At 32.6% G+C, this 144,179-nt stretch overlaps 8 protein-coding genes and 1 long non-coding RNA gene across 16 annotated transcripts; 4 read left to right on the forward strand and 5 right to left on the reverse strand.

The window, feature by feature from the left end:
- Positions 1–13,762: 13,762 nt before the first annotated feature.
- LOC114394408 (protein MEI2-like 2) lies at positions 13,763–22,253 on the forward strand. 3 transcript variants are annotated; one of them, XM_028355980.1, is made up of 14 exons: positions 13,763–14,043; positions 14,214–14,331; positions 15,264–15,318; positions 15,401–15,544; positions 15,643–16,112; positions 16,960–17,118; positions 17,207–17,323; positions 17,432–17,583; positions 18,609–18,700; positions 18,808–19,750; positions 19,867–19,951; positions 20,042–20,110; positions 20,398–20,577; positions 21,503–22,253. In XM_028355980.1, the coding sequence occupies exons 3-14, from the start codon at positions 15,273–15,275 to the stop codon at positions 21,617–21,619; spliced, it is 2,574 nt and encodes an 857-aa protein (XP_028211781.1). In that variant the 5' UTR covers positions 13,763–14,043; positions 14,214–14,331; positions 15,264–15,272; the 3' UTR covers positions 21,620–22,253. The 3 variants fall into 3 exon arrangements, with proteins under 3 accessions (XP_028211781.1, XP_028211780.1, XP_028211779.1); XM_028355979.1 differs by lacking the exon at positions 14,214–14,331 and having other exon boundaries at positions 15,260–15,318; XM_028355978.1 differs by lacking the exon at positions 14,214–14,331.
- A 1,795-nt stretch (positions 22,254–24,048) lies between these two features.
- On the reverse strand, positions 24,049–28,339 carry LOC114394734 (ribose-phosphate pyrophosphokinase 4-like). The gene is made up of 7 exons (XM_028356412.1): positions 28,073–28,339; positions 26,416–26,731; positions 25,322–25,417; positions 25,106–25,174; positions 24,898–25,026; positions 24,556–24,652; positions 24,049–24,463 (listed from the first exon to the last, which is right to left on the reverse strand). Exons 1-7 carry the CDS (start codon positions 28,192–28,194, stop codon positions 24,330–24,332), a joined length of 963 nt encoding a protein of 320 aa, XP_028212213.1. The 5' UTR covers positions 28,195–28,339; the 3' UTR covers positions 24,049–24,329.
- Positions 28,340–42,913: 14,574 nt separating this feature from the next.
- On the forward strand, positions 42,914–45,748 carry LOC114395927 (glycerol-3-phosphate acyltransferase 1-like). The gene is made up of 2 exons (XM_028357797.1): positions 42,914–43,640; positions 44,705–45,748. The coding sequence occupies exons 1-2, from the start codon at positions 42,930–42,932 to the stop codon at positions 45,575–45,577; spliced, it is 1,584 nt and encodes a 527-aa protein (XP_028213598.1). The 5' UTR covers positions 42,914–42,929; the 3' UTR covers positions 45,578–45,748.
- Positions 45,749–49,519: 3,771 nt separating this feature from the next.
- LOC114395928 lies at positions 49,520–53,052 on the reverse strand. Of its 5 annotated transcripts, XR_003663155.1 has the most exons (4): positions 52,665–53,052; positions 52,458–52,570; positions 51,580–51,653; positions 49,520–49,778 (listed from the first exon to the last, which is right to left on the reverse strand). It is a non-coding gene; the product is annotated as an uncharacterized LOC114395928 (long non-coding RNA). The 5 variants fall into 5 exon arrangements; XR_003663156.1 differs by lacking the exon at positions 51,580–51,653; XR_003663153.1 differs by lacking the exon at positions 51,580–51,653 and having other exon boundaries at positions 52,396–52,570.
- Positions 53,053–56,551: 3,499 nt separating this feature from the next.
- Positions 56,552–57,746, reverse strand: LOC114395791. Its single transcript, XM_028357633.1, has one exon. It carries the CDS (start codon positions 57,689–57,691, stop codon positions 56,753–56,755), a length of 939 nt encoding a protein of 312 aa, XP_028213434.1. The 5' UTR covers positions 57,692–57,746; the 3' UTR covers positions 56,552–56,752.
- Positions 57,747–87,916: 30,170 nt separating this feature from the next.
- Positions 87,917–91,943, reverse strand: LOC114395547 (glucan endo-1,3-beta-glucosidase 12-like). The gene is made up of 4 exons (XM_028357357.1): positions 91,465–91,943; positions 89,650–90,153; positions 88,385–88,415; positions 87,917–88,296 (listed from the first exon to the last, which is right to left on the reverse strand). Exons 1-4 carry the CDS (start codon positions 91,523–91,525, stop codon positions 88,122–88,124), a joined length of 771 nt encoding a protein of 256 aa, XP_028213158.1. The 5' UTR covers positions 91,526–91,943; the 3' UTR covers positions 87,917–88,121.
- A 3,644-nt stretch (positions 91,944–95,587) lies between these two features.
- On the reverse strand, positions 95,588–98,253 carry LOC114394852. The gene is made up of 3 exons (XM_028356520.1): positions 97,911–98,253; positions 96,767–97,174; positions 95,588–96,390 (listed from the first exon to the last, which is right to left on the reverse strand). Exons 1-3 carry the CDS (start codon positions 97,983–97,985, stop codon positions 96,187–96,189), a joined length of 687 nt encoding a protein of 228 aa, XP_028212321.1. The 5' UTR covers positions 97,986–98,253; the 3' UTR covers positions 95,588–96,186.
- A 3,279-nt stretch (positions 98,254–101,532) lies between these two features.
- LOC114396933 (zinc finger BED domain-containing protein RICESLEEPER 2-like) lies at positions 101,533–103,654 on the forward strand. Its single transcript, XM_028359095.1, has 6 exons — positions 101,533–101,610; positions 101,790–101,995; positions 102,118–103,042; positions 103,188–103,383; positions 103,464–103,532; positions 103,611–103,654. Exons 1-6 carry the CDS (start codon positions 101,533–101,535, stop codon positions 103,652–103,654), a joined length of 1,518 nt encoding a protein of 505 aa, XP_028214896.1.
- Positions 103,655–113,767: 10,113 nt separating this feature from the next.
- LOC114395372 (transcription termination factor MTERF15, mitochondrial-like) lies at positions 113,768–115,925 on the forward strand. 2 transcript variants are annotated; one of them, XM_028357132.1, is made up of 2 exons: positions 113,768–115,284; positions 115,532–115,925. In XM_028357132.1, the coding sequence occupies exons 1-2, from the start codon at positions 114,132–114,134 to the stop codon at positions 115,561–115,563; spliced, it is 1,185 nt and encodes a 394-aa protein (XP_028212933.1). In that variant the 5' UTR covers positions 113,768–114,131; the 3' UTR covers positions 115,564–115,925. The 2 variants fall into 2 exon arrangements, with proteins under 2 accessions (XP_028212933.1, XP_028212934.1); XM_028357133.1 differs by having other exon boundaries at positions 113,769–115,164.
- The last annotated feature ends 28,254 nt before the right edge of the window (positions 115,926–144,179 follow it).

Genomic DNA, 144,179 nt, shown 5'->3' on the forward strand with positions numbered 1-144,179 from the left:
TAAGAGAGCACCTACCTGATAACCCATGACTTATATTTCACATCCACCAACTTTCCTGCTATTCCTAACAACACACAAATTTTATTTGGAACTTAGGTTGCTATTAGCTCTTTATTTGCAATAAAAATAATAATTTTTTTTTTGGAATATACCTTGCAATTGGTACTGTAGCAACTCATCATATTTCATCTTTGTGTGTGTTGTTGGTGATGTTCTTGAACAAAATTTTCCACTCAACCAAAATTCCAGCTCCCCCAAATTAAGGGTAGATTTACCTTGACCCGTGCTCCTACAACCTAAGATAAGGTGGTCATTAATTTCATTAGGCTCAGGAGACAGAAAAAAACAATTAATTGCATTAGGCTCAACAAGGTGCAAGAGATTCATTCAAATAATAGGTTTGGCTATTCAGCTAAGTGGCTAAGAAAATCAAACAAGGCCTTGATCATTTTCACTCTATGTACATACTTAACAATCTTAGATCATGCAAAGTCAAGAAATTAAGAACAATCATTCTCTCACAATTATATGTTCACACATCTCACCGAACATTTATTGAAGTGCTTGGCTTATCCTACCATGATTTCCATTCAGACATGCTAACCTTTTTACTCTTGCTCTTTTGATTCCTACTTCCTCACTCACAATGACACCTGCTCACAAAAATCAGAACTTTCACCATCATCTCATCAGTGTATCTCATGCATCAATTCATTCAGAACAAGTAACAGCCACTTACTGATTTCCTTTGTCTATCATGCAATTTTATTTATTTAATAACTGAAACAAATAATTGCTGGAATTATCATTACTGAAGAGAAAGGTACACTGAATTTTAAACTAAAGCAAAATAAAATAGAGAAAAACTATAGAAAGAAACATAAAAACTAAGAAAGAACCATAAAGCCAACTAAAATAAAGAAAGCAAAACAAAAACAAAAGAAAACTCCTCAGTCCTGTGTGGGCCACGGGTCCCACGCGCCCTGAGCTGTTGCTATAACATCTGCAACATAATTAGTATCAACTTCTGTATCTGTAGTATCTCTGACGCCAGAGGTGTCACCCCCCATCAGAGGAGGGCTGGACTCCTGGCCATCCCACATGCTGGATGAAATCCTCTAGCGTCATCAACGGGGGATCCATGGCGAGGTGAAGGGATAACTGATGCATGTTTTGGATGATCAGGCACTGGCTGTGATAAATACACTGCATTATCTAGGCAAGAGGCTCCAACTGGGCTGAAGAGGATGGAGAAGGCTGGCTGGTGGAGGCAGGTGGGACTGATGGTGGTGGGCCCGCTGATGCTAGAATTGGAGGTGCGTTTGGTGCTGCTCTGGGTCGAACCTGCCTCGGTCCTGGAAAGATAATGGAAGGATATGTTGGGTTCCAGCAGTTCTTCCTGATGTATGCTAAGTTGATCACGGGACTGAGCGACTCGAAGGTTAGGGTGTCTGAGGTGACCCCCTGAATATCGCATAATGTCATGATCAATGCAGGAAAACCGAGTCGGGAGGTGCTGGATTGGGCTATCTGTGTGATTTGGCCTGATATCATGTTGCCCAAGTCAATGTCCATCTGGGACACCAACCCGTAGATGAGGCATGCCCGGTCCATGTTCAGATCTAAGGTGTGAGAAGTGGGAGCTAAGTTCAAGTAGCTCAGGATGCTCTATGTCTGAGCCAATGTGGTGAGGTCCTTCCTGAGCAGCTTCCACGGGGCTCCGTTGGCGTTCAGAATGAACCGACCGCTTGGTGTGCATAGCTTGGCCTCAATGGCCTGGTGGTCAGGGTAGTTGTGCAGGTATTGGGAGTAGGTGGGGTACTCCTCCCCCTCCAAAATGATGATGGGGATCTCCAAAAAGTCATTCAACGTCTCAGCGTCGAATTGAATGACCTGCCCCTGGAGTCCCGGACCCTACAGTATTTGGGCGAGCCATCCTCTGGGTTGTAAGCGTTTGCGTAAAACTCGCGCACCAGAGCAACGTCGATCCTTTTTTCCAAAAGGCGTGTGAGCCTGCGATGCCACTGTCGATGCTAGAGCTCCCTGTAGAACTCATCAAACATAGTGGGGCGAGCTCCACGTTCCTCTCCGGAAGGATGTTCCGAAGGTGAACATTGTCTTGGTACCTGTGCCATGCAATCTCTGAGGAGAATTGGGAGGAGTCCCACGTGGGCTCCCTCTCCTGAGGCTGAGTGGGCACAACACGCCTTTTCCAAGAAGCCATATGCAAAATAATGGAAACAAGAAGTGTCGTTAGTAAAAAAATGGGGTGCAAAAAGCAAAGATGAATTATAGCGTGGGCGCTAAGCCATCAGAGCACACTTAGCACCAGTGCATGAAGTCTGTGGGCTTAGCGTGATTGGCTCGTTAAGCCCAGATGTACTGGAGTGGAGGCTTAGCGCGAGTGGGCGCTGAGCTTGTGGGGCTTAGCTCTAGGTGCAGCATTAAGCCCATCTACTTGCCTTCACATGGATGAGCTCGCTGAGCGGGGTTTGCTCGCTTAGCGCGTTCATCAGTTGTACCCTAAACTTTAGGGACTCGCTAGGCGCGTGATGGCGGCTTAGCGAGTTCGTACCAAAAATTATCCAAAACACTTTGCCTAGAACGTCTTTTCTCGCTAAGCCCTAAGCACAGGGTTAGCGTGAGTGAACCTGCAAAAGATCAAACACACATAAGATTTTCAACAACTAAAGGATGTCCAACTACCTGGTATGCTTCGTGTGTGGGTACGAACAATAAAAGGATGTCCAAAGGATGGAATTCTATAATGCAATGATAGTCAGTGAACAATAAAAGGAATGCAGGGCTGGTTCACTTGAATGATTAAAGTATTGGGTGAGAACTAAGCAGGGAGAATAGGAGAGCACGAGGGAGATTTGGTTTGCGCCTAAAAAGGATGAAGGAAAGGGAAAAGCTTTTGGGCATTTTTCATACTGCTTATAGTTAAAGTGTTGGCGCTTAGCGAGCAGTACTTGCTCAGCGCTCAGTCTTATAATTATTGTGCATTAATGATGCTCACGCTTAGGGAGCCCAGCCTACTTAGTGCACCAAGGGCGGTGTCCTTTGGTCTTCCCTCTCAGATTTGAAATTCCTTCGCGCTTAGCGAGAGGGTGCCCATTGGGCGCGAGTCCCGCTGTGGGTGTGCTTAGTACGTAAGTGCGTGCTTAGCGCCTGAGTGACTTTTTTTTTATAGAAAAGAACTATGCATTAAAGATAGGAAAAAAAATAAAAGAGGTGTTGGGTTGCCTCGCAGTGAGCACTTCTTTAATGTCACTAGCTTGACGTTGGACCTTCTTCAAGGGTCCTTGAGGCACATGACAATGGTCAGCCTTTCCATAGCACCCCCATTGTAGATCTTCAAGTATTGTCCATTCACAATCCAACTCCTCTTTGGTTCATCTGTAGTTGGATCCATAATTTCCACTGCTCCATGTGTCTTGATGTTTTTTATCACAAAGGGTCCTTACCACTTTGACTTGAGCTTTCCAGGAAATAACTTGAGCCTTGAATTGAAAAGCAGCACCTGCTGACCAGGCTGGAAATTCTTCTTTTGTATCTTTCTATCATGGTACGCCTTAATCTTTTGCTTGTAGATCATGGCTGATTCATAGGCATTAAGTCTCATTTCTTCAAGCTCTAGTAGTTGCAACCTTCACTTCTCTCCACTTAAGGATTCATCAAAGTTTAGTAATCTAAGGGCCCAATAGGCTCTATGCTCTAACTCCACTGGCAAATGACAAGCCTTCCCACAGACCATATGAAAGAGAAAGAGGCCTATAGAAGTCTTGTATGCAGTCTTGTAAGCCCATAAAGCATAATCTAGCTTCATTGCCTAATCTTTTATTGAGGAAGCCAAGGTCTTCTCCATAATTCTCTTCAACTCCCTATTTGACACTTCTGCTTGGCCATTGGTATGAGGATGATAAGGTGAAGCCACCTTATGTCTGACATTATAATGCCCTAGAACCTTCTGCAGTTACGCATTGCAAAAATGCGTACCTTCATCACTAATTAGCACTCTGGGAACTCCAAAGCGGGAAAAAATCTTCTTTAGAAATCAGATCACGGTCCTGGCATCATTCTTCGGAGTGGCTATAGCTTCCACCCACTTAGACACATAATCAACAACTACCAGGATATAGACATTCCCGTATGAGGATGGTAGAGGCCCTACAAAATCAATCCCCCAACAGTCAAAGACCTCTAACTCGATGATGTTTTGCAATGGCATCTCGTTCCTCCTTGAAATTCCCCTCGTTCTTTGGCATTGATCACAGTGAAGTACATGGTTATGCACATCTTTGAATATGGATGGCAAAAAAAAAAAACCAGCCTGAAGCATTCTAGCTACAGTCCTATCTCCACTATAATGGCCTCCATATGGTGAGTTGTGACAATGCCAAAGTATGCTCTGGGCTTCCTCCTTGGTTACACACCTTTGTAGCAAGCTGTCTGCCCCAATTTTGAACAGATATGGGTCGTCCCAGATGTAAAAGCGGACATCATGAAGGAACTTTTTTCGTTGATGCCAATTGAGATCCTGTGGAATGACCCCTATAACCTTATAATTGGCAATGTCTGCGAATCAGGGTCTTCCAGCTATCGCTAAGATACGTTCGTCTGGAAATTTTTCCTTTACTTTCCTTTCGTTCTTCGTCACCTCTTCATTTACTAACCAAGAAAGGTGGTCGGCTACCACATTCTCGGATCCTTTCTTGTCCTTGATGACGATATCAAACTCCTGGAGCAACAGAACCCATCTTATCAACCTTGGCTTTGAGTCTGCCTTGGTGAGAAGATGTCTGATGGCTGCATGATCTGTGAAGATAACAACCTTGGACCCTAACATATGGGATCGGAATTTTTCTAAGGCATAGACGATGGCCAACATTTCCTTCTCAGTAGTCGCATAATTCATCTGTGCATCATTCAGGACTTTGCTAGCATAATATATGGCATGAAATACTTTGTCTTGCCGCTGTCCAAGTACTGCACCCAAAGCATAGTCGCTGGCATCACACATAAGCTCGAACTGCTTGCTTCAGTCAGGTGCAACCATTATTGGGGCTGATAGCAGTTTCTCCTTCAATGTTTGAAAGTCTTCAAGGCATTCCCCATCAAACTTGAAGACGACATCCTTATTTAGCAAGTTGCTCAATGGCCTGGCTATCTTGGAGAAGTCCTTGATGGATCTTCTGTAGAAACCTACATGTCCAAGAAAGCTTATGATACTCTTGGCATTTATTGGTGGGGGTAATTTTTCAATGACGTCAATTTTTGCTTTATCCACCTCAATGCCTCGGGCTGAAATTTTATGGCCCAAAAATATCCCCTCTCGAACCATGAAGTGACACTTCTCCCAATTCAATACCAGATTGGTCTCGACACATCTCCGCAACACCATCTCTAGATTTGCCAAGCATCAATCAAAGGAAGGCCCGAAAACTGAGAAGTGGTCCATGAAGACTTCTATGCACTTCTCTATCATGTCAGCAAAGATGGCTAGCATGCACCTTTGGAAAGTGGCAGGTGCGTTACATAACCCAAATGACATCCTTCTATAGGCAAAGACACCAAAAGGGCATCTAAAAGTTATCTTCTCCTGGTCCTTGGGATCAACTGCAATCTAATTATATCCTGAGTACCCGTCCAAGAAACAATAGAAGGACTGTCCTGCTAACCGCTCCAGCATTTGATCCATGAAAGGCAAGGGAAAATGATCTTTCCTGGTTGCCTCATTAAGCTTTCAGTAGTCGATACACATCCTTCATCCGATGATAGTTCGAGTAGGGATCAAATCATTCTTCTCATTATGGATGACTATCGTACGTCCCTTCTTTGGCACCACCTGAACTGGACTCACCCAAGCACTATCAGAAATAGGGTAGATGAGTCCAGCCTCAAGTAGCTTGAGGACTTTCTTCCTCACTTCTTCCTTCATGGATGGATTGAGTCTTCTCTGTGGTTGCCTCACTGGTCTATACTCCTCCTCCATCATGATCCTATGCATGCAATAGGCAGGACTGATTCCTTTGAGATCTGAGATGTGCCACCCAATAGCCTCCTTGTGTTTCTTGAGAACTTCCATCAACCGTGCTTCTTCTTCTGCTGAGAGGTTGATGCTGATTACAACCGACTTTACTTCATTCTCCTCTAGAAAGGCATACTTCAGGTGCATGGGTAGGGTCTTCAACTCCAATTTTGGCTTTTCTGGAGGGCTGTCCTCCTTTAGGGCTTCAACAGTGTCTTCCCCTGCATGGATCTCTTTGAGTCGCTCCAAGTCTTCTAGATAGGCTTTCAGATCTTTTTCCTCCTAATTGGTCAGGCAATCAACTGCATTTATTAGAGCCTTGTCCAATGGTGAGTAAGTAGTCAGGTGTTGCATAGCATGGTCGGCCTCTTTCTCAACTGCCTTCATCTTGAAGCATGGCTTGTTATTGCTGGGATGTTTGATTGCTTCAAAAAGGTTGAAGGTGACCTTCTGACCATCCATGCTTAGCTCCAAGTTTTTGTTCCTCATGTCCACCACACATTTGGTGGTCAGAATGAATGTTCGCCCCGGAATCAGGGGGATTTCTTCATCTTCCTCAATGTCCATGATCACAAAGTCCATCGGAAAGGTGAAGTGGCGAACTTTGACCAAGACGTCTTCTACTACTCCAAATGGTTTGGTGATGGAGCGGTCTACCAGCTGGAGTGTCATCCTAATGGGGTCAATTTTTAGGTTTTCTATTCTCCTGCACATGGAAAGTGGGATTATATTGATACTTGCTCCTAAATCAATAAGAGCTTTACCTATAAATACATCCGCAATAGAACAGGGGATGGTGATGCTTCCTGGATCTTTGAACTTAGGAGGCAACTTTTGAATCACCACATTACAATTGCCTCCCACCACAATGGTCTTGCTGTTGATGTACTTTCCCTTCTTAGTGAGGAGGTCCTTTAAAAACTTTGAGTATAGCGACATTTGCTGTAGGGCCTCTCCAAAAGGGATAATAATCTCTAGCCTTTTGAATATGTCAAGGAACCGCTTGAAGTAGCATTCCTTGTCCTTCTTTGATGGCACCAGAGGGTACGGTGCCTCCTTTAGCACAGCTGGTGGTATCTCTCTCCTGGCTTCCCGGGCTAGTTGACTCTTGGTCTTCTATTTTGAGACCTTGTCCTTCTTCTCTTCCTCCTCAGCATCCTCTTCTTCCTCTTTGCTCGCATCCTGCAACACTTTGTCAGTTTCTTCATCCTCCTGCTTCTGGCTTCTGGTGACAACTGCCTTGCATTCTTCCTTAGGATTTTTCTCAGTGTTGGCCCCAAAGGTTCTAGTGGGCCTTTCAGCCATTTGTTTAGCTAATTGACCCATTTGAACCTCCAGATTTCTGATTGCTACATCGGTACTCTTTTGATGTGACTCGGTCCTCTGCATGAATTGTACCGGCAAGTCTTCCAGCTTAGTGGGTTTCTCCTGTCGACTCGGCTCTTGGCTCAGAGGCTGATGAGATGAACCTCCTTGGTTGAAATTATTCCCTGGATAAGATCTCCAACCTTGGCCCTGCGAAAAATTACCTCTCTGATAAAAGCTCGATGGTCCACCTTGATGGAATCCTTGACGATTCTAATTTCCCATGTAGTTGACCTCGTTAGCTGTGTCATTTTGAACCATGCATGAGCTTGACTAATAAGCACCTCCACAAATGTTGCATCCTCCATTGTGTATGACTGATGGAGGTTGCACTGCATGTAGTTGTTGAGGAAGATTACTCAGAGTTGTCGTGAGGGTCTCCAAGGTCTTGGCTTGAAGCTTATTTTGAGCCAACATAGCATCTTGAGAAGTGAGCTCAAGAAGGCTTTTCTTTGTAGGTATGTAGGCTCGATCACGGAGGATGGTGTGATCACTGGCTGCCATATTCTTTATTAGCTCCATGGCTTCTTCTAGGGTTTTCAACTTGATCTTCCCACCGGTTGAGGCATCGAGGAGCTGCTTGGACTGGGGTCGCAAGCCATCAATGAAGATGTTAAGCTGAATTAGCTCACTGAACCCATGTGTAGGAGTCTTTCGGAGTAACCCATGGAAGCGGTCAAAAGCTTCACTTAGTGATTCGTCAGGGTGTTGATGGAAGGATGAAATTTCCACCTTACCCTCAGCAGTCTTAGACTCCGAAAAATATTTCTTCAGGAACTTCTCCACCACCTCGTCCCATGTCCTTAGGCTATTCCCCTTGAACGAGTGAAACCATCTTTTTGCTTCATCGGCCAAGGAGAAAGAGAATAAATTGAGGTAGATAACATCTTCTGGCGCTCCTACTATCTTCACTGTGTTACAGATCTCGATGTATGTGGTCAAATGTGTGTACAAATCTTCATTGGGCAGGCCATGGAACAAATTCCCTTGAATCAGCTGGATGAAGGAATGTGGGTATGAGATGTTGGCTGCCTACACATCTAGTCTGGCAATGCTGGTGAAGTATTGAGGTGTGGTGGAGCTAGAGTAATCCTCTAGTGTCATCCTCTGTGGATGGTCCTCTGCCATGATACGTCCAGAGAACAAATGTGGACTGGTCACAAAAAAAGGAGAGGGTAATTCGGATGATGAAAGTCCTCCCTTTTCCTGATTACTTTGCACCTCTAGTTGTTCCCTCTTTTTTCTTGCGGTGTTGTTCTTTTCTGCAAGTTGCTTCGATCTCTAGGTCCATGGGAACAAGTATTTCCCCTGCAATTGTACCTCGCATACAAGAAAAGAGAACACTACTGTGCATGTTATCAAAGAATTAAAGAAATAAAATAAAATAAATAGAAAAATCGCTTTCAGATTGGGATATGTAAACAACCAAGTACGAAGGACAAAGTCCCCGGCAACGATGCCAAAAACTTGTTAATAGATTGACAAGTGTACCAATTTTATCACAAGTAGTAAAGATTAAAATGGAAGACCGAGTGTCGAGTCCCCAGGGACTTTGTTGTACTTGCGTTGGTAAATATCCAATTTATAAGCAATAGAAGAAGTATAAGAATAAAGAAATTATAAGTGTAAAATTTGAGAGTAAAAAGGACAAAAGAAAAAGATAACAAGAAAATTAAACAATAGCTTAAATGCAAATGATGAGTTCAGAATGTGATAATGTTGGGGTCTAGCATGCCTAACTACCTTTGATGCAATATTAATGGTTTTCTCTATTAAATGCTTTCCCAATTTCCACCCACATCTACTAGTATGCTCAACCTGGATCCCTCACGATGAAGAACCTAATTTATGTATTCTCTCTCCCAAATCCCTTTGCAAATATGAGATGATAAATAACATTAAGTATAAAGATGTATGAAGAGGCACAACAAAGTTATTTTATCCCTAGAAATGTAATGTTGAGATGCCATTTTCCAGTTCTTTAGACATTATCATTTCCCAATGAATAACCCCTAAAATCAGATGCATGGATGGCCAAACCACACAATAACAATGAAGAGCAGGAAATAACAATAGAGATTGGAATTGCATTAACAGATAAGAATAGCTGTTACATTACAAGGGGTTTTGGCTGCTAGGCTCCAACTAAAAGGGTTTAGCCTCTCATAGTCATGAGAGGCTTTTACATTGCAGAGGCTAATAGAAGAAGGGGATGGATAACTAGTAATAAGAAAAAGGGGAATGGCTAAAGAAAGAGGGTTTCCCCTAAGGGAGAGGCTCAAACTTTGGATTTCTACACTAGAGAGTTCTGAGACTCAGTGTGTCTTTTCCTTTAGTTTCTTACTCCTTTTATAGGCCTGAGGTAGCTTACTTTTCAAACTGACTTTGCGCTTAGCGCACCTCTGCGCGATAAGCGCGCACTGGGCTTCTCCTCGTGGGCCTTCTCGCGCTGAGCCGGATCTGCGTGCTGAGCGAGAATTACGCGCTGAGCGAGACATCACGCTAAGCTTGGAACTACTCGTTAAGCGAGTGCTGCGCGCTGAGCCAGCTGTCCAATTCTTCTTCACTTCTTTTTCTTCCACATTGTTTTCGTCTAATTCCCTCTAAAACACTTCAATTCTTATTCTTTTGACTTCTGCTAATCAAAAATAGCAAAGATGTTAATTTCTTCATTATTCCATTAAAAATAATAATAAAATAAAGAAATTACATCTACTTATTAATCCAAATTGACTATCAGATTAGTTTATATTTCGCAGTTATCAGGTAGCCATGGTAACAATAATAATAACATTAGAACATGATGCTCAAATGCCATTTTTTAAAAGATATGGAAGAAATTGCATAGGACACATTTAAAAAAATTAAAATTTAAAAATCAAAACTATTTTGTTTTTTTAGTAATTGAGCTAAAATTATTTTAGTTTAACACATTTTATTTTAAAAGTGCTTAAAAGAATAAAAACTTGCAACCATGTCAAAGAAGCCAATGACATTCTTACTTTGAGAAATTGATTAAGCAAATAAAAAATTGATTGAATTAATGACGTGAGAAGGATAATTATCTATTTATGGAAATAATTTGACTAATAATAAAGAAAAAACTCTCCTGCTTGTTACCATATTTAAAAAATAATAATTTAAATATATTAATAATGACACTATTATTTCATTATAAATTATCATGTATGATTTTTTAATAAAAATTACTTTACTTATAACAAATTTTAATTAATTGACAATATCAAAATTTCAAATTCAAAGTACATGAAAATTAAGTCCTTCTTAAAAACAAAAAAATGTTTTGACAAATGATTTTTTAACTTAAAAAACATTACTATAGATGCACTTAAATGTTTTAATTTTATATACATTAAAAAAATTAAGTACAAGTGTGTGTGTGAAAGTATTTTAAAAATTGATAGAATCTTCTATATTATTTATCATCTATTTTTACTCATATTTCTTATCTCTTTCCTTATTTTTTCTTTATTTTTCATCAATCAAATACCTTTATTTTTTACTTTATTCCTCGCCTATTTTTATTCTTCTTTTTATTTTTATCTACTTTATTTCTTTTCTCTCTACCAAACCGGGCATAATATTGTTATTACTTGTGTACATGTGTTTGGAGACTCAATATTTATAGAGTCGTTGAGAGTCTAAGTTAGTGAAAAAGTTAGTTATGTCATGTATTAAATTATACATATAGTCTGAGTTTTGCTTTATATCAAATTTTATTTGTGCCTTTCATATTGAGCTCGATTTCTTTGTTCTAGTTGGGTTACGGTTAAACAATTGCCTCAAAGTTGGTATTCTTTAAGAAAGCAATGTTGATTTAAGAGTGTATAAACGAATATCCTTCCCAAAAAACATATAAATTGTGAGTTGAGATAAGTGAGAGGTAAACTAAATTAAATCGTCAGTTTTTTATTTATTTTATTTTTAGTCTTCAATCTAAATTTAAATCCTATTATGTCTAAATTTTTCCTGATCCACACTTTCATTTATACTTTTCTTCATTTTTTAAAGTATTATATTTTTATATTTTTTCTTATTTATTTTTATATTTTTAAATTATTTAGATGAATTAACCCACCAACTTATCACAAACACGGTGAGGTGTGGTCAACGGATATGTGGTCAACGTGCTCCATTCCGTTAACTGGTTAAAGATGTATCTAAACAAACTTACCTAATTTGCCATCACTACCATAAAATTGTTATAATTAATCTTTAATTCATGTTCACGCACAGCCATAATTAGTTGATTATTATTTTTAAAAGAGTTAAATATATTTTTAATTTTTTAAATTTAGATATATTTTTTTAGTCTTTCATTTTTTTATTAGTACCTCAATTTTTGAAAGACTATTTTTAATCCCTCCCATTTTTTTATTTATTAAAAGTAGCTTTTCAAAGAAACTAGTAAAAATATTTTTAATGACTAATAAAAAAAATTACCAAAATTTAAACGATTAAAAAATTATTTAAAACTGTTTTAGAATATTAGAGATATTAGCCATCAGTTATGAATTTATTAAAAAAAATCACTAATGAACTGCATTTATCATACAAAATCTAAACAAATCAAAAAATGATATTGTGTTTAGTATTTAGGATTTTTTAGTATAATTTTTTTTATATTAAAGTAAATTACACGTATCTTTCCTTGAATTTAAAAAAATTACACATATTTCTTATTTTTTTAAAAATTTACACATATCTTTCCTAATATTTAAGAAAATTATATGTGTCTCTCTTATGTTTATAAAATTTATACAAAAATTTTAATGTTGTTTAAACATTTAACCATAATAAGGTATTAGGCTAACAATTTTGATTAAAAAGCTTAAATATATTTTTATCTTCATAAATATCAAAATATTTGAAATTCGTCATTGTAAATTTTTTTATCTATTTTTCATCCTTACAAAATTTAAATCTATTTTTTTTCTTGAAGTTACCTTTGTAAACTTAAGTGTATGTTATTGTAGATAGTGTTAGTTTTTCCAATTTTTTTTACATCATTGATATGTATAACGAATGTAGAAAATTTTCAAACCTACTTATGTGTTATTGTAAAAAGTGTTAGATTTTTTTAACTTTTTTACATCGATTATATATATATATATAACCAATGAGTTATAAAACGATTTTAAAAAGTTAAAAAATTGATATTTTCTGCAACAACATATACATATTCTCTGTACCAAAAATAATAATTTTAAATTTTGTGAGGACAAAATATATACAAAATTTGTTCAGTGACAAATTTTTAAATAGGAGAGAGATGTGTAATTTTCTTAAATCTCATAAGAAATAAATGTAAGTTTTACCAAAAAAAGAAAAATATGTATAATTTATTTAAACTTCAAGAGACACATATATAATTTTCTCTTTATATTATTATCCAATCATAAATTATTATTAATATAATTTTTAAAATATTTATTATAAAATTTAATAAATTTATCATCATACTTAATAATTTATAATAATTCAATAACAATATAAAATAATTTTATACTATCAAAATATCACAATTGAACTCAAATAATAATAAAAATAAAATAAACAAAAGGAAAAATATCTCCAAAGCAAATAGATTAAATAATTATCCAAGCTATAGCGTTTTTTCCATCTTTCAAAGTTACAAATAGAGAAGATCTGATTTTCTAATTATCTTATATCTATTTTGCTTACTGTATTATTCTTATTAATTATTAATCCGGATAATACCGAATTTCAAGCACGAGAACTCGACGAGTGTTGAATGTTGAGCATTCGTGTCAACGGACGCCAAATACAATTCCAATGTGGCAGAATGTTAGTAAAAAAAAATTAAAATAACACGGGAAATATATTATTACGAAAATTTAATTTAAATACACAAACGCATTGTATATATATAAAAAATATCATACTGTTGTCCCCTTAGATATTATCGTATACAATAACTTTATTAATATTTATAAAAACTATTTAAAAAATTATAGTTAGTACATTTTTTAATTAGTTATAATAGATAAAATTTTAAACAAATATTCAATACACTGATAGTGTACAGAATCTTATAATCATTTTCGAATATAGTATATTAATTATTATTATTACTTTTATCATAATTATCTTAAAATTATACAAAATAATTATTTTTTGATTGGTTGGTTGCGGATATAAATTAAACTCTAAATTTTTTATATTATGCTTAATTTTTTTTTTATGTTTCCAATTTTTCATAAATAATTTTTTACATCATATAGTAATTCTTTATCCTCATCATATTGTATAATATTATTTTATTAAAAAATTTATAATAAGAAGAAGATGAAGAGCAAGTTATTAATTTTTGATGTGCTTGTCTTTCTTCCCTCCAATCATTTTCCTCTGTGTCTTGTTTTTCTTTTCTCTCTCTAATTTTCCGGGAAAATTTCTCTCACTCTTGCTCTCTGGTTTCCCGGCGTCAGAGGAGGAAGCAGAAGAGTAGAAGGAAGACATTTCTCTGCTTCTACGGAAACTCTTCCCTTCACTTCCTTCCCTTTCTCTTCTCAATTTCCGTGATCATCACAATTTTCTTCACTCCTCAGTTTCTATCCTCCATGAATTCCCTCTAGCCCCTCCTCTCCTTCCTTCTCTTCCTCAAGGTACTCTTCTTCTTCTTCTTCTTGTTCTTTTTTTTTTTTGCCTTTTTTTGTTAGTTTAATTCTCTATTTTTATGAATTCATGCTTTTCAATTATGCGGGGTGTGTCAAAATTTGTTTTTTTTTTTCTTTGAAATTTTGGTTTTTTAGCACTTGATCGGGTTAACTGGCAGGTGGGTCTTCGTTGTTTTGGTGCATAAGCTTGAGCTGTTGATGAATTATGAGGAACTGTGATCTTTGATGTGGGGGCTTGTTGGTGGTGGTGCTGTGTAATAATCTAAGAGTAACTGTGTATGTGTGTTTTAAATTTTACTTTGTGGGTTTTGGTGAAGTTGATTAATTTTCTCGGTTATGTTTTGGGTTTTGGGTGATTTTTTGTTTGGACCTTGAGTTGACCCTGTAATCTTCCTTACGCTGTTGTGAAATGTATCAGCTACTGAGTGTTCTTTTGCTTGGTTTTATTTAATCTTTCCAATTTGTGTTTCTTATTGTTTAGGCTTGTGTTGTTATGGTTACTGTCTTGATATAATGTTATGAGAGAGTTTACTGTGGTTGTGCGTGCTTGGAACTTAGTTGACTTTAAGGACTTGTGCAGTTGGGAAATACTTTGGTTGCTAATTGTTCTATATTTGTTTTCTTTAAACTATGAAAAGTTGTAAACTTTCCTTCCTATGATAGAATAAGATTGTGCTTTTGTGCGTACATAATATAGACAATCTGTTTGGATTCTGGTTAAGTTGAAACTTGAATTTTGCTAATCACCACTCCTATCTAATGTATGCCAATTCAATGTATGACTGGGAAGCTCCTTTCGTTAGTTAATATCGATTTCATTTTGCTGAACTTCATCCATCCAAATAAGATATAAAAGTTGTATTGAACTATTGATCAACACAATGTCATGTGTATAGTTGTTGGTTAATTCAACTTGCCAGATATTGATAATGGTTGTAACTGTTGCCCTAAATATTATACAAATAATTGCATCTTACTCCCCTCACTGTACTAACTACATGAGACAAAGTTAAGAAAGGTATAAAACTATAAGGAAACCATTGTCTGTCTTTGGTGAGATTAAACCGTGATGCATTCTTACTTGATTGTGAATGTTTTTCCATTTATGGTACATTGGTTCACAATAGGTTTATGATGTCTTCAAGTAATTGATATTAAGATATCTGACTTTCTCTGTTATCTCTTTTGTCATGTTTATTCTAAGAAAGTGACTGAAAATGGACAAGCATTCTGGGAATTCTTCATCAGCTCATGCTGCTGCAGGTACCTCCTCTTCATATGTAATACATAAATTCTTGTGTAGCAATTTTTCTTAATTAAATTAGTTTGTATGTTGTTTCTGTAGGTCCATCTGGGATTTCCCCACATAATGTTCCAAAAAAAGCGGGAAGCAGTGCATGGGGAATACCACGTGCCAGTGATGTGTTCCATGACTCAAGTGATGTTAGCTTGTTTTCTAGTTCACTGCCTGTTCTTCCACATGAAAAATGTAAGCTTAAGATGATGTTTCTGATAGAACAGATTGGAATCATTCATAATGTTTCTTTTGACATCCTTTTTTTTTCTCCTTTTATTGTTGATATGCAGTAGATTTGACTGATTCGGAAAATTATGGTCAACCAGTTGATGATAACTTGCTAACATTAGATAAAGTTCACAAAGAGGATGAGGGACACGATCCTTTTGATGACTTTGAAACCAATGCAATTGGAAACATGCTTCCTGATGATGAAGAGGACCTTTTAGCTGGCATTATGGATGATTTTGACCTCAGTAAATTGCCCAGTCAACTGGAGGATTTGGATGAAAATGATCTGTTTGTCAATGGAGGGGGATTTGAGATGGATTTTGAACCCCAAGAGAGCCTCAATATCAGTATGTCCAAGATAGGCATATCAGATGGAATTGCTTCAAATGGTATTGGTCAGTATGCAATCCCAAATGGTGTGGGAACAGTGGCTGGGGAGCATCCCTATGGAGAGCATCCATCAAGGACATTATTTGTTCGAAACATCAACAGTAATGTTGAGGACTCTGAATTACGAACACTATTTGAGGTATTGAACATTTGCCTAATGCTTCAATAATATTATATTTGTTTTTAAACATGGTATTTAATGTGTATGGTAATCATGCTTTTGCTTCTTAATGTGTATGGAATTGAAGTCTGATAATATTTGCATTTTTAAAGGAGGAAGCTATGGATAATACGTTGTGATTTCATTTTGGCTGGAAAATTGTTTTGAAAATTATATTTCCCAGATCATTATTAGTGTGAATGTCTCTGCCAAGATAAATTAATGTGTAAGTTGCAATTTCTGGTTAGGCACTGGGGGCACTACATGTTACATGGTTAGCCTAAATTCTAAAAAATAATATATTTTAAGATAATCTGCTAGCACATTTACTTCGACTGATAAAGAGGGAAATAATGCTTGATTATCATAAAATGAAACTAGAACATCAAGAAAGAGAATGGTGAGAATATAAAAATCTGAAAAGAACCATTACTTGCCATTTGACCTTTGCCAGTTAGTGACAGGAAACCACACAGATGTGCCTGGGTTCTGTAGGTGGGATCCAGTTGTCCCTTTATGCTCCTAGTATTCCCTCCCTTATCTCCACCTCCCAAAAATAAATTATAAGTCAAACTGGATAAAGAGGCATATGGTTTTGTACCCAAAAGATAAAGAGAGGTAGACGTTTATTTGGAGAGCCTTTATTTACCTTTTTGTACTTTAGTGGCTTTCTGAATACCTAGTAGAATTGGTGTGACAAAATTCTAGTTGGAGCTTAAATAGGGTATGCTTTAGTTATTCATTTCTTGTTTGTGTACGGCATGAAAAGCTCATTCTTCTCCCTTTATCTATTTTTGTTGTTGATTCTATTCTTTTTATTTGATAGCAATATGGGGATATCAGAACTTTATACACAGCATGCAAGCATAGGGGCTTTGTGATGATATCTTACTATGATATTCGAGCTGCTCGCACTGCCATGCGTGCTTTACAAAACAAGCCCTTGAGACGAAGAAAACTTGATATTCATTTTTCAATTCCTAAGGTTTGATTTTTTTTGGCATTACTCTGTGTTTGACTGTTTATCATTGATGTTGCCTTTCTTTTATTAATCTTTCTTCTGCTTGTTTCAGGATAACCCCTCAGAAAAAGATATTAATCAAGGAACCCTTGTAGTGTTCAATTTAGATCCATCAGTATCAAATGATGACCTTCGTCAAATATTTGGGGCTTATGGTGAGGTCAAAGAGGTAAAATATATATTAACATATCTGTTTATTTTAAATGTATTTTCTTTGGCACCACTTAATGTTTATCCAGTGCTTGGAGTATTTGTAAATTCTGTATTAAAATTGCAGATCAGGGAAACACCACATAAGAGACACCATAAATTTATTGAATTTTATGATGTTAGAGCAGCAGAGGCAGCTCTTAAAGCATTAAATCGAAGTGATATTGCTGGGAAACGCATAAAACTTGAACCCAGTCGCCCTGGTGGAGCACGTAGAAAGTAAGTTGGATTTTATCTTGTTTAGTATGGCATAAACATATTTCCTGTATAAATAATTTTTCTCCCTTGACCTGGTTTCTTAATTCTTTTCTAAATGGTATAGAAGTAAGGACATGCTTGAAATTTTTTACAATAGAGGTACGCCCAAGAATATCTATTATATACATTAATATTTATCCCTTGAGCAGATATTAAATAGTTACTTGTAAGAAGCTAATAAATTAGTTCAACTTACTTTCATGGAGAAAATTTCTGGGTGGTTGATCTGGAATGTAAAAGGTGATAATGTTGTTACTATCCATCTAATTCTTAAATCAGCTACTTGGATAAGAAGATCACTTGTTAGGTTTTAAAAGCAATACTGTGAAATCCTTTAAAAGTTTGCTATCCTAACGGAATCTTCCAAACATCTCATTTGTGTAAGTGAATTTCAGTTTCAATACATGTATTTAGTTCAGCTGTTCTATTTCCTATAACTTTCAGACCTTTCATGTTGTCATGCCACATTTTATGTTATCTGCACACTAAATGTAGTAATGTATTGGGGTTTAAATGCTAACTAGTTACTCTGTAGGGAGTATTTAAGCTTCTAAATCCTTGCAAATATAAAATTTGGATGCAGAAAGAAATAGATATTAAGAAATTACTCAAGGTATGTCTTTGTAATTTTGCACCAATCTATTGGTGGATGCCGTAGGTCTGTGCAATATTATTGCTTCTGTTGATCTTTTTCCTATCTTTCTTAGGAACTCTATCTGCATGCCTTGGGCTCCTTTTTTGTGACTGTACATTGTGCATGTAGTTCTTGATCAATTATTCTTTTTCCATTCTTGTAGACACTTGAAGGCTTTGGCCTTTTCTAGGTTTCATTTCTTGCGCTTTTTTTTTTCTCGTTCTTCGCATTATTTTTATTTGATATGGTTTCTTTCAGCTAATATTATGCTATATATCCTTATGCCACTGACAATGTTATTATCTATGTAATTAAACCTTTAAAAAACTAGTGACACATTTTCTCTTGTTAGCTTGATGCAACAACTGAGTCAAGAACTGGAACAAGATGAAGCTCGAACTTTTAGACATCAAGTAGTTTCACCTGTGGCCAATTCTCCTCCTGGTAAATCACTCTTAAATCCAATCTTCTTTCTCATACACAATTGTAGTTTATCATTTTAGAAAGGTATTCTCAATTACATGCTAAATTAGTTGGCAATTTTTTCTCAGGTAGCTGGGCACAATTTGGTAGTCCAGTTGAACAAAATCCATTAGCTTCTTTTAGCAAGTCCCCTGGTTTGGGCCCTGCCAGTCCCATTAATACCAACCATTTGTCTGGATTGGCTGCAATTCTTTCCCCACATGCAACAACCTCTACCAAGATTGCACCGATTGGCAAGGACCCTGGAAGGGCTGCAAATCAGATGTTTTCTAACTCTGGATCAACACAAGGAGCAGCTTTTCAGCATTCTATATCCTTTCCTGAGCAAAATGTAAAGGCAAGTCCTAGGCCTATATCTACTTTTGGTGAATCAAGTTCTAGTGCATCAAGTATTGGAACACTGTCCGGTCCTCAATTTCTTTGGGGAAGCCCAACTCCTTACTCTGAGCATTCAAACACTCCTGCCTGGTCTTCATCTTCGGTGGGGCTTCCATTTACATCTAGTGTCCAAAGGCAGGGTTTCCCATATACTAGTAATCACAGTCCTTTTCTTGGCTCCCACTCTCATCATCATGTTGGATCTGCTCCATCTGGCCTTCCGCTTGATAGGCATTTTAGCTACTTCCCTGAGTCACCTGAAGCTTCTCTCATGAGCCCGGTTGCATTTGGGAATTTAAATCACGGTGATGGGAATTTTATGATGAACAACATTAGTGCTCGTGCATCTGTAGGAGCCAGTGTTGGTCTTTCTGGAAATACCCCTGAAATTAGTTCACCCAATTTCAGAATGATGTCTCTGCCTAGACATGGTTCCTTGTTCCATGGAAATAGTTTGTATTCTGGACCTGGAGCAACTAACATTGAGGGATTAGCTGAACGTGGACGAAGTAGACGACCTGAAAATGGTGGGAACCAAATTGATAGTAAGAAGCTGTACCAGCTTGATCTTGACAAAATCGTCTGTGGTGAAGATACAAGGACTACTTTAATGATTAAAAACATTCCTAACAAGTAAGAATAACTAAACATCTATCCTAGTTGTGTGATCAAATCAATATACTAACAATTTAGTAAGGACTGTAATTGATGGATTTCCTGATGACTGAGCTGTTGTGATTGCTTTTAAGGTATACGTCGAAGATGCTGCTTGCTGCAATTGATGAGAATCACCAGGGTACTTATGACTTCCTCTACTTGCCAATTGACTTCAAGGTATTCACATCCTACATATCTTTTTAATTAGGATTGAGGGATTTCTCCTGCCATGATGACTTATTTCTTAATGCCTTGTTTTGCTTGCAGAATAAGTGTAATGTGGGTTATGCTTTTATCAATATGGTGTCTCCTTCACACATCATCGCCTTCTACAAGGTTTGAATTCTATATCTTTTCATGTCTGAGGTCTTCTGTTACTACTACATTTAAAAATTCCATGTGCATAGTTTGTGATATAAGGGCTTTCTTAATGTGATATTGTATCATAATTTACAAGGATAGATGTCTGTGTGGGATTATGTGATTTCCTTTCATTTTAAAGGTAAATATGAATATATGGTTGAAAGTATTTTATTGATAGTTTCTGGTAATTTGCAAGTATTAAACTTGTCCTGATCTGGAGAAGTATGATGTTAAGAAGTCTATCATGGAAATTTCTGTAGGCCTTTAATGGGAAAAAGTGGGAGAAGTTCAACAGTGAAAAGGTTGCTTCACTGGCATATGCACGGATACAAGGAAAGGCTGCGCTTGTGATGCATTTCCAGAATTCAAGCTTAATGAATGAGGACAAACGGTGCCGGCCAATTCTCTTTCATTCAGAGGGCCAAGATACTGGTGACCAGGTAGTATGATTGCAATCAGTAGCAAATAACAATTACAAGATTTCTGGGCAAACACATTGGTCCTGACCTTTAGATGTCATGCAAATCTTAAAAATGATAAGTGAATTTGAAATTGAATATGGTTTATACAGTTTTACCTTCAATTTTTAGTTACAGTAATTAATATGAAACATTAGACAAGGTCAAACATCAAAGTTGAATATAACTTTTGTTTCAGTGGTGGTTTGAGCTTAGCTAGCATAAAGTTGTGTTTTCCCCCTAGACTAAAATATCAAAATGTGCTTGTATGCTTGACATCAATGTTTCACAAATTTAACTGCAAGACTATAATATTAAGCTAACAAAGGCGAGGCAGATCTCAAGCTGGTTGGAGTCAACAAATTGTTCACCAAATTATTGGTTGTACATTGAACTTGAAGTACATGGGGTTAATTTTCATATTCTAGACTCTCTTTAGTAAGGGGTTTTATGTTGGAGGAGTGTGATTCAGAAAAAGCAAAAGTTGATGACTCCATATTATTGAAGTTTTGAGGTTGTGCATCCTACTAAGTTCCTATTGACATTATCAGAGTCTATACAATTTTCTTATCAATTTTGAAGTATCAAATTAGAGGTGAAAATCTACCTTAACTCTATATACCTCTTCACATGACTGACAGACCTGAGTGTTACAAACTTAAGCTGCACTAGTTGAGTACTGTATATAAAAAATTGCATCGATTATCTATTTCACCATTTGAGATTTGCTTGATTGTGATGTCACATTTGAGCTATCTGTTCACTTTTTAGTTGAAACATGAAACTGCAACTGCTGAATTGGTTGACTATACTTTTCTTATTTGCCACATTAATTGATCAAGTTATTCCTTTAATAACATAATTTCAACAGCTCATCTGATGATTTCTTTCTCTGCTTACCATCTAGGAACATTTTCTATCCAGCAATTTGAATATTTGCATTCGCCAACCAGATGGATCCTATTCAAGTGATTTGTTGGAGAGCCCAAAGGGCAATTTGGATCAGAAGCTAGAGAAAGATTAACCATTTATTAGACATATTGTTCCTAGCCCACAATAAATGGGTTCTAGGATTGCTAACTATTTGCATAGGTGATCCTAAGGTGTACAAAGCCAATTCATGAAAAAAGGAAAAAAAAAAGTTGTATAAAAATGAAGGGAGCAACCCAGTTATCAGCGGGTGGAGACTCCAAATATGTCAATAATCATAAAAGATGCAGAGAGCAGTTTGTTGATGTGTAGAGAAACAATTGTTTTACAACCAGTGGAAAAGAATAACTTGGAGTGTATTGCTGGATGGTTGGTTCCTAAAGCAGCATGCATGCCAGATTGTGCAGGATTGACTCTGTCTGGGATTTGTTATTTTTTTCTTCCTCTGTTGAGGCTGTTGTGGCCATTTGCGGATATGAAACTATTGTGTATATGGGGAAAAAAAATCAATTTATGGGGGAATGGTTTGTATAGAATGGGAACAAGGAACTATCCTGTTATTTATCAATGTTGTTTATCATGTAGCCAAAAAATGTGAATGTCTGTAAAGATGTGAAGTTGTGAACTGGTTTCTTGCCATTGTAGTTGTGATTTTAAATATTGGATGCACTGTAAAGCACTGTTTTATCAACCCCTATTTATAAATCTGAGTCTTACTCATTAATGTCTCATCATTTCTGCAAAGATAAGCATGTAAACATTTTTAGTTGGGCAAAGGTTTCTTTGGAGTTATCTGATGCAAACTGTTGCTGAGCAATTGAAAAAACAAATGATTTGAGCAAAGTAAGCTTGCAAGATTGTATCTTTTGATGGCTTCAAATTTTGATTTCTTTTGATAAGGAATTTCTGTTTGTTTAGCATGATTTCAGGAAGAAAGAGGTAGGTGAGAGAGAACTTTGAGAAAGAGTGAAGTTTTCTATTGTTTGGGAAAGCTGAGAAGTGCGGTGGCACTTACAAAAAAACTTCTCTGGAGTGCTGAGATTTTGTGGGAGAAAAGAAAAAAAGAAGCATGTGGAGCCCAATGAGAAAAATTAAAATGATATTTATCTTTGTTTTGGATTACGTAAAAAGGTTACAAGGGACAAATAAATCTTCACAACACTTTTTTCTCCTACTTTTCTACTGCTCTCAATTTAAACAATTTAAAAATCTATCCATTTTTGAGTTTTTTTTTCTTCTTTCTAATATTATTAACCATTATAATCATAAATAGGTTTTCAAAAATATTTTATATTCCTAAGAAATCAATATTTACTAGTGATTCTATTAATAAATAAATCTTTAAGAATGAAATAAAATTTATTTTTGATTGTAAGTCCTTTTTAGTTGAATAAGTAATTACAATTTTCAATTTAAGAGAATTGTCTAAGTATTGAGAAAAATAGTGATAATAATCTCTAATGATATTCATAGTAAAGGGTTTTATATTAATCTTTTCTCTAACAATTCTTATAATCACAATTTTCGTTAATAGTATTGTTTGATAGTAATAGTTTTCGATAATAATTAATCATGCAATCTCTTTTGAATTCGATAATAACAAGTAATGGGGATTGGATAAAAGTAGAGTTCGGAGAAGAAATGAAAATTGAAAAAAGATAAAGGTCAGAGCAATGCAAAAAAGTAAATGAAACAAAAAATCATTAAAAATGAGATAAATTCATACATTGTGACTTTCGAATTGAGTCATTTTTGAGTGCTTTGTTGTTGGTGTCTGAAGATTTGAGTGGTAGTGATTTGGTTCCACCAAAATGACTGTCAAAGGTCTTTGTTTATAAACTTCTACTACTAATAATTGAATTATAAATTTTTGACACATGTACAACAAGTTCCTAATTACTTAGATCTAACGCTCTATTCTTTCCTATGTATAATAATTTTGTCGAGAAATCATCTTTTATCAAAAATTTAAAAGAAACCACGTCACTTTAATCTTGTCAAAATTTTAGTCATCTAAATTTTAGTTGACTTGTAACTTAAGATTTTTCTCAAATAGAGATAACAAATAGTTTCTTAATCTTCATCATTCAAGCAAAGCATTTGAAGTTGATAGTGTTATTGGATTTACTGTATTACTTTATTTATTTGAAGCATCTGGTAATAAAAAAATTGAATTTTTTTCTTCTTCCTAAAGTGACTATTATTTCTCCAAAAACAATCACCTGTTCTGTGCTAGACTTTTTCTACGAAGGGAAAAACATTTTAAAGAGGGTTCAAGAGATGAGTATTTAAGACTAATAGGAAGAATCTTTACACTGGACAGAAACTAATATAAAGCTATACTTTTATTATCAAGTTCTCAAATCCATTAGTGACGAGTGAATATTTTTTTTTTGGAAAAAAATATCCATAATTAATGGAATGTTGAAAAACAATCAATGACATTGTTTAATTTGAAAAATTAATGACAAAAATATATGAAACTTGATCTAAGGTTTGTCAATCTAAATTAAAACACTAGAGGATCTTTGAAGAACTGCCATTTCTACAAAGATTCTTTAGTCGGACATATTTTCAAGCATGCGACAATGACTACAAATTCCGATGCTTGATGATGAGTAATGTTAAGGTAAGATTAGATGATTTGCATTCAAAGGTCTTGTACCAGAGTTGAGACTCAATCAGGTCACAGTCCAGTCCAGAACAAGACAAATTAAATTAGCAGGTTTCATGTGCTAAAAATTGTAGTTGAGTATCCCTTTTAACACAAAGTTCAATGCTTTCCCCTTGAATAATTTTTGCTTTCAAATTTGTAGAGCATTAGCAATAGACCCGGCTAGACTCAGCACTTCAAAAGGAGCTTTATTTGCTATAGCTTTGACAGTAAGAGGGCAAGAATCTGTGATCCAGAAGTAGGCAAATGCATTCTCCAAGGTGTCTGCAAGTTAAATCAAATGGCAACAACATTCACATGATGAAAATATAGGAATGTAGAAACTATAAAGTATGTGACATTAAGCAAAGACTAACCTTTTTTATGAGTGAATCGCTCCCATGATTGGTTAGGGAACACGCCATGGGTGACATAGGCACTCACCTTTGCTGCACCATTGGCTGCCAAAACTTTCTAGAGGAAGACAACAATAAAACGAGAGAAATGTTCAGTTGCATCACATCTAGGTGCAGAAACATGCATTGATTGATTGACGTGTGCAGACACATGCACAGAGATAAAGTGTTGCTTAGTTTAGGTATGCATACCCAACATCAATAATCAACAATAGTCTTATCTCACTCCATGAGGTAGGCTTCAAATAAACAATTTTCTTTTGATTGAATAAACATTTTTTATTTGCAAATTGAATAATTGACCTGACACTCAATCAGGGTGCCTCCAGATTGGACCAAATCATCAACAATGACTACATGATGACCAGAGACGTTGCCTTCCTTGAGCCGAACTATCCTCTTGTCACCTTCACGAACCTTAGTACATACAACCTGCCACAGTAAAAAATTCAGAAAACTATAAACAAATATAAGTACATATTAATAAAAGAGATACCTATAGGAGACCCACCAGTGAAAAATGATCAAACTGCTTGTGGAATCGCTTCCATGCACCGTCATCTGGAAATGCAATAACTACCTGAAAATAACAATCAGAAATTCAGGCGATAAAATATGAATATAGCAAGCACAGGAAATTTCCATGGAATATAACACATCCACTGTTTTAACATTACAAGTTGATCTACAGACAGAGAGTGTGACTGAAAAAATGCAGACTACTCACATTATCAGCGTCAGGAAGCTGACTCAGACGTTGCTTTAAGAGAGGAATACCGGTCTCAAACAAGGGCAAGACTTCATCTCCAAAATAAAACCTCTCCTGCAAAATTTTAAATCATATGTAAGAGTATAAAAATATTATAGTATTCTCTTACGACATCAAGTATATAAGGAAGCAGTGATAGGAGACATGGAATGATGTAGCGATGTTGCAAAAACTCAAAAGGTTTTGTTAGGGGGTGAGGAAGTTAGTAAAGACAGTTAGGACTTAGGATATTGATTAGTTAGTTAAGGGGGGCAGTATGTATGGGGAAAGGACTCTTCAGTCTTGTATCATTTGAGCATTGAGCTTTGCTCTTTGTGAAAGGAGAAATCCTTTGTCAAGGGAAACCCTTGGAGGAGAGATCTCTCTTCTATTTTTCTGTTCTTTCCAATCAATTCAATAAAATCCATGACGTGTTAAAAATTTTGAGAATCCATTCTAATTTTTTTACCCATTTCTATTCTTTGTTCCTAACAGGTTTTTACCAAGAATCCATGATGTGCTAAAAATTTTGAGAATGTTAAAAGAGAAAAACACAAGTTTTATTACATTGTTGCATAGCTTAAGCAAGTTGAAGTAAATGAGCAACAATTGAATAAGTTGTTCAAACAAGTAAAAGTGAAACATGTATCATTCATTCATATGCCTTTAAAATTGACTATCAAAGGAGCAGAGCATAGAGTTGATATTAAGCTAAATGATCGATGGTCATCTGATGTGAGCATCGATAAAGCAGAAACACTATTCATAATTTCACACGTTCCACTTTGTGCACCCATCTTAGCCACGTATTCTGTTGCATGGCACCTTCACTCATTCTTTTGAGATTTCATCTACTTCAATGAAGAAAAGTTCTTTTAAAGACAACAATAAAGAAGTGCAATGTAAAGTGTAAACAAACACCCATCATGCATAACCAAAGCAAAGGACTATACAAAAAAATTCCCATTAACAATAAGACTAGAGTATATTGAGTAGCAACTCATAAGGACCTTAAATTATACATAACAAAAGCAATACATAGTACTTCCTTCCAATGCATTGAATAGTCAAACCTGCAAGGCATGAATGTCATATATGACTAAACTAGTTGGGCCACCTCTAGAAATTGGAATATTTGACAACATCCTAGCAAGGGTGAAGGCAGTTGCTACATCTCCTTCTTCCTCCATTCGCTCAAAGGATCCAGTGGGAAAGAAAGGCAATACCAATGTGAAGGAAGCAACAAATAAACGAGGGAGTGCATATATGACAGAAAGTTGTTCAAAGACATGTGCAGGGGAGCTGAAAGATGCCAAGAAAGCAACATGTTGACCTCGGAGTTCTTCTGCATTATTTATATATATATTTGGAAATCCATCAGCAAATGACCTGAATAAGCATAAAACTAATCAGTTTTTACAATTTTTATCATAAAAAGGAAACTATGATCATCTTGCAGTTTGCTTGTAATAATGTTTAAATGTTGAACTGGTAAAATGAGGTTTGAGGAATCAGGATCCCCAAACATCCAAGGATATGAAGCACACACACAAAAAATTAAATATAGAACAAAAAAGAAGTAATGGTATAACTAAATATCATCACAGCATAAGTTTGCTAAGCAAATTAAGTCATGAAAAAGCATCAAAACATAAGCACACAACCAGATGATGACAATATAATTGCTTCTGAGCATATCCTAAGATAATCTAAACTAGGACTCTTTGATATCAGCTCAGTCCTCTTTGATATCCATTTCTTAGGAGCATGAATCTTTGGAAATCAGCTTTTTCTTGCTTGTTCCAAAGTACAGGTTCTCATCTCTCAAGGTCCAGGTACTTTAGCAAAATCCACCCTTGCCAAAGTGTCATCACTAAAGGCATATCATAGTATAGTCTGTATTGTGAAGTCATAAAAGTTTTAAGTGCTTGATTTGCTGAAAGCTTGGTCATGCAAATTTTATTTCAATTTGCTTGCAGTTCTTGGTGCATGAAGTTAAGAACAAATGAAACTAGAATAGCATGTTTCTTCTACGATGCCAAAGTAAGCTATAAAGTCCGCACAACAAAAAACCCAATTATAAACTTGCATGCTGAAAAACAGTCCAATTGCTCTCACAACCAGTTGCACCATCACAGTAACAACTTAGTAAGTAGCAGATAGAAGGTAGAGGATACAACACACTCCAGTTCCTTTCCAATTCCTCTCACAATTATTTGGGACATTCATTTAATGACTCCTCAAAATCCAAATAGAGATTTGTCCTAGACCCTGTCCTTTAATTCAAACATTCAACATTCTCTTAACAGAATTTCGACTGAAAGCCAATCTAAACACGGAGTTTAAAGTTAACATAACATCACAAAGTCATCCAATCCAAGTTGGCAAAAGCAAAACCCCACATAAGACCCTCCCAAGAAACAATCTTTCACTAAACCCGTAGCATAAAAAAGCCTCAACTTTGAACAACATTCAACAATAAAACATAACATAATCTTAAAAGAAACCCAGAATTGACAAACTGCAGAGAGACACTAACAAGAAAGAAGAACAAGTCAAACACACAACACAGGGCAAGTCATTGAATTCCACAAATTGAAGTGATTATGATCACACACACACACACAGACACACACACACACACACACACACATATATATATATATATATATATATATAAAGAGAGAGAGAGAGAGAGAGAGAGAGAGAGAGAGAGAGAGAGAGAGAGACCTCCATTTGATATTCTGGAGAATGATGTTGGGTGATTGAAGAGCAACGTTGTGGGCAAGGTCCTCGCAGTCAAGGGAGTAGAAGAGGTTCACTTGCTTATTGGGAGACTTCACCATTGCCATTGCTCTTTTTCTCTCTAACAAAAGCAATCAAGAGGGTAGAGACTAAGCAGAAAGAGAATTTAGAGGAACAAAACAAAAGGGCTTATGGAGTTTGGTGTGCCCGAGAAAGACGGGAGTGGGTCGGGTGGGTCTGTGTTGGTCACTGGTCAGATAGCAACATTGGTCAAATGCTCTTTTGTAGAAGAGAAATGCTATATCCTCTAAACCAATAAAAAATGGACACATGTCAAATAGTTTTACCCCACTTCTCGCATGACCAGGCAAGTGTGGGTATATGGACCCGAGCCTAGGCATGGCAACGGGCCCAAACCCGTGGGACCTGCTCCGGACCCACCCCGATTTTGATGGGAAAAATCCAAATTGACCGAGATCAGGGTCGGGGTCGGGTTTTTTCCGATAGCCAAATTAGGGTTCGGGTCGGGGATGAGATTCTCAATACCCGCTCCGAACCCGTATCCGAACCCGCCCTGCTAATTATTAATATATATAACGCATTGAAATATGAAATTATTAGATTAAATTTTATGTTAGTGTTGAATTGAATTTTATGTTTTATTTAAAATTATATTTTTTATTTTATGAAAAATTATATTTTTTTAATAAAATTTTATAAAAATGTCGGGGGCGGGGAAAACCCGACCCCGTCGGGGACAGGGATGGGGTGTAAATATACACCCCGTCGATTTCGGGGGCGGGGGCGGGGAGGGAAATTGGGAGTCGGGGGCGGGGTAAACAAAACCCGACCCCGACCCCGACCCGCCTCGTTGCCATGCCTACCCAAGCCCCTCCATCGGCTCGTGAAGTCCATCATGATTCGTGTGGATTGCGGACCTAAAAAAATTTAATTTGTTTAATTGTATAGGAATTTTGGTTCAGTTCGTAAAATTTCCGTACTTTATGAGTTTAATCAGAGAAGTCGATGAATTATTTATGCAACAAAAAATACTTTTGACTTTTAGTCATTTGACATTTGATGTGTTTAAATTTTGATATTTTATTGTTAGGAATATATTAGTCTTCAGAATGTTTGATGTTTTATTTAGAGTTAAATGTTTAATATTTAATTGAATTCTTATATTTATATTTTTTTATTAGGTGTTAGTCTTTTGAATGTTTGATATTTTAGAGTTAAATGTTTGATATTTAATTGAATGTTTATAATTATATTTATACTTTCTTATTTTCTATCTTATCTTAAAAACATGGAAGGAAAAGAAAAAAGAAATTCCAATTATTTGACAAATTTACCTTTTTTAAAAAAAAAAACTTTTAAAGCTTTTTTTATTAAGTCTATGAGTTGACCCATTTATTTGTGGACTTCATGGGTTGGTCACGAACTAAAAAATTCAATCCATTTAATTTCGTAGATCCAAATTGTCCGACTTGTAAAGAATGTAAGTTTCATAAACTAGAGTGATCCATATACTCATCCATACTTTTGCCTTTGAAGCCACTAAAGAGGATGAGATGTCCAAATCATACCTTATCGTCACGTCATCATTTTATTTTGTTGAACTGAGGGTATTGTCGTGGAGGAGTATTAGAGGTTGGTGAAGCGAAACCCTGACGACTAGGGGGTGAAGGTGAAGCTGGCAGAGTTTGACATTTATGGTGTCACCATCGGGCCGAAGATCATCGACAAACAATTATGACTTACAACTTTGTTTCTTTCATATCATCTTGTGTCGGAAATGGTATATTTGTGTTTTTAATGTTGGAATGGATAAGTTAGGGAAGTTGACAAATTTTAAATGATTTAATTTTTTAATCTCTAAACTTTTGTTTTGTGTCATTAATTTTAATTCCTTAAGTTTGTGTTTGGTATAGAGGAGAAATAGAAAAGAAATATGATGTCCCGACATGGGTCTCACACCTTCCACACTATATTAATTCAAAATATCTTTTTTCTATTTTTTTTCATTCTCTCAACCAAACACACTATAAGAAGAACTAAAAACTCATTTAGTGGTGAGGATATGATAACATAAGATGGAGTGCAAGATATAAAAAAAATATAATTATTTTTAATTTTGTCTAATGTTTTGTGTACACTAGAAAATAAACTAGATAGAGGACAAACTTTGTCGTCCATATTATTTTTACTCAGTTCAAACGAGATTGCCCACCGTAGAGGATGTTTGTGGTTTAGACAAAAAAAAAATTGTGTCAATAAATATAATTTTAAAAGTATTAATTTAATATTTTAATTAATAATATAAATTAAAATATATAAGTCAAAATTATTATATACATATATATATATATATATATATATATATAAGATAATATGCTAATTAAAAAAAATTATATACACAGACATATTTTAATTAATAAGTTTGCCTTTTTGCAAAAGCAATAAAAGAATTTGAGTCTTAAGTGTTATATCTAAGGTTTTTTTAAATAAAAATATCTAAGGTATTAATTAATGATTAATAAAGTTGTTAAATATTTATATCTAAATTTTCCACCGCTAAGAAAACCCTAGTGGTTCTTCCTTAAATTTTTTAGGACATTTATTTCGCGGACAGTTTTTTTAGTGTTGAGAATATTATTTCTAGAAATATAACATGAGAATGTTATTTCTAGGTATTTAATAAAAAAATTGCTTAAGTATTAAAAATGATTAGGAATATTGAAAAGAGATTTTCGTCACATGGATAAATTTCTCTATCTCTCTATTGAAATTAAATATTTGTTGAACATGAGATTATGAATTTTTCAGGAATACTAAAAAAATTATCCATAAAATAAATACCTCCTTTATATTTTGGAAACAATTGAAAGAGCACTTATGAAGATATTTACCCCTTATTCATTAATAAAATTCTCACATCCTATGACACCCTCCATCCCATACATATATGTACTAATAATAAAAGAAATAAGAAATCAAACTTAATTAAAAGTTTTTAAAACACATTTAAATACAAGTCTTTCAAGAGGATAGAAGGCTCACATTCACCTTTCTAACATCATAATAAAACTTGTTCAAATAATTAATAAATTATTTCGGTTCAAAACAAGGTTGTCCAAGACCTCATACAATTAATATATCAACTTATAGCCTAATGTCACATCCTATCAGAGTATTGTGTCCCGACGTCCTTCAGCATAAGGTTCCTTGAAACAATTCACCTAGTCATCTACTCCCCCGAACACAAAGTTCAAGATCATCACAGGATCTAAACACAAACAACACGGAGAGTGAGTTATCACATTCCTAACTAATAGAGAAAAATAAGACATATAGGTATAAATATTATATAACAAAATACAATTTACTTGAGCATAACTCAAGTAATTTCACCACACGTCTCATTCGTTTTCACAATATTCGCATACTCAATAGTCAAAACACAATATCATCAAATCAATTAATATAGAACAATACACAAGTGTTATGCAACAGATACACTAAGACTCAATCCTATATGCAATGTGGTACCATGTCAGTGAAAAACCTCGTCAGGCGCCTAGGAGTACATGACAAGACAAACCACACACTAGCAAGTCAAGTCACTCTCACTAGGTAATATCATAGGGAGACCAGTTAGGGTCACAGTGTTTTGCGAGAATGTTCCAACCATATGAGATCAACATAGGCTTAAAGGAGCACTCAAACCGAGTGACCCCCAAGGCCTACACTTCGAAGAGTCCGTCAAGGCCTCTCCCTCTTGATTCAAGTCCAACCCAAAAAACATTTTAACACACAGACTCTATTTATGAACTGTACAAAATACATGACTCCTCAATTGTTCTCAAAATAGTTTTAACTCGCTGCCCTTAAAGGGTCTTAGCATTAACTCACCGCCCTTAAAGGGTCTTATAATTAACTCACCGCCCTTTAAGGGTCTTATAATTAACTCATCGCCCTTAAAGGGTCTTAAAGTCGTGTGATTGTACAACTCATAGTTCATAACTCAATGCAAACAACATTACAATCACGTACATACTCAATTTATCACATACAGTCGATCTCAATCATAATGACATAATTTCAATTTAACACGTCATCACACTTCATGAATCACATACACTTTACCTATGAACCATGCAATACACACAACTACTCAATTGTTTTCAAAATCATTTTAACTCGTCGGGTTCCCACAGTGGATCTCATCACAATACTCGTCGCCCTTAAAGGATCTTACAATTGTGTGATTGTACAGTTCATAGCTCACAACTCAATACACACATCTCAATACACATGTATTTCACCATTAATCACAGGTTCAAATGATCACAACATGGGGAGTAAAACCCCTCAAATAATTTCACACAATTATATCAAAATCATGGAATCAAAACACAAAAACATCAAAAGTACTCAAGTTTATCAATCAATACTTATTAGAACATCAATTGGTACATAAAACACAATAATATTGTATTTATAATTGTAAAGGAAAAATTATAATTTAATAAACACCTCAAAATAAACCCCAATTTAATCCTCTAAGTATCCCTATACATGTTCTCACTAATCCCGAATTGTGAATAACTCATCTCTTACCTTTAGGCGGGCTCACGTGTAGTGACATCTCTAGCAATTTTTTGAGATTCCTCATTTTTTTCCTTTGATTGTTCTAATAGGGTTCTCAAACGTTAGAGAGAAGGAGAAGGGATTGAAGCCTCCATTTGTACTATCTTCGTGCGATTTCGTTATCTCCTTCGTTGAATATTATATCACAAATCCCAATGGTGAAGGTGTGCGGACATGACTCTCGAACAATATATCAAAATTTCACTATAATCCAATGGTTAACAAGTCCGGGATCATAGTTTTACCATAACAGTTTTGAGTTTCAGCGGGAAAGGAAAAAGTTACGATGCAAAAAATATTTCTCTCAGCTTTGACATTTTTTCGAAATTCTCAACGGTGAGAATGCTCTGAATTGAGTTGCGAACCGGGTGCTTAAATTTCACGACGATCCAATGGCAAATGAGTCCAAGATTGTCGTTTTTCTGATACAGGTTTAGTGGTCTGCGGACTACGAGAAAAAGAGAGGATTTTGAGAGGAGAAGGAAAAAAAAACGAAAATAAGAGAAAGGAGAGACACCAAACGCTATTTATTTATTTATTATTTTATAAAAACAAACTCTATTTTATTCTCTATGAAAAAAATAAATAAAATATTCTTTTTATTTTTCCTCAAACTATTATTTTAATTAATAATTATATCTCTTTATTTATTTATTTATAAAATCTCATTATTCTCTAAAATTTTATTTACGAAAAATGGGATGTTACAAAACCTACATATTTTTGGAATATTATGTCATTTTTATCAATTGGATCAATCTTAATTGGTTGATAATATTTTTAATATTAAATAAATAAAAAATAATATTATTTCATATATTATTTAATTATTATTATTATTTTATTAATACTAATTTAGTCACAATTCAAGTGAAGTTAAATCATTATTAAGGCTGTCTGACTCGATTAATTAAGTAATGTGCATAACATTTGTAAATTCATGATAGTTGAGTTCGATTCTTAAAAATAAAAAAAATTACAATTACACCATTAAATCCAGCTTAAACCAAAAATTTGATCACCTCAATAACCAATCTAATTTTTAAAACATTTATTTGTACAACAAAGATTTTTACCAACTAAATATCTAATTAACAAGGGTGGAACTGGGTTAGTGGCGGCAGGGGCAGCCGCCCCCAAAGATGAAAAACTTCTTAATACTCTTGTATAAGAAAAAATAATCTGTCCCCCTTAATATTTGTTCCAATACCCATTAAAATAAATTTATTTGTAGCTTGTGGGAGTGGGACGACTCACCTTAGAGTACTTTGTTAACTTATTTTTTATTTATTAAGAAATAAGAAACTAGCCTCTAGTTTTTATCTTGGGGTCCTCTTATAGTCTCCGTAATCAGTTTTATATTTACAAATAACCTAAAAAAATAATTTTTAACCTAATTTCTAACTTTACGGACAATAAAATCCATTTCCTTATCCCTAACAAAATTCTAATTGTATGAATTTATCAGTAATAACAACCAGAATTCTAAATGGTATGAGAGAAATCACACACAAATGCACAAACACAAGAGATTTAACAAGGTTTGACAAGTGTGTCTACGTTCTTGAGAGTAGAGTGACTATTTCTATTTCATATTCATAAACAAAGGGATTACATTATAATATATAATATCACGCATATCACGAGTTTTACCCACTCCCCAACCCAATTTGTAACCCAACAACAGGTGACCTTTACGCTCTACTCTATCATTTTGTCCAACCCATAAAATATGAATCATGCACAACAATCTCCACCTTAATGAATATTTAGTCTCATGGAAGATAAATAATAAATCCACCTAGGTCTCCTAGGTTGGGGGTCTCGTCTTGTCTAGCCCTCAACAATGTTTAACAAGTCTAAGCAATGATTGAACTTGTCAGTTATGACTGCCTTGATTAACATATCAGCTGCATTCTCTGAAGTGTGAACCTTCCTGAGCAAAATCTGACTAGATGTCATCAATTCCCTGATCTTATGGAACCTCACATCAATATGCTTGGTTTTAGTAGGATACACATGATTCTTTGTCAAGTTAATAACACTTTGGCTATCACAATGCAATTGAACTCCACCTTGCTTAATGCCCAACTCCTTCACTAGCCCTGCGAACCACATAGCTTCCTTGCTAGCCTCTGCTACTGCCATATATACTTCGCAGTTGTTGACATTGCCACATGAGATTGAATAATGGATTTCCAACAAACATGCCCACCTGCAAGAGTAAAGACATACCTTGTTGTAGATCATATGTCATCTAGATCACTAGCATAGTCAGAATCCACTTATCCTACAAATGAAGGATCACCTTGTTAACTGGAAAACATAATACTATGACCTGCTGTACCCTTTAGGTACCTCAAGATCCACTTCACTACTTCTGTTTTCTTGGGGAAAACATAAACTTGCAAACTTGGCTTGTAGCACGTGTCAAATCCGGTATAGTATACACCATAACATACATCAAACAACCAACTGCTCTGGCATAGGGAACCTTTGACATGTACTCCACCTCAACATATGTTTTCGGACATTGATCTATGGAAAGCTTAAAGTGTTTTGCTAATGGAATACTTACAAGCTTTGCATTGCTCATGTTGAACTTGTCTAGCACCTTCTCAACATAGCCCCGTTGTGAAAGTCACAATTGTCTTGATTTCCTGTCCTTGTAAATCTCCATCCCAAGAATCTTCTTGGCAGGACCTAAGTCTTTTGTAACACCCTTTGTTACAATAACAACCTATACTATAAGGAATATAAAATTTCAAAATTATATTAGTATGAAAATACCTCATGTATAATAAATAAAATCAAATAAATAGTCTTTACATAAGTAAAAATATTACTCTCAAACATGGGATCTAAAAATAACCAACACTAAAAGTATAACGTAATCAACCACATTCAACATATTATTATGAGTACTAACAAAGCTAAATTTTTTTCTAAAGGTAACTAAGTCTTCAAGCCTCCTCAATTCCAACAACTTCTTCCTTGTGCTATGAAAATAACACTTTTAATGAGATGATAATCTCAGTGAATAAAATAAACCTAAAGTATTTGTAAATAGTATTGTTCTCAGTCGGTACGGTAATCTAGAAAATCAGCTATGGTATCTGTAATGAATTTCAAATAAGATTTTATATGTATATAAATGTTATAATAAAAATCAGCTTAAAACACTCACAATTCATGACATTTTGAATAAATAAAATATTTAAATAAATGACAATATCTCAACGCATTGAAATAAATATAACATACACAATTTAGTGATTCCCAGAATCACAAGACTCAATTCTTTGGTTCTTAGAATCAGTGTGGGTCTCAAATTTTTAAAAGGGTCCCTGAGCTTATATTCCATACAATGACATCACACTGCCTTCCTTATCATAGATGGATGTATCCAAAATCTCTTTTCCATTCCAAATGGAGGTATCTAATATAATTTCATCTCCATCCCAGATAGAGGTATGCCATATATATCGATAGTCAAATGAATATATAAACGAATATGTAGTCAATCATCCAAATGCGAGGCACAAACAACACTGAAAAAAATTCACAAATTAAATTAATGAATTTACGTCAATGTATGTCATTTGAATATTCCATTCAATCTTTAACTACTAGCATTTGAAATTCATGTAATTTAACTCAAGAATATAATATAATCTATTATAAAGCAAGTGCATATAGGCATATATTATATACATCTTCACACAAATTTAAGAAAGAAAGAATTACAGTGCATATAAATTTAGTGTACAAGAAGAAACAAGAAATATTGTAACCGTAATTTTCTATATAAAAAGAATTTATTGATTTCAAATTCTTTGCATCAAATCACAAAATACATGCTTTGAGAACCATACCGTGGAAGTTTCTAAAAAAAGGTAAGTATTTTACTCACCTCTTAAAGCAAGTAATTTGCGCCTTTCGTTGTGCTTCTTCTCTTCTACTAATCACATTGACAGAATTTTTCCATTTTTTTTTCTTTTTCTTAGTCCTTGAGCATCTCAGAAATACCAATAGAGATTGTTTATCTATGTGTTTCTAGGAAAAGGAATTGTCCTTATATAGACGTTGTATGTAATTTGAAATTGTATCTTTTAAGATTTGTTTAACCAACCTTTCTTTATCTCTTATTTTTATTATCTTTATTTATTATTATCTTTAACCAATCTAATTTATTATTACACTAATATCTTTTCAAAATAAAAATAACAATCTAATATATTAAAACAATTTAATCTATCTTTCCCTTTACTAAAAGATATATTTAGATATCTTTATCTAAGTAATTATTAGATTATTTTTTTGGATGTTACATCCTTCATGTCAAACTCTTTGTTAAATAGTGATTTCAACTCATTCACATCATGCAAATGGTTACCAACAATAAACATATCATCAACATACAATAGCAAAAAAATAAAAGAGCCATCATCAAGAATCCTCCTGTAAACACAATAGTATGCACATAATCTAGAATCCCCTTGGTGGTATACTTCACAACTTTAAACCACATAGTCTATTTCCCAAGCACACAATACTCACACAAGTCTAACTTCCAATTCCAAACTCCTTTTAAGAGTCCTCACTTATGAAGCTCTGCCATCCCACACTCACTAAGATGACCCAAACGTAGGTGCCACAATTTGGTAGCATCATTACCAGACTCAAAAGATGCAACTAGCCCTACAATTGTGCTCCCCAACAGTCTGTAAATGTTTCCTACAGTCTGTTGTTCTTTCATCACAGTCAAACCCTCATACACACTTTGAGGGTATCCCGATCTCCATCAATTCTATAACTAAAACCATTGGCTTGTAAGGTACCAACTGAGATCAAATTCTTCCTTAATTCAGAGATATGTTCAACATCACACAATGATCTCACTCCACCATCATCCATAGCAATCTATACCTATTCCGTGTGAGATGAAGTTCCACATCGGGTAGGAATGAGAATATTGAATATCATATAAGTGAGGATAAGACCCATAAACAAGAGGCTTAAGGTTTTGGGTTAAAATGTGATGTTAGGTTTACTTATGTGATTGCTCATGGTCTAGTGGTGTGAATTTACCTAGTGTTTACCTCCTTTGGTTGCATAACAATTGGTATCAGAGTTGATGGTTCAACAATAAGATTTTGTTTATCAATTTTATTCCCTTTTACACAAAAAAATGAATGGATGTCTTTCTTTTTTTTTTTTTTTTGGGGGGGGGGGGGGGTGGATCCATCAGGACTGACGGGGCTCCGCAACTTCTGCCTTGACAAGGTGGTGCTCTGACCAATTAAACTACAATCCTAAGAAAATGGGTGTACAATATACATATTTTTATAGTTTCTTTCAAACACTTTTCTTTTTCTATTTTTCTATTTTGGATTCAAACAATTTTATTGTAAATGAAAGAGGTGGATTTTTGTATGTATTGATTGATATTTATATCGATATGCACTTTCACGAGATCAAAACAGATTATGAGCAATTTGTTTGTTATTGGCAAATTGATTGAAAATGGAATCAATGAAAAAAAAATATTTTTTTGTTTATTTAAATATTTTCCCTAGTTTTTCTATTTACAAATCTTGATATGAATCTAGATTATTAGCAAGATTTGAATTTGTGGAAAGATGGAGGGATGTTTCATATTTTGATTCTTTTGTATCAGAGCACATTAGTCATTTTCGGAGAACAATAAATGGGTTATATAACTTCATAGTGGATCGACAAGTTCTTGGGACGAGTTGGATTTGAACTCGTGTAGACATATCTTTGGCCTGAAGATCCCTTGTATTGAAAGTCTTTCTGATGGTGGGTTCAGTAGACGTGTCCTGTGGGTGAAGTGACGGTGCAAGTATTTAGAACATGTGAGCTCTAATAACCACCATGAAATACTCGTGGATGATAATGAGTTCTGCTTGAGGGGGAGACTACCATGTGAAGGAGACTCACTTGAGGGAGAGATAATTGAAATAAGTGTGAGATAAAGTTCCACATCGAGTAAGAATGAGAAGGTTGAATACCATATAAATGAGGATAAAATTCATAAACTTGAACCTTAAAACTTTAGGTTAAAGTTTAGTATGTAAGTTCACTTTTACTAAAAGTTTAATTTAACTAAACTTTATTCTTAAATATTATTTTATTGTCATACGGTCGTACTAAAAAAAGTTCAATTAAATTTTATCTTAACTTATTAGATTATTTTTAATGTTACTTTTTATGTTTTTTTGTTTGTAAAAGAAATTGTAATTATATTGTTAATGTTACTAAAAAAATTCGCCTCCCCTATTTTTTTTCTTCTGATTCCACTGCTGCTAATTAATATATACATACACACATAAAAGCTGTCTTACTTTACCAACAACTAGAAAATTATAATGTCTAAATATTTTGGGGTATACATTGTTTATAATGGTTGGCTTGTCTTGCAGAACCGACAACGTTCATACAAATAAGATTGTAGTTCCCTATATTTATAGTTCATAAGAAAGAATATTGAGCAACAGTAAAATGGTGATTGCTCCGGTACTTTTCAATATTTCAATATTAAGAGAGTATTATTATCTTTTGTACACTGAATCGATGAAAAAAAATCATTTTATGTATTATAATCATATTATAAATGAGTTAAAATTTAGTTTCAATAGAATTTTAAAATTTATAATTGCAACGTTTATTTTATGGACATTTATTTCAATTTTTTAAATATTAAACATAAAAAATAGACAAGTATGGGATTTGGTAGAAAGGAGAGAAATAATATTAAAGAAAAATTTTATATTTTTTTTGAGACCTACACCTTTTACATACTTTAATTTAAAAAAAATTCTTCTATTTTCTTTTTCTAAATCAAACATACCCAGTGAGAGAAATGAACAAGAAAAATAATCCTTAAGAGTCACTTATAACAATTAAAAAAAAAGTTTAATGATGATATATTAATTGTTTTATATGGACATTCAATCATAAATTATAATTATAATTTTTAAGATAATTTTATAAAAAATAATAAATTTATCATAAATAATAATTGATGATTGAATAAAATATAATTATAATAATATCTCTAAATTTTAATTCATAATTATTTTTCTCATTAAAAATGACTGAAATGCTTATTCCAAGCAGTTATATCTCTAATATTATATTGTGTTTGCATTCCCGTTGAAAACATGATTTTCCGCGTCTGATGTGAAGGTATGCAATATATCTTTCACGTTTTAAACCATTTGGATGTAGTTTTTCTATTTCCAAATTTAATCCATGTCCAAAATTACAATATATGACACTTGCTTATGCAGTTAACAGAAAGTTAAATGACCATCCTATGTTGCGCAAACTACTACACGTGGAACCATATTAACATGTGATACATCCAAATAATTTCTAAATTTTTAAAATAAATGTTCATTTATCCACCTTAAAATGAATGTTACGAAATAAAAAGTAGTGATTTCAAATTTTACAGACATATAGATAAAAATCAAATAAAAAGTTTTATAAAAATTAAAATTTACTCGTTTTGTAATAACTTTTTTTTACTGCCTCGTTTTACACTGACTAAAAAAATGGTCTTAAATTTTAAAGAAATGTTTTTTTTTTTAATTTACAAAAACTAAAGTAAAAACTTACTCATTTTATAAAGATTAAAATCATAATTACACTAGACTAATTATAAATATATAATCACTTTATCTTATATATATATCCTTTTCTTTTTATATTATCACATTTATCATTTTCTCTCAATTTTTTTATTCCTTCTTATATTTCTCTTCTTCCACCCCTAAGTATAGTTAAAAATAAGGTGAACCGAACGTTTATATTTTCTATGAATAAATGGTTCAAAAGGTACATCATAAACACATTACAGCTAGTGCAATATGACCGATAGCAATAAGTAGCATTAATATGCTTATTAATGATTCAAAATGAAAATACTAAATAAATATAATATTCTAATTGCCTAAAGTTATTTTTATATTTGATCTAATTGGCTAATTGTAAGATACTTGTTGACGAATTTTTCTAATATTATAAAATGCATAATATTTATTTTACATTAATTTTGATTTAAAATCTTTTAAAGTTCTATAAAATAAAATAAATAGAAGTACATGTTTCAATACATATAAAACGAGTTTAAAAATATTTACAATTTTCATAAGAAAAATTTAATATAAGTAAAGACGGATTAAAGAAGTTGATGAGAGTGGGCTCCCACCTTTATGTTTTTTAAATGTATATACATAAATTTGAATTTCTTATTAAAAGATATGTAGTATACTAGTATTAATTAAAATTTATAATATGTTTCTTTAGAAAAATAATTTATAATATATTTATGCATACTAACATGCATTGGTTTATTAGATTCACAAAAGATTTATGTATGCAAAAACTATTATAAAATGCAGTCTTTTTTAACACACATTATTGATATAAAATATTTATTAATTTTATTAATGATTAATTTTGAAAGTTTGACTTACAATTTTTAGTAAGATCTCTTTTCTCAATAATTTTTTCTTATATATATAGATTGACCTTGAGATCATTCTTAAAAGATTTGAACCTAATTTCATTTGGACTAACAACATATTAATTATAAAAAAAGTCTTTGTTTTAAGATACAGTTTTTTTATTAATCATGAAATATTATTATAAAACAAAATATAATTATATAGGTTAAACTTTGTTTACCCGTGGGCCGAGTCTTTACTTACATGTTTTCTCGGTAGAGCGAGGTCAATTTTCTAAGAAAAAAGTAGTCAATTAAGCCTCTCTCAGAGGCAGTCACTGACATTTTAACCTACCTTATGTACTGCACAATATCTACCAGGATAGAAAAAAAATTCAAGTGTTTCTTGAAAATGATTTCTTACTACGAGCACTTTTATGTGTCAGTGACATTGGGGTTTTATTATGGATAGGCAGATAAAATTTAGTGCATCTGCTGCATTGCTTCTGAAGCTATACATATGCTAGACTGGTAAAAAAGAAAATGTCAGTAGCTTGGTACAATGCTAAAAATGTTATTTTTTATAAAAGGAAGAAAAGAGAAGAAGAAGCATGTCTAGCTTTAACCAATGCTACAATCTGCCTCACCAAATTTTACCTCAATTAAACATATTGATGAAAGAATGAGAAAGATAAAAAAAAGAAAAATATAAATTAAGAAAGAGAGAAGGTAAAAGATGTGATGGATTATGTAATGAGATAAAAAAAAAGTATACAGAATGACGGAGATGAAAAAAATATGTTAATCATAGCATCTCTCCTATCTCCCCGCATGCAACTAAAAATATGTATCTTTCATGTTATTTCTCTTTATGCTTTCTTTATATCTCATTGTAATGTTTGTCTGTTTTGATAAAAATAAGCAAGAAAGAAATATAAAAAGTAGATAAAATTAGAAGACTTGTTTGCTAAGATATCAACAGGAAATAATTTCTTTTAATGTAAAATTAAAAATTTCTCTCCATTATAATCATGACATTGCATGGAAAATAATGGAGAAAGTATCTGATAAAATTTAGTCACCATTTTACTCTTAGTTAGATATAAAATAAACTTATTATACAGGTAGAAATTTTTTTTATGGTTTATCTAATTTTATTTCTATTCGCTATTGTAATGATGTAAATAATCGATTTTTTATTTATTTAAATAATTCATTTTTATTATAATTTCCTTTTTTTTATATTTTTATTATCCTCTAAACCATATAACTGCAAGTGATTTTACTTAAAATTTTAAAAAATACTTCTTTTATTAAATGTAAAATTAAATTATACAAAAAGATAAACTATTTTTTATAAATTAAAATAAATAAATAATTATATATTTTTTATAATCATGAAAGAGATGGAAAAAGAAAAGAAAGAGAAACGCAAGCCATAAGATAATTGATATAACGAACAGAAATAAAAAAATAATAATGTCATAAAAAACATTATAACATTTATTATACCAATAATATTAATTACTCCCACAAAAAGCTATTTAAAATAATCAAGAATCCATGCTGTTTTGCACCTTTCCATTTTAATACTATAAATATATTCTCTGGCCATCTTCCTCTCCAACCAACAACCATTCATTTCCTTGACACTCTCAGCTTTATATATCCTTTAAATTGTCATAAGCATTATACTGATCAAAGAAACTCAAAATGGTGTGGCTTGCAAATTGGGTCATGAACCAAGTGCTTGTTAAATCATGTTATGGATTTGCAAGAAAACTTAAAAGCCATGGGTTTCATTGGGGTGATCTTTCATCCAAACCATTGCATCAACCTTCCCCTTTCCCTAATATTGCCAAGTGTGATTTGGAGTGTAGAGGGTCACAAACCCTAGCTTGTGACTTTCACAAAGTCCTCTTAAGGACTCATTCCTTCTTTCCCTATTTCATGCTTGTTGCCTTTGAAGGTGGAAGCATTTTTAGGGCATTCTTCTTGCTTTGTTCATGCCCTATGCTGTGGATCTTAAACTATGAAATGAAGCTTAGGGTCATGATCTTCATCTCCTTTTGTGGCCTCAGAATGAAGGACATGGAAAACACTTCAAGGGCAGTTTTGCCGAAGTTCTACTTGGAGAACCTCAACCTTGAGGCCTATGAGGTAGTGGCTTCAGTAGGGTCCAGAGTTTTCTTCACCACTATGCCTAGAGTGATGGTTGAAGGGTTTCTCAAGGAGTATTTGAATGCTGATGCTGTTATAGCCACAGAATTGCACACTTCTGGTTGTTACTTCACTGGTTTGCTCTCTAAGTCTGGTTTGCTTGTGAAGCATAGTGCCCTCATGGACTATTTTGGAGATACAAAGCCTGACCTTGGGATTGGCAACACAAGTCTTCATGATCAGCTTTTTATTTCTCTTTGCAAGGTATCTCTGAAGCTAGCTACTTCTTGAGGCTATAGTACTGTGTTAATGTTAGTATTCGATGAGCTATCTTTTTTAGCTCCCATATACTGAACTAGAGAAATATTTTAGAAAAATAAAAATAAAAAATGCTTGTTTCACATAATTTTTTCTTCTTCTAATATTCTCTTGTAGTAAAATATCAAATTACTTCAAACCAGTGGAGAGGAGAAAGCAAGATTGACACTTTTAAAATATATATAAAGGCGAGGGTTAAAAATAATGTGAAATTATGCGGGTATATACAAGAATGGCATTTGTTTTGTGAACACGGAGTTACTAGTTGTTTCCTTAATTTAAGTTTTATTTTTAAGATATGTACATAGGAACAAGCTAAAATATAAACGAAACATAAAATAATTGTATATGATATTAAATACAATGCTATTTTTTTTTAAAGTTCAGATAATGAAACTGTAATATGCATGTCATGGCACCAAAACTTGAAGTCTGCAATTATTTGACCGTTGTGTTAGAGTTCTTGATTAATTTGGTAACCCCCTATGGAACAAAAAGGAAATTGAAACCATTTGAATAATATATATATATATATATATATATATATATATATATATATATATATATATATATATATATATATATATATCAAAATTACTAAGCAAACCTTTCAATAAAACTTATTTTCACAAAAATTGGTCTATTTACAATGAAACATATTCATTATCACATAAGGATGTAAATTTAATTTTCGTTAGATATAAAAATATGAAAATCTTATTGATAGATAATCTTTAAATATCTTTTTAAACGTTCTTTAAATTCAAGGTGGTGAGTTTTTAGAATCAACTCCCATAAACATTTTCTACATAAAAAACAATAAAACCTATATGTTAGTCCACACGTGTACGCTATTGTTTCACCTACTGTCATATTTATTTTAGTTGGTACAACATAATATATATACATTTAATTACATTTAGATTGCGAATGCACCACCCGACACCTTTACTTCAATTTATGTATTTTTGTCTTATCTTATTCTAACTACTTACACATTAATGACACAGGAGGCTTATGTGGTGATCAATGAAGAGGGCAAAGTGATGCCAAGAAACAAATATCCAAAGCCCTTAATATTTCATGATGGAAGGCTAGCATTTTTGCCTACTCCTTCCGCAACCCTTCTTATGTTCATGTGGCTCCCCCTTGGATTTCTGATGGCCATTTACAGAATTTTTCTGGGGGTTTTCCTTTGTTGCAAATTTACATTGGCGTTAGGAATATGGAGTGGACTAATTCTGAATTTCAATGACAAGAACCAACAAAGATCAGAGTCAAACAAAGGGGTGCTCTATGTGTGTAGCCACAGGACTCTCATGGATCCAATTTTTCTTAGCATAACGCTGGGGAGGCGTTTGACTGCTGTCACATACAGCTTAAGCAAGGTGTCTGAATTGATAGCCCCTATTAGGACAATGAGACTCACAAGGGACAGAGAACAAGACGGGGAAACTATGAAAAGGTTGCTTTGTGAAGGGGATTTGGTGGTGTTCCCTGAAGGAACAACTTGTAGGGAGCCATATTTACTAAGGTTCAGTTCTTTGTTTGCTGAACTTGCTGATGAGATTGTGCCTGTGGCTATGAATGCTCATGTGACCATGTTCTATGGGACCACAGCCAGTGGACTAAAGGTCTTGGACCCTATTTTCTTCTTCATGAACCCTTGGCCAAGATATGACATTCAAGTCCTTGGAAAGGTTCCTAGAGAACTCACATGTGCTGGAGGTAGGTCTAGTCATGAAGTGGCAAATTACATACAGAGGCAGTTGGCTGATGCTTTAGGGTTTGAGTGCACCAACCTTACAAGGAGGGATAAATATATGATGCTGGCTGGCAATGAAGGGGTTGTTCAAGAAAAGAAGGGGAGAAGATTCTGCTAATTACGGATGAAGTTTGTTTGTCCTTCATTTGAATTTTCATGGGGGATTTAATTTGGAAAATTGTTCCATGTAACATCTCTTTTTTATATATATTTTCTTTTTCTGTAAAATGTCAAATCAGTTCATGTGTAGGGACAAGATGGTCAAAGATTTTCAATGTGATGAAGTTTGTTCTCCATTGGGTTTTAATTTGGAGAAATGTTCGTTTAACATCACTTTTTATATATATATATATATATATATAAAATAAAATGTCAAATCACTTTATACATAAACAAAAGAGAGATTTTAATATTGTGTAAAAATAATGGTGAGAAAAAGTAATGAGAAAAAAATTTAAGATACTTTATGACTTTATGCTATACACTGATCAGACTTCAGAGTATAAATCTTACATTAATGTAACTTTACTACAACAGCAGTGTGAAAGAAAAATACTATGGGGAGATATATAATAAAAAGTAAAAAAAAAAAAATCACTTTTAAAGCTGTATGCATCTTGAAAAAAATGTTAAGAAACAAAAGAAAAAAAATATTAAGGTAAGGGTGTTTGTAATGCCATTTGGTTTGATTTATAGATAAAAGTAATTCAAACCAAACATCAAACATAAAACAAAGATACAGTTTGGTTTAAATATAATACTAAACCGGACTAAACTTTTGCCATTTAGTTTGGTCAGTTTAATGATTTTTTTAATATTTTATTCTAATATCATAATTTAAAATTTATTAACTTATATAATTATTATATTATATTATTTTAAAAATAATTTTTTTATTAAATTTTTTTAACATATTTTAATTAAAAATTATTATTTTCACTTCTATTTAACATTAATATAAAATAATATTACTAACTTCTTTTTATTATAATAGTAATTTGTGCTTCACTTGATATTTAACACTATTTTTTTAACAATATTAGTATATTTTTTAACATACAAAAGTAAAATATACATTTTGATTATAAAACAAAAAAAAAAAAAATTATTTAATACCTATTATTAATTAACAAATAAAAATTAATATAATTATAATATGGGATTTATTTAATTTTGTTCGGTTTTTTATAATAGGATTTGAAAATTGAACAAAAACCACAAAAATTACTTGATTTTTTAGATTTTTTATTTTTACAACTTTTGATTTAAGCAATTTTCAATTTTTTTAATAGATTTATCGATTACCAATTATTTAATTCGGTTTTGAACATCCTAATACAAACCAATACATAAATACATAAAATATATAATTTTTACATAAATTAATTATATCATACTTATAATCTCGGTCTTACATTTCTTAGCTCACTTGCCAATTCTTGAAAAATACCATTAAAGTGTTTTCATGTTTCCCAGGAAGACACAAAACATGACTTTTCTCCGTACTAGTATAAAAAAATAATTTACATAAAAAGTGCAAAATAAAAAGTACAATTTACTGGCAGGAAATTATTTTAGCCACGTAGGCGTAGGAAGCTTCATACCAAATGGCAACTGCTGGTGAAGTTTTTGTGTTGTAGTGGAAGACGTCATTTGGGATATCTACTCCCATCCTTACAAGACGGGTTGACCACTTTTAAAGAAGGTGCCAGCTAGAGATAATCCTTCATTAGGCACCACTTTGTTCGATGCCTCCTACAACAATTTTCGTGTTGCAAGCATCCATTAAAGAAAAGGAACTATTGAAGCCCCGGAATTAATGTTAGTGAATGTATTTTTTTATTTTTATCCTCTGAACTGAGTTGCATTTTCTTTGTCTTTCTCTCTTTGCATTTTCTTCTTTCAGTTTCCTTCTTTTCTTTTGATATTTATGGCAACTATATTTTAGGTTGCAAGAATAAGGCTTCATGGTTTTTCAGAGCGTGAAATATCTGTAGTTTGTGCCTTACTGATGTTATAGATTGGATTTACCTATTTGGAGCGAGATCAAATTCAATCTACCAACTTGAGAGATGAATATTTACTGGTATATTATTCTTTTTTCACATTGAAATGGCTCATAACAAACTATGGCTAATTTTGGCGATAATATTTTCTTCGTTCACGTAGCATTTTCGCACAATGAACCTATTCTTGGGATTGAGTACAAGGCTCAACTCCATAAAACTCTGTCAAGTGAATTGATAATCTTATGCTTTTTTCTTCTGATATCAAATTTCTAGATAAATCAAGTTTGGAAGGCCTTATAATTGAGCTTATGTTAGTTATTTATACCTATTAGCTATATCAACATTAGATACCTTTAATGTTTTGTTTGGTTTAGATGATAGAAATAAAAAGGTTGAAAATAAAAGATTTAAAAAATAAAAATTAAAGTAGGTTGTAAAAGATGTGGGTTCATCACTGAAAAATAAACATTTAACATTAATTTTTATGGACATTCAACATTGATTTTAAATTGATGTTGAAACCATCGTTAAAAGTAAGTTATTTTTAACATCGATTATAAAAATTAATGTTAAAATTCACTACAATGTCGGTTCTTTCCAAAATCGATATGCTATAATAATAAATCGATAAAAAAAATGCAAAAACAACATCAATGTTGACAAAATTGATGTTGTAATGCATCATATAACATTAGTTTTGTCAAAACTGATGTTGTAAGTTTAAAATATCAAATTTTCCAGAACCACAAGATATACATAGATTGCATCTGCACTTTAGTTTCAACCACAAGATATACACATATTAATTAAACATAAATTTAATACTTTATCTCAAATTAGGTAAGGAACAAGTTTTCATTTTTCTTTATTTCGTAAAAAAAAAGGAAAAGTTCAAGTTGACAAATTGCCTAAGTGTCCTATCATTCCATCACTAATATTATCATTCAATCAAAGGTGGTGTTATCATCAACCCATAAATTTATCCTAACCTTAATCCCTTAAGTCAAAGAACCTAAGTCTCTTGATTCCACTATCAATTCCTTGAATTAATGTAATCAAAGTATTTGCATTAAGAGCAAGGGTTATAGTGATGCCTAATCTTTTTAACCATATCCCTAGACATAAAAAATTGTCGGGTGCTTTCTTTAGTTCACAATTCAATAAATTTTCCCAATTATAATTGAATAAAGAGAATGATGGAATCAGTTGATCATGCCGAAAACAATCATTAATCATAAAAAATAACTAATAACAAGAACCATAATTATATGAAAGTAGATTCAATTACATTAAACCCCAACGAATAAATAAATTTAGTTACTTATAGCAATAGGAGAAACAAGAACTGATGATGGAGAGGAAATCATAAGCATGAACGTTGTCACTCTAAGCTCTATTTGACCTCTCAACCTTGGAAAACATGAGAATGCAATGAATGAATCATGTATCAAATGTGTCCACTATTAGAAAATAGGCTTTCTACATCGGTTATCGGCACCTTTCTACATCGGTTATCATGTGTAGTTGTAACCCGGTGTCGTTAAAAGACAACGACGGTTGAGCGACCGATGTTGAATTCTAGCATTCTACATCGGTTATTAGGACAACCGAGGTAGAAATCTATCAATTTTAAGAGTTAGAATGCCAGATTTCTACATCGGTTGTCCTGAAAACCGATGTAGAAAGTCATCATTCTACATCGATCATTCTAACAACCGATGTAGAATGCTAGATATTCTACATCGGTCGTAGCCTGAACTGATGCAGGAGTATTAATTATTTTTAATTTTTTTGCTTTTTGGAAGCAAGAATTATAATGACATAAAAATTGGTGGCATGGTCATTCCATTAAAAAAATATTTCTACAAACTAACTAATAATTACTAAACTAAATTGTTCATACAAAGAAAGAACAAAAGAATAAAATTAATCAAATTTAAACACCGATACTATATAAATTTAGCAGAAAAATGTCTAAAAGTGTTGCTCACTAAAATTATATACACTAAAAGAAAATATTCAAAATTATTTAAAATTATCAAATTGAGCATGAAAGTTATATCAATTAAGTTTATACAATCGACTAGTTTCAAGTTGAATTCTCTCCTACAAGATAATATATAAATCTTCATATTTGAACTATTTTATAGAATTCCATTGGTTAAAAATTTTCCTTATATAATTGTATATTACCTAATATTTTTTTCGTTGAAACACATGGTCATGGGGCACAGACTTTTCAATCATTTCTGATCGGAGTCACCATATCCATAGTCAAAAGGGAACGTCCAGCTTACAAAAATAAAGTACCTGGCCAAAATGAATTGAAATAAGTCATGTGCGTTAGACCTCATTATATATAAGTCGTGCTATAATCTCCTAATAGCCAACTTATTCTCATTCTTAATATCCACTATAGAACCTTTAATAGTATTTAAATTAAATTCATAGACTTATTTGTACGTAGTGTTTTTTTTATATTAATCAATTAATTATTGGAGATAAAATAGGAAAACAAATTCGAATCCGGAAACAGTCTCTTTGCATATGCACGGGTAAGGCTGCGTACAATATCCCTCCCCCATACCTTCGCATAGCGAAGAGCCTCTGGACAATGGGGTACGAAGTTTTTAATCAATTAATTATTGGAGATAAAATAGGAAAACAAAAGTTAACTAAGTAAATAATCTATTAACTTTTAAGCACATGTAGTCCTTCCATATAACATTTTTTAAAATTATATATTGTTAGCAATTAATTATTAAGAAAATATTTTCAACCTATAAAATTATTTTTAAAATCAATTATATACAATCAATTAAGTATAACATGATGCGTGAAAATATTTTTTAAAATTATATATAATCAATTAATTATATATTTGTTAAAGATAGAAAAAGTCTATCACTACTGTTTTAAGGGTTGAGCATCAACATAACAGAGGTGTGAAAGCAAATAAATAAACTAGGCTATTAATACTATTGACTACAATAATGTGATTATGACCATTGTAAAAAACATTTACTCAATTATTGGATATCAGTGTAAATGAAATATTTTTACTCTTTGACATTGTTCTAATTTTTGTTGTACAGAGGCAGTAATGAAGTTAGAACATGATACATCATAGGAATTATTCAAACCTCCGTCGATAAACTGATCTTAGTAGGTTTCTCTTTATTATTATTATTATTATTAACTTGGAAATTAAATTTGTTCTAATCATGAATGAGATGATTTAGGATATTTGAAAAGTAATAACTAACGAAAAAAGAGTGAAATTGGATGAAATAGTGTAAAGAAACTAGCAGCATAAATGTGATTTAGGACCATTTTTCCTTTAAATAATAACTAATTTTTAAATAATAACAATAATTTTTAACTTAAACAAAAATAGGACCATTTTTATAAACACCCTGCGATAAATTATAGAGTGTAATTAAAGGAAGAGGAACATACACTTATAATGCGATAAATTACGTAGAAATAGAAAGTAACTAACATGAAGTACAGGATATGATCATGTCAAAGGAGCTCTACTAATAATGAAATGGATTAGTCCAAGCTATGTGACACAAGATATCCTAAACAAGTATTTTTCAAAAACCAGTTACACCGAGGTCCAAGGTCAAAAAGAAGCCTTACAGAGAATGGTCTATTAGTTAATAGATTTTGATATATACCATGACTACACATCAAATAATTGGACTGAAAGATTCTCAAGAAAGGAACACAATGATTGTCACAAACCATGTAACAGGAATTACATTCGACATTGATAACTAACAATCATGGTCATTTTAACCCAAACAGCAGAAAAGGAAAAGTTATGCTTCAAAACTATTCCTAGTTTATTATATGATGAAAGCTCAACCCAACATCGTAAATCTATTTCTCAATTAGTTAACTTAAACCAAACTGCATATGAAAATCCAAATCAGGGAACCTTGAGTCATGAAGAATATTTCAAAGTCAGCAGAATTGTAAGTGTTTTGGGGAACATTGATGAGGAAACTTGGCCTGGTTGTCACAATATAAAATTCCTAAAAAGATCTGAACAGTTTTATATTGAGTAATTTTAAAACATTACAATGGCAGGGAAAATTTTTACCTGAAACTCCCGTATTTTAAAAGTTGGGCTGAGAATTGCACACATAGTCCACCTAGGCTCCTTTTTAAAGAACTCTGTCAAAATTTTTTTAATAATAATAATAATAATAATAATAATAGTAGTAGTAGGTAAAACACGAGCCTCTGCAACAGCAATTACACAAGCAGTCCTAAGTTTATTTTCACATGAATTTTGTCTGCCAAACCTATATTGGAGGCCAAAAATGATAAGATATGATAGTAGTAGAAATTGCATCCATGAATATTGCATTGTCTCTCACTTCAAGACCTGAGGGTGCATCACCAATTTATTTGTTAAAAAGACTTTTTAATACATACTATGAGGAAGGTGAAACAGTTAATCAATACATACTATGAGGAAGACCTAAAGGAAAGCTTCTACCAGTTTGAGATAGCCAAGAGGTTGGAGAAATAGCAAAACACCTCTGATATAGATTGGGAAATTATCTTCTACTAGTATCGACAATTAACACAACAGTATTATCAAGAGGCTAAATGGTGCACAAATTTAGAAAGCAAAATCAAATAGACTAAAGCTTTTTAAATGATTTTGAAAAACCCAAATTCGCCAATTAAACTCAGATAAGAACCTCAAATGAAAAACTGCTAGTTGCCTAAGAAAAATACCAAAGCATGGGTCCTAATTAAACAAACAGATAGACTAAGTGTATTAGTTCTTTCTTCTTAATTTTAGCAGTTCACTCACAATTCACAAAGCTTATTCAAAAGCGGGAAGAGAAAAAAGAAAATCCATAGAAAAACTAAATCCAAGCCGAGAAGCAAAGAAGCAACTCACGGTTTGCGAATAATTTTGAAAAGGAGACTATTAGAGGCCAGGAGAGGTGCAACAGAGAGTACCCGGTGAAAGCGCTCGACAACTTTTGAAAGTCAGACACGACGTCATTCTCGCCGCCACCACCGTGCTGTGCAGCGGCAACATCAACTGCGTGCATCTCAGCTCCTGCGAAATCCTACAACAGACCAATGACAACAACGACAAATCGATAATTCTAAGGCTTGTTTGCGATTAGGAGCAAAAACGAACATCGTAGGACGAAGGGAAACCTGGTCAATAAGGATTGTGAATAGGAGAAAAGGAGGAAGCTGGTTTGGAGAATGAAGAAGCGCGAATGTTGAATTTGATGGCTGATTTTATAGATGAAATTGATGTTCGTTGCGCGATTCTACTGCATGCGAAAGCCATTGATGATGAGATCAAATCAGAAGAGGAACCAAAACAAGGCAAGGAAGTGTTTAGGGTTTTGCTTTTGGTATAGATCTGAGAATATGATGGTTTGTTTCTAGGGATAGAGAAGAGAAAGAGGCAGAGAGAGTGAACCACCTCACTCAGTGCTGCAACGAAGAAGCGCGACCAGTGCGTTACCCGAGAGAGAGAAAGCGAAAATATCAAGGAGAAAGAGTAACAGCTATATGATAAGAGAGAGAGAACAAAAAAAGTGTAAAAATACAAAGGCGGGTTTGAAAGACCGACTTTGTACATTATTCAATTACAATTACGGCGGTTTTCTAAATAACCGTCCTTAAACTCATAATTTATTACAATATTGCCACCAAATACTTTTCAAAAACTGTCTTTGGCCAACTGTCCTAATAAACACTTTTTGTAGTAGTGATCTTTCATATCAACTAGGCTTTTTTAGGTGTGGACATTTCCTAAAAAGCTAGCTTCAGCAGCCAACTGTGCAAGCTTAAGCTAGCTTGTATGCTTGAATTGTGCCTTTAGGAATGATGCGCTTAAGTGACCATCATGGGCTCATTTAAGCATCCTTGAGAATCATCAAATATCAACCTTGCATAAGTAGCTTTAGCTGGCCCATGATGAGCGCTTATGTAAGTCTAGAGAACTTCCTTTTGCTCAAATGGGTAGCAAGCTTAAGCTAGTCCATCATAGGCGCTTAAGCTAGCTCAATAGCTTCTCCAGTCTTCAATTTGTTTTTTAATTGACAACTTTAAACTTCTCTCCAATAGCTCCTTAATCTAATTCCTACAAAAATAACAAAACAAAGATCATAAGAAAAAAGAATTAAAAACTAAATTCCTATCTATCAAATATATTTATTCTAAAATTAACCAAATTGAACACAAACAAGGTCCAAAAGCATATGATATATATAGTTCGCACTGATACCGATCAAGGAATAAAAAAAGAGTTAAAAATAAGCATATGATTAAAACAAATATTTGATCCTTGTCCGTTTAAGTCTTAATCATATTCTCTCTCTCTACAAGCTACGCAAGACTATTAAAAGATTCTTTAATAGGAACATTAGAAGCAAGTCTAGGGAAAGGAATTTTTGTTCCAGATCTAGAATGACATAGTTTTTAACGGTATATAAGAACAAATTTAAATAAGCATATAAAACTTAAAATAAAAACATTAATAAAAAGAAAACAGAAACGGCGATATTCCGCACAAATTTAAATAAGCATATAAAACTTACTAATCCCATGCAGACTACCGCCACTTCAGTTTCTTCCCTTCTATCCCCCTAACAGATTCAGTGCGGAGTATCGCTGTTTTTGTTTTCTTTTTATTAATGTTTTTGTTTTAAGTTTTATATGCTTATTTAAATTTGTTCTTATATACTGTTAACATATATTCCATTTGTTTTAATCATATTCTTACTTCTCACTTGTCCGTCTGTCCGCTGATTTAGAATCTTTCAAAGAATTTGAAGAAGTAAGAATATGGATGTGTTTGTCTTAAGGCAAGCCTATTTTTATAATAATAATAATAATAATTACACCAAAAATAATGCTAAAATGAAAGTGTAGGGGCAATCATCAATGGCACCTCCTACACCTACTTGGCCAAAACAACCCCCTGCAGGTAAATTGTTTTTTTATACTAGAAAAAAAAAAGTCCCAAAACATTTCAATTATTTATGTTCTCTTGATATCATCTCATTTGACCTACAGCTTTCATTGATATATACAATTTTTATAACTTGAGAATGATTGGGAAATAAACATTCTCTTTACCAATACATCTTTTTATGTAACGATGTCTCTTTCCCAATACATTCTCTTGCACTCAATTAATTTATTACCTTTTTTGAAATATAGCACACAACCATTCACAGAACAATAAATCTTCTTCGCCTTTAACAATAAATCTTCCTCTTGTAATAGTCTTTATCAGTAGCAAAATCTGCCCTCAGTTGCACGATAGAGATGATTTATCATCTGCCAACTGATACAGTCTTAGGAAAGCTTCTTTTAGTTTACAATTTCCAACCCACTTCTCTAGCCAAAAAGCCGTGTTGGCTCCACTGCTAATGATTCTAACCAGCGCCTCAACGAACCATCCATTTGCTCCTTAATTTCATGCAAAATGACTTTAAAGTTAAGCAATTTTTTACTTATTTAGGCTTCATAATGCTCAAAGCAAGCAACAAGTTTAAGACTTAGAAAGCCAAACCATCATAAGTCGATTATAGATTTTTCAAAAAATATCTAAAATAGGGCATGATAAAAAATGTTGGTGGATTCTACGGTGTACCACCACTTCATGTGGTTTATGGCACACCATTTTTAATAACCCTATTTAGATCAATCTCGAGTACATTTTGTTATCTTGGAATGTTTACATCTGATCCAAATTTCTGGTGGCACCGCCACTTTTTGTTTTCTCTCTTTTTGGCAGCTTCTCCCTCTCCACTGGAGCAACCATCGGAGCCCATTCCTCTCTTTTCCCTCCCATAGTCCTCAGTGCCAATACAATTTATAAAGAATAACGAAATTAATTACTTGGGAAAATGAGAGAGATGTGACTCAACGTTCTCTTTCACCATATCATAACTCACTCACGCTCACCTAAAGGACAGTAAGGAAGGAAGAAAACGAAGGACATAGTGAGAACTAGAGGGGGGAAATGGCAATGCACGACGGAGAAAGACACCGCTGAAAGAGGAGTTCAGATAAGATGTGTAGAGTTTAGGATAAAAGGATACACTCTGGATTAATCCATAGTTTATTAAATTTTGTCCATTATAAACCACAGGAGGAACTTTCTCACTGTAACCTGCGTAAAAAATGTTTGCCTTAGCTTTTTGGATCTTGAACAATGCTTAACTATAATATTATAATAATAAGTATTTATATATAATTATTGAATTTGAGAATTTATTAATTATAAAGATATAAGGAATTTAAAATAAAACTCATGCTAGGAAAAATACTCGTCAATTTGCAAAATTTGGAATCTAGCTATAGTTTCATTTTCATATTTCTCCATTGTATATTGTTGTTGTAGATGTGGGTGATAATGCTATGTAAGAAGTTCTACTCTTTTTATGTATAATATTTTTGTTTTGATAAAAGATTATGAGGGTTCCAATTCTACTGGATTAAAAATTAATTTTATTTGTGATATATGATTATTATTGATTAAAAAAATTTGATACACTAAAAAAATCACATTTATTAAATAATTCTCTTACATATAAATATAGTGAAATCTTACTACATCTAACATATATTTTCATATAATATCTTAGTTCTCTCGAAAATGAAAAAGAATTGTGTCACTAAAAATATTCATAAATCTTAGGAGATATAATAATATTTACAAAGAGAACCTTGAGATATCTGTGTAATTAAAAAAAATTTAAGGTTCAAACTTTTAAATTATCTTTAATCATATTTTTTAATTTAAAAAAGTTATAATTTCAAAATTTTAAAAATAATAATCAAGGATTAATTTGAAAAATAAAAAATAATTAATGAAAAAATAATATGAAATTTGATTGGTTAAAAAACTAACCGTATCAAAATCTTCCAAATTATTGGAGGTGCAGTATAAACTCTCTTACTAAAAAATATACTAAAAGGAATTTTGAAGTTTCTTTACTTTGCTACATTACAAAAAAAACATTTTATAAAAGAAAAGACTTTACATTACAAATTCTACACAGCATGCATACAGCACATGATTCCATCCAATCCGGTGACTTATATAATTGATCAATTCCATGTGATTATGATTGACACAGATTCATGTGCATCAACATGGTGGGCAACCCTTAACCCACAATATTTTATGGTTGAATGTCAATTTCAATAATAAGTATAAACAACAAATGAAAAAACAAAATACTTGCAAAATAATAATACCACTTGGAAGCTTCAGATCACATGGAGATGGAGCCAACCCAAGAAGCATTATTATCATTATACAAACGACCACAAAGCTCCATAACGGGCATCCCCAACACCTCATCCACCACACGGTCATGCCACGTGTCCCTCATGGCTTCATTCAACCGTTGGATGAACCCCTTCTTGAATTTCTCACAATAATGCAACAAACGTGCCACATGGCTAGGGTCCTTATCCTCCCACCACCAACCGCCACCACCCTCCCTACATTGTGGCATCTCACCGCCACCGGAGACCATACCACGGCGGAATCCAGCCATCTCCGCCACATACTCCGCCATGCCATCAACAAGCCCTTGTGGGGCCCCTTCCCATATCCAAACCTTAGCCATGCCACGTAGGATTGCACCCACTATAGCTATCTTATCGTACCTTTGGTCTTCTAGTAACGTAGGGCTAATCTCAATGACATAACTAAAACATTTTCCTCCACCTCGTTGGAGGTGATTTCCGGCGGCGGTGTAGACGGCAACGATGTCGGTGACGTTGAGATTCCGGCGAGGTAGCTGGAGTGTGACACTATCTATGTGCTTCTTGGGGTAATTGTTATCATTGTTATTACTATTTGGATAAAGAAAGTGTTCTACGTAGGAGCTTGTGTTGAGGAGTATGCGAGAGGCTTCGTCGTTTGAGACATAGGAGAGGGCGAAACGGCGTCCCGCGGGGGAGTCCTTGGCGTCGTTTACCACGGTGATGTGGAAGGTTTTGGATGCCTCGTAGTTGGCCCATAGTGAGATGAGAGCTAGTAAGAGAATTGAGAGGATTCGGAGAACGATGTTGTTGCTGTCGGAGGTGAAGTGTTTTGCATTTTTGTCGGCATAGTGTTGCTGGAGTGAATGGGAGGAGAAGGAGAGAGTGGAATAATAGGGTATGAGTGGTTGGAGATGGGAGTGGTTGTCTTCCTCCTCCATTAATTTGTGTGTGCAATTGAAGGGAGAGATGCATGTGCAACTGTGCAGACGGGGAATGTTATAAAGTTGATTGTTTTAATTTTCAGATTATTTTTTAATGGTACGCATGGAATAGTTAGGAGTTTTTTAGTTTTAGTTTTTAAATGAAATTTCTAAGACAAAACATGTTGTTTCATGTTTCAAAAAAAAATCCGAAACAATTTTTAACTCAATTCCATGATATTTTTATATTCATTTTCAAAATCACAAAAAGATGATATGATATGTGAATTTGATTTTTAATTCATAAAAATACATTTTTTTTTTATATTTGGAAGTGATCTTTTTCATTCTTATCACTAACATATCATCGTCACCAATATTGTTGTCAACCCATCATCATCATCAATCTCATCACCATCAGGTTCACCACCACCGACACTAACATTGACTTTCTGATACCTACCACCATTGTTATCACCTACCATTACTATTGGTACTAACACTGCTATCACGTATCACCATCAACTGTCACTATCATTGTTGTCACCATCATCACCACCACTCACAATTAGTATTGTGATTGTTATTGTCATCATCATTGTCATACAAATATATAGGGGTGTTCACGGATATGAGTCACCCGCAAACCTGAATTGATCCAAATCAATCTGAATAGTTTTGGTTTGATCATTTATGTATTTGGGTTAAAATTGAACCGAATTGATCAAAATCGTTCATGTACGGATTGGGTCACGGGTTTAGTTTATAGATTCGTTGACCCGTTGAACCGATCTGTGAATCTGTAATTAAAATATAAATTTTATTTTATATATATATATATATATATATATATATATATATATATATATATATACATATTAAAAACTAAAAAATAATTTGACAATCAAGGAAGGTGTGGTAATGTATTATTTCCTTTAATTTTTTTTATTAAAATAGTAAAAATTTAATAAGTTGAGGGATAAATCCACCTCATTACTGCAAGAAGCCAAGAACATGTGATAAATGTTTTTTTATATAATTAAAATTTATGATAAATAACTTATATTGTGATATAAGATTAATTTTAACAATTGATAATTTTTTTTAAAAAAAATTGAAATTAAACTTAAAAAAATGGAAAGGATAGAAAGAGATAACAAAAATCCATAAAAAAAAAATGTTAGCTGAAGATTTTTTTAAATAAAAATACTTTCGTTAAAAAATAACTCATAAAATTGGTCTAATTATTATCCTATTTTTTTATATATAACAATAATTAATTTTAAAAGATTTTCTTGTGTTGGGATAAAATCAACTCTTTTTTCTTACATAGGGCTAAAATTTGAATTTAACCTAATGTTTGAATACTTATAAAAATCATTCAAATCCAGGCTAAAAGGAGAACCTACTCTCTGTTGTGTTGTGTCGTGTCACTTTGCTTCTTAGTCAGCAGTTAACAATCCCTTCACTTCACAACAAATCATATTTCATACTTCTTTAAATTCACTTCCGACTCTCGAATTTTCTTTACCAACCAACATAATTAACAACTCTTTTTATGTACCACTTATGTTTTATTGTGTTTTGTGCGTGTCTCTTATTTTTATAAATATTACTAAAACTCTATGTGGTATCAAAGTAACTATTATGATTAGATTATTGAGATTCATATTTGTTGATTTGTTTGATGCTCAGATAAAATTTGATTATTTTTTTCTAATTTACATGAACCCTAATTTAGTTTTTGGAAAAATATATTACGTTGATATGAATATTTATCCAGAACAAGATTTTTTTTTTATCAAGATGTGGTTATTTTATTTTGAGCGGCAGCATTCCAAATCAATAGCATAGTTTTTTATTCTCTAGAATTGATTTATCTATCTAGATCGTATATTGTTTTATTTATTTTGAGTTTGATTCTTAGAATGATTTCCTGGAGGGCATTAGCAGTTAGCATGAGGTTTTGGGAATTAAATAAAAAAGTTGAAATCAATGTGAAATTCTCTAATAAAGGTGTAAATTGTGTAATGTTTTAGTGTGGATAGGTTCTTTAGACTTTGCAAATGAGACAATGGGAAAAGAAGAGTGGTACATGGAGTTTTAATTATCCATTTCCAATTCCACCAATTAGCACTCTCTTTCCATGTCATACTCAAAGTCCATCATAGTAAGAAGCTCCTTCACAACCACAAGGACATAAAACTCCACCACAACAAAGGCAAGGACAACAACTTGAATCTGCACAAGCAGAGGTAAAACAAAAAAAAAACTGTTGGACCCCTTTCTAATGTTTGGGAATATTTTATTAAGAAGGAAGATGATAGAGCTTATTGTAAGTATGGTAATGCATCATATGCAGCAACTAGTTCTATCTATGGAATCTCTAACTTGAGAAGACATGTGTTCCAACAATGTAAGAAAAACCCACACAGCCAGGTTGATAAAAAACAAAAGACAATTGTTTTTGGAAGTGGTAGTGAGAGTGACCCTAATAAAGTTAGTATGAAAGTTGTTGATTTTAATCAAGAGTAGACTCTAATAGCTCTTGCAAAGATGATGATTATTGATGAACTTACCTTTAAGTTTGTTGAAAATGAAAGGTTTAGGAAATTCATGGAAGATGCTCAACCTAAATTTTAAATTCCTTCTCGTGTCACTATTATTAGATATTGCATGCGTTTAATGATGAAAAGGAGAAAGAGAAACATGTGTTGTCTGCAAATAAATAAATGGTTTCACTTACTATGGATACTTGGACGTCAATTCAAAATATGAATTACATCTTTGTGACAACTCATTACATTGATGAAGGGTGAGAGTTGAATAAAAAAAATTAAAATTTTGTTTGATTTCTTACCACAAAGGTGAAACCATAGGGATAACCCTAGAGAATTGTTTAAAAGGATGGGGGATTTCAAAAGTTTGTTGTGTAACCGTAGATAATGCAAGTGCTAATAACTTGGTTATTTCATATTTAACTAGAGCATTGAGTGTTTGGAATGGACATACTTTGTTGAATGGAGAGTTCATGCATATATGATATTTTACTCATATTTTGAATGATGTTGAATGGAGAGTTCATGCATACTTTTTTGAATGGAGAGTTCATGCATATGTGAGGTGAAAAAAATGAATTAAATAGGTATTTGGAGATGATGTTGAAAATGACCACAACTGAGTTTGACATTTTGAATTGGTGGAAATTGAAAACATCCGAATATTATATTCTTTCCTATATGGCTAGAGATATATTGACTATTCTTGCATATATTGTATCATCTGAGTCTGCATTTAGTACACGAGATAGAATTTTAGATTTATTTCATAGTTCCTTGAGTCTCACTACTGTTGAAATTCTCATTTGTGTCCAAAATTGGCTTAGATCTACTAAGCAAAATGTTAATGACTTGCAAGTTGAAATAAATGAAGCAGAAAAGATTGAATCAGGTGTGTAATCTCTTATTTCATTTTTTACATTTGTATAAAATATCAATTAATTTGTGTGCTAATAGGATTGTGCTTAAATTTTTAAAATTATTTTATTTGACTTTAAATACCATAAGTATTGGAACTCTAGTTGAGACTACTAGTATTGAAACTTCTTAAAGTATTACTTTCAGGTACATTGTTATTTGTTTCACTTTTTTCATATTTATTTTTTTCTACTATGTTTATAACATTAATGGAACATATTTTGTTTATTTGTTTCAGCAAATCTGGTTGCAACAAATGTGATTGTAGCAAATCTGGTTGCAAGAAATTAGTTTATAGAAAATGATTGTATTTCAGATTATTATAGTAAATCCCGTTAAAGAATATTTTGTTTTAATTTGTATTAGTCTATTTTAGAATATTATGTTGATGGTGTTAAATAAATCAATTATACTACTTTCAGACATTTGATAATATTGTGTTAATTGTATTAAATATTTGAAAGAATCATGATATAAAATAGTAGTTCTGAAAAAAAACAACCAAATTTAAACGGGTAATCTGTTGGCCTGAACTGAATCAAACCGTTCATGAATGAGTAGGGTCAGGTTGGGTTAAAAAAATTATGAAAACCGAATCAAATCGAACTGATCAAATTTGATTGGATTGAGTCTTAAATTTGATCAAAACCAGTCCAAACACCCCTACAAATATACTCTTAAACTAATTTTAGGAAGATAGGAAACTTTTTAAATGAGGGTATATTGAAACTAAAAATTTCAAAGAAAAAGAAAAACTAAAACTAGATTTTCAAACTAAAATTTAGTTTTAAAAAAAAATACAACTAAAAATTACTCCAAATGAGCTAGATGATTACGCATGCACGTGCTAGATGATGCTTGAAGACTATGGTATAAAACAAATCTAAATAGTTTAGCTAATTTTGCTCAATATTTATGTTTAGGCATATGCACGTGCTAGATGATGCTTGAAGACTTAGGCTATAAGGATCAAAGGAGTAACTTATGAAAAAGGTGCCGACTTGAATAATGAAATGAAACATTGACGTTCGTTGGCCATGGAAAGCTATTATAAATTTACAATGTAGTAACTTAAGAAAAAGGTACTTGTCACAAGGAACAGTTTTCCAATATTAGGACAGAATGACTGAATGATTATCACAGGGTAATAAGGAAAATGACATGTAGGAATAAAATTCTGTGAAAGAGTAGCGAGATCATGAACTTGAAGTGATGGAACACAGTTTTTTTACCATGATGGTGTAGTATTTTGCAAGTGAAGATAGCTAGTTTATTATTTTGGACGCAAATAGTAATTTTCCTAACACAACAATACATATATATATCTTGCCATAAATTTTTTACCAGAATGATGCTAACTCAACCGTGACTCAAGTGATAGATTATTTATCTGAAAAGGTACATGCAATCTCAATCCTTCAAAAAGACCAAGAGATCGTGCCCATAACAACCCATCTTCTATTCTTAAATTTCCACCCCAATTGCCAATAATGCCAGCTCATGACAAATAACGGGTTTCAGTGTTTCACACGTGCATTCTCATGATGCTTTTAATCATTGCCCTCTAGAAAGAACTTCAATCGCAGGCCCAACAAAGGCAACAACCACTATTTCACACCTTGGTCCCTATATACACTTAAGCCTAAAAATAGTTAGTGTAATCAAATGGTTTCTTAAAACTTCAAAGCAGTGAACATAAGTGTCCTAAGTAAGATATATAGGTAACAGGAATTCACCAATGAAATCATAATTTGATTAGGTTCAAACAATAAGCGATTTCCTCAGTTTCACTCAAGCCAAAAATTCACGGTTTGGTCCAACAATATATAATGGCTTCATGAAGTGTATACAAACTTGCTACCTCTGGCCAAAAGCTTGGTGACCCAGAAATGCACTAATTCAACTATAGCACGATTCTTAATACCAATTTCCTCAGTCTCACTTTATTCAGATTCATGGTGTAAATTTTTTTTATACATCGTGATTATTTAGTTCTCTCATCATAAATCATTCAATAGAATCATAATTGCATGAATTAGAACACCAAAATAATGAGACACTTCATGGTATTCAACGCTTGAAGTCATTGTTCTTCAAGCACTTGAGTCCTTTTTAATGCTCTTCCAATTCACTTGAATGCATTTGAATGCTCTTGAAGTAACTTTAATTATAAGATATGATTTAATTTTCCTCTTCTTCTTTCTTAACTTTACTGGGTAATTAACCTAAAAAAAACTTTAATGGGTTAGTAGTAGAATCATAAAATTCGGTCATCTATATGTCCAAGACATATATTTGTAGAGATAGTAAAGAAGGGACCTGTTCATTCACGTCTCTTCGTTAACAGTCATATTTGTTTAAACTATAGTCTTTCATGTAGAGTAGTACAATCAGGCATGGATCCAGACGTATAAAAGGGGGGAGGTCAAATTTTTTTAAAATAATTATTTAAATATTTAATATCTAATAAATAATAAATTTAACAAAAATATTTACTATTAATTTTATATGTGAAACCAGAGATATGATCTTAGAAGAAAATTAAGTAAATATTAACTAACAACTTTTTTTAATACAATTACCTTTATTAGTGTTTTTTTAAAAAAAAATTGTCATATGCATAGGTCCTAAGGGGTTGGGGAAGGGCTTCCCCCCCTTGATCTACCCTTGGTTGTAATGGATCTCTTATCAAAGTTCCATTCAACTACATTCTGTTAGAAAAAAATATATTAAATAACATGATAATGTGACTCATGCGAATTAATGACCTAAACTTGATTTAATAAAATAAAGGGACCTATTGGCAAATATGAAAAGTTAATAAACCTATGGGAAGTTAATAAACTTCTAATAATTAATTTGATGGAAGTTTGTCAGTAAAAGACAAAGGGTTCTATCTCTGCTATAAGAGTTTTTTTCCTCTAATTACCCATCAAGAACGTGAGAGGAAAATAAAAGAAGGAAAGAGATAGATTGAGACAAAGAAGATTGAAGAACTTATGTCTTTCATGGATCAAGGTAAGTTCTACTTACTTTCAAACTGTATGAGAGAATCATAGATTCTAAGATCCTTACAATATGTAATAGATTCATTGAATATAAATGTATGGAATGCCCTGAATCCAATTTTTGAATGTCTTGAATTGAAATTCAATATCTCTCTCTTACATCAATTTCAATTCAAAATTGGATCAAGTAATTTGGATTAAATGTATGATAGATTTGTAATCACCAAAGTGGTCAAATCTTTATGTTTTGTTTAATTCCAAATTAGTGACAATTTTATTTCAATTACCCATAGAAGGAATGCTAAATTATAGATTATTGGTTTATGGGTTAATTGAAGTTCATTATTATAGGACATTTATGGATCATCCAAAGGTTGATTAGTTGTTCTTATAATTTATGGATATGACTATTGGTAGTATGTATGCATTATTAGTTTTATTTATATATCCAAAGATAATAAGTATTTTTAATTAATGCATATGCCTTACTAAATAATGTTAAAATTATTAGCATCGGTATGTTTCTTTGTGTATTAATGTATCACCCAAAGGAGATCATTAGTATACATAGAATGTTTGTATGTTGTTTGAATATGTATTGTATGTTTAATTTATGACTCAAAGTATTAATGTTAAGCATGTGTTAATTGCAGTATCCTTTCCTGTATCTTTGCATTCTCTTGGTATGTTTGTTCTGATTTTTAATGGGTTAAAATTCTCTTATTGGAGCGAACAAGTCCAATTTCACTTAGGTGTGTTGGATCTTGATTTGGCTCTTCAAGTTGAAAAACCTGCTGCTACTACTGATGCTAGTAGCAATGAAGAGAAAACCCATTAAAGACCTGGGAAAAGTCAAATAGAATTTGTTTGATGCTTATGCACATGAGCATAGCAAATAACATTAAGTCCGCTCTTCTCAAAACTGAAAGTGCAGAAGAATTTATAAAATCTGTGGAAGAGCACTCCCAAACTACTGATAAGTCTCTTGCTGGGACATTAATGAGTACTTTAATCACCATGAAGTTTGATGGTTCTCATACTATGCATGAACATGTCATTGAGATGACAAATATTGCAGCAAAACTTAAGTCTCTTGGAAGGGTGATGGATGAAAATTTCCTTGTGCAGTTCATTTTGAACTCATTATCGTCTGAGTATGGTGCCTTCCAAATGAACTATAATACCATGAAAGACAAATGGAACGTGCATGAATTGCATAGTATGTTAGTTCAGGAGGAAACCAAACTTAAGAATCAAGGAAACCACTCTTTTCGTTATGTGAATAATCAGGGAGTTGGAAAGAAAGTCAATAAGAAACATGGAAAGGACAAATGACCATTAAAGATTGTTGAGTCCTCTACTAAGATCCAGAAGAAAAATGACAAATGTCATTTCTGTGGGAAATCTAGACATTTCCAGATGAACTGCCCAAAATGTAAAGCTTGGTTAGAAAAGAAAGGTGAGCATAATGCATATGTATGTTTTGAATCAAATTTAACTGAAGTTCCCCATAATACTTGGTGGATTGATTCTGGATGTACAACTCATGTTTCTAATATGATGTAGGGATTCCTTACAACCCAAACCATAAACCCAAATGAGAAGTTTGCTTCATGGGGAATAGAGTAAAAGTTCTAGTGGAAGCTGTTGGGACTTATCGTTTAATCCTTGACACTAGATTTCATTTAGACATATTCGATACTTTTTATGTACCTAGTATTTATAGGAATTTAGTTTCTTTGTCTAAACTTAATGTTGTTGGATATTCTTTTAGGTTTGGGAATGGTTGTTTCAGTTTGTATAAACATACTTGTATGATTGGATCTGGTACACTTTATGATGGTTTATATAAATTAAATCTTGATAATTTATATGTTGAAACTCTTATGACCTTGCATCATAATGTTGGCACTAAACGTAGTTTAGCGAATGAATGTTCTACTTACTTGTGGCATAAACGTTTGGGATACATTTCCAAAGAAAGGATGCAAAGATTAGTAAAGAATGAAATCCTTTCAAATTTGGATTTTACAGATCTGAATGTATGTGTGGATTGTATTAAAGGCAAACAAACAAAATACACAAAGAAAGGAGTCACAAGAAGTACTCAACTTCTTGAAATTATACACACTGATATATGTGGACCTTTTGATGTAAATTATTTCAATAAAGAAAAGTACTTTATCACTTTTATTGATGATTTTTCACGTTATGTGTATGTCTATTTATTGCATGAGAAATCTCAAGCAGTGGATGCCTTAGAAATTTTTATAAATGAAGTGGAAAGGAAATTAAACAAAAAGGTGAAAATTGTCAGATCAGATAGAGGTGGTGAGTATTATGGAAGATATAATGAAAGTGGACAACATCCTGGTCCATTTGCTAAGTTCCTTGAAAGGTGTGGTATTTGTGTTCAATGCACAATGCCAGGTACACCACAACAAAATGGTGTGTCAGAAAGGCGTAATTGAACCTTAATGGATATGGTTAGGAGCATGTTAAGTAATTAATCTTTACTTGTATCATTGTGGATGTATGCTTTAAAAATTGTCATGTATTTGTTGAACAAGGTTCCTAGTAAGGCAGTTCAAAAGACACCTTTTGAACTGTGGACAGGTAGGAAACTCAGTTTGAGACACTTACATTTTTGGGGTTGTCAGGAAGAAATTAGAATATATAATCCGCAAGAAAAGAAAGTAGATGCAAGAACAATCAGTGGATATTTCATTGGTTATCCAGTAAAATCAAAAGGGTATATATTTTATTGTCCTACCCATAGTACAAGAATTGTTGAAACTGGAAATGTCAGGTTCATTGAGAATGGTGAAACCAGTGGGAGTGAAGCTTCACAAAATGTGGAGATTAAGGAAGTTAGAGTACAAGTTCCTTTAACTAGTGCTTCTACTTCAAGAATTGTTGTTCCTTATACTGTTGAACCACACAACAATCAATAATAACAACAAATTAATGACCCTGAGGTTAACAATGAACCTATAGTAGAACAATCACAAGAAATAGTATTAAGAAGATCTCAAAGAGAAAGGAGATCTGCTATTTCGAATGACTATGTGATTCATCTACAAGAATCAGAAAATGACTTAAGCATTGATAATGATCCAGTTTCATTTTCAGAAGCCATTAATGGTGATGATTCTGGAAAATGGTTAGATGCTATGAAATATGAGCTTAAATCAATGGCACAAAATGGTGTATGGGATCTTGTGGAATTGCCTGAAGGATGCAAGAGTGTTGGGTGTAAGACACAAGGCTCGACTTGTTGCTAAAGGTTTTACTAAAAAAAATGACATTGATTATAAGGAAATATGTTCTCTAGTTTCTAAGAAAGATTCTTTTAGGATTATCATGGCACTAGTAGCTCATTATGATCTTGAGTTGCATCAAATGGATGTTAAAACTGCCTTTTTGAATGGGAATTTAAAGGAAGATATTTATATGGACCAACCAATGGGGTTCATTGAAGAAGGAAAGGAACACATGGTGTGTAAACTTAAGAAATCAATATATGGACTTAAACAGGCTTCCCGACAATGGTATCGTAAGTTCAATGATATTATTACGTCCTTTGGATTTAAGGAAAACACTGTTGATCGGTGTATATATTTGAAGGTCACTGGGAGCAAATTTATATTTCTTATTCTGTATGTTGATGACATTTTGCTTGCAACTAATGATCTTGGTCATTAAGTGAGACTAAGAAGTTTCTCTCTAATAACTTTGAAATGAAGGATATGGATGAGGCAGGCTATGTGATGGGAATAGAAATATTCCGTGATAGATCACAAGGACTATTAGGCTTGTCTCAGAAATCATATATTAATAAAGTTTTAGAGAGATTTAGAATGGATAAATGTTCAACATCTCCCATTCCAATACAGAAAAGAGACAAATTTAGTCTCATGCAATGTCCAAAGAATGATCTAGAACAAAAAAAAATGAAAAATATCCCTTATGCATTTGTTGTTGGGAGTCTGATGTATGCTCAAACATGCACAAGGCCAGATATTAGCTTTGCAGTTGGTATGCTTGGTAGATACCAAAGTAATCCAGGATTGGATCATTGGAAAGCTGCAAAGAAAGTCTTAAGATACTTGCAAGAGACAAAGGATCACATGCTTACTTATAGGAGATCTGGTCATCTTGAGGTGATTGGATATACATATTCAAATTTTTCTGGTTGTATAGATACAAGAAAGTCTACATTTGGTTATATGTATCTTTTAGCCGGAGGAGTGATTTCATGGAAAAGTGCAAAGCAGTCAATCGTTGTTGCATCCACCATGGAGGTAGAATTTGTGGCATGCTTTGAGGCCATAATTTAGGCTAGTTGGTTGCGGAATTTTATTTCAGGACTTGGAGTAGTTAACAGTATTGTCAAGCCGCTAAAAATTTATTGTGATAATACCGCAACTATCTTCTTTTCTAAAAATGACAAGTATTCTAAAGGTGCTAAGCATATGGAATTGAAATATTTTGTCGTTAAAGAAGAAGTTCAGAAACATAGAGTGTCAATAAAACATATTAGCACTAATCTAATGATTGTTGACCCTTTAACAAAAGGATTACCGCCCAAAGTATTTACTAGTCATGTAGTGAATATGGGCATTATTTCTGCTAGTGAATGTTGAATGTTATTATTATTATTATTATTATTATTATTATTATTATTATTATTATTATTATTAATGTCTATTTGACACTTTGAGCTCATTATTGTGTAAGTTTCTGAAATTTGTGTTTTCTACTTTATGTGTATATGCATGCAAATTATGATGTGGAAAACATATTATGTTTTTGTTAATGAAAGAATGGCTTTTGTTTGAACCCATTATGAACTTCTCATTTTACAATCATATTAAAGAGAAGGATAATATAGTAGTACATGGAAGAGAATATGTTGATTAAATACATGTAACCGCCATGATTCTTATTGTTTTTTGTCTTTAATTATGATTAATGATGGAGTCAATTTTTCTAAAGTCTTTAAATGTGCATTATGATTTATGTAATTATTAAATCATGAAGTGTCATGGCATCACAAGAGTCAAGTCAAGTAGGAGAATGTTAGAAAAAAATATATTAAATAACATGATGATGTGACTCATGTGAATTAAGGGTTTGAACTTGATTTAATAAAATAAAGGGATCTATTGCCAAATATGGGAAGTTAATAAAGTTATAAGAAGTTAATAAACTTCTGATAACTAACTTGATGGAAGTTTGTTAATAAAAGGCAAAGGGTCTATCTCTGTCATAAGAGTGTTTTTTCCTCTAATTACCCATTAAGAACGTGAGAGAAAAATAAAAGAAGAAAAAAGATAAATTGAGACAAAGAAGATTGAAGAACTTATGTCTTTCATGAATAAGGTAAATTCTACTTACTTTTAAACTGTATGAGAGAATCATAGATTCTAAGATCATTACATATTCGAAATCTATAACTAACCACAATATTATGAATATTCAAAGACAATGATAAAGCTTGCGGAAAAGGTCGGAAGGACTAATATATAGGTTTACTAACACACTTATTTTTTTTTTAGTATGAGTATATATGTACAAGAAACATTATTATTTTTTTATTTATATACAAAGATTATTTGTGTGAGAATACAATAAAAAAAATACATGAATTTTTCAATGAATTTTTAAGGAAATAATTTTTTAAATTATAGCAAGAATTACTTAAAATGTTTGTAGAAAAATTGAAAAAAAAATATACAAGAAATGAAAGTTCAAGTTGTATAGGTTTTCCCATACCAAAATAAGGATATAAAAGTCAAGCATAAATGCGTTTGAGAAATGCAAAAGAATAGTTCTATATTATAAAAAGACAATTAATTAATGAAATAGTTAGTGTATAAAATTAAAGTGTTATTAAATTAATGATAAGGAATAATATTATCAAAATAAAAATTTTAATGCAATAAATATAAATTTGTCAGTAATAATAATAATGATAATAAAGATAATTAAAAATTACCTTTGTTGTGCTCTTTAATGACTAAAAATTTACAAATCAAAATTTGCTCTTTTAATGACGTAAAATCATTAAAAATATTATAACAAAACTTATTAGTGCCGACTAAAACTATAAATAGCTATAATAATTATATTTATACAAGAATATGTTTAGCAAAAACTCTTTTTATTTTAAGAAAATGGAATTATAAATTTGTATTTACAACATCTATATACCTGAATTATCAAAAACTGAAAGTTGGTTAATGATCACAAAACTACTTGAAAAAGTCATGTATTTTTTTTTTTTTAATTTTAATCAACAGAAAACAAACACGTGTAAATACCCATTAAAAGAATATCATGGTGGAAAATTAAAAAAAAATAACAAAAATCTAAAATTAAAAAATTAGGAAAACAGAAATGTTATTGCCTCCTGCTCTCTTTCTCTCCCTCTCATGATCACGTCTTCGCTTTCTCTCGTTCTCACGGTCATGTTTTTTCTGTCATCTCTCTCTCACGACGATCATGTGTGACTTCCTCCACTCTCATGGTATCACAACATCGGGCACTGTTTGTTACGCCTTTTCCTATTCACTTACGTTATATCTTAATTTTTTCCCACAGCTTTTCTTCTCCTAATTTTTATTTTAATTATCACGATTACCTCTAACTGAAACCGCACAACACGTGATTATCCAAATAAAAATTAAGGGAAATAAAATTTTAAGGAAAAAATTGTAGTAAAAAATAATAAAGTAGAGAAGGTAAAGATTGTCGGAATAAATAAAAATTAAGATATCACATAAGTGACTAACACATTCTTTTCCTGTTCACTCAAGTATATCTTAAAATTTTGTTTGTTTCCACTACTGTTTCTATTCTTTCTAATCTTGATTTTTTTTATATTGTGTATTTTCTCTTTATTTAAATTTTGATTATAACAATACACCAGTGATCATCAAAATTTAAATTAAAGAAAGAGAAATTACAAGAAAAAAAAATCAAAGAAGATCGAAATTGTGGAAACAAACAGAAATTAAGGTATAAAATGAGTGAATGCAACACATTAATAAAAAACATTATTGTTCATCGCCTTTTCCTATTCACTGAGGTTATACTTTAGTTTTTGTTTGTTTTCACAATCTTTACCTTTTCCCAATTTTTTTGTTTTGTATAGTTTTTTTTACTCATTTTTATTTCGACAATCATGATTATATTTACCCAAAGTTGCATAACTCGTGATTGTCGAATTAAAAATTAAGAAAAAAAACTATGAAAAACATCAAAATAAGAGAAGACAGAGATCGTGGGGACAAGCAAAAATTAAGGTATAACCTAAGTGAATATATAAGAAAATGTGAGAAATAATGTTTTTGAATTATGTGGTGTGCCCGATATTGTGATAGGTGATTGTGAGAGAGAGCATAGTAGGTCATTCATGATCGAGGGAAAGGAGTAGAGAGGACATATTCATGGGAACGAGAAAAAACAAAGATGTGATCATGGGATGGAGAGAAACGAGAAAAAGGAAACATGTGATCATGAGATGGAGAGAAATGACCAAATGACCAAAAGGGAATAATTCTTTTTGGAATTTAATAAATGAGGGCAAACTTTGAATTAATACATAAATAGGAATAAGTCATAGGATTTTTTATAACTTCTAGTTATGAAGTCATAAAAAAATGATGACTTTACCTTTTTTTTTTTTTTTACTAAAGTTGTAAAAACTTAACTACTTTATTTTTTTAAATTTTTTTTTTATGTTTTACAACTTCAAAGTTGCTACATTTTTTTAATTATTTAGTTGAAGTCATATTAACTACTCGTTCTAATTTTTTTAAAAGTTTTAAATTAATTTTGAACAACTCTGAATTAGTTTAATTTATACTTCTTTATATATTTTTATTTAATATTTTCTTTATTTTTTTATATTGTTTTATTCAATATATTTTCTATATTTTTGTTATTAATGTTAAGGATTATAATTTGTTTTGTAAATTAGAAAAAATAATGTATACAAAAGACTTAAATTTAAATAAAAAATAAATGGCATGTATACAAGTTGGAAAACATTTACAAAGTTTATTAGCATCAATTTTATTTCTTTGGAAACAAAGATAAATGATCTTAATATTTGGATTCATATTTAATGTTTGATCTTTCGAAGCCACGAGACATATTGAGAAGGTCAGCCACTAGTCTTATACATAATGACATGGAAGAATCAATTTCAAATAGCCCTAAGAAATGTTCATTGTGTAAGATTGAGGGACATCCTGGGAGTAACTGTCCATACAAGTAAGTTGACAACTAATGTTATTTCTGCTTTTTAATTTTATATTTGTGTTTTTAATTTATATTATTCATTTTATATTAATGTATTATGTTGTTTTTATTTTAACAACTATTTTTATAACTAAATTATTATTTTTGTTGATATTAAAATAATTTTATCAAATAAAAATAATTAATAATATTGTACAAAATTATTAGTTTACTCAATGATAAATGTAAAAAATAATTAAAAAAAATTAATATTATTTAATAAATTGTAAGTGAATATTATCTATTAATACCATTAATTTAAAAATAAAAAATAAAATGACTTTCAAGTCATAAAAAATTTTACAACTTCATATAAAAAATTAAAAAAAAAACTAAAATCATTAAGTTTTTACGACTTTAGTAAGAAAAATAACATCGTCAATTTTTTCCGACTTCATAACCAGTTGTACAAAAATCGTACGACTTACTCCTAATTAAATATTAATTTAAAATTTGTTCCCCATTTAGTAAATTCGAAAAGGAATTATCCTTTTTGATCATTCGGCCGGAGAGAAACAGGGTCGGAGGCAGTCACGTTTATGTTTTCCTAATTTTTTTAATTTTAGGTTTTTATTATTTTTTAATTCTCCACCATGGCATTCTTTTAATTGGTATTTACACGTGCTTGTTTTTTATTGATTGTGCCTAAACCTGAATTGTTAGATGCGAGCTAATTTTTTTACATCAGATGCGAGCTAATTTTTTTACATCAGATGCGAGCCTATATGTCAAAAGGTAAATATTAAAGTTCATTAAATTCAAACTGCGCGCACAATCACATTAAACACTTTTTGGGAGCAGTTAAACGTTTCTAGACATGGCGTGACATGTTGTGATGCCAATATAGAACTTAAGGCCTCATCCAGTAATTCAAAGTGGATTTGATAATTCCTATTCTTCCTAGTGTCCTTATCGTATCAAGGAATAATCATTGTAGAATCACTTATTAGTTATTATAGCCAACAACATGGTGTCTTTCAGAAAGTGTTTTGACTTTAGAATGTTATCAAAAAAGCAAATAAAATGGGTTATCACTTTCCTTTGATAGACCAACATGTAATAATTTGGTCCTAACATTTTGAAAATATGTAACACTCGTCAATTTTGAAAGTCAAATTGAATAGCCGTTAATGGATGGTAATGACCACTAATGATTTGTAACCGTCAATAATGAGTGGTAATGGCTACTAAATGCATTCTTGATCTATAGCACATGAATTTGGTCCTGAGCTCATCCCTTTCGAATTCAGTCTGATACACCATCTAGAAAAGGAAAGAGAGAGAGCTTGGAAGAACAAAAAACAAGAAACTCTTCATGACAATGACTCGAGGTATGATTTGATCTACTTTTTTTGCATTTTGTTAATAACCTGTGTTTCTTTTGTAACGTGCAATATCAGAGGTTAAAAAGTTTAGTCTAACACAACATGATTCGAATGAGACCTTTTTATAATAATGAATTTATTTAAATAACTGAAGAGACAAAAACAACTTCACTTGTTATGACTTGTGAGTTGATAGTCTCATTAAATCACCCAACAAAATTGCTCATCTATGCATTTTAGAGGCAATTAATGCTGAGAACTATATATGACTCAAGAGACTTATAATAATCATTCAACATGCTTTCTTAGTTGTAGCTATAGACCTAATTGCATAGGTTCTTGAATCTTGGATAGATAGATGTAGTTACTCCAACGTACGTGTAGTCCCCACTAGTTTATGTTTTATCAAAGGGACATGTGTGAGAGTACCTTATATGGATTAGTTAGACAATATTGTGTTAAGAGTGTATTTGAGATTCAGAAGAAAAAAAGTGTGTATTTGAGGGATCTAGTTTCTTTAAAAGGAGATAGCAATTGAATAAAACTATAAAATAAGGGCGTTTTTATCTTCAAAGTGAGTTCAATTTATGAGCTATTAGAATTTAAATAAGTATGAACCCTTCTTACTTTCTCTTTTTGTACATTTGTTCATTTTTATAGGTATTAAATACATATTTAATTTAATTTAATTAAGTGTTTGAAATTTTGGTGAATTGGTTTTGGTAATAATTAATAGGGTTAAATATGTTTTGGTCTATATAAATTAATGTTTTTTCATTTTGTTCTCATAACTTTATTTTTAATTTTATTCTTTGTAGGTTGACGTTTTTTTTATTTTAATTTCTGTAAGTTTTTTTATTTATTTTTAGTCGTTATAAATTTGTGTTTTCTCAATTTTAATCTCTTTAAAGATTTTAATTTATTTATCTATAATCTTCATAATTTTATGCTTACAAGAATTCAAATTGAAAAATATAAACTTATAGGATTAAAAATGAACAAAATGTCTTACATGGATTAAAATTAAAAAAAAATATAAATTTATAAGGACTAAAAATAGATTAAATAATTTATATTGTCGAAAATTGAAAATATATAAATTTATAGGAATTAAATATATATATATATATATATATATATATATATATATATATATATATATATATATATATAAAAGCTTAACTAATAATAGAATGCACGTAGCAAAATAAATAAATAAAATTTTATATACTAATAAATAAATGTTAGTCATTAAGTAACATATCTTCTTTAATATATATATATATATATATAAAACAAAAACTGAATTACTTCATATTTTTTTTCTAATAGTATGGTGTATTATATTAGCAAATTTTTTTTAATAATATGTCTCATCTTATGGTCAACATATACTTATAATATTTATATTAACAAATCAATTTTTATTGGATAAATATTAAGCTATTGGAAGCAATTCTAGTAAAAAGAAATTTTTTTCTTACTAGTATATATAACTTTAACTTTTTAGTATTGATGGGAATTAATGTGTATAATGTGATTAGACATGAGCAGTGAAAGTTAAATTTGTTAGTAGTAGTTAGTTACACCCCTGATTCTAGGGAGGGAAGAGCTACTATTTAAAATGTATCACACAATTATATGTGTAACCTATATCAGAAGATTATATCAGAGAAAGTTTCGAGAACCTTTACAGTTTTGCTTCTTTCTTTCATCCCTTTCATTTTATTTTCCAGACTCTTTAAATTAAAGAAAAGAAGCCATTCCATTCCCTACTACTTTATGGATAAAACTTCAATCTTTTGTTTTGGAAATAAAAAGCAGTTAGAAGGTAAAGCAATCAATAAAACAGTTTATTTATTCACATAAAAGATATAGATTGCAAAACCGGCTACCGGACCCAATGCAGACTCATCCGGTGTGAGTTGCAAACTATAGTGGATTGGGTCAAAAGAATCGAATTTAATTCGATCTAAATAATAAAACTCAAGTCCTGCAAAAGTTCAAATTTTGTAGGCTTAGTCCACATTACCGTGATTGAATTGAAATAAAAAACTTACATTTAATTTGATCTAAAAAATTTAAGTTCTAAGTCTTACATTTTATGGGAAGGATTTAGGTTGGTCCGACTAACCTAATCCATTTGGCATAAAAGTGGAACGAGAGAGGATAAACAAATATAGGCAAATTTCTTCATTTGGGGTAGTTTTAGAAATTATTTCCCCAGATGGGGTCGTTTCCAAATTATTTCCAACATGGGACAGTTATTTACGTGAAAACCATGCATGCAGGACCCAAACCGCCAGAACCAGTGGCGAGTTTGGTGTCCTTGAGCAAATCGCCAGCACCAATGACGATACGTGCATGCAGAGAGGAAACCGTCAGTCCAAATGGCGATATGCTTAGCGCTTTGGGAACCGCCAGTCAAACTGGCGAGTTTCATGGACTGAGGCTGCAGGCTACGTCCTGCCATGGCAGTGTAGCTGGGTCAGTGCAGGCGAAACCGCTATTACCATTGGCGGTTTGCCTTGCACAGGGATTGCCAAGAAACCGCTATTGCCATTGGCGGGTTGCTTGGTTTGAATTTTTTTGGCCCTCTTCCATTATAAAAGCAGAAGCTTCGTGAGTGTCGTGCGCGCTTCCTTCCTTTGCTTCCATTGCTTTGCTATTCTTCTTCCTTATTTCCTCTATTAGACTGACTGCGTTTTTCTTATTTGGTTGTTGTTGCCTTCTTCTTATTTGGTTGTTGTCTTTTGTTTTTGGTAAGTATTTTTGAATGATAAATATTTATTGTGTATATATATATATATATATATATATATATATATATATATATATATATATATATATGAATGGTAAATATTTTGTTAATGTTTGTAGGGGTGTGCTTTGTTTCACTCTTGGTACGCGATTTCTCTCCTCTTCATATTACGTGAGTTCTCTGTGCTTGGTAAGTGATTATTAACTTGGTAACTTTAATTGATAGGTTAATGTTAGGTTTTAAAAATTATATGTTATTAGTTGTGTTATATATATAGATATATGTTAGGTTAGTTATAGTTAAATTGATATATATTATTTTCTTTAAATTTTCTAAATTAGCATGGTATTAATTATTTTATATATACATATTACGTTTGTTGATGTTAGATGAAATTTTTAAATTTTAAGTAGTACATTGAAATATTGAGTTGGTATATTATGATTTGTACGTTAGTTGTAATGGATTTATTAATGTGATTTTGTTAAGATTTTTTAAATTTGTATCTTATTATTTGTGATAAAATTATTTGTACGTTAATTTTAGTTGTTATGTTATTATTATTTGGTTTAGATTTATTAGGTTTGTATGATATTATTTGTATTTTATATATGGTATTTTAGGTTTAGTTAGAATGTGAATATTATTTAATTGACTTATTTATAGTTTTTATTGAAATATACGAAATTTTATTATATATATATATATATATATATATATATATATATATATATATATATATATATATATATATATATATATATATATATACGTTCTTTAAATTTTTTATTCCATAAATTTTGTTTGATTTAATACCATTTTTTTCTGTCTAATATTTGTTATTTAATTTAAATTTTAATAATTGGAAAAAAAATATGGTCATTTAATTAAATTTATGTACGTATTTGAATATTTAATTTTGTTATGTATAGAGTATTTTAGTTAGTAAATTAAGTTTTGTTGTGTTAAATTTATGAATGTGTTTTATTTTATAATTTTATTATGTACGTATTTTAATTTGGTCATTTATTTTAATTTATGTTGCTATGTTAATTTTTAATTTTGTTATTTGTAGAGTATTTTTGGTAGTATTTTAAGTTTTTTTGTGTAAAATTTATGTACGTGTAACAATTTTTAATTTTATTATGTATTTTAATTTGGTCATTTATTTAAATTTTTGTAGCTATTTAATTTTTAAAATTTTTATTTGTTGACTATTTTAGGTAGTATTTTAAGTTTATTTGTGTACAATTTATGTACGTGTTTAAATTTTTTATTTTGTTATGTATTTTAATTTGGTCATTTATTTAAATTTTTGTAGCTATTTAATTTTTAATTTTGTTATTTGTAGACTATTTTAGGTAGTATTTTAAGTTTATTTGTGTACAATTTATGTACGTATTTAAATTTTTAATTTTGTTATGTATTTTAATTTGGTCATTTATTTAAATTTTTGTATTTATTTAATTTGTAATTTTGTTATTTGTAGACTATTTTAGATAGTATTTTAAGTTTATTTGTGTAAAATTTATGTACGTGTTTAAATTTTTTATTTTGTTATGTATTTGAATTTGGTCATTTATTTTAATTTGGTAATTTATTTAAATTTGTGAAGGTATGTAATTTTTAATTTTTTTATTTGTAGACTATTTTAGGTAGTATTTTAAGTTTTTTTGTGTTAAATTTTTGTATGTGTAACAAATCTATGTATTTTAATTTGGTCATTTATTTTAATTTGTGTAGCTATTAAATTTGTAATTTTGTTATTTGTAGAGTATTTTAGAACATTTATTTAAATTTGTGTAGCTATTAAATTTGTTCATTTTTTTAATGTAAAATTTTTGTTGTCAATTTTTTGTATTATATTTAACTTTACAGCATCAATGGCATCTTCGTCATCATCTTCATCTAGTATACACATTAAGTCTGATCCAATAGATGGAGACGTCTTATGGCTGCAACCTAAACATGTTTCCGAACATGTTTGGAATGGGGAAGCAGACAGAAAACTACATATCAGACGAGCTGTACCCATCTATCAAGGACAAGAAGAAATACCAGAGGAAATTATTCCTCTGCTTCGCCAATCAGGATTCTATTGGATAATGAAAATGGGGTACCTGAAAATTAATTCTTCATTAATTACAGCCTTGATTGAAAGATGGAGGCCCGAGACACACACGTTTCACTTGAGATGCGGAGAGGCTACGATTACTCTTCAAGATGTGTCAGTCTTGTTAGGTCTTCATACTAAGGGGGCACCATTAATTGGTCAGACTAATCTTGATTGCGCTGAATTGTGTGAAGAATTATTGGGAGTCAGACCACAGGAAGGTGAACTTCAAGGCAGTGTGGTCAAATTAAGTTGGCTGGCTCACCATTTTTCAGAATTAAATATCCATGACGGTAATGTAGAACAATTACAAAGGTTTACCCGTGCATGGATCCTCAAATTCATAGGAGGAGTTCTATTTGTTGACAAGAGCAGCAGTAAAGTTTCCCTAAGGTACCTCCAATTTTTACGGGACTTTGAACAGTGCAGCATGTATGCATGGGGACCTGCCGTGCTTGCTTATTTATACAGAGAGATGTGCAGCGCCACCGATTACAAAATAAAATCAATCGGAGGTATGTGCATCTTAATCCAAATGTGGGCATGGGAACGCTGCATGACTTTGGCTCCAAAGAGAACTCCTCCTATAATAGAAAACAAACCACTCGGACACAGGTTAATTGTTTTGAAAAAAAATTCATTTTGAAAATAATCAATAATGTAACGCGTCGGCACTAATTATTTCATTTTTTTTGTAGGTGGCTGCGACGTGGAAACTAACATATTGGCAATGATGATCTAATAGTTTTCCGTCGCAAATTGGATATCATGAAACGACATAAGGTAACAAGATCATCATGTATTCGTTAAATAATAAATATAATGTCATGGTTTAAGATAAATTAACAATTGTGTTATTGTATGCAGTTTCTGTGGGAGCCTTACACAGCAACTGTTATGTCGATGTTGCCTCCCATTTGTTTGGTTGGCAGTATGGCGTGGTGCGCAGTGTTGCCACTCATTTGTTTCCATGTTGTAGAGTGGCACCAACCGGATAGAGTGTTGCGAAAATTTGGAATGCAACAACCTATTCCGGAGTCTCTTTCGCAACCATGGAATGTCCACGAGCTAACACTGAAAGGAAAACAAGATGAAAATTGGTTCCAGCTGTTGGCCCCATTTATCAGTCAGTGGAATAATCGAGCTGAGTTTAGGGTCGACGTTTATGCTCGACAAGAGGGTCTATTGAGTTTTAACTCGGATTACATGGTGTGGTATAGGCGCAAAACAAAAATGTTTATCGACCCAAACAATGCAAACACGACTACATTGGTATTTATTTCTTTTTAATTATTTAACTTCAATTTACTTTTTAAAGCATCGACATTAATTTCCTTACCCTAATAATTGCAAGGTGAAGTTACCGAGACATTGCAGTATATGGTGTCACCACAAGGGCGAAACACATGGACAATTGATGATCTCGTGCCATATGTGGAAAAGTTAGCGATTTTATCCCAAGAGCAAGAGAGGATCACTGAGCCTGTGGCACATGGTCCAGCATCAGAGCGTCGATTTCCCCCACAACAGTTTCACATGCTTCAGTCAAGTGTTGAAACTCGAGGTTTTGACAGACGAAGGGAGATTGTTCAAGCAGAAGAATTTTCCCAACATATGGAGCAGCGTGGCCATGGAATGTATTACACGCCACCAGCATTTTCTCAGTATCCTTCGCAGATGTATCAGTATCCTTTCGAAGGCCATGACACTGATATGTCTGCAAGTGAACATTCATTTGGTGGTGTTGCGGAAACACAGCCTCATTTTTCATGGCCGACCATGACCCCTTCGCAGCAACATGATGCCCCAATGGAAACACCTAATGCCCCATTAGGTCAGCAATGGGATGTACCCGGAGCAATACCTGATATGGGTGACTTATTGGGTGTTGATTTGCGTCACGAGTTTTCTGCAGAGGCTGAGGAACAAGGGCGGAGACAGCGCGCAAGAAGAAATCCGGATCGTCAAGCCCGAAGGTGGGATCGACCATGTGGCACATCATCGCGCCATCACGGACACCATAATGACTGATTTTGATGTCTCTATTTGAAATTTGTTTTGTATCTTTGTAATTTGAATTTCAGACTTAATTTATGGTATCTCATTGTACTTGTTATGGAATTTGTTATGGAATTGTGTTTTCAATCACCATTTGTTATTGAATCACCATCACGGACACCATAATGACTATTTTTATGTTGCGCATCAAACTAGAATAATAAGTAAAGTCATACAACAAAATTAAAGTTGACAAATACATAGTTAGGGTTAGGGTTGATGAGTTAGTTTTAGGACTTAGGGTTTATGAGTTAGTGTTAGGGTTTATGAGTTAGGGTTACGGTGAAGGGTTAGGGGTTATGGGTTAGTGTTATGAGTTAGGGTTATGGGTTAGGTTTATGAGTTAAGTTTTGGGTTTATTACTTAGGGTTATGAGTTTGGGTTAGGTTTATGAGTTAAGTTTAGGGTTTATTAGTTAGGGTTAGAGTTTATGAGTTAGTTTTAGGACGTAGGGTTTATGAGTTAGGTTTAGGGGTTATGGGTTAGTGTTATGAGATAGGGTTATGGGTTAGGGTTAGGTTTATGAGTTAAGTTTAGGGTTTATTAGTTAGGGTTTAGGGGTTTATGAGTTAGTTTTAGGACGTAGGGTTTATGAGTTAGGTTTAGGGGTTATGGGTTAGTGTTATGAGTTAGGGTTATGGGTTAGGGTTAGGTTTATGAGTTAAGTTTAGGGTTTATTAGTTAGGGTTAGAGTTTATGAGTTAGTTTTAGGACGTAGGGTTTTTGAGTTAGGTTTAGGGGTTAGTGTTATGAGATAGGGTTAGGGTTATGGGTTAGGGTTAGGTTTATGAGTTAAGTTTAGGGTTTATTAGTTAGGGTTAGAGTTTATGAGTTAGTTTTAGGACGTAGTGTTTTTGAGTTAGGTTTAGGGGTTATGGGTTAGTGTTATGAGATAGGGTTAGGGTTATGGGTTAGGGTTAGGTTTATGAGTTAAGTTTAGGGTTTATTAGTTAGGGTTAGAGTTTATGAGTTAGTTTTAGGACGTAGGGTTTATGAGTTAGGTTTAGGGGTTATGGGTTAGTGTTATGAGTTAGGGTTAGGGTGATGGGTTAGGGGTTATGGGTTAGTGTTATGAGTCAGGGTTAGGGTTATGGGATAGGGTTAGTTTTAGTTGGTTAGGGTTATGGGTTAGTAATCATAATGACTATTTTTATGCCGCACATCAAACTAGAATAATAAATAAAGTCATAAAGAAAAAGTAAAGTACACAAATCAAATAAGTAACGGCAGTAATCATAATGACTATTTTTATGTCGCGCATCAAACTAAGTATATGGTTTAGGTTTAGGGTTAGTGGGTAGGGTTTAAGGTTAGTTGTTTATGTTTAGGGTTAGTGGTTAGGGTTTAAGGTTAGTGGTTTATTTTTAGGGTTAGTGGTTAGGGTTTAGGGTTAGTTGTTGATGTTTATGGTTAGTGGTTAGGGTTTAGGGTTAGTGGTTTATTTTTAGGGTTAGTTGTTTATGTTTAGGGTTAAGGTTTAGGGTTAGTTGGTTTATTTTTAGGGTTAGTGGTTCATTTTTAGGGTTAGTTGTTTATATTTAGGGTTAGTGGTTAGGGTTTAGGGTTAGTTGGTTTATTTTTAGGGTTAGTGGTTAGGGTTTAGGGTTAGTGGTTTATTTTTAGGGTTAGTTGTTTGTATTTAGGGTTAGTGGTTAGGGTTAGTTGTTTATTTTTAGGGTTAGTTGTTTATGTTTAGGGCTAGTGGGTAGGGTTTAGGGTTAGTTGTTTATTTTTAGGGTCAGATGTTTATGTTTAGGGTTAGTGGGTAGGGTTTAGGGTTAGTTGGTTTATTTTTAGGGTTAGTGGTTTATATTTAGGGTTAGTGGTTTATGTTTAGGGTTAGTTGTTGATGTTTAGGGTTAGTGGTTAGGGTTTAGGGTTAGTTGGTTTATTTTTAGGGTTAGTGGTTAGGGTTTAGGGTTAGTTGTTTTTTAGGGTTAGATGTTTATGTTTAGGGTTAGTGGTTAGGGTTTAGGGTTAGTTGGTTTATTTTTAGGGTTAGTGATTAGGGTTTAGGGTTAGTGGTTTATTTTTAGGGTTAGTTTTTTATATTTAGGGTTAGTTGGCTTATTTTTAGGGTTAGTGGTTTATTTTCAGGGTTAGTTGTTGAGGTTTAGGGTTAGTGGTTAGGGTTTAGGGTTAGTTGTTTATTTTTAGGGTTAGTGGTTAGTGGTTAGGGTTTAGGGTTAGTGGTTTATTTTTAGGGTTAGTTGTTGATGTTTAGGGTTAGTGGTTAGGGTTTAGTGGTTACATTGAAGCCCACAAATAAGTAATGTTCAAAAGGCAAAATGTTTTGAACTACCGAATTCATTGAACCCCAGAAATTCAATACATTGAACAGAACGTAAACAAATACAAGTCACTCGACTAACATACATAAATCAACGAGTTGAACAACTCCCACGCTCAGATTGCATTGGACAGCGACGCCTGTTATGCCCTTCGGCTCCACATCTACTACATTTAGATCGGTGCTCAGATGGTTCGACCCAATCCATCTCATTTCTTATCCTTGTTGATTTTGGACGACCTTTCGCACGAATTGTAGCTGGGTCAGGGATAAGTGTCCATTCATCATCAGAAGGAGGAATAGCCGCTTCATTCCCAAGAGGCCACCATTGTGCGGAGTAAGCTTTTAAGATGTGCTCGTTTGTATAAACAACATCTATATATTGATAGTAGTTCATGCTCACGTAACCACAAGCTGCAATTATGTGTGAACATGGATAGTGAAGCGCAGAATACCTTCCGCATTGACAATGATGACCATTCAAGTTAACTGCCCACTTTTGTCCGCCATGTTGCGATATAGGGTTGAAGCTCTCCTCTACTTCAAACCTTGTGGAGTGGATATCATACACGCAAACGATGTGCGTACAAGCTTGTTCTTGATTTTTCCTCAGTTCTTTAACAAGCTTAGAACAATATACTTGGCCTTCATTTAACTGTCTTTGGGCTTGGCGGCCACGCTCAACAAAGTACTTTCGACACCTACTGTACGTTGATTTCACCAATGCTGTTATGGGAATGTTGCGACAATCCTTTAAAACCTTATTGATACATTCTGAGAGGTTCGTTGTCATGTGGCCATATCGACGTCCTTCTCTATCATAAGCCATCGTCCATTTTTCCTTTGAGATGCGATCAATCCATGTTGCTATGGCTAGACTCAGTTCACGAAATTTTTCTAAATTTTGATCAAAAATGTGCTTACAAGGAGTGTAGGTTGCATAAAATTAGTTATGAATAACAATTTTAAGTATAAATGAAAGTAAAATAAACGTGACCATCAAATATGAAATCTTACCCAATTTCTTCAACATTTCTTTTTGTTTGACATTATTGAATTTTCGATTGAAGTTGCTTGCTATGTGTCGCACGCAGTAGACATGATAACCGTGGGGAGGTTGCTAGCCAAGTGCTTCGTTAGTGACAACGGACTTTATACTTGCGTGTCGATCAGATATCAGACAAATACCATTTTTATTTGTGACATGTTCACGCAAGTGTGCCAAAAACCATGACCACGCTGTCAGCGTCTCACCTTCGACCACCGCGAATGCTAGAGGAAGGACACCACCATTTCCATCTTGTGATGTGGCCATTAAGAGGGTCCCTCGATATTTGTCGTACAAATGTGTGCCGTCAACTTGTATGATTGGCTTACAGTACTTGAAAGCCTCTTTACATTGGCCAAAAGTCCAAAAAACTCTATGAAATTGGCGGTGTTCGCGACTAACCGTATTTCCAACGATAAAATCGTCATGTAGTATTTGAACATACGATCCAGGAGAATGATTTTGCATGTGTGTTAGCCACGACGAAAGTTGCGCATATGACTCATCCCAATCGCCATATTCAATAGCAATGCCTTTCTGTTTCGCCAACCAAGCTTTTTTGTACGACACCTTGTACGCAAATTGACTGTTAATCCTCTCTTGAATCAATGAAATTTTTATCGATGGATCTTCTCTGATCATGCCTGTCAATAGAATAACAAAATATAAATGACAATTAAGGCTAAACAATAACATAATATGAACATAACATACGTACCTACTACACAAGTTGCAATTAAATCTGAATCAAGTTTCTCGTGATCTTGGGTCATGGTCATATTGAGACATGTGTGTGGTCCACCCCATTGAGTGACTTTCCATGAATCAGTTTTTTTAGATAGAATTGCCCTCATGTAGAAAAGGCAAGGACAATCTGCATTTCTATTCAAGCAACAAACCACATACTTGTCCCATTTGCTTTCAACCACTTTGAAACTTTGATGCACCTTCATAACATATTGTTTGACCGCATCTTTACTATCAAATTCCATGCCAACATATAATTCTTGGCCAACATTAAAAGTGGATGGCATCTCCAAACCGCAAATGTCCTCCTCATCAGGATGACTCCAGTTGATATTATTATAATGCAAAGCATCATTCCAAAATGGATTCTGAATTCCTTGTACACCTTATAGTCCAAAAAGAAAATTCAAATCATTCTTATTTGGCATTAAATACAATTGTCGTGAACTAATAAATGTATTGACGTATTTTTTAAGAGGAAATTATACCTTCTGCTGGGTGAACAATTCTTACTGGTGGAATCATCTCGGGGACTTCATTGTCTGTATCAGATATACCGTCAACACTGTCATCTTCGTCTAAAGACTCTTCAACGTATGAGTTAGACACAAAATAATCATCATCATCATCTTCGTGAAGATGTAAATTGCTCATATTTGTTGGCGGTTGTGGCTCATCATTAGATAAATAAATTTCACATGATGTAAGCGAATTTGCAGAATGAAACATTGAACCACCAGCCACATCTTTTTCTATGTACAATTCTAGAACTAACATTTCTTGTTGTTGTTTAAAACTTTCCAGCATCGTTTCAACGTCTTCGTCATCGCAGATTTGCAAGGCAATATATTTTCCCGACACTAAAAATCTACAACTGATAGCAGAAATAATTTCATTATTTTGTAACTTTATCTTGTCTCCAATTTTTTTCTTCAAAGCACTGAAACTAATTCCACATTTAATCTGAATCGCTTTTTTACTGCCTTCAAATATTACACCATCATTATCTTCATATACCCTTCCATTGAAATACAACACTGTTATAACCGAATTCATCGTGTACCTACAAAAAAAATATTTTAATTAATTAATCATAATAAATTCAAAATAGTCAAATATAATCACAAAAAGTCTTTTTAACACAATTTTACATTAAATCATTATTCTATAAAAAATTATTAACTTTAAATATTTTTCATGGTAAAAACTTAAAAAAATAAACGATTCCTATGTACTAATTTTAAAGCCCAAATAAACCATAAATAAAGTTAGTATTATTTACAAATAATTCAATCTCATAATAATAACTTCAACTTACGTACTACAAATAAATATAATGGAAAAAAATTATTTTAAATACCGTTCAAGTTAAATGCTCATAAAATAAATTTACTATAACTTTATATTAAAATAAATTTCCACACTAAAAATACTTATTTCGAATAATTATGATGTTACAATTTTTTTTACTTTCAGACACTTTTCACAATACACGCTCGATCAATTTTTAACACTAACAAAGTATTAATACCAACCTAATCTAATTAAAAATATACTCAAATTTTCATATTTATCAAAGAAGCATATACACGCTCGGGACTCAAATATTTTCTTTAGATAAATATAATCAAAAAAAATTTCTATTTTACACACACAAAGAAGCATATCAAATATAAGACTAATTTAATTAAAAAATTATTAAAAGCTAACAAATATTTAAAATGCTCTAAAAAATTACTTAACAAATATTTTATAATACAAATTATTTAACTCAAAATTACTAACCTGATTCAGAAATTTATGCCTCAACAAATAAATTTCAAACCTTATACGCATAACTTTAAATTTCAAGAAAAGCTAACAATTTTTGAAAACTGAAATGTAACTTTCAAAGCACAGCACCAACACTAACAATTTGCAGTTTTGAATAAACAGCGAACTCGCTTTGGGAAAAAACACCACCAGTGAGTTTTCAACACACAACTAAAATGCAGTTTTGAACACACAGCATGACTGAGGTTTTTTTTCGAGTATATAGGCACTGAATCGCCATTTGGAATGACTATTTTCTTGGCCTTAAATCGCCAATGGCAGTTGCAACTTGCCATGAATTCGCCAATGGCAATTGCAACTTGCCTTTTGGCCTGAAAAAGCTTACAGCACCTCTGCCATCTGCCACCTGCAAAAAGTCTGGAAAAGCTGGCCTACGAATGGAACTCGCCAGTTTGACTGGCGGTTCCCACCTTCAACGTATATCGCCAGTCTTACTGGCGATTTGCTCCTGTGCATGTGCATATCGCCCTTGTCAATGGTGATTCCAGTCAGCAGCAGCAAACCCGCTAGTCCCACTGGCGGTTTGCTTGCACCATGCATGGGGTTACGTCCAAAAGTGCCCCCTTGGGTAAATAGTTTTAAAACTACCCCATCTAGAGAAATAATTTTTAAAACTACCCCAAATAGGGAAATTTGCCACGTAATTCTAGCAGTTATATTAGATGGCTAAAAAATTGAACATTAGTTAATCTTTACATATATAGCTTCCTTTATATAAAAGGGAAGTGGAAATTGGGAATTCAGTAGAAACAAACAAGTGCAGAGGAAACAGCAGATCCAACAAGATATTGGATTGATTTTATTCGAGTTGCTTTGCTGATATCAGTGGATTATGACAAAAACAAAATTGAAACTAAAAGGAAAAGTAAAAAAGAAAAAGAAGAAAGAAGGATTATCAACTTTTTAGAATATATTTAGTTAGATAAAAAGTAAGAAAAATTAAAATGTAACTGTGATAAATAATTTTTATATCATTTTAGTATAATGTAGGTAGGCAAGAAAATGAGTAAATGGGTCATTTTAACAATTTTTCTCTCTTATTTTCTTACCTAAGGAAAGAAATTTTTCCCGAATCCCGTATGTTTTCTTTTTCCGTTCCATTTTTCCTTTTCAGTCAAACAGGGCCTTTTTTTTTTTTCAATAATTTTCATTTCAACCAAACAAAGCCTAATTTCATTCAATCTGATACTCCTTTGCAAAGAGTCATAGAGATATAATGTGCATCGTTTATACACATTACCCAGAATAATTCATTAATAGAAACTTAAATAGGGTAAAAACAATATAAACACTATAAACATATATGAACGGAAAACAAAAGTAATGTACGGTGTAAATATCTACAGAAGCCCTTCATATAATTGCTACTTTTCTACAAAGTGTTCTATCATGTATGTCATATTTATGATGGATTGTACCTATGTGCTTTTCTAGTACAATAAAGACCAAAATCCAAGCAAAATCTAACTCTCATTCTTGTTAGAGATAATTCTTGTCCAACATTGCTAATGGCCATAAAATGAGGCAAAATTGTAAAAATCTAGCTGATGTGGCAGCTGCAGCAGCAGAGGCAGAGGGGTTCTTGGGCACAGGTACTGAACCAAAAACATTTGCACCACTTGTGTTTGTTGTGTTCAAGACTGATGAACTAATACTGCAATTTTCAGCACCACATATTATGAGATTTGTCACGCACATATTGTGACAAGAAAAAAGAGAAAGATATGGTTAAAGATGGTCACCTAGTGGATGCATATTGACATGCCCCGGTACCTGCAATGCAACACATTGATAAACTAATAAAAGTTTCTAATCAACCGAGCTTTTTTCACACGTAAGAATACAGCTCAATAATAATTCAAGCATTCTGTTCAATTAAATGACATTAGACCTCTTTATAATCAACCAGGTTTTTTTATATTACTTTAATACTACTTATAATGATCATAAATTAATGTATTAGACGACATTTAAAGTCAAGGGTCTTTATTAAAAATATCCGCATTAGTTATTTTACACAATGTTTTGAAAAACAAATTGTGATAAATAGGATTGCCTTTGATATCGACAAGATATAGGAGGCTTTTGAGATACGTTCTCTAATAAAGTAGAAAAAGAAAAAAGCTTGACTTCTGGCATCACCCAGTGGCACTTTTTTAGTTCCTATGTATCCCCCCAAGGCATTTTCAAAGTCTATTCAGAGACGCAGTAAAATATTTCCTTAAAAAAGATGCAGTAAAAGCTTATTTTATTTTTCTCCTGTCTGTGTAGAATGGAACCCAAGAATCCATCACAGGGATAGTTCTGATCTCCAATCAAAGGCACTGAGTTTTTACTTTGGTTTCCAGCTGAGTAGTACCCCTACTACTAGTGCTAGTTTTCTTGGTTTGTTGCACATTTTGATTTGTGTCTCTTATTCTTAAATTAAAAATAGTCACCTAGCCTAAACATTTAACGTGCTTTTTAAGGGCCTACCTAGTTATTATTAAAATGTCACTTTAATTTCACTTTATTTCTTATTTATTAAGATCCATCTCTTCAGGAAATGGTAAAATTATCATTTTGTTGTGCCCCATTTTCTATGCTTTGAAAATAAGAAACAAATATATGTACAGTAAAATTCTTACACCATTAGTACAAACTAATCAAAATCATGACAGGTATAATTTTAAAAAAATAATTATAAAAATTAATAAACTTATCCTACACCATAAAGTTATGATTATGTATGTGTTTGTTTAGAGAATTGAACTCACAATTTTACATTTTACTTCAATTCAAAATTTTAATCCATTTCACTTTATTTTCATTTCTTTCCAATCTACCAAATGCACCAAAACACTTTACACAGGTATTGCATAAACTATTTACTCATGAGAAAAACAGTATTTTCATAATTATTTGACAAATAGAAAATAAAAACAAAAAATATTTCATCAAATCAAACCAAACAAGTCTTAATCTAATAGTCTTCTAAGGAGTAAGGTCATAACAGTAGAAGCCTTACTTGGGTTAGTGCTAGTGATGACAGCAGCTCCACCAAAATTGCAGCTATTAAGAACGGGATTCTTCTGATAATACTTATTGAAGGCATAAGAAGCATGGTCTCTGACAGAGTTTGGGAAGTAGCAGCTTCCACCAGGTTGAATTGCAGAACAATCAGTGCCACCATATCCACAAGCATAGTCCAATGCCACTTGTAAGGCTCTCTGTGATGCAGTTGGGCTTGCAGTGCACCAGCTTGCACCTGAAGAGGACACTGGAGAGTTATTTGGCATGGTAGGAGTTGTGATTGGGAGTGTGGAGGCTGGTGAGACTGTATCTGGGTTGGAATTTGGATTCAGGATTGGATTTGTTGAAGTGATGGGAACTAAATTGGGAATTGTGGTGATTGGTGTGGTGATATCCCTTTGAGTGGTAGACTTTGAGGCTGTAAATTTTAGTTGTTTTTCTTCATTATGCCTTAGTACATTCATATGTACTGGTGCTTCCTTCTGTGTCCTACTTGAACCTGTATTTGAAATAACAATTTAGAAGTAAGGTTATCTATTATTATTGTTATATTACGTTATGTCTATAAGTATGTGCATCTCCAATAGTGTACCCTCTCTTTGGTTCTTAACTCATTTTGATGAGTTTTATTGTCAGATGATATTTAAGAATTTCAGTAACTTTTTATTCTAACGGTGAAATAATTTAAAAATTTAAAATATGTCACAAGCATCATCCCACATTTTTATACTTTATCCTAGAAAAATGGTATTTTAATATTAAGATCCGGTTCTTCTATATAAGAACCGTTCTTATACCCAACTCAACCTACTCTGATGATAGCAGAGTTGCTCTTAAAAGAGAGATGGATTTTAAATCAAATTTTAGAAATATTTTAGAGGGGTAAAAGTGTAAGATGGATTAAAATTGTTCCTATAGCATTCAACTTGGCATGAAATCAAAATTGTCATTCTATTCAAAATTTTGCATAATTGCATTAAAAACTCATTATTATGCCCTTCACCCTTATTATTTTAAAAGCCCACATGTTAAGACAGTGAATCTTGAAAAGCCACTAGAGACAAGTAGGGTATCTTTTGCATTGAGACATGGGTCAAAAGAAGTTGGGCCCTTGCATCTTTTCAGGAAACGGTGGAACTGGAGAAAGATTGAATACAACATGTGAAACTGTAGTTCTTATATAGCTTAAATTACGGTATGGAATACAACTCTATATGATATGATTGAAAGAATTGGTTGAAGTTCAGCTAAACAAGCCATATGAAATAACCAACCGAACTACAATAAGGACACGGCATTTTAAACTATCATTGCTACTACTACTTTAATAAAAATTAATGGATAGAATGAAGTGCTCAATTGGAACACTATAGTGCAACATAATGAACATGGGGGAGGGACAAATAAATTTGGAAAAGATCATTGCACTCAACTGGTCCAACATGTATATCTATTCAAGTTGAACAACAACAAAAGGGAGAGAAAAAAAAAGAGAAGAGAACAAAGCAATTGAGATGCCAAACTCAGGTGCAGGAAATGCATTCTGCTGTTACAGAATTCAAAAACATATCCTGGTGGTCCAAAGAATCTATGACTAAAAGAGAAAAGCAGAGAATAATATGACAAAAACAGAGAGAGAATACAAAAGGAAGCAATTCTACAAACAGAAGCAAAATGAGAAACATAGAGTGAGCATTGAGAAACAGTATCTGAAACCAGTATATATCCATAGCAGAATAGAATTCAATAAGCCAAATGAACAAAGGGAAAGAAGAAGAACACAGACCAAAGCAAGAAAAAAGTAAATTACCTGAACAAAGGCAATGACCAAGTACAAGAAGTAGCACATAGTAATTTAGACTTCTTTCCATCTTCAGTCTTATTTTTCTTATGCTTTTGGAGCTTCCTCTTTCTCACTTCTTCAATGTGGTTCCCAAATAGCACTTGTTCTTCCCTTGAAACAACTAGAGAGAAATGAAGATATCATAAACTAGAGGTGGTGAGTGGTCTTTGGGGGGAAAAAGGTGTTTTGTAGGCTGGTCATGTGAATAAAAATATATGCATATTTATATACTATGTGAAGTGTGAGAGACAAAGAAAGAGAGGGTTAGAGAAAGGAGACAATGGTGTGTAGGAGGGTGCAAGCAAGAGAGGGAGGGGAAAAGGTGGGGCAGAGGGTTGAAAACAAAGTAATAAAGGAGACAATGGTGTGTAGGAGGGTGCAAGCAAGAGAGGAATGGAATTGTTTGGAATTTAGGCTCAGTGTGTGGGATGGTTAGTGATCATTGTAATGATGGTGCTGATGTGTGAGTTGCCTTTCTCTATTCTATGCTTCTCTTTTTACTGTTTTATAGGACTTATTGTTATTGTTAGTGTTATTATTATTATTCTTTTCCTTTGCTTTCTTCTTTTCTTTTTCTTTCCCTTTATTGTTGGCAGAATATAAAACTTACTCCAATATGTTAGTTAATAACTTGGCACTCTGCTTGATTATTAACCAATGCAATAATATGATGTATAAATCAAATATATCACTGTGTATGTCTTTAATTATGCAAGGATTTAAACTGCAAGTGGCGTTTTTGCAATTAAACATCTATTAGTACAATACGTGTGTTCATTCTATCATTGTTTTGTCCCTTCAAAGTTACATTTATAAATAAGCTCTCTGTTTGATCTTTATAGTTGAGATGGTTCTAATTTTAATTAAAGTCATTGCTTTCATTTTATTATTTGGTTTTGGCACCTTTTTTAAAAGATTTAAATACTTTTTAGTCCTTATAATTTATTTAATATTTTTTTTCATTCTTGCAAAAAAATTATTTTCAATTCTTACATATTATTTTTTTTCTTAAAGTATTTTAGATAATCCTTTAAACAGTAAAAAAATATTATCCAAGATATGAATGAAAAATAAAAAAATAATTTTCTATAACTAAAAAAATAATAATATTACAAGGATAAATAACAAAAAAACATTAAATTATAAGGGGGAAAAGTACTTAAATCTTTTCAAAATTTTGACTTTAAGTGATTCCATATTTGTAGTAACTATAAGCATGCAGACATGCAGTGCAGCCTTACTCGTGTAATATGTCACAATTTATCCCTCAGATGAGTCTAATCTCTTTGAACTTTTGCTTTTGGTGAATCAAAACTCTTTGAACTGACCCAAGTGTAATAGTCACTAGTTCCCTTGCTTAACTTAGTTATGAACAGCATAGAATCAATCTACACCACGCAAACTTACATAAAGGGATCATGTCACACCTAGAAAAATGTGCCAAAATTAATGTAATAAGATTATTAAACTCGAAAATTTATACAAACTCATGAGAATTTTATAAACTCGACTTATGCACTCGACTCGTAGACTAGTAAAAGTTCACTTTATATAAAAATAATAACAAAATATCTATAAATAACATATCAATTAAACATTTCAACAATATGACAAAGTAAAATAATAAATCATAAATTTCACAATACTTAATTAATCAAGTCTAATAATGTATCACTCCTAGATAATAACTTGCAGATGTTATAGTAGTGGTAAAGGATTTCCATCGAGAGTTTGATATTATTAGAGAACAAGGATTTAATGTTATTTGAGGTAAGAATTTTTTTATTCAAGAACAACACATGTAGGTATGTTGAATATTAAATACACAGAAAACAATTCAAAATAATTTTTGTTTTGATCTAATTTTCTTAACTTGCTAATTTGTTGAGCAGTGATAAACTCGAAAGTCTATCGAATTTACTTAGAGTTTATCGAGTCTATCCAAAGTTTACTAAAAAAAGAGCTTACACACGAATCAATTTATGGAGATAAGTGAATTCATAAACGAATAATAGTTAACGAATTATCTCGAGAATTTCATAACTATAAATATAAATATTACTTCACTTAATTACATTAACCATAATTTTGAATTGTAATATGATACTGTGTATATAATCAAATCAATATTGAATTCAATCAATAAGTTTTTTATTTGAATAATACCAAACTTAATTTCTTAAAATAAAATGCGTGAGTCTTAAACTTTAGAGAGGTAAAATACATAATTAAAAAACGAAATTTCACTAAAGTTTCTGATTCAGATTTTCCACCATAAATTAATCAATTTTATATAGTAATTTAATAACTACAATAATTAAGAATGTGTAATCATTATGGTCCTCTAATAATTGTACTTTTCCCCCAACTTTACTAACATTAATATATTTTATATGGAGCAAAGTTCAAGAAGTGCCTTTATTGAGAACTAGGAGGAGCCCATGATTATATTATCCCCTTAGGCGTGTCTTTCAAATTCAATTGGACTAAAGTGCAGATTAGGAAAAGATCTTTGGATGGTCACCTTTGGGGTAAACTTTCACTAACTAAAATCAATTCAATTTCTATCCATACACAGATGGTGAGATGATGGTCCAATCAGGAGAAGCTAAAAAGTTTTCAAAGTAAAATTAATGGCAATAAAAAGCTAAACACATGGAAGTTCTATTGCCTTCTTGGCTTGGCTATTATATGTGTAGGACTATCATTAGTCTCTTTCTCTTTCACTTCTCTGCTGCCCAGCTACCGAGCTACGATTATTGAAGTTAATACTATGGTCTCTCTAGTTTAGATTGTGTATGATTTTAGTTTTTTGTTTTGTTTCTTTTAATTAATTATAAGTTCCTCTATGTTTAAAATTAAGAGAATTTAGTCTTTTTTGTCGATTTTCTTTTATGTAAAATTCTCAAATTATTACTTTTTATAAAATATTTGGAAGTTTGTGAAAGATTTGAGATATGGAATAATTTTCAAATTTTAGAAATAAGAAATTTTATAAAAACTTGATAAAATTGAAAGATTTTATAAAATGTACGATTAGGATTTAGGATTTGAAAGGGAGAAATTTTGAGATTTTTTTTTTACTTTGAAAGATATTTCATAGTTTGGTTGGTAAATTTTGAGTTAAAGACATTTAATTCAATTTGCAAAATACTTGAGGAAAATAGTGAGAATTTAAATTTTATGTAAAAGAAAATTAATTAGAGACCAAATTTGCTTAATTTTCAAAATAGTGGGATTTGATTAGCCTGAAAAAATAAAACTTGGGATTAAGACAAGTATGTATCCAATACTCTTATAACTAAAGTTAATAGAGCGAAATTTTTTACATTTTATAATTTTTAAAAGTCCTGCTAAGCAATGCTCTTATATTACTCGTAAAGGAATTAGGAATAATATGCTTTTATTTATTGATATTCACATTAGAAATACATTAAAAAAAACATACTATAAGTACATTAATGATACCTTTGAATGAATTTTTTTTTTATTTTGAGTTTCTTAAAGAATATCCTTATAACATTAATTAGCATTTATTCTTTTTAATTTAAATAGTTTTTTCTTTACTTTTACCTTTATTTGAGATTTTCTTTAAAAATATATAAGTCAAAATTAATATGTTTATTCACACTTTAATTTTTCCTCATTTAAATTTGCTTCCTTCATATAATGAATGAAATACCAAAAAATAATTAAATATAAATACATTTATTTAATAGAATTTTATTAAGTACCACATACTAACGATTGATTAGAGACAAAATTGATCTTTTTTAATCAGTAAAAAAATTGATGAGTTAGTGAAAGATGACTCAAAGGTAAACCATCCAAAGATCTTCACTAATTAATCTGCACTTTAAACCAATTGAATTTGAAAGACACCCTTCTTTTGATAAAGCAACAATTACCAATAGTCTAGCTAAAATTAGACTTCCCGGACTGATTAAAGTACTTTCGGGACTCTGGTTTGAGGATATACTAGATTGACGTCAATGTCTATCCTATTCAAATTCCCCTTTTCTTGTTCTCTCTTTGGATCCATTTGAACAAATTCAGTTTATTGCCTTTGGCAAAGTGTACAGTTGTCAGCACCAAATACCTCCTTTCGGCTACATAGAAGGTTAAGTAGGTGCATTACGACAAGAAATTAAATAGAATCCCAAAATAATGATTAGCTTTTAGAATGGGGTTAAGCAATAACATCCCCACCATAAAATTATTGGTTTAATTTTGCGTTACCCCAATGCCTAACTTAACCTCATGTTAATTGCCTCCCTCAACAGATATCTCATGTCATAATTGCTCCGATTCACGCCTTCTCATCATCAAAGGGGGGTCCCCATTCCCATGAAACCTACATAAAACTACACATTAGCCTTATGCTTGCAACTTGAGAATAACAATTTTGTTGGGTTGAAAAAGTATATTCCTCTTGCCCTTACCCAGTGAGATGTTACAGCAAAATAAGATACCTTAAGAAAACGAAGCCCCCAGTTGTTCAACAAAATCAACTCAGTCGGGACTACAAAGACAGGTTCTCAAAAAGTATGTACAATTGAATTAACGCTCAAGCATCTGAATGAAAATAACACCATAATTCACCTAAACCTACTAAAATAATTCACCTAAACCTACTAAAATAATCCCTTATACAAAAAAGGGAACAAAAAACAAGCAGGGTGTATAGTACTAGTTGTTGTGCTGCCAAAATTGATGCATCTGCTTGGATGACAAATCTTGAAAATCACCTGGTTGCTGAAGTTCTTCCAAAACCCGAGTCTGAGAATGATAAAGGTCAGAATATCCAGGAGTAACATACTGTGACTGGGTTCTCTCTGGGATAATCAAAGATCTTGGCTCGGCTCCAAAATCCCAATGAGAAAAGCTACCATGCTGGTCAGAAGAACGACAATAAAAACAATTAACCCAAGTTATGAAATATTAGAAGACTTTACTAGTGTAGAATATGTCAAGGGTAATGGTCACACTTTGGAAATAACTCATCCATCAGATGTTAAGAAAAGTTGGATACCATCCTTTTTCTATTTTCGTAGAATAGGTTCAGAGAGGAAGCATATGCAGATCAACAGCAGCTAACTTTACATGTCATTTTCTCATAATACACAAACGTACTATAGTCAATAGCATTATAGCATTATCATCTATTGTTAAAGTATACTGCACTTATCACCAAATTAACAGCTTTATATAGAAAAGATAGTTCTTTCTTGGAAAAAAAAATACAACTTCACTGTTGAATAGAGCTTACGTTACATCCATCATTATACTGAGAAGGTAAAATCTCATTGAAGTTACTTGAAGGCATCATATGACCAGGAGATGGATTAGACAGAAAGCTTCCAGAACTATAAATGGAAGAGCCAAGATTTCCAAAGCCAAATGCATCTCTAGCTGTGGCAGGAGGGAATCCATTTATAAGGAATTCATTTCTATTTTGCAGAAGATTGTACTTCATGTCTGCCGGAGATTGATTGTATACAGTATAGCCTGAAAATGGTAACTGAGAATTGATGGTTGTATTGTATGGCCTATTCTGGGGCAGGGAAAGATACCCTTTTGTGTCAGGCAATTGATGAAAGTGTGTTGAGGAATGCACTGTAGGATCCCGGGGAAGTGCAGATTTCATAGGTAGAGGAAAGGCACCTGGCTCCATGACCTGCATGGTTCAACAACTGTCAAGAATATCAATGACTAACTATTAGGTCCAATTATCAATATAACATAGTTGAGGGCATTGATTTGGTTCCCTTAAACCTCAAGTAAACGACACTAATGCACTTCCCTTCAATGTTAACTTTTAGCATTTCATATCTATCTACATTAAGACAATACGAGTTATACATGGTTATAAGATTGAAACAATGATCATAGGGTGTTTATTGAACCAGTTATTTAACCATCATAATGAACTTGTTACCAGGTTTAAGCTTAAATAACTAAACAACTTCACATTAATATAGCTCAATTTCTGCTTGCATTAAAAGCCTGTGCTCCACTAGAGAAGCTGCTTCCCACTAACTCGTGATCAGGCTAAGCCAGTGCAGATACCACTTTGCTGGTAGAGGACCACAAGAAAGAACTACTCAACTTAATGTATAGGTGTATCCAGGAAACCCAACATGCATTTCACCTCATCCATTTATTATTGATAAAGGGTATGTGAGGATCAAGACAATAATACAGTAATCGGATTGATAAGAAATATTGAAATGAAAACTTTGCAGATCATTAGCTCCTAAGTAGCCAAGTACCCAACAGAAACCAAGACTTGCACCATTTCTTTCCAGTTATTTTTCTACCAACAATTTTCTAGTAATATAAACATCATTAGTTGACTATTCCTACCAAAGAATTAATGAGCAACAGGGTACAGAATACAGAAGACTAGATACCTTGGACATAGAGATGGCAGAATTGCTTATGGATGAAACTGCATTACCGTGTCTTTCAGGTTGTGATTGTGACATGAGTAATGCCAACACATCACCAGGTATTAAATTTGAGTCAGCATACTGCGTCAAGGTAAATAAAAGCAAATCTCAGAATTGTATACTATATAGCACTTGAAAGTTTAAAAGAAAGCATGAAGAGGTAATTAGCTATTAAAGAACTGAATTATAGGTCATGGGCATAGATCTATTTCAAGTAGGAAGCCCATCAATATCAATAAGAAAACCAAGCTAAAGAACTTAAGTTTGCAAGGCTATAGTGTCACCAATTCTCTTGGAAAATTAAAATGGTTTCCACTCTGCAACCCCTTTGATTTTTCTGGATAACCAATGAAATATCCACTGGTTGTTCTTGCATCCGATTTTCTTTCTTGCAAATTATAAATCCTTATTTTTGTTTGGCAACCCCAAACATGTAGGTGTCTTATACTAGGTGCCCTATTTGTCCACAGTTCAAAGGTGTCTTTGGAACTGCCTTACTAGGAACCCTATTCAACAAATACATGACAGTTTTCAAGGCATACATCCACAAAGATATGGGTAAAGTCAAATTGATTAACATACTCCTAATCATATCCATTAAAGTTCAATTACGTCTTTCTGATACACCATTTTGTTGTGGTGTACTGGGCATTGTGTATTGCGCACAAATGCCACGTTTCTGAAGAAGCTTAGCAAATGGACCTGGGTGTTGCCCAGTTTCATATCTTCCGTAATACTCACCACCTCTATCATATCTAATAATTTTCACATTTCTGTCTAATTATCTTTTTACTTCATTCTAGTAAATTTCTAAGGCATTCATTGCCCGAGAAATCTTAAGCAGTAAGTAGACATAACCATAACGTGAATAATCATCAATAATGGTGATAAATTATCCTTCCTTTCCGAAAGAACTAACATCAAAAGGTCCACAAATATCAATATGCACAATTTCAAGAAGCTAAGTACTTCTTGTAGCTCATTTCTTTGTATGTTTTGCTTGTTTTCCCTTAATACAACCCTCACAAATATTTAGATCCGTAAAATCTAGATAAGGAAGAATTTCATTCTTTATTAATCTTTTCATCCTTTCTCTAAAAATGTGACCTAAACGTTTATGCCACAAGAAAACAGATCGTTCATTCACTAAACTACGTTTAGTGCCAACATTATGATGCAGAGTTAAAACAATTTCAGCATACAAACTGTCTATTTTTAATTTATATAAACCATCACAAGAATACCCGTACCAATGAGATGATTATGCTTAAATAAATTGAAACATCCATTACCAAAATTAAAAGAGTATCCAGTAACATCAAGTTTAGATAATGAAACTAAATTCCTAGATAAACTAGGAACATAAGGAGTTTCCAATAAATCTAAATGACATCTAGTATCGAGTTTTAAACAATAAGTCTCAACTGTTTCCACTGGAGTTTTCACTCCACTCCCCATGAAAATGAACTTGTCATTTGGGCATATGGTTTGGATTGTAAGGAATCTCTGCATAATGTTAAAAACATGAGTCATACATCCAGAATTAATCCATCATGTATCATGGGAAACTTCAGTTAAGTTTGATTCAAAACATACATGAGCATTAAGCTCACTTTTCTTTTCGAACCAAGACTTGCACTTTAGGTAATCCTTCTGGAAATGTCCTGATTTCCTACAAAATTGACAATTATTTCCCTTTTATGCCTTCCTCTGGATTTGCAAAGAGTGTTGATTTTTAATTACCCTCTGCCTTTATCATGCTTCTTAAAAGCAGTAGAAGGTCATTAACCAGCAAGAAAACCCCTGTTTTGTAGAGATTCAATTTATTTCTGGCAACTAACACATATTCTGGTATGTGGTTCCTGGTCCTTCCATGTTGTTAGTTTGCAAATTAAGCTTATCTTTTTTATATATATTTCTTGTTGTTGCTGCTGTTTCTAAATGCAATATGATGTCAGGACTCAGGACCTTTAGATGATTGATGGCTGTTGTGACCTAGGTTCTTAGGCCAATTGTCGGTGACTAGCTATAATGGTTTTTGTAGAAGCAAAGAGGCTAATTTTATATTGCAAATGTGTTACCTAGGCTACATTTTTTTGCGTAATTTTAAGAAGGTTTCTTGGCTTAGCAGTTGATTTTAGTTAAGATTAGGCAATTGCTTGTATTTGGTGTAATTTTGTAAGGCACATTATATTTTTAAGGGGGTTTCCTAACAGATATGCATAGAGATTCCTGTTACATTCTCTCTGTTATTTTATTTTCCTTTTTATTCGTTATGGAGAGCCCCTAATAGGTTTTGTTATGTTTAGAATTTCCCCTATAACAAATATGCACCTTAATTTTGTGTACATCAACTTAGCTTGTGCTCTCCCTTAAGGTTCTGCCCTTTTAGTTTAGCTTTGCTGCCATTTCCCATGTCATAGTTCCACAATAGTTCTATCTGACTAGGACAAGACGAGATATAAAATTAAAATGATATTTAATTTCAGCAAGACTTAACTAGAGCTAGATGTTGTATTGTATCCTACAAGATGATAAAACTGGATCAAGACAAGAGGAAAATAGAGAAAATAGTAAATAGTTGAAGAAAAGTGATAGAAATGTGTGGTACAACACTGGTAATAGATCCAGGAATGAATTGCAATTTAAAAAAATTTATGAGAGTAGTAAAATTCCAATAAATTAACAATTTTTAATAAAATTCATTGTCTTTTTTTTTAAAGAAAAGAAACAAGACAATGACAAAATTCATCAAGTATCATGCCTCTTTATTCTTTTCAGAAGAAATAATTCTTATTTTATGTTCTATGATGCATGTTTTTCTTTTGTATTTTGCTGGCTTAAAAGGAAGTACAAAAATGGTGTTCTTTTGTTCATTTATTCACTCATATTATTTGCCTTTGCACAACTTTTTTAAGTAGATTGAAGAATAAAATATGTTATGCAAGTAGTCACAAACAATAGAAATAATTATGTATTGACCAATAAATTTCAATCTTTGTTAAATTTGTACTAATCATCATGATACCAACAACAACCAATTTCTTATTTCCTTAATACATTAGTGTATTTTTTTCTTTCCAGGAAAGTAATGGAAGATATTAGTTTTTCACCAAAAGGAATTTACCCTATTTCTTCATCAATTAATGAGTTTCCTTCTCCTTCACCTTCACCAATTGATCAAACTTGTTCACCTATTTATGTTGATCTTGCACCTTCTCCTTCACCTATTAATGTTGATCATACTCCTTCACCTCATGAAGATGAAGTTAATAATGTGGAGGCGCAAGGAGGAATATGTAGGCTGAAAAGTAAGATTTGGCAACATTTCAAAAAAATTAAAGTCAATGGTTTGGACAAGGATGAATGCAAGTATTGTAAGAAACTTCTTGGTGGAAAATAAAAAAATAGAACCAAGCATTTGTGGCAGCATAATGAGATTTGTGTTCAGTACAAGATTTTTATGAGAGGGATGAAGGGCCAAACATTTCTTACACCTAAGGTCGTGCAAGGAAAACAAGAGTTAGGTGCAGGAACTTATGATGCATAACGTGCAAGGGAAGAGCTAGCAAAAGCAATTGTTATGCATGAGTATCCACTAGCAATTGTGGATCACCTTGGCTTTAGGAGATACTCTGCTGCACTCCAACCTGTGTTTCAGGTTCGCTAGCAAAATCCTTTTTTTCAAGTATGCAAATAATACATATAGATACATTTATTGATTTATAACTATTAATAAATGTAATTATTTCCTTTGATGAATGCATTTTTTATTTTTAAATTATCCTTTAATATATATAACTGGTATATTATAAAATAAAATATAGTGATATTTTTCAGGTTCCTACTAGAAACACAATTAAGAAGGAGATAATGAAAATCTATGAGAATGAACGAGCAACAACTTTGAAGTTGTTGGATAGTCTTGATGGAAGAGTGGCCATTACATCAGACATGTGGACTTCAACAAGTCAGAAGAGGGGGTATATGGCTATTACAGCTCATTACGTTGATGGTTGTTGGAACTTACAAAGTCAGATTTTGAGGTAATAAAACGATTTGAACTTTTTATATTATTAGGCCTTTTATTTTATAAAATGATTGAATATGATTATATTATATCTCTTTTTTTGGTTGTTTTTATATTATATCTCTATTTTTATGTTAGGTTCATTTATGTTCCTGCTCCTCATACAAGTGATAGACTTTGGAATGTATTGACTGACTGTTTGATGAATTGGAATATTGACACAAAACTGTCCACTATCACCCTAGATAATTGTACCACAAATGATACTATGATTGATAAAATTAAGGATAAATTGCACTTAGGTAGTTTGCTTAGGGATGGGCCTTTACTTCACATGCGTTGTTGTGCTCACATCCTTAATTTGATAGTAAAAGATGGATTGGAAGTGGTGAAAGAAGGTGTAGAAAATATTTGGGATAGTGTGGCATATTGGACAGCAACACCCAAGAGGAAGGAAAAATTTGAGGAAACGGCTAAACAATTAAGAATCTCTTACACTAAGAATTTGGCATTAGACTGCCCAACTAGATGGAACCCAACTTACAAAATGCTTGAAATTGCCATAGGATATGAGGATGTATTTTTTCGATTAAAGCAACGAGAGTCTCAATATACTTGTTTGCCAAGTACTTTACAGTGGCAATTTGCAAAGGATATTTGTGGGAGATTGAAGTTGTTCAATACTATCACTGAATTATTTTCTTCTACTAAACATTCAACTGCTAATTTGTATTTTCCAAATATATGTGAGATTAAGTTGGCAATCAAACAATGGATTACCTCTCCTAACCCAATGGTTCAACAAATGGCAAAAAATATGATGATCAAATTTGATAAATATTGGGGTGTGATTCATAATGTGATGGGAGTTGCCACTGTTTTAGATCCTAGGTACAAGATGGAGTTGCTTGAGTATTATTATGAAAAATTGTATGAGCATGACTCTTTTACTCAAGTGAGGGGCATTCAACAATTGTGTTATGACTTAGTTTCTGATTACCAAATGAAAATGAACAAAGACTCTTTTGGTAGTAATGTTGGTGATGTTATTGGTAGTGAAGTTGTTGGTGATGCATTATTTGAGTATGATAGATTTATTATAGGAAAAAAGGGCTAGAAGTTCTTATGTTAAATTAGAGTTAGACCACTATTTAGAAGAAGATGTTTTACCAAGAGCTGTTGACTTTGATATTTTGATGTGGTGGAAGTTTAATGGTGTCAAGTATCCAACACTTCAAGCAATTGCTAAGGATATATTATCTATTCCGGTATCTACCGTAGCTTTAGAATCCACATTTAGCACTGGTGGTCAAGTATTAAGCCCACATTGTAGTAGACTTCAATGGACTACTTTGGAGGCTTTAATGTGCGCTAGAAGTTGGTTGTGGAGTGCTGAAAATACGGGTAAAGTTTTATTCATATATGTTGTTAAATTGATATTTGTGTTTATTCAAGAACTAATACTTGTAAATGTATTTTTATAGGTTCTACGAGCTATAAAGTTGTTGCTGAATGTGCTACTGTAATGAATGAAATGGTTTCAGATGATGAAGGTAAATAATGTTCTAAACTTCATTTTTTGTTATTATATAATATAAGCTTTTGTTCTAATTTTTATTTCTTTTATGCAGATGAAATGATGGGTGCTACTGGTGTCACTAATTTGGAGGAATGATTAACATTTATTTGTTGCACAATTTAAGATGTTTCTTTTTTATTATGTAATTTGAAAGAATGAAACATGTTTAAGTTGCTAAACATAATCATATGCTAAACATAGTGAAACATGTTGAAGGACAACCAACATAGTATATTAGTATCTCTTTTTTTGCTAAATAGAATCATATGCTACTTATTGTTGGAACAACATATATTTAGATGGTAATGTATTTTTTGGGGGGATATAAATATGCATGTCCTTAATTTCTCATGCAATACCCAAATTTTATGATATTAATGGAATGGATTGATTTGTTTTAGTAATTTTTTAAATTATGATAATGATCCCATATTTTGAATTTGGCTTTGTTATTGTTTTTTTGGTACGAAACTGCTTTTTAGCCTCATTTTTTTCATTTTTTTCAATAAGTTACAATATTGTTTCTCTTTTTTTAAAAAATTTTAATCAATTCTAGCGGGGTGGGGCGGGGAAATCCGACCCCCAACGAGGACAGGGGTGGGTATGTATTTTTTAATCTCGGCGGGGATCGGGGGCAGGGTCGGGGATTGGTCACAAAAGTCAGGGGTGGGGGTGGGAAATGCAATATTCGTTCCCGTTTCAGCCCATTGCCATGCCTATTGAGAGGGCTCTTGCCATGGAACCAGGTTAGCACCCCAAGATCTACCGAATGAAGCTTTGGTCCACCAATGAGGTTCGCGCCAAGTCCAAGTTCTGGTATTGTTTTGTTCCTTTTTAACAGTTTTATTTCTGAGATGTTTGATGTAATGTTTTGCACCGTGTATTGTTTTCTTAGTTTCCAAGCAATCGGATTTAATTGCCTCTATTTTTGAATTCTACAGTTTAGGGGTTGTTTGTATAATTTTGAATTTGTTTTGCTTTCAATTAGGTATTTTCTGAGGAAATTGAAAAAGGAGAAGAAGAGCAACGACCAAGTGCTTGCTATCAACCAAGTACAATCTCCTTTTTTTGAAGTATATTTCTTGTTTATTAGTGTCGAGGTTGCTTTATGATTTCCTTACTTAGTGTTTTTTTATGTATGCCAAATGGCGACTATAATGCCTAGAAAGTTGTTTTAGTTTTTTTTAGAAGTGAAGCTCGTGACCTTTTAGAATTTGTCATTCGGTTATGGCTATCATGATGGTGTATTTTTATTCTATTAATCCTTATAATAACTAGTTTCAATTTTTTGTATCAGGACACAATCAAAATGGCCTTTTGTAATAAGGTTGGAAATGTCTCGAGGCAGAGTGTTGCTCACAGCACACAAGCACCTGTTTCATCCATGCTTAATTATATTCGCTGCATGTCTTCAAGCAAGCTTTTCAATGGAGGTATTCATTGTTGTTGGAAAAATAGTTATGGATACGAACCACACACCTGGTCATCGGTTTTCTTATGGTTTTATTGTTTTAGACTTTGCTATTTTAGGCCTTTCATATGGAGTTGATGATCAGTCTCTTAAGGATGCATTTTCTGGCTTTGGAGATGTGGTAGATGGTAAATTCGGCTTACTTTCATTGTTGTCACATGGTGTCCAATTTCAGCCACCCGTCAGCCTCACTTTACCATATGTTCTTCAGTTTCCTTTGATGTCATTATAATTTTGCCATGGCATTGTGTAAATCCTTCAATCCGCCATTAGGAGTCCACTGTGGTGCAACTTCTATGAATACAGATATTGCAGTCTCAATGGGATTCACATTTTTGTGACTGGAATGTAGGACTACACATTTATGTCTTTGAGCAATGGAAGTTTCAGTTAATATTAATGCCAAAATAGTTGTTGATTCTTATTTGCATACAACTTAATTTTTCTGCATATATATTTGAGACCAGTTAAGTACACATGAACTAAATTATTTGCAGATATTAAAGCCAAAATATAATTCTCTGTCATTAATATAAACATGAACTTCACTCTGGAATTTGATTTTTATACATTTCTTGGTTATGTTAATGGAGCATTTGCTTCCATCTATTATGGTCAATGTGAGTGTTAAGTTGGATTTCAAATTAGTTTTCTTGGTTCATTTTCCCTATTTTCAAATTGTTATCATGACTTGAGAAAATGGCCTGGGCACTACCACCTTTTATTGTGAGAGTGAGTGTATCAGGATATCAAATGCTTCCATGATCAGATTTCAGAGAAACTATTTTTTTGAATCCCGCCTTTAGTATGTTAAGTTTTATTTTTAAGTGGTTTTGATGAGCAATGTTGACCAAATATTTTCTTTGCATCATTGTCTTAGCTTCCTTTTATGTATATATATCTATGCATTGAATTAAGTTCAATTTCAGGCTACAAGTGAGTTTGTCTATCATGAAATGAAACTGATTGTAAAAATTGCAGATTTTTGTTTACTTTCTATGTCCTTAAAAAGACATAAACTTTGATTCTAATGTAGGTCCTAATTTTGGATTTATATGAATAGTAGACATTGAACCTTTCATATTTGTAATAAGTTCCATGAGGCATGCCTATTAGGACAATAAATGCATGGTTCATAAATGAGGCTCTAATATTTATTCATCATTTTTTAGTTTCATCGAGACAAGCATGAATTTTCTTATCATTCTTTTCGGATGTTGACATCTAATTTTTTTATTTACTGATAGTCCAATGGAGACCTTTGAGGGGCTGAGGAGTACTTTCTTCGTGCTATCATGGTAGATCCTAATGATGGTGAAATCTTGATGCAATATGCGAAGTTGGTGTGGGAGAACCATCACGACAAGGATAGAGCAATGGTCTATTTTGAACGTGTAGTTCAACCTACTCCTCAAGATAGGTACATAACCACAACCAAACTATCCATCTCACTTCAAAGGAAATATGGCATGGCCACTGTGTTTTTAAAAGCTAAAAATATCATCAGTTAGTACTTAGTATTGGCCTACAAGTTGCTCTTCAACCTCATTGTAGCTTCCAGAAACTGAAAGCTTCTCTTTAAAGTCGCAACATGTTGAGCTTTCCATGACTGGAACCTCCAGGCATATTTTGATGCACTCGAGGGAGAGGAACCATTGGCTTTGGACCTTGAAAGCATGGGTAAGGGACAAGTATGGATAAACAGGCAGAGCATAGAGAGATATTGGATGGCTTATGCAAAGGGTGACTGTAATTCTTGCACTTAACGATGGTACTGCTTTTCTGTAAAGGATATAACTAAGATCTTACTTATGTCTTTAGGAAAATGATACTACTAGTTAGAGCCATTGAACTTGTGTAGTCTGATCTGACAGATAAATATCACGTGCAGAGAGTGAAATAATATTGTGGGGAGGGGTGTACATGGCTTTATTTACCTTTGGTTGTGTCAGTATCATTGCACTCTGATATGAGTAATGATAATGCCACAACCTTTTTTGTATAGTGTGCCAGATCCAATGTTACTAAATGTTTTTTTTATGTAAGAGGCCAATGATGGGAGAATATAGATATTTACCCGTTTTGTGTTTCGAATTTTGCAGGTATCACGTTCGAAGGTCCTGGCTGAAGCCAATGAAGAACTTGATAGTAGTGTTTGAAGAATTAGGTGGAAATCCTTGAAAAATATCTTTGGTCAAGAGAGTGGCACATACTCCAGCTGTTTGGAGATCTGTGCATGAATTTGACTTTGGCAATGAACCATCATTTCGAAGCAAAGGCATGATTCAACTATCTTGTGTCTCTTAACTATCCCTGTTGCATTGATATGCATGAGGATTTGCATTTCGTAACCTCACTAATAATGCAAATCTCTTAATTTTTTTTGTTAGTTCCAAAAGCATCAACAAGCAGTACTGTTGATGACATAAAGCAAGTCTGCTTAAAAGGACCAATGAGTACGAGGTAGCTTTGTATGTATTTTCTCTTAGTCTGAATACTACATTAATCCCAAATAGCTTTCGAGTCATATATTTTTTAATCATATATTTCTTTAACATTAGCATGCAAATAACTTGCTGAGAAAATATTCACACAGTGAAAATTTAATGTAGATTGGTGCTTCCTGCAATACCAATTATGTCTAGAAGCAGGGAAAATTTAATATTTATGTGATAAATATAAGATGTAAATTGGTCCTTGTGTCCATATATGATATGAGCTCTTCTATAAAATCCATTAAGAGGTCAACTTTATCCATTAAAGCCTTGAAAATCATGGCTTTTATCTCCGATTATTAGCACTAAATAACTGCAAAATCCTTGCATTGCCATATAGAACAATGTGTTCATTGCGTTTGAAAACCTTGAAAATGCTCCAAGCTTGCAAAACAAACCCCTAGATATTCATCAAACTTTTGAAAATCTGTACTACAAATATATCTAGCGGCAGAACAGAATTCTGATGCCACTAACCATGAAATTAAAGAATTGTATAATGCAAACTCTAAAGGACTGACATCTCCAAAAGCTTAAGCTATTAAGTAAAATGGACAACTTACCTTCTGTGATTTAATCTTGCAAGAGCCCAAAGGCTTGAAGTGTCTGGACAACGTATGTGCCCACCTTACCTTCTATTGAAATTTAACTTGTGTTTGGATGAATGGAGTTGGCAAGGATCAAAATCCTTGCTACTTGGTCAAACATGTTCTGATACCGTCTCATGTCAAGGAAAATTTCTACCATGAATGGTTTTTATATCTAAAAATAAAGACAATGTCCTTTGTGTTAACCCTGAAAATTTTTTATTGCATGGTCCTAGAAGATGTGCCAATTTGAGTCTTTATGAAATGAATTTTGTTTAAATCTTTTTAATGATGTGGTTCTTGGTGTTTTAAGTTTTTTATTTCTTGAATAATTTATTGTTTTGAATTTCTCAGGTTTCATCACATATTTCTTCAAAAGATGGACATCATGATTGTGAAGTATGGATTTATCTATTTTCATGTCTTTAGTACATTATATGGCATATTTGCGGTTCAACATTCTCATCAGTCATGCATTGAGTGACACAGTGGAGGGTGGTAAGACTTTAAGAATGAGAATGTTGGATAGTTAAGACTTAAGAGTTACTAGCCCTGTAGCTCATCTTTCATTTAATTGTTACAGTTTAAAAGGGGGAGTGAGCTTGTGTTCTGATAAATTTTAATTTCTATTTTTATACCAAACATGATTTTATTTATTTTTTGCACGTGCATGGTGGGTAACCATTACTATCCAACATTGTATTTTCATCTAATATTTTTTTGTTTTCTTGCAGCGAGCAGCTCCTTGCTAGGGGCACTTCATTAGTCAATATCTTCTCATTTACAAAAGCAACTATTTATTAGCATTGAGTCTATATCCTTCTCATTTACAAAACGATTAAACTCCAGTTTGCTAATAATTTTAGGTAATCACAGTTAGTTTCAGTTGATAGTCATTGAAAATGCCAGGTACCTTTTCCTTAAAAATTTCATAGTAGTTGGAATTGGGTGTATGTCCATTAATCACAATGCTAGCAACTATTTTAGATGATGCTTAAATTGAAGAACATACATGTTGCAAGAAACATTACGGGAAACGAAAAAGAGTAAGCTACTAGGTATTTTTTTCTTTTGTTGTTTGATTCAAATTTTGATAATTGAGGATAACAACTTATTTCCTTTTTCTCTGTTATCTTATTGCTTTCTGTTTTGTAGGTATATATACCTGGATGACTGGATGCGGTTTATGCGAGAAGATGAAGCTGCAGTAAGAATTAACTAACATAACATATGGAACTTAATTTGAAGAACTAGAAAGATTACTGTAGCTTAATTTGAGATATATTTACTCCAATACATTTAATTTGAAGAACTAACGTAACATCTGTGTTGTCCTTTTTCTATCTTTAGTTTCAAGGTGCTCATTGCATTATTGTTAGTCCCTTTATTCTCTTTCCTGGGAGGCATTGGAGTCAGGCAGATCTGCATAGAATTCTCTCCTACTTTTCTATAAATTGTGAAAATGATTCTTTGACTTATGAAGATAGAAAATATGCAAAATAATTTAAACTTCACTATTATGTAGGATATTCCTTCCTTAAGTGCAGAGGCAGTGAAGGAACACCCAGATGTGTCATACAATGTAACTGCACCCCTTGGACTACATGAACTATTTGTGGTATGAATTCTCTTACACATGTTTTATTTATATTAATTACTTGAGTTTAATTTTTTTAGATACTCACTACAAGTTGTTCCATTTCCAAATTTCAAGTTTGACTGTATTGTTGTTGTGGTTAGCTTTGATTAGACTTATTATTCCTTAAATGTCATGTGTCCAAAATAATTTATTTCAAATAATATTTTTTAAACCTATTAGAGTGTATTTAATGGTTAGGAAGGTTCTTTCTTTTGTAGTCTTGACTTGATCATAGCAATATGAGGCATGGAAATAAATCCCTTTGCTTTTAGGTTACTTCTTTAAGATTAATTTAATCTATGCCAAGTGCTCTGTAGGCACAAGTAGAGAACATAGATAGTAAGGTATACACTCCATAGGCATGTTTTTATGGATTATCAATCTATCACTGTTGGTGTGGACTGCAAGTCTCATAGTAAATATGGGATTTAGTGTCAGACTCAACTTTTTTGCATCTAGAGTTGAAAGGGAACATTGTTTAGTTGTTACCACTTTGTCCTGATTGTTTTGTGCTAGCAAAATAAATTTTCAGAAAGTCAGCTGGAAGTCATTCTGATTATCTAGAATCATGAGATGCTCTTCATCCTGAAGTAGTTAGTTGGTCAAGATATATGTGGGGTGATTGAACATGTATTGATTCTTGTTGGCTTGAGAAGTTCTACTGTTTCATTCACACAAAAAGTTCATAGAACTTTGGTTGGTTTGTGCCTGTCTTTCAAAAGTGCAAGTGTGTAGATTTGAGTATTTTCATTAATAATTTATATTAGGTGATTGATGTTGTGGTTTATTTTATGTGCTTATGTTAATTGTGTTTTCCTTTTTTATGTCTTGAGGTGCGTATGAATGCAGATAAATAAATGTTGAAATATTTAGAAATATTTCTTTCAATCTATTATTATGACATGAATTTTATTCACTATTGAATAGGTTCAACAACATCAATTTGTGTCTATGGCTTTTATTGCTTTGGAAAAGTTTTACTTGAGTTGGTGACAAAAATTGTTGATCCTTCAATGGTTGTTGATAAGGATTTCTTAGAGGAAATATGGGCTACATCCATTGTTGCGAAGTCTTGCCTAAAAGTTGTGACATCAGAGTTCTTCCGATGTAACAGTTACTCCAGCACCCTCTAGTACAAAACTCGAAAGAGCTAGCAGTTTAAAGATGTCTGAAACTATAAGTTTGCAGTCACAAGGTAGTAATATAGGAAAACTACCTATTCTTTTAGGTCCCATACTTTTTAACTCTAATGAACTTATAAATTTTATATATCTTTCTTTTTTTCTCAATCATTAGTTATGTGTGATGTAGGACTATTTTAGATTCGACTAGAGGCTTAAAATTAACGGGTTGTCCAGTGCAGTTGGTATTTATCAGAAACAAAGTTGTTGGATTAATAAAGTATCATGCCCAAATAAATTTCTTTTGTTTTTTTTAAACAAAATAATAATACCAAGAATCATTTATACACAATATTGTTACAAGCAATGACGAGGAACAACCGTTCTAAGAATCATAAATTAGCAATTGTGTTAAATATTCAAAGAAAAAATTTATCATCTAATAATGTTATCTAACTTAAGCAAAATTGTGACTCAAAAAAGATAATTATAGTCTACACAAGAAATGTGTTTGGCTTAAACCAAATTAGAAAAGAGGAAATATGTTTTCAGATAAAAAACAAAACAACCGCAAACTGAAAACAAAATAGAAGGAAAAATAAATTTGGACTTAGACAACACAAAAATTGAAAAGAAGAAGCTATTTGAAATGAGAACGGAAATAGTTTTTAAAATTAATTCAAATTAGTTAAGAAGAGGAATTTTTAAGTCGAGCAACAAAGAGATAGCAAGATTAGAGAATTAAAAAAGGATCTACGGGTTACACACAAGTAAGTTATAAAAAAAAGGGAGTTGACATGAGCCCGATATAAATAATTTAGGTCTGTTTATATTATTTTGATGTTTAATAAATAAAAGTCATTCTAAAACATGTATAAAGATGAATGCAATCCATTCTTATTGTTGATTCATTGTACTTTTATAAAATCCATATTTTATTTATTCTAAAAATTTATATTGTCTATTAAAGTTTAGAGTAACAATTAATTGTAATCTAGATGACCTAAGATTATAATTTTATGACATTCAATTTAATTACATTTAAAAGTAGACAACAAATATCTAAAATTATATTGTTACAAAATAATAATCATTTTTAGTAGGCTAGGATGAAGACCGGACAAGTATATACAAAGTCATGGATGAATAAAATTTTTTTATCGTCGTCGAGTATAAGGGACGGAGGATGAAGACAATGTTGGGAAGCAAGAATGAGAAATAACCTACAATCTTTAGTGCTCTATTATCATGTTTATCATAACCATCATTTGTAAGGTTTTAAAAAAATTATATATAAAAATAACATTAAATACTTTTTTTAATTTTTAGGGTTTAATTTTGTTTTCTAAATTAAAAAAAAAAATACTTTGATTTGTTATCATGTTTTTAATGAAATCATCTATCATGACATTGCCAAGTTGATGTTCCAAATTAGTATTGTAATTGTTCTTCAATATATTTATCATGAATCTATTTCAATATGTTAGTAGTTTTATATTTTTACTTCATATTTTAGTCTTTTATAAATAATATACAAACAACATATCTAATGACAATAACTTCAATAAAATTAAATATGTATTTCATTATTTATAAAATTTTAAAACATGAATAACTATGAATTTCATCGAAGCAAACTAGATAGTGTTATTTTATAAAATATATTATATATTTCAATCATATTAATTTTGGTTCTTATTAAATAAGTTTTACATGGATATAATTATACTATGTAAGTATTTATGATAACTATTATTGTTATTAATATTCATTTTCTCTCTTTTATGTTTGTTTATTATAGTTGTCCAGAATCAGAGAGGGAAAAGGATGGAAATGAGGTTAGGGAACAACAATAAGAAATAACATACAATCTCATGGTGTTTCATTGTCATGCTTATCTTCACCATCATTTATATTTTTTTTTTAAAAATAATTATATATAAACATAAGATTAAATATATTTTTAAATTTTTTTTCTATTTTTTGGGTTTAATTTTGTTTTCTAAATTTAAAAAAAAAACTTTGATTTATTTTCATGTTTTTATTAAAATATGAATTGTGCATGGATAGACAACACTAAAGACTTTCTATGGGCTCGAGGGAGATCATCATGTCACATTAACCTATTATGGTTAGTGTTTCATCTTGATATAACCATATTCATAACCAACACCATATTCAAAATCAGTCGTGCTGCAAAAACTTTTCCAAAATGACACTCATTATACCATCAATTGTTGAATTCAGTGACTTTCAAGGTGCTTCTGAATGAATAATGAATACAAGGCCACATGCTTATTATTTGTTATCTCACATTCATTTATTGGTATGTCAGGATGTTCCAAGAAGTATCTATTATTTTATGACAAAAAAATGTTCACTGAATTGAATATAGCATGCAGTGTCGAATGTCGCATTGTTTACAATGACGGGCAAAAGATGACAAAAATTGAATCTGGATGGAGAGATTTTTCAAAAGCCCAAAGCTTCACACCTAACATGGAAATAGTCTTCGAATTTCCTGATCCCAATGTCAACTAAATTTTGATTTGACCATGTTTATAAATTTACTACAATATTAAAGTAACATTAATAAATTTTTGTAAATTGTATACTTGCTTCTCAACCTTTTGCGACAAACTATGTCTTTATTAGTAAGACTTTGTTATTTCCATTTAGATATATAATACCTGCTTTTATTTTGTATCATCATTAGATTTCATTTGTACATACAAATGATCCGCTTTTTTTTATCTTATATTACTCTTTAGTTTATTCACTTGCTTTTAAATTTAAAAAGTTACAATATTATAGAATTTATTGTCACTTGTATCTTTCAGCTTATCCTTACTAGTTAACCCTAAAAAGAATATAGATCCAAAAATCAAATTTAATTATTTGGTTCAACATAATTCATCAGATTTTTCCAATCACATTCTTCAAATTCATCGACTGGGTCTCCAGCTCACCAATTTCCAAAAACGCATCACCTAACCAAAGTCCAATAACACAGACACCAGCAACCCTCTCTTCATCTTCTCAACTTCAGGACTACACATTCTTCAATATAAACTCACTTGTTTCTCAGTTTCTCTCCATAAAGAGGCTGTTTACCTTCGGTTCTCTCAGCCAAACCTGAAAAGACCCTTTTGTTAAAATCCCATTAGGGTTTCAACTACTGTGCTTTTGAAGGCAGCTCAGGGAATTGCATTGAAGGTTGCAGCGTTGAAACGCATACATTGTGAAATCTGAGTGAGTAAATGTTGCCTCATTTTCTCATTACAAGATTAACTTCATCCTTCACACACTACAAGAGCACCCAAATCCCATTGGGTTCTCTGCTGCAACACAGACACTATGTTTTTCTTTTTTCCTTCAATTCATTCACATCTGGTAGAGACAACCATAAAGGTGTCACCTTTACCGTATCTTACCTCATAAACTCATGTGGGTTGTCCCCAGAACTGGCTTACAAACTCTCCAACGGGGTCAGTTTAAAAACCCCCAATGGCCCAAATGCTGTTCTTGACACTCTCAAGGACTATGGATTCTCCAAAACTGAGGTTGCAAAACTTGTGGAGAAGCATCCCAGGGTGCTTGTTGCAAATGCAGAGAAGACCCTTTTGCCTAAACTGCAGTTCTTCCACTCTATTGGGGTTTCCAACACTGACATGTCTAAGATGATAATTAAAAACCCCTTAATCTTGCGGAGGAGCCTGGCAAAATTCCTTGTCCCTCTATGCAGGATGATCAGGCGTGTGGTTCATGATGATCTGGAAGTTGTTAAAGTTTTGAGAAAATCCCCATTTGCTTTCACATATGCTGACATGGTGAATGGCTTGGTTCCAAACATTGAGGTTTTGAGGCAGTCTGGTGTGCCTCAAGGTTCGATCTCTCTGCTGATGGTCCATTTTCCCAGTGTAGCATATGGGAAGCATTCCAGATTTGTGGAAGCTGTCAAGAGAGTTAAGAAATTTGGGTTTGATCCTTTGAAAACAGCATTTGTCATGGCTATCCAAGTGCTTTATAATATGCGAAAACTGGCATTGGAATTGAGATTTGAGATTTATGAGAGGTGGGGCTGGAACCGGGAAATGGCTCTTCAAGCGTTTGTGAAGTATCCCAATTTTATCAAGTTGTCTGATGAGATGGTTACAAAGAAAATGAATTTCCTAGTGAAAGACATGGGTTTGTCACCAGAATATATTGCTGCATATCCTACTGTTCTAGGCTACAACTTGGAGAAGAGGATTGTCCCTAGACTCTCAGTAATTAAAATCTTGAAATCAAAAGGTTTGGTTAAGAATAATTTGCAAAGTAGTTCCTTTTTGTGCATTACTGAGGAAATTTTTTTGAAGAAATTTGTCATTAATTTCCAGGAAGATTTGCCTCTCTTACCAGATGTCTACAAAGGTTTGATTCATCATGAGAATGTAATATAATTTTTGAAGGTTTCTGCAGCCTATTGTCCTAACTTTTAAATCCTCTATTTCTATGCTAATTTGAAATTGAGTTCTGTCTGCTTTTGCTTTTGTTGACATTCTGAGTTTTGTTACTTAAATAGAGGGATTTTTGGTCATTTTATAATCAAGTATATAAATCTGCTTACTAGTGATATTCTGTTTAATTATCTTGATTGTGTATCTATTTTCATTTTCAGTCAAATCAAATTGCACTTGGTGCTACCATTAGAATTCTTCAATAAATGAATTCTGTTCAGATGTCTTCCAAGCCCAAGCTTATGCTATACTCCCTTCAACTTGAAATTTGTCACTATATCTAGTTAGTGTGTCTGTGGGTGTAATACTGCATACTGTTATATGAAGTCATGGATGCAATATAGTTTTGAACATATGCCAACTACTGGTTTTCTTATTAAGGCTTATTAGTTATTAGTTATTACAAATTACAAGTATTGTTAGCAGTCAAAGTAGTGTTTCTATAATGATGGGTTTAATATCATTGACTCTTATTAGCAAAGATGTTATACTGATATTGATGGTTCTTTGCTTTGTATTAAAGAACAATATAAAAGATATTTTCTTTTTTCCCTATTTTTGATGACCTTTGGAATGAGAAGTGTAACATTGACATTACCTAGTAAGTCCTTTTAGCAATGGGGAAAAGGAAAGCAAAATCATCGGGACAACCCAGTAACCTAGAGTTGCAGAGTTCACATATGCACAATTTTTTGTTAGTTGAAACAACCAACAGAGCAGTAACTTCTAGTGATTGTGCTGATAAGGAAAGGAGTGCGTTATTGGAAGGCAAAGTGATGAACTCTGCCTAATCACACCAGGCCAACCAATTAATATCATTAGTTGTATTGCTATAGGACTTGGTGCTTCAAATAGTGTACTAAGCAAAGGGAATGCAAATGGACTCCATTTTGTGAAAGGTAGGATAGACTGCGTGGCTATTTTTCATAGGAAAATCCGAAAAAGAATGATGCCAAACTTGTTATTGTGTTCATTGCTTGTCATTGTTTGCGGGAATAATTACTTGTGAAAGTTTAACCAAACGAATCCCTTCTTTCATTCATTTTCTGCAGTGAAACAATATTCTTAATTAGATTTTAAACCCAAGCATCATTTAAATGATGCATTATATAAATATAATTTCATTAATAGTGAGGAAGATGATTAATTGTATATTAAAATAATTTAGACTCTTATTTAATCACAAATCATGAGAGGGTGCAGCGAAGAGTCTTTGGGTAATGGGGTACGAAGAAAAAAAATTTAATCACAAATCATGGATGAGTTTATTAATTTTTATAATAAATAACTTATTATATTAATTGTGATTTTTTTATTAGTTGATCAATATAAAATTATCTTACCTAGCATATAACTATTAAACTCATTTTTAATTGGACTGATGTTGCACACTAAATCTAATTTATGATAGTCATAAGACTTATCTATTTTTATTAATTATATTTATATTTATTACATCAAAATAATAAATGGACATACACGAATTTGTCCAAATATTTTAGGAATAATATTTTAGGAATAATTTGTATAGACATCTACTTTAAAAAAATATATATTATTTTTACAAGTAAAAGAATTATTTGTACATATTTATTTAAATCATATCATCAAAAAATAAAGAAAATGACAAAATTTGATTTTTTTTTAAAAATATATTTCAAATGCATTCAATAAATATTCTAATAAAGAAAATTGATAAATTTTAAAGTTATTTTAAAATAAATTCTAATGTATTAAAAAACACTGTTATTTGAAATTTATTTAAATAATATAAATAAATTAATATTGAGAAGAGGAATAAAAAAGTTTATAAGATAAAAAAAGTTTGTGTGAGAAGAAAAAACAAATATAACAACAGACGATGAAGAAAGTAGGAAAATCATATAAAAGCGAGTGAGAGAAAGGTAGGAACTATTTTTTTATTCATTTATTTCAAATATAAAAAAAAATAGTTCCTAACTTGAAACACAAAATTAAAGAGGTGAAAGGAGGATTACAAATTTCACAATCAAGGAAAGGAAAAAAATAAATATTTAAGTGAAAAATTCACATTACACCAAATAAAAAAAATAAAATTTTAAGAAACATGGAGAGAATATTAAATATAAATATATGAAAAAGAAAAAAAAATACATAGTTACTAACCTGATTGTTAGAAAGAGGAGCAAATTTGAAACAGTTTTTTCTTTCGAAAATGTCGATACATGATTCCTAGCATCATTATTTATCCGTTCCCGGAAATTTAATTTGCCTCACTCTTTACCTTTCAACTTCTCCCACATCAGTCACGTTTAAAATTGTTTAAATCCTCATTACCATTATGGTTGTAAAGGCATGGTGATGACTTTATTAAGTTTTACAAAACTGGAAAAAAATGAATTTATTAGACATAAAAACGACACACTAATATTTAGAAACGGCTAAATAATGATTTAATTCAATGGATATTAATATAATTTTTAATTCATTCAAAATTTAATTATATGTTTACAGTTATTTTTATCTAATCATTTTTCACACATTATACTTTTATTTCATACATATAATTATATAGTAAGTATAATTTTACTTTCCATAATTAAATTAACATATTTATAAAAAATAAAAAAAAATATTAAACTTCAGAAGAAATATTAAATGTGTCATTTTAATGCAATTAATCTAATATTTATATCAATATATAAATTTTTTTGAAGAAGCAAAAATAGTATTATTAATACTCAAAGAATATATAAATATATAAATAAATACCTTTTTTCTTTAATAGTATGGCCCAATTTTGTTAATTATTTAAGATTTTTAAAAAGAGTTTATAATTTTTATTATTTTTATTTTCCAGAAAAAATAATATGTAAAAACAATGGCTATTAATAATGTTAAAATATTATAAAGCATTTTAAGTAGAATTATATGATCAATTTATTCATGTATTAATGTTAAATCTTATTATATTCAATGACTTGCAAATTGTAAGTTGATGTTATTGCAAATTGTAACTTTATCAATAGTTGATTTTAAACCAAAAGAAGTTTACATAATCAACCCCTATTATTAATTGTAACTTTTGAGCAATTGAAGAATTTCAAGTCTTCTTTACATATAATATAACTTTTGACCAATTGGATTTTATGAGTGGATTTTTAAGAGTCTCAAAAAATAATTTCCTTTTATAATTTGCATGGATTAGTATCACACCTTTGTTAATTATTTAAGATTTAAGAAAATAGTTTATCAAAATGATTGCTGTTTTTAATTGATGAAAATATTAATTAATGACTGTTGTTAATTATTGTGAGCAATTTATTTTTTTATTAATGTTAAACTTAATAAAATTCAATTGATTTTTTTTTTCAAAAAAAAATCATGTCAAAAGATTTTTAAAAATACACTAACGAAAATTGTTTTAAATCAATTTGAATTTTATTTTCAAAAATAATTTAAATTTGCTCATATATGATCAATTTAATTATAATAACAATTTTAATTAATCAATAAATGAAATTTTACACTACAGTTTAAAAATGAATTATTATTTTAAAAATATAGTTTTTAATGTTATTAATATATATGTACATTAATTTTAAAGTTAAAAAGATTATTTGAAAATAATTATACTTTATGATTATATTTAAAGATATCTTTTTAAAATATATAAAAAGAATAATTATTTCTCTCTTATTTTTTTAATAAATATATAATTTAGATAAAATATTTCTATTTTATTTTATACATACATTAATGTTAGATCATATTGACTCAAATCAACGACTATTATGAAATTTAAATTTTGATCAATGATCGTAATACTTCAAGTGAACTTCAAATTAATGACTACAATTTTAACTCCTTGATCATCAAAGCCAATATTTAAACTATCTTTCTACTTAGAGCAATCGCTAAAACATTCACTTTACCTGAATGGTACATTAATTGGAAGTCATAATCTTTTAAAAAAACTTCATCCATCGTCATTGCCTAATGTTGAGCTCTTTATGATCAAACAAGTACTTCAAACTCTTGTGATCACCGAACATGTCAAACTTGGTTCCATAAAGATAATGTCTCCATATCTTTAGAGCAAACACTACTGCCACTAACTCCAAATCATGGCTAGGGTAGTTCTTCTCATGAATCTTCAATTGATGTGAGGCATAAGTCATAACCTTCTTACTTTGCATCAACACACACCCTACTCCTTGATGAGATGCATCACAGTAAACACCTAAAGGTTTACCGAGATCAGGTAATACAAGGATAGGAGAAGTGGTCAACCTCTGCTTCAACTTTAGAAAACTCTTCTCACACTCTTCGGTCCATGCAAACGGTTGGTCCTTACAGGTAAGTTGAGTGAATGGTGTCATTGTTTTCGAAAATACCTTTATGAGTCTTTTATAGTATCCAAGCAACCCAACAAAACTCCTAATCTTTGTAGTCATCTTAAGACTTTCCCATTCCAAAATTGTTCCCACCTTGGAAGGATCCACTGCGATCCCACCCATCGAGATCACAAGACCTAAAAGTTATACCTCATCAAGCCAAAACTCACATTTAGAGAGTTTAGCATACAACTACTTTTCTTTCAAGATTCCCAACACGATCCTCAGATGTTCTCAATGTTCTTCATGAGAACAGAAAACTAGAGTTTTCTTGGCACAATCTATGAGAATACAATTGGAAGACCACTAATTCATTCCTAAGATTACATCTAAGTCAAACAAAGGAAGGTAGATCAAGTTAACCTTGTAACTGCGTCTGCACACCACAACAGAACAACCAACACACTAAAGGAGTTGCCACAATAGTAGTTGTAGGGATAAAAATAAGCAAATCCAAAGACAAAAGGCATACAAATAACTTCAACCTTTCTACACAAACAAGTGAGATAAAAAGAAAGAGTGACTCTAGAATCAAATAAAATGGTTTGGGAATTACCAATTACATCACAAACTCCCTAAACTAGATCATTTGATTGGGAGACTTCCACTCTACACATAGCAAACACTCTACCAACCTCCTTCTGTAACATCCTTGATATTTTTACTTTTTAACGACTCTCACACTACTACACTTCACTCAACATCCTTGTTGGTTAAAACCCTCCATTGATTAGAATCCTCTGTAGGTAGCCTTTTCTAATACCTTGAAAATGAGCTTTGCCTGCTTCCCAGGATCAATAACTGACCCCACAAACCAACATAAGACTTTTTAGTGTGTTTTTTCTCCACTCACACTTTTCAGGGAACTTCCAAAGAGGTCACCCATCTCATAACTACTTCAAGCCTAACATGCTTAACTGTTGAGTTCTTAAGTGATAGGCTACCAAAATGTATATGCATCTTGTTGGTATAAGTAGTGTCAATTAATTCCTTTAAGTCATCCTCAATTGCATAGTTCTATACCTGTACAACCTTTGGATCCCTCTCATTCTGGTGTGATTCAATCAAGGTGTTACACCTTGGGCTTCTAAACCCTGATCGCACTCCTTGTAGGTGTAGTCTCCACAACAACTTGAAAATTCCTGGCAATGTGCCTGAGCTTTTGACGCTTGTAGTAAATGACCTCCTTTTGTGCACATTGAGAAGCATAGTGTGGTCTACCACAAATGTAGCACTTGACGCCCTGGTTCCCCACCCGAGACACCATTAGACCTCCCTGATTTTGTTGGGGTCTATTGTATGGCTTCTTCTGACAGTTCCCTTTCTAGGATCTAGATGATCCATCTCCATGAGTCTTCACCACCTGGTTACTACACTCCAAGCGCTCCACATTCTTCTCCTTCTCAACCAAAGAAAAAAACTCTCTAATAGATGTATGAACAATCATCTCTATACCTCAAACCTTAAACCTTCTACAAACTTTCTACATCTCCAAGCCTTAGTAGTAACCTGAGAGTAGTAAAAAGCCAAATGTTTGAACTTAGTCACATACTCATGTACAGACAGGTTCCTTTGCTAAAGCTTCATGAACTTATCTTTCGTAGCATCTCAAGCACTCTTCGAAAAGTACTTGCCGAAAAAGCATTCCTTGAAGTTCACCCAAGTTAGGGATTCCCCATGAGCTTTCATCATCTGTTGGGTTCCATGCCACCAAAACTCTGCCTCTCCAACTAGCATGAACACCACATAGGTCACCTTCTTCTCCTCAGGACAAGCTATAAACACAAAAAGATCTTCTCTAACTCTCTAATCCAATGGTCAGTTTCATATAAATCAGAGTCTCCCTTGAGCTGAGGAGGATCGCTCCTCCTAAACTCAGTAAGACCTTGAAACTCTTGAGGAATAACAATTCAGTTTGCCTCAACAGCCAATCGGGCCGCCTCAAGCTAAGCCAAAACTAGTTGTTGTTGCTACTGAGGTATGGTGTTACTCTGCTGATGCAGTATAGCTACCATCATCTTAAAAGCATGAGCAATCTGAGCACTGCCAGATGGAGGTGGAAGAGGATAAGGAGTCTTAGGAGGTCTCACCATCCTACTCACCAAGCCAAAACACATAAAAAAGAAAGTAAACAAGGATCACGATCATCAATTAAGAAGCAAAGTTCACACATCAATACATGAACACTCAGACAACATAAATATAACAGACCTGCTCCATATATGTTTGTTCCTAAACGACATGACCAACTTTGATACCACCAGTGTAACAACCCTGGATGCCATTACATGAAACACAAAAACTCTAATGCGGAAAGATTTCGTTTTTCTCCTTATAAAACTCTTGAAATTAATTTAATTAATGAAAATACGTATAAATTTTTTGTGAATATAAGAATGTCAAATAAACCTCACCCATAAAAGGTCATCAAGACATAAAACATAAAGGTATGTGTGCCCAAGGCACTACATCAAAACATCATAAATAAATCTCCAAAAAATTTCAAGGATCCCATTAAAGGAATAAATACAACATAGATCAAAAACCATATTTAAACCCTAAGCTGGTCCCCACTAAGACAAAACATAAATAAATGATTGAGGGTTGGATCTTGCCCCTTAGTCCATCACCATGTCCACCTCAATCCTGAGTGACATGCTCCTCAGAAGCTACATCATAATTTGCTCCCATGTGGATTAACATGATCTTCACGTTTCAATAGAAAATGCAAGGGTAAGCTTATTTTAAAATAATACATAATATAATTGAAAATAGCATAAGATTACAATTTTATAAGATATATAGAATATTCTTCACATTTCCAATAACACCATAATTATATAACTCATCAAGTAACACATCATTCTCAAGCCACAAATATCAATGTACATGTCTAACTATCATGTTATGCCATGTTGACTCTTCACTCTCGGAAGATTTCACCTTCGAACAATTAACCCAAGTACATCCTTTAACATAGTCATACTCTATGATTTGACCATTCAGGGAGACTCGAATTAACTCTACAAAGGAGTTTGATTTTATTGAAAAGGGATGAGTGTGGATAGTAACTTACCTCATTAAGGCTTGCAAATACCTTAATCTATCTAGAGATTCGCCCATCCATCCATTCTATAGGCTCATTCGGCATTATCCAACATGAAAACATCCAACACTAGGTTGAGGGCCCATCAAGCACTTACAACTTATGTGCCTACTCACATGCAATGTATGTATGTTATGATCATTGAAATCAATATCATACATCATCACACATTCATTCATCAATGCAACACCATAAGAAGTTATAATATCATAGATTCACCATTCATATGCTTGTCATGCTTATGAACTCACATATAGTTCAATAAGTTAACAAGACATTCCAACACCTTGAATTCTTGAAAACAACTCACCAAAACTCAAATGGATGTAAATCTCATGATCTCACATAAAGTCAACTCTAATTATAAAAAAACATCATCTCAATCACATCTCATATCATCATTAAGAAATCAACCAACACAACCCAAGACATTCATCAATCAACATAGTTATCTCATCATCAATATAATATTCTCAGCAACAACATGATAAATAAAGATATACAAACTCAATCAAGTTGTTTATTGTCTCAGTTGAAAGCTATGAGGATTATCTCCAACTTTTACATTTTCCAAAAACCCTAGTTTAGAAGCTTACTAAGCCAAAAATTACAATCCTAGTTTAATTGGTAGTTCTAGCAAGACTCATCATACATATAGGAAGTGGGGATGTCATCCAAGATGGAGTTTGAAATCTTGAAAAAGTTGTCAAAACTTGAACATCATAGGATATCATGGGGTGTGTTTGATAGAAGGTAAAATGATATATTCTTTGTTGTTTCATCTAGATGTTGATTATAGACCCTATGTAGACATAAGATCTATAATCATGACAACAAACATACATGGACCAAGCACATACACACAAGACTTTTTATCCCTTGCTAGTCACTTTAAAAGTTTAATATTACAAGTTGATATATAAACAAGTGAGCTAAGACTATCTTAGACAATATGGGACTTTATATTTTGTAATACCCAAATATTACACACTCTATTCCCCATTATGGAATGGTGGCAAAAGTACTGTCAATTCCTTGATCGAATGACAGACCAAGTATATGTTACTTTGAAGATAATATTCAACAACTTTTGTAATACTGAAGCATCTGTTAGTTGAGGTCACTGAAATGCATTATATACTTTTAGTTACATGTTTATTTTCATGAAATATTAATATTAATCTACTTCTATATTATATATTATAGAGAAGTGATAGAAATGTACTCTGTCACACACTCTCTCTTATGGGGTTTATCATCAAGTCCATATGTATGAAAAACATTTATCGAAAAATGTCAGTTCCTTAAATGAATATCAGTATTTTAAGGGATTATTTCTTCACTCTCGGTCGGAATTAACTATGTTGGTCTATGGCATGAAACCTGTACAGAGTGCATCTAACGAATGCAGCAAGAATATTCACTTTTAAAAAAATTATATTAATTACAACATCAGCTAACTGAAAAATTGGTACTCTTCTAATTTACCATCAAGAAATGGATTCGATTTGAGAAAAAAAGGATAGACTATGACAATTTTTCATGGGAAAAACAAATGATGTCTAACTTGTTATTGGGTTCTTTGCTTGTCATTGTCTGCTGGAATAATTCCTTGCCAAAGTTAAACCAAACAAAAGATACCTTTTTTTTCATCATTTACTGAAGTGAAAATTATTCTTAATCGTTGCCTTCCTTCATGATTTTTGTGGTTCTAATTTAATAAATTCTTTATTTTCTAGAAGAAGAAATTCTATTTTTAGCTCTTTAAATTTTGAACTTGGCATATAAGAAAAAAATTATTATAATTTTAAACATAGTTTATCTTTTAAATCACAAACCTTTTTATTTTAATTACGTACCCTAGATAAAAAAGTTAAAGAGAACTAGCATTATCTCTCAATGTTTATATATATATATATATATATATATATATATATATATATATATATATATATATATATATATAGGCAAATCAAATTTAATTTTATATTATATATTTAAGTTTGTAAGGAAATTCTAATTCTGAAATATATATGATTTGAATTATAATTAAGTTGTAATTGAAATTTTATCATACAAGCAACATATTGCCAGAGAATTAGGAATTCAACTCAAAAGTTGCTGCTACCTGGTGCAATTTAAATTAGTGATATAGAAGCATCTTCCTCCTTAGGAGAAACATTTCAGGATGAGAGAGAAGAAGTGAGCAGAGAACTCCCTTCGAGCCCACAACTTGAGGACTTGGAAATGTTTTTAGGTAAGTTATAAAAACCTTTTGCAGAACGGATTGAAGAAGAGAGTGCAGTAAAGAGTAAAGAGTGTATAGCAAATGGTGAAATGAGAACAGTATGCCACGTAAGCAAAAAGGTTAAAATGGACGAATCTCTGCTTTTTGAAAATCTGAGATGCCAATGTCACAGCTCCCATCTCAGAATTTATATATTATAAATTGGTAGATACCTATTGAATGAATAGGAAGTTACAAAAAACTCTATGTTTTTCATCAGGTATTCATAAAGTCAGAAAATCTCCCACTAGTCTGTGCTCAATCTTCTTGCAGAAAGAAATGTCTATTCGAACAAATCCCATGAAAGCAGTGCCTACATTGTTGAAGCGCCTGGTGACGGTAGAAAAACAAGCGAATTTGAATGATTTGAAGTCTGAGTTGACAAAGATAAAGGACCTGTTTTGGATGGTGAAGAAGAATGAAGAAGAACTACTTGACACGTTAACTGTTGTGGATGTCTATATTCTCAACAAAAACATACGTGGAGGGACACATTTTCCGGAAAATAAGGAATTCAACTCGAAAGTTGCTGCCAGTTGGTGATATAGAAGCATCTGGGTCATCAGGAGAAACATTTCAGGATGTGAAGCTCAAGCAGAGAGAAGAAGTGAACAGAACACTCCCTTCGAGCCCAGAACTTGAGGACTTGCAAATGTTTAAGGTCTATTATAACAGCCTTGATTATCAAGAAAAAGGTTGCTTCTTGTCTCTCTTACTTTTCCCTGAAAATGCTGTTATAAAGAAAAGGGATACAAGTCTCTGGTATATTGGATTGATGCCTCACATATAGCCTAGGAGATTTATATTGGTAGAAGAAGTTGAGGATTTCTTTCGTTCTCTTTTGAAGGCAAAACTAATTGTACCAAATGGTAGTGGCAAGTGTCCCATTGTGAGTAAATTTAAAATTAATCCTTGGGTTCGTCATATGTCTGTGAGGCAATTTTTGCAATTTGAAGATGATGAACGACAACATGTTGCATTTTATTCACAAATAATGACCCTGGGTGTGCAAAATTTAGTTTGGTAAAAAAATCAAACTGAATTGGTTTTATATTGTTTTAATTGGTTCAATTTTATATCTAAATAGTTAAACTGATTTAGAAGTCGGCTCAAAATTGAACTGATTTTAAAAAACTGATTCTAAACTGAATTGATTTTTAATCAATTTTAAATTGATTCTAAGAGTTGAACTAGTTTAGAACTATTTTTTTCAAATAAAAAAACTCAAGTGAAAATCAATTTGATTGAGTAAATTAATTTTATAAAACAGTGCACTTTTTTAGACTAATTCAAAAAAAGAAAAACAAATTAAATTTAAGTTCAGTTACAATCCAGTTCAATCTGAACTGATTTTTTCGCACACCCTTATCCCCGTCTCACGACGGTGATACTTTCCATAAATGTTTAACACTTGACCAACAAAAAATTAAACTAAGTGATGGGTTTGGTTTTAGATCTACCCGTTGTGAAACTGTTTTTAATGTTGATGCGCGTCATCTTAATTTTGGACCCTAATGGATAGCCAATATGACGAATTTGGAGATGCTTAAACTAGGTTGTTGGTAGCGAGATTCACCCGAACATCATATTGAAGTGGAGAGTGAGGAATTCCTGAAAGAGTTGAAGCATCAAAAGGATTTGTGGTACCTCAGCCTCCATGGGATGTCAAGAATATCTGAGCTGCCACTCTCAATTTTTGAACTTGAGAGACTAGAAATTCTAGATCTCAAGGCCTATCACAATCTAGCCAATGATATTGCATCATCAAGAAAGCTCAAACATTTGGATTTGTCTCGGTGCTACTTGTTGGAGAGAATGCCAAAGGGGATTGAGAAGCTAACTAAGCTTCAGGTACTCAATGGATTTGTAATAAGTAGTTCTAGCAAGACTCCTTGCAAAATATTAGATCTTGCTAATTTGAAAAAATTAAAGCAATTGATCATACATATAGCAAGTACTGGGGCTAACATCCAAAATGAGGAGTTTCAAAGCTTGTGAAAGTTGTCGAAACTTGAGCATCTCAAAATATCATGGGTGTGTTTGAAACAAGGTACAGTGATATTAAAATCATTTTGCCTTCAAGTTTGAAAAAGTTGCATCTTGAAGGCTTTCCTGGACAAGAAATTCCAGAATGAGTGAAGCATAGCGAGCTACTCCAAGGATTTAAGATTCTGTACATAACAGGAGGAAAACTCCAAAGTATGAATCACGGAGAAAATAATAATCATTGGAGTGTGGAGATTACGCGTCTCAGGTACATAAAGCATTTGAAAGTTGTCTTGACAAAGTTGTAAGAGTTGTTCAATGAAGCATTAATTGAAGAGAGAGTTAAAAGCCTTTAACTTAAAGGTAAGTCTATGTCATAAAATGTTCCATATGTATCTGTCATCTAAAGAGCAATGCTATTTACACAATTGTATAATTTATATTTACACTTATCTGCATATGTCTAAATTTAGAGTGTTCCTAAGAGAGTGAAGACAAATTGAAGAAAGAAAAAAAGAAATATTCACTATAACTAAACTTTTATCTCCCAATTAATTGTTATGGATAGACTTCATTCCATAATCCATGGTACTTGCATAATTATGTTTCCCTATTAAGAAAATAGTTAAATTTATAAGCATCAACTTACAAGCTTTCATATGCACAAACATGTTTAGCAGCTTTTTAGTATTTCCTATACTTTTGAATAAGTACTACTAGAAAATAAACTTTTTACATCGGCTATTAACGACTTTTAACATCGATTATTAACCGATGTTAAAACTATCGACGTTAAAGTATCAACATTAACATTGGTTGTTTAAAAATCAATGTTGTTTTCTTCTCACCAACATCGATTGTTTAAAAATCGATGTTATTTCCTAAAATCCGATGTTGTTTTATGGTTTATTTTTAAATAACCTATTTATTTTTTAATTATCAACCTGTAATTAATTCATATAACAACTTATCATTCAATGTTGTAAAAAAACATATAAAATTTACCATGCACCAAAGGTTATAAACAAAGCACATCAGTATATCATGCACCAAAGGTTATAAAAAAAGCACATCAGTATATCATGCACCAATATTTCTCACAAAATAACTTATAAACAAAAATTTACAAATTGATAATACTAGAGTAGTAATGTTCTTTAATCACAAACAAATCCAAAATAACACAAAGTTAGAAGTTGCATTTGGGAACTCAAATATAATTTGAATTCCAGGAAGCAAATTTTGTGATTGTGAAAAATTTCTCCATCCATTTCCAATTTTTGCAGTCTTCCTATGATGATTATAAACTATCCTACACTTCGTATTCCCTTCCCAGTTCAGATGGGTGAATCTTGCAGCTTTCATGAATGAGTACATGGTACTTGGCACATCCTAAAATTAACATGAAATTCATATTAGATATGTATATGATTTTAAAATTTGATATATAGAGGAGTGCTTAATTTCTCACCAAACTGTTGCAAGTCACTTTGTACTCAGTTAGGAAGACTTTAAAAGTGATTAAGTTAGGAACTTGGTGGTATAAGGAGTGTCATTTAGGATAAGCTTTTGGTTCAAAGGTGCTTTTGAAGATGGTGAGAAAGAAAACACTTTATCCATAGTGGGTCAAGGTCACCTTATGATTTCCAGTGAGCCCATAGAACTCTATAAGTTCTGTCCATCTAGCAAGTAGAGCTGGACTCACTAGATCTTGGTTATATGTGACAGAGTGCATGTTGCCACTAGAGTGTAGCAGATGCCAAGTAGGCTCTAGTTCATCCTTCCATCTTACAACAAATGACCTACTAATTTCACCGTAAGGTTACATTTAACAAGCAAAGTAATTTAAGCAAAAGTATTATATTATGTTATGTTTATTTCATAATAGTGTTGAAATTTCTAACCTGATCCATAACATGAACAATGTTGAACATTTCCTCTGCTATTTTGTTAATTTTCATCATTGTGTTAGCTATTTCCTTCCAGTTCTGTTTATGTTCATCCATCGTTTCTAAACTCTATTTACAATATAAACATGACATAAGTACATTTTGTCAAACCATCTAAATTCACTAAATGATCAATGCACAAACTAACTATGCACCATGCTTATCTAGGAATCAAAACCATACAAACAAACAATAATGAGGCCTACACTGTCGAAAACAACCAAAACCAGAACCATGCAAACAACCAAAACACCAATAAATATGCAAAACAAACAAAATAGACAATGATTTCACTGAAAATTGCTAACTGCTCTTGTTATGGAGGAACCAGAACCATGCAACATTTCCTCTCATATTTCATATGATATTTTACCAAAACTAGAACCAGAAATAGAACAGTGCCACCAAAGCCTATTTTTCTAGTAGTGTGTACATGAAGCTACTACCATATGCATAACCCACAAGGTTGTGATAGATTTCGTTCTTATTTTTGGGGCCTAAGGCTGTGGCAGAATTCTCACACCAGTACAAAGTCTCATTAACAAGCATTTTCATGACCAAACACAGAAACACGAAAACAACAAAACACAGAAACACAAAAACAACCAAACACAGAAATAAAACTAACCTTTCGTGACCGAGAACTAAAACAACAATAAGAGTGATAGTCGCGAGGAGGAGGAGAATGGGAGGTGTAGCGTCGATGCAAGAACGCGGAGGTGACATGGTGGGCAGGTCATGCCGCGAGGAGTTGAGTCACGGTGAGAGAGCGAAATTGAGAGTTGCGAGCAGGACGAGATGAGAGGTGCAGTGTCGTGAGAGTTGCGAGAACTGAAATGATACAAAAATGGGTTTGGGAGCCAGAACCCTTCTTTTATAAAAAACCAAACAACATCGGTTTCTTTAAAAAGCTAATGTTTTCTAAGGAAAGACAACATCGATTTTTTTAAAAACGATGTTAATGATGATATCTTATTTACAAAAATGTCATTGCGTGTTTTTTAACATCGGTTTTCATTATAATTTATGTGAACTTGGTGATGTTGAAAGTTAATTTTCTAGTAGTGAACACAGGATCATGTTCAAGTTATTTTAACACAGGATAAATTTTGGGGCTGTTAATGTATTAATTAGTGCATACGACATTATTCATTCAGTAAGAGACTAACATAATGTTTGGTTAAAAGAAGGAATACTTACAAAAACCTCTCTCCCTTCCTTTACTCAAAAGCAACTTGGCTCTCCTTCAGTAGTTTTATATTTTATTAGCTACATTCGAAATTAAGCTCTTCCATGTTCTTATATTCTTGCATTGTTCATCTTATTAAAGGAGGAGATTGAGTGGTTGACACTGCCACAAGATGTGCTTCAAACTAGAAATTGTTAAAAACTAAACAATAATTGTTTCAAACTAATATTACTTGGTTTTCATTGCAATTAATTTACACATCTATAATTTTCAAGTCCTCTTTTGCTTCTTTCAACTTTCAAGTAGATGTCTGATTAAAAAAAAAAAACAAAACGAACCCACCCAGTGTTTTCCGTTGAATTTGTTTTACAATTTGAGAGACCAAACCAACCTGACTTCCCTCCTTTCATTTCCACAGCCAATACTGTATTCACTGAGGTTTGAAATTAAGCTTGTCCCATTTTTGCGTCGTATTTGTCTCAGTTCATCAACTTGAGTTGAACAAAACGAAAATTATGAGATATTTCATTTTGTCCCATATGCTTCATTCTTACGTAACCTTCCTTTCTTTAATACTAGACCAACTTGATTCTCCATTTTTAATCTCTGCGCCCAATATTTATGGTTTGGAATGTCTTGCTTTGTCGATTGAGACATTCAATAATTAACTTCTCATCCTAATATTAAGATCAATTCTGCCAATATTGAAAAGTACTGTACCACTGGTTGAATGGAGCACAAGAAAGAAGAAATTAATGTTTAGAATTAAGCTTACATTTACGTTTAAACAACATATGCGCTTAAAATATGTGAATTTTATTTCACTTGTAACTCTTGCAACAGAACTTAAAAGTTAGAAGTGCTAACATTGAGATCTACGTACCCAATTTGATGAGGGCAATATTCCACCACAGTTATTCAATCTTTCTTATTTGTTTTATCTACATGTTGTTGATTATAGATCATTAGGATCGATTTGATGTATGAAGACTTATATTCGATCTTCATTATCGCCTTTGTATGAAAAAATAAAATAAAATAGACCATTAAGATCTATCCCTAAATGTGTCCATCACATGACTCAAATGATTTCAAATAATTATAATATCTATACTATTTGTGGTGCCATCGGCTAATAAATTTTCTGATGAACTTACCTTGGAATTATTTGGACTTATAAAAGTTCAAACAATGAATTTGTCTCTGAATAATTTGATTGGAACAATTGATTCAAAAGATGATTGGAGGCATCTAATATCTGGAATCTTTTGACCTATCCAATATAATAATAAGATTTTATGGAACAATTCCTCAGTATGCATGTCTAAGAGTTGTCTTTCATAAGCTATATGCATTACGATACATTGGGAATCCGGAACTCAGCAGAGCTGCTCTCATTATAAAGGGCATCACAAAAGAAGATAATCCTAAAAAAAAGCAAAGGAACATGCAGGGAATGAGAATGATGAGCCTAAAATAAATAAAGTCACTCTATTTTGGGATAAGAGTTGGATAAACTGTGAACTTTTGAAGAATTTGTGGTTCTCTACTCCTGATTTGGGAATGGAGTCACAAATACTATCAATTCCTTGGTCAAATGACTTACCAACTGTGTATGTTACTTTAAAAATAACCCTTAACAACTTCTGTAATACTTTTAGTTACATGTGTATTTTCTTGTAATATTATTATCAATCTACTTATAGATTATAAATTAAAGAGAAGTACCGAAAATAAACTCTGCGACACACACTCCCTAGTAGGGTTTAATCATCAATAATTTGTTGAAAAATATCAGCTCCTTAAATGAATCATAATATCTTAAGGGGTTATGCCTTCTATCTTGGATGGAAGAAGAGGGATGAACTCTACCCAACCACCCCAAGCCAACCCATTAAGATCATTAGCTATGTTGGTCTATGGCATGAAATCTATAAAAAGTGCACCTAAGGAATAGGTTCTGAAAATAGTGTACTAAGCCAAGGGAATGCAGCATGAATATTCACTTATAAAATTTATAGTAATTACAACATTAACAAACATGAAAAATTGGTACTTTTCTAATTTACCGTCAAGAAATGGATTCCATTTGTGAAAGAAAGGATAGACTACTATGCCAATTTTTCATGGGAAAAAAGAATGGCGTGAAACTTGTCATTGTCTGCTGGAATAATTCCTTGCCAAGGTTAAACCAAAAGATACCTTTCTTTCATCATTTGCTTGAGGTGAAAAATATTCTCAATCGTTGCCTTTCTTCCTGATTTTTGTGGTTCTAATTTAATAAATTCTTTATTTTCTAAAACAAACTGTTTTTTAATGAAAAAAAAACATACTGAGTTTTTAGCTCTTTAAATTTTGAACTTAGTACATAAGCAAAAAAAATTAAATATATTTTATCTTTTAAATCAGAAACCTTTTTATTTTCACTGCCCTAGACTAAACAATAATCACCTGAACTAGCACTGTCTGGCTAACAATGCAATTTTATATGTTTATATTTATCTATTTACTGATATAGATAAATTCATATTTAATTTTTTTTATACATTAAAGTTTCTGAACAAAAGCTAATTTTGAAATATAATTAGAAATATGAGTTGTAATTGAAATTTTATCATACAAGCAACACATTGAAGAAATTTCAGCTTTAATTTTAAACATCTATTGAGTGAACACAAAGTGAGTTACACTAAACTAATCAATACAAAGTTAGTTACATTAAACCTCGTGTTAAGACAAGAATGACCTTAAACTTTTGCCATTTTGTTCTATGCAATGACTATTTAATTTAATCCCACAGTTTATTGAAGCTATATATACACTGTTCCTTTCATCAGTTTTTCAGAGTCACCCCTGAATCTCATTACAAAGATATACTGTTTCATTCATATTCATCTGTTTTCACAAAGTCACACAATCTCCCACCACTTTGTCACTCAATCTTATTCCAAAACAAAAACATATTGCTTCTTTCATAGTCACAATTTCCACCACTCTGTCCCTCAATCTTATTTCAAAAAATATATATTGTTTCTTTCATCAATTTTTGTAAGTCACAAAATCTCCCACCACTCTGTCCTTCAATTAAAAAAATGTCTATTCGAACAAATCCCATGAAAGCAGTGCCTACATTGTTGAAGTGCCTGGTGACGGTAGAAAAACAAGTGAATTTGAATGATTTGAAGTCTGAGTTGACTAAGATAAAGGACCTGCTTTCAAAGGTGAAGAAGAATGAAGAAGAACTCCTTGACACATTAGCGGATGTGAAGAGAGCAGTAGCACACCCTTCGATCCCAGAACCTGAGGACTTGGAAATGATTAAGGTAAATTGTAACAACCTTGAACCTGTTCTAAAACAGTACTTGTTGTCTCTTACATTTCCCTGAAAATGTTGTTCTAAAGAAAATTAATATACTTCTCTGGTGGATTGGAGTAGCTAATCCCTATTATGAAAAGTATGTGTATAATAAGCTAAGGAATTGTAATTTAACTGTACCACATTGTAATGGCAAGTGTCCTGTTGAGAGTAAATTTAAAATTAATCCTTTGCTCCGTCATAAGTCGGTGAGGCCATTGTTAGAATATACTGAAAAACAGTTTTTAGGAGATTTTCCACAAATATTAGCCTCATCTAATCACTATGGCTTTTGGGGTTCATGTGTAGCACTTGGTGAACAAAAAGTTAAACTAAATGATGAGTTTGGTATTGAATCTAACAAAAAGTCATCACGCCTTGTCACTAACACCTTAGTATCACGTCATCACCTTCTTCCTTTTCTTCCCTTCTTCCCCTTCTCCAACGAAAATCACCACGCTGATCACCCCGTGCCATCACCACGTTGTCCAACCCTTCTCCCCTTCTTCCCCTTATCCAACTCAAAACAACCCACCCCACGCCACCAACACAAAACAACTCACCTTATTAATCCATCTTCTCTCTTAATCGACAACGACAACAACAACAAAATCATCAACAACAAAATCATCAACAACACAAGCGAACTCAATCGCGTCGAGAAAGTTGGAGCGAATCTGCGAGGACACTAGTGCAACAGAGATGCAATGATTCGTGTCCAAGCCCAATCATTGCACGTGTGCACCATCACCACCCAAATCCTGTTGGGGAGAAAGAGAGAAAACCAGGAAAAAGCATATACTAAAATGAGATGAATTGTATTATTAATTGAATTACACAAAGGCTATTTATACAACTCAAGTTTAGCCTCAATCACTTCCTTATCACACTCAACTAACTAAACAAACTACCAAACTTTACAACTAATATTCTGAATTACAACTAACACACCCCCTTAATTCAGAATCTCCATAGGTGAAACACCAAGCTTGTCTCTCAACACTACAAAGCTATTCACCTTTAATCCTCTTGTAAAAATATCTGCCAGCTGCATTTCAGTGCTGCAATACCTCAAATCCAGCTGCTTCTTGCTCACCTTTTCCCTCAGAAAATGAAATCTAGTCTCAATATGTTTTGATCTTCCATGTGCTACTGGATTCATGGCCAAACTGATAGTAGATTTGTTGTCTACATACAATCTAACTGGCCTCTGAATTTCCACCTTCAATTCTTCAAGCAAGGAGTCCAACCACAAGGCTTGACATGCAGCATAGCAAGCTGCTATGTACTTTGCCTCACATGAGGATAAAGCCACCACTTGCTGTTTCTTGGAACACCAGCTTATTGATGTACCCAGAAACTTGAAAAGATAGCCTGTAGTGCTTTTCCTTTCCACCTTGTCTCCGCACCAATCCGAATCTGAGAAGCCAATTAATTCTGAAACTTCCACCTGGTCTGTGAAACCATCTTGATCAGCTTCCTTCGTAAACAAAATACCATAGCTGAGTGTGCCTCTGAGGTATCTCAGAATCCTCTTGGCAGCAGCCCAATGAGAGGCCTTAGGATCGTCTGAAAATCTGCTAATTAGACCCACTGCAAATGAGATATCTGGTCTTGTATTACAGAGATATCTCAATGACCCTACAACTTGCTTGAATAGAGTGCTATCCACTGATTTTTTTGACTCATCCTTCACTAACTTCAAGCCTGGTTCAACTGGAGTGGATGTTGGATTACAGCTCATCATCTGGAATCTTTTGAGCAAATCAGTTGTATACTTTTGCTGGTGCATGATCATCAACTCCTTTGCTTTCTTGAATTCCATTCCTAGAAAATATGACAGCAATCCCAGATCTGTCATTTCGAATTCAAGCTTTAATCTCTCCTTAAATTTCTCTATAGCCAGTGGATTGCTTCCTGTGATCAGCAGATCATCAACATACAGGCACAAAATTATCATGTCTTCTTTGTCATTCTTCCTTACATATATTCCATGTTCCTTTTCACACTTATGGAAGCTTTCTTTTATCAGAAAAGAGTCTATTCTCTTGTTCCAGGCCCTTGGGGCTTGCTTTAGGCCATACAATGCCTTATGCAATCTGAACACTTTATCTTCCTTGCCTTTGATCTCAAAACCAGGAGGTTGTTTAACAAACACCTCCTCTTCCAAGGTACCATTCAGGAAAGCTGACTTTACATCAAGCTGGTATAAGGACCAATCTCTATTGTGGGCTAGTGCTATTACCAACCTTATGGTTTCCAGCCTAGCTACTGGAGCAAATACTTCAGAATAATCCAAACCAGCTCTTTGGAGGAAACCTCTTGCAACTAACCTTGCTTTATGCTTGGCTACAGATCCATCTGGCTTTAGTTTCAGCTTGAATACCCACTTCACATCAATGGGAGACTGATTTGAAGGTAGGTCAACAAGATCCCAAATTTGATTTCTTTCAATTGCCCTCAATTCCTCTTCCATTGCAGCTTTTCACTGATCTTGTTGCAGTGCATCTCTGAAATCAATTGGTTCAACATCTGCCAGGAAAGCAAAATGTACAAACTCACTTGCATTCCTCTTTGCTTCTACCTTTTCTTCATCTTCAGTTACTGCTGCTTGGCCAAGAATGTTAGGCAACTCCACATGATAGTCTTTAAACTTCAAAGGCAAGTGCCTATCCCTTTGTGGTCTGAGATGCACAGCTGCAGACCTATCATTTTCAACTTCAATTCCAGTTTCTTCAATGATTTCTGCCTCATTATTCTCCTCTTCAACTAGGGTACTGATTGTGGATTTCTTCTTCCAATCCCATGAGCCATCTTCATCAATTACCACATCTCTACTTATGAATATTTTCTTAGACAATGGTTCAAGCAGCCTGTAGGCACCAGTTGGGTGATATCCAACCAGTATCATAGGTACACTCTTGTCTTGAAGCTTCTTTCTCTTCTCATCAGGTACATGTTTGAAGCATAAAGACCCAAACACCCTCACATGCTTCACTGTTGGCTTCCTTTGTGTCCACACTTCTTCAGGCACTTTATTCTTTAGCTTCTTAGTTGGACTCTTATTCAGTGTATAGACTGCAGTGGACACAACTTCTCCCCAAAATTCTGATGGCAGGTGTTTCTCCTTCAGCATACATCTAGCCATGTTCATTACAGTCCTATTTCTCCTTTCAGCCAGCCCATTATGCTGAGGAGTATATGGAGCAGTAACTTCATGAATTATGCCATGTTGGATACAGAAAAATTCAAAATCCTTTGATGTATACTCCCCTCCACCATCTGTTCTAATAACCTTGATTGCTTTTCCACTTTGTTTTTCACTCAACACTTTAAACTCCTTGAATATAGAAAGCACTTCACTCTTGGCTTTTATCAGATACAGCCACATCATCCTACTAAACTCATCAATGAAGGTCACAAAATATTTGTTACCTCCCATTGAACACACTTCCAGTGGGCCACATACATCAGAGTATACAACTCCTAGCACTTCAATTGCTCTAGTAGGTGATTCAGATTTGAAGGAGTTCCTAGGTTGCTTACTTGTCAAGCATCTTTCACAGATTCTGTGAGGAATTCTGATTTTGGGTAGGCCATCCACTAGCTTCTGTGACTGGAGTTGATGCAGGCCCTTGAAATTCAAATGCCCAAGTCTAGAATGCCAAAGCCAACTCTCATCTTCATTGGCAGTTGATGCTAGACACTGCACATCAGCATTATTCATATTCACTTGAAAGGTTCTGTTTCTAGAAAATGGAACTTTGAACACTCTTACATCACCTGGGTCTAGTAAATCCAGAAACTTGTTCTTCAAGGATGCTGAGAAACCCTTTTCAAGAAGCTGACCCAAACTCATCAGATTACACCTCATATCTGGCACATACATCACTTCTTCTATTATTGCTAGACTTCCATCACTCCTTCTGAAAGCAACATTTCCAACTCCCATGCTCTTCACAGTACTGTTATCTGCAAATTTTATGGTGCACCTCCTGCTGTTATCGAGATTCACAAGCCAATTCAGATTGCAGGTCATGTGATTTGAACATCCAGTGTCCAAATACCATGTTTCTGCATCCACATTGCTGCTGAAATTGCATATGGTTGTCATCAACACAACTGCTTCCACATCTGAACCACTTTCACTTTCATTCTGTTGCTTTGCTTGTGCCATATGAGCCTCATTTTTGTTGTATTTCTTCTTCTTTTCTCTTACATCTGCACTTCCACATTCATTTGCAAAGTGACCCCAGCCTTGACAATTGTAGCATCTGATCTTGCTCTTGTCAAACCTTCCTTTTTCCAGCCTTATTACTTGAACCAGATTCTCCTTTTCTTCCATATGGCATTGAGTGATCCAGAGCAAAGTCAGTTTGATCATTCTTGCCTTGAAATGAAGGATTCTTTCCTTCATGCTTGTTGCTATATCTCTTAGCATTCCCTCTCCACTTCTTGTTCTTCCAACCTTGCTTCTGTTTTGAAGCATACAAGGCCTGATCTTGCAATCTTGCTGGGCTCCTCTCATTCATCTTCAGCTCATGTGCTTCTAGAGAGGCTTGTAGCTGCTCGATTTTCATCTCAGACAAGTCCCTTGCCTCTTCGATAGCAGCAACTCTCCCATCAAATCGAGGGGTTAGAGTTCTCATCACCTTTTCTACCAAATCTTGATCCTTGAATCTCTCACCACATTCTTGCATTTGATTCACAATTCTGAGCAATCTTGTGAAGTAATCACAGATCCTCTCATTGTCTTCCATCTGGAGTAGCTCATATTGTCTCTTTAAAGCGTTTAGCTTCACTTTCTTCAACCTGTCATCACCAGAACATGCTTTTGCTAGGATATCCCATGCCTCCTTCGACGTTGTGGCAGCTGCAATTTTTTCAAAATGTGCAGAGTCCACACATTGATGCAAGAAAAAGAGTGCCTTACAGTCTTTCTTCTTCAAATCCTTCCAAACTTGTCTTTGAGCATCTGGTGTGCTGGTTGTAGGCTCTTCAATCCCATTCTGAACCACCTCATAGACATCCTGAAAACCAAAGAGGGCTCTCATCTGCACACTCCATTTGGACCAGTTTTTCCCATCAAGAACTGGTAAATTTCCAGGTACATGGCCATTCATGATGCTATCTTGATCTATCCACACTCAAGCTTTTCCAGCAATCACCAAGATTCTTTTGCAAGATCCAGCAAGATCCAGAATCTGCCAAATCTTGATTCTCAATGCCTCACAGATTGCTTCACTCACAATCTCACAACTCTCAGCTGTTTCACACTCGAAGGATCCACACTATTTGAATCTCTCACCACTCTTTCTCAGTTCACACCTCTCTTATCCCACCTAGTCCCAAGACTTAGTGCTCTTGATACCAAATCTGTTGGGGAGAAAGAGAGAAAACCAGGAAAAAGCATATACTAAAATGAGATGAATTGTATTATTAATTGAATTACACAAAGGCTATTTATACAACTCAAGTTTAGCCTCAATCACTTCCTTATCACACTCAACTAACTAAACAAACTACCAAACTTTACAACTAATATTCTGAATTACAACTAACAAATCCACCTCTGTGTGTGCGCAACAATAGCGACCCAGCCACAACCAACCACCACATCGTCGTGCATAGCTCCACCCTCACCACCTCCATCTAGATCCCCCAAACACGACCCAAACAACATCCTACGACCAAAAAAAACTATCATCGATGCTTTCTTTCACGTATTCCTATTTTCTCTTATGTCGACAGTGTTGTTGGTGGGGAAGAATTAGGCTGGGAGGTTGTGGAAGGAGCAGAAGGGACATTGCCAAATGCAGGACTAGTAGTCGAGGCATGTGTAAGGGTTAAAAACAGCATCGCATCAAGAGTAGAGGAGAGGGTCATAAGGGAGAAGGGGAGAAGGGGTTGGACGACGCAATAGTGGCGGTCGACGGCGGCGGTGGTGGTGGTTTTTGTTGGAGAATGGGAAGAAGAAAAAAAGGAGAAGGGAAAAAGATAATGACATGATGTTGAGGTGTCAGTGACAATGTGTGATAACATGACACTTTATCTTTCACATTATCACTTAACGAAAGGAGACTAACGGTGGATAATAAAATGAAACGTAAAAATTTTTTAGGTACTTGAAAAAAAAAATATTAGGTAGTAATTTAAAAATAACCTATTTTTAAAACTAATCTCACTTAGTAGTTGGTAAAGTGTGCTAGTGCCACTAAAAACACAAATCAATAGTTGTTTCAAACTAATATTACTTTGTTTTCATTGCAATTTACAGATATAAAATTTTCAAGTTCTCTTTTGCTTCTTTCAACTTTCTAGATGTGATAAGAAAACGAATCCACCCAATCTCAATTGTGATATTTATTTAAATTTTCTTCTTTTCTACTTTAATTTTCATTTTGAAAAAATTATTATCTCTGATTAAATGGAGCTCAAGAAAAAATAAATAATAGTAAAGAGTAGAACTTATAGGTGATAATATTGAGATCTTCCTAATTTGAGGGCAATATTCCACCACAGGAATTCAATCTTTTTTGTTTGTTTCATCTAGATGTTGTCGATTATAGATTTTACGTCCATAACATGACTCAAAAATGATTGCAAATAATTATAATATCTATACTATTGTTGGTGCCATGAAATTATCTAAGCTATTGACCTCTCAGCAAAATAAATTTTCTAGTGAAATTCCCTTGCAATTATTTGGACTAATTTAACTTCAGACAATGATTTCTGTCTCAATCATTTGATGGAAAATTATTCAAAAGATGATTGGAGGCATGAAATATCTAGAATCTTTTGATCTATCCAATAATAAGCTTTATGGAACAATTCCTCAATATGGCTAAGTTGTCTCTCTTAAGCTATATGCATTAAGTTATATTGGGAATCCTGAATATGGAGCATCATAGAAGAAGATAATCCTAAAAAAGCGAAGGGAACATGTAAGGAATGAGGATGGTGACCCTGAAATAAAGTCATTATTATTTTGCGATAAGAGTTGGATAAATAATGAGCTTTTGGAGAATTTGTAGTTCTCTATTCCTCTCATTTAGGAATGGAGGCACATACACTATCAATTCTTTGATCAAATGACTGACCAACTGTATGTTACTTTGAAGATAATCCTCAACAACTTTTATAATACTAAAGCATCTGTTAGTTGAGGTCATCAAAATTCATTTTATACTTTTAGTTATATGTTTATTTTCTCGTAATATTATTATCAATCTACTCATATATAATAAATCAGAATACACAACTTAAAATGTGAGACTTTCATTCTTGATAGTCGATTCTCACTTTCTTAATTAAATAAACATTCTAAATGTTATAAATTAATAATCACTTTTAATGTGTTTTCTTTTTATCTATCTTTAAATTAAACTTCATTTTTTTAAAAGAATAAACTTATATCACGTATCTGAAAAAAAAGAAAAAATTCATATCACAATATATTATCGAGCTTACAGAAATTAAGTGACATGGATTATTTCAACTTTATCAATGGTCTCGAATTAAAAAAAAAAAAATCACTCCTTAAAAATTCAAATTCAAATATAATATATATTTAAATTATTTATTTATTTAATATAAATTTTAATTATTTCTTATGATTTTTATTTATAAAAAAAACATTTATTCTACATATACATTACAGTAGACGTACAAAACTATTGATAACCAAAGTGGCGTGCAATATGTAACTAGTAGAAATAGAATTTATGCTTCTATCATCATTAACATCGAACAGAATTTAAAGATCAATATTTGTCGTCAAGTTCTAATGACTTCACTATTTAATTAGTAGAAAACAGCAAAAAACAGCTGGTAACAAATTCACAAAATTAAATTGTTCTGGAGAAAGATCGAATTGAAGAGCCAAAACTAGACCTTTATTTGAGCAAATGAGTGGTAGCGAGGGAATGGTGCGGAAAGTCAAAAGTTGTAAGTTCATTCAACTATTCAGGACTATGTCTAGGGTGGGAAATTGGTGTGCTGATTCCCACCGTGTGAAACTTATGACAGCCGTTGGATTTTATTGAGTGGTCTTTGTGTATATGCGATTTTCTGCACCCAGACACCCAGTTACACCCAATCCTGTTTTTTTTTTTTTTTAAAGGAAAGAAAAATTCACAAATGAACAATATTGTTCACACACTATCACGGTTGATCAATTCCACAAACTCGATTTCATTATTTATTATTATTATTTTATTATTTTACTGGCAACGTAATAGTACACAAATCCAAGAGTAATTTCAACTTTTAATTTGAAAACATACATCAATAACAAATTTGATGGGAAATTAGAAATTTCACCATCATACTTTTGATAACATATTTGTTAAAAATTAACCTCAAGAGTTTTTTTCAACACCAAAATTTACATACTTATTTATGTAATCAAAATATATTTTTATATTTAATTCTTATGGATCACAAACAACTTATAAAAACTTATTTTATTTAATGTGACCAGAATCATAACGGTAAATTTTTATTTATTTAAATGAATAGTTGGTACAAATTTTAATTATAAGAGATGAGATATCGATCAAATAAATACAAGACTTTAACATAATCATGTATTATTGTACTACATTTAAAAGTATTTATTTTGGTTATTACTCTTTGTAACTTGCGTTGTTTTTAGTAATCATACATAGATTATAAGTTAGAAATATACTTACTTCGAGCATTGTTATAAAAGTAGTTTTTGAATAAATTTTTGGTATTTTTATAATAAAGATACTTTTTGAATAAGAGAAAATGCATTAATTTGACTAAGAAGTAAAGTTAAAATGTAAAGAGGTAATAAGATTTGTAAAAGCAAAATGCTTTAAAAGTAAATAGAATAGAAATGCAAAGAAAGATAAAATGACAAAAAAAAGTAGAGTGCTTTTGAAACGTAAATTGAAGTCAAATGCAAAAAAAAAAAGTTACAAAAACGTAAAGAACAATAAATAAATTCTAAGTTTAGAGAAAAATGATAATTGAAAAGAGTTAAAAGTTTAGAAAAGAAATGTAGAAGGAGAGATTTACATGAAATATAAATCCATCAATGAAACGAAAGACAAAAATTATAAACTTCATTAAATTATATAGGTTTATACATATACATTTTCTTAGTAACTAATAATCATTTCTTTTCTCTTGTGCAGAGTGTTGGTGTAAGTGAATTTGTGTTATCTTTGTAATCAAGAAAAAATAAATACCATTATGTCTATTTATAGTCTAATTCGACTTAACGATCGATTTATAAAATTTACACAAGTGTATAACTTATTTGAACTACTTAGCTTAGATGTTGACACATGTGTTTCGTGCTTTCTTTTGGAAAACAATTGATAGCTACCTTTATGCACTTGATCGAAAGCTATAAAATTTTCATAAGCTTTCACTCACACCTTTGACAAGCTTATAAATTCAATAACTGTCCTACATAACTAGTCTTGATCTTCACATTTTTTTTTGTTATTAATCATGTCATCGAATTTTTGTAAGTTTATATTCTTTTCGATCAAGCATCAAACATAACATTAATATTGTGCTCTTTAGATTAAACCAACTTCAATAAATCTTTTAAATTCCCATACTTAAAAATTTTTACTTGTACCACTAACACAAACTGGAAGCATAATTTAACCTACCATCGTCAACCATAACAAAATTCTACAGTAAACAAAAATGTTTACTAAAATGGGACGAAATGACTTCAATTTGTTGATGGGTATCCATTCTTGTAAATGCAACCTATCGAAATGGAATGTAGAGGACAATAAGTTCATCTTGCTATTGGGATCGTTGAGAAAATTTTCAAAGCTTAGAAAGTTGTTAGAACAAAGGACGAAAGTTTGAAAAAAAAGTTTCAAGTCCCACATCGCTCAGGATAAACACTTGAATAGTATTTCACTCTCTATATATAGAGAGGTCATTTCTTCATTTTTGCTTGTCCCAGTTGAGAAGCATTTCCTCAAATTTTCTTTCTCCCTCCCATATTTTCAGCCGATGCATTTCTGGCAAACTTCTCCCTCTTTCTTTCTGTCACTCTAAAATTTCGGTTGGCTATAATAATGACTTTTTAAGTCATATTTTTCGGTTGGCTATAAGAGTGACTTTTTAAGTCATGTTTTTTTGTTGGCTATAAGAGTGATTTTTTAAGTCATATTTTCGGTTGGCTATAATAGTGACTTTTCAAGTCATATTTTTCGGTTGGCTATTAGAGTGACTTTTCAAGTCATATTTTTCAGGTGGCTTTAGAGTGACTTTTCAAGTCATACAAGAGGGTGTAATTCTAGAAAAGGTTCCCTCAATGCAGTGGGAATCTTATACAGTAATCTGGGTTGTTTTATCCTAGGGACTTCGTGGTTGATAGTCTGTTTGCACAATTTTTTGCAGTGCCACGAAACATCTTAAAGAAAGTGACATTGTCCGCGACTCAGCCAGTAATTTTTTCGATTTGCCATAAACTATTGTTACAACAATTTTAAGACGTTTTCGGCTCTGCTATGGCTACCGTAGATATTACTGGCTCGAACAACAATGACCTCAACAA

Source organism: Glycine soja, chromosome 18 (assembly GCF_004193775.1).
Source record: "Glycine soja cultivar W05 chromosome 18, ASM419377v2, whole genome shotgun sequence".
Lineage (NCBI taxonomy): Eukaryota > Viridiplantae > Streptophyta > Magnoliopsida > Fabales > Fabaceae > Glycine > Glycine soja.

Bases quoted from the DNA above. Each gene is read 5' to 3' on its own strand.
- LOC114394408 (XM_028355980.1), top strand. From the start codon at position 15,273: ATGGACAAGCATTCTGGGAATTCTTCATCAGCTCATGCTGCTGCAG. The intron at 15,545-15,642 runs GTAAGCTTAAGA...GTTGATATGCAG, and splicing joins TGTTCTTCCACATGAAAAAT to TAGATTTGACTGATTCGGAA. The intron at 16,113-16,959 runs GTATTGAACATT...TTTATTTGATAG, and splicing joins AATTACGAACACTATTTGAG to CAATATGGGGATATCAGAAC.
- LOC114394734 (XM_028356412.1), bottom strand. From the start codon at position 28,194: ATGGCAATGGTGAAGTCTCCCAATAAGCAAGTGAACCTCTTCTACTCC. The intron at 26,732-28,072 runs GTCTCTCTCTCT...ATGCTTATTCAG, and splicing joins CTCCAGAATATCAAATGGAG to GTCATTTGCTGATGGATTTC. The intron at 25,027-25,105 runs GTGGGTCTCCTA...TTACTGTGGCAG, and splicing joins AGTTTGATCATTTTTCACTG to GTTGTATGTACTAAGGTTCG.
- LOC114395927 (XM_028357797.1), top strand. From the start codon at position 42,930: ATGGTGTGGCTTGCAAATTGGGTCATGAACCAAGTGCTTGTTAAATCA. The intron at 43,641-44,704 runs GTATCTCTGAAG...TTAATGACACAG, and splicing joins TTTTTATTTCTCTTTGCAAG to GAGGCTTATGTGGTGATCAA.
- LOC114395547 (XM_028357357.1), bottom strand. From the start codon at position 91,525: ATGGAAAGAAGTCTAAATTACTATGTGCTACTTCTTGTACTTGGTCAT. The intron at 90,154-91,464 runs GTAATTTACTTT...TTTCAAATACAG, and splicing joins TGGTCATTGCCTTTGTTCAG to GTTCAAGTAGGACACAGAAG. The intron at 88,297-88,384 runs GTGACCATCTTT...TGAAAATTGCAG, and splicing joins TGTCAATATGCATCCACTAG to TATTAGTTCATCAGTCTTGA.
- LOC114395372 (XM_028357132.1), top strand. From the start codon at position 114,132: ATGTTGCCTCATTTTCTCATTACAAGATTAACTTCATCCTTCACACAC. The intron at 115,285-115,531 runs GTTTGATTCATC...TTTCATTTTCAG, and splicing joins CTTACCAGATGTCTACAAAG to TCAAATCAAATTGCACTTGG.
- LOC114395791 (XM_028357633.1), bottom strand. From the start codon at position 57,691: ATGGAGGAGGAAGACAACCACTCCCATCTCCAACCACTCATACCCTAT.
- LOC114394852 (XM_028356520.1), bottom strand. From the start codon at position 97,985: ATGTCACAATCACAACCTGAAAGACACGGTAATGCAGTTTCATCCATA. The intron at 97,175-97,910 runs GTATCTAGTCTT...TGAACCATGCAG, and splicing joins CTGCCATCTCTATGTCCAAG to GTCATGGAGCCAGGTGCCTT. The intron at 96,391-96,766 runs GTAAGCTCTATT...TCTTCTGACCAG, and splicing joins AGTATAATGATGGATGTAAC to CATGGTAGCTTTTCTCATTG.
- LOC114396933 (XM_028359095.1), top strand. From the start codon at position 101,533: ATGCATGAGTATCCACTAGCAATTGTGGATCACCTTGGCTTTAGGAGA. The intron at 101,611-101,789 runs GTTCGCTAGCAA...GATATTTTTCAG, and splicing joins CACTCCAACCTGTGTTTCAG to GTTCCTACTAGAAACACAAT. The intron at 103,043-103,187 runs GTTGGTGATGCA...ATGTGGTGGAAG, and splicing joins ATGTTATTGGTAGTGAAGTT to TTTAATGGTGTCAAGTATCC.